The sequence below is a fragment of the Saimiri boliviensis genome, chromosome 4 (assembly GCF_048565385.1).
Source record: "Saimiri boliviensis isolate mSaiBol1 chromosome 4, mSaiBol1.pri, whole genome shotgun sequence".
In the NCBI taxonomy this organism is placed as follows: Eukaryota; Metazoa; Chordata; class Mammalia; order Primates; family Cebidae; genus Saimiri; species Saimiri boliviensis.
In genome coordinates, this window is record NC_133452.1 from 138,628,592 (window position 1) to 138,772,770 (window position 144,179).

The 144,179-nt window shown below is 43.9% G+C and overlaps 1 protein-coding gene, 1 long non-coding RNA gene and 1 pseudogene across 7 annotated transcripts; 1 reads left to right on the plus strand and 2 right to left on the minus strand.

The window, feature by feature from the left end:
* Nucleotides 1-31,160: 31,160 nt before the first annotated feature.
* On the minus strand, nucleotides 31,161-45,030 carry LOC141584375 (uncharacterized). Its single transcript, XR_012517399.1, has 4 exons — nucleotides 44,789-45,030; nucleotides 42,181-42,659; nucleotides 41,564-41,653; nucleotides 31,161-39,450 (listed from the first exon to the last, which is right to left on the minus strand). It is a non-coding gene; the product is annotated as an uncharacterized LOC141584375 (long non-coding RNA).
* A 3,143-nt stretch (nucleotides 45,031-48,173) lies between these two features.
* DUSP22 (dual specificity phosphatase 22) lies at nucleotides 48,174-118,294 on the plus strand. Of its 6 annotated transcripts, XM_039462701.2 has the most exons (9): nucleotides 48,177-48,647; nucleotides 61,795-61,828; nucleotides 69,222-69,304; nucleotides 91,519-91,568; nucleotides 101,863-101,937; nucleotides 104,137-104,308; nucleotides 104,802-104,874; nucleotides 106,410-106,550; nucleotides 106,854-118,294. In XM_039462701.2, exons 1-8 carry the CDS (start codon nucleotides 48,627-48,629, stop codon nucleotides 106,508-106,510), a joined length of 609 nt encoding a protein of 202 aa, XP_039318635.1. In that variant the 5' UTR covers nucleotides 48,177-48,626; the 3' UTR covers nucleotides 106,511-106,550; nucleotides 106,854-118,294. The 6 variants fall into 6 exon arrangements, with proteins under 6 accessions (XP_039318637.1, XP_039318633.1, XP_039318638.1 ...); XM_039462703.2 differs by lacking the exon at nucleotides 106,410-106,550 and having other exon boundaries at nucleotides 48,174-48,647; XM_039462700.2 differs by having other exon boundaries at nucleotides 48,178-48,647; nucleotides 106,410-118,294.
* An 8,377-nt stretch (nucleotides 118,295-126,671) lies between these two features.
* LOC101053420 (pre-mRNA-splicing factor 38A pseudogene) lies at nucleotides 126,672-127,822 on the minus strand (annotated as a pseudogene).
* Nucleotides 127,823-144,179: the final 16,357 nt, after the last annotated feature.

The following is a 144,179-nucleotide window of genomic DNA, read 5'->3' on the forward strand; positions in this document are numbered from 1 at the left end:
AAAACCAAACTGAATTAAAGACTTAAATCTAAGGTTTTAAACGATGAAACTACTAAAAGAAAACACTGAGGAAACTCTCCAGGACATGGATCTGGACAAAGATTTCTTGAGTAATACCCCCCAAGCACAGGCCATCAAAGCAAAAATGGACAAAGAAGATCACATCAAGTTAAAAAGCTTTTGCACAGCAAAGGAAACAATCAACAAAGTGAAGAGACAACCCACAGAATGGGAGAAAATATTTGAAACTATCCATCTGACAAGAGATTAATAACCAGAATACATAATGAGCTCAAACAACTCTATAGGAAAAAAATCTAATAATCTAATTTTTAAAACGGGCAAAAATCTGAATAGACACTTTTCAAAAGAAGACATTCAAATGGCATACAGGTATATGAAAAGGTCCTCAGCATCAATGATCATCAGATAAATGCCAATCAAAACTACAAGGAGATATTATCTCACCCCAGTTAGAATAGCTTATATCCAAAAGACAGGTAATAATGAGTGTTGTTCAGGATGTGGAGAAAAAAGAATCCTCATACACTGTTGGTAGGAATGTAAATTAGAACAACCACTATTGACAACCATTCGAAGGTTTCTCAAAAAACTAATAATAGAGTTAACCACAGGATCCAGCAATCCAATCACACTGCTAGATATATACCCAAAAGAAAGGAAATCAGTATACTGAGGAAATGTCTGTACTCCCATGTTTATTTCAGCATTATTCACAATAGCCAAGATTTGGAAGCAACCAGTGTCCATCGATAGATGAATAGATAAAGAAAATGTGGTGCATATACACAGTGGTGTACTATTCAGCCATAAAAAAGAATGAGATCCTGAAATTTGCAATAATGTGGATAATACTGGAGGTCAAAGGTTAAGTGAAGTAAGCCAGGCACAGAAAGACAAAGTTTGTATATTCTCACTTATTTGTGACAACCAAAACAATTGAACTCATGGAGATGAGAGTAGAAGGATGATTCCCAGAGGCTGAGAAGGGAACTGGGGGTGAGGGGAGTAGTAGGGATGGTTAATGGGCACAAAAATATAGTTAGAATAAATAAGATCTAGTATTTGGTAGCACAACAGGGTGACTATAGTCAACAATAACTTATTGTACATTTTCCAATAACTAAAAGATTATAATTGGATTTTTTGTAACACAAAGATATAAATGCTTGAGGAGATGCATGCCCTATTTACCCTGACGTGATTGTTACACATTGTGTGTTTGTATCAAAATATCTCATGCACTCCATAAATACATACACCTATTATGTACTCACAAAAATTAAACATTATAACAAAACAAAACATTCTGAGGGAGTCAGAAGTTATAGGCAGATTTTTCACTGCACAGGGATCTGCACGCTCACTCCAGGATCAACTGTACATCTATATCAGTACATCTTGCCCACTGACTCTATCCCCATTACTTTTTTACAATTCTATATGTTGTAGAACATGGACGATAATGCAAATTACTCTTGTTCATATAAATGCAAATTAATTATGTCCTTATTTGGATGAGCTTGACCACTGCCCTATGGAAGCGCACTTTCATGGCTTTGTAAATTTATTTCATAATTCCTTATTCCATGCATATAAACGTATAGTTCTCAGAATTCTCCATTGAACCCACTGTAACATTTTAGAGGTTCCTTCATTTAGTTAATACGTTAAATAACATCTTTGACATGTATTCATTTTATATTTGCATGAGTCCACAAATCACCCTTTAATACATTTCATCACTATTCTTGAGTTCATGCTTCCCTCCTTCACAAAGTTATATCACCTTCTGACATGAAGCAAAGCCTGAAACAAGGTCTGCAAATCACAGGCTTATGATGAGCCCAGACTCTCTGGCAAAAATGAAAGGACATCAAATAAGATAGATGTCATAAAGTGAATATCTTCATTATGAGCAGTCTGGAAACCCAATCTTGGTCATGGTTTGAAGTCATCAGATGTGTATACTCTCCTTATATAAATTTTACAGTTGTGTAGATGTGTTAGGTTGAACCATATGAAATTGCTGTTCTGTAGGTTAAAGTGTTCAATATCAGAAAATTCACATGGTTTGACCTAATATATATGTATGCATTTATAACATTCATATGCATGTGTATGTACAGATACACACAGCATGCATTCATACAGAATAAAACTGCAAGATGAGTGAAAGTTCTGGGCTAATTTAGGTGTAAGCAGAAACTCATCTTTCTTGGTGTATGTGTTTCTGTTCCTTTAAATTCTAATTTCTGGAAGTTTATGTGAAATGAGGAGAGGAGTCTGTGCTGTATTGTGGGAAACTTATGAGGCCAAGAGTTAGGGACCTACAATCTAAGTTGCTCTAAGGCATACTCATCCCTTTAGTGGACATTCCCTTAGTATCTTTTTACAATTATTATTATTCTGAAGGGTTTACAGTGTCTCATCTGTTTTTTCCTGTGGATCCAGAATGGATGGAGATTAGGTTGAGTTGAAGCTTAAAATAATCTGTTTTCCTTTTGTTTGGTTTCTTTAAGTTTTGAAGAAAAACGTTTCCTGATATACTCTTTTTTTCTTGATTGGCCTCTTTCTACTAAACTAAGAGAGCAGCAAACACAAACTGTGACTGGGATTCCATTTGGCAGGAATCCAGTGATGCTGAGTTTGGCTCTCCATATTTGCAGAACACATCATCCTGACTCACAAACCTACACTCTCCCATGTCCATCATGGTGAAGGTGTCACCTTGATGCTAATGACTCACATGCACCAGGGCAGGGTGACACTAAATGTGCTCATGGAACCACTCGTGCTTGGTTTTCTAATTATGGGAAAGACTGGTGTTGAGTCATCTTCATGTTCTCACCTTCTCCTCTGCAATATGTGTGACCTTCAAGCACAGACCCCAGCCATTAGAAATATGTCAGCCTGTCTGGCCAATATGGTGAAATCCCGACTCTACTAAAAATACAAAAATTAGCTGGGCATGGTGGCAGGTGCCTATAGTCCCAGCTACTCAGGAGACTGAGGCAGAAGAATCACTTGAACCTGGGAGATGGAGGTTGCAGTGAGTTGAAATCGCACCACTGCACTCCAAGCTGGGTGACAGAGCAAAACTCTGTCTCAAAAAGAAAAAAAAAGAAAAAGAAAAAACAGAAAGAAAGAAAGAAAAAAGAAAGAAAGAAAGAAATAGGCCAGCCCATAAAATCTGTCTGCTGCAGAGAAAGGGCTGAGAAGGAATTACCATGTCTTGGCATGGGTTATAGTTGGTGAAGTTTACTATTGGGCACAGAGGAACCTGAATTTTCTCCAATCTTTAGTAGTAAGTAAAACATACTTCTTAATGGAAAGTGACTGTTGTGGAGACATAGAGATACAGAAAATATACAGAACAGGGTGAGGGAGAGACAAAAGAGAAATAAAACTCATTTTTTACACAATAGCTTTATAGGAGTATAATTCATACCATAAAATCACTCTTTTAAAGTGTGAAATTCAGTTTTTACTACGCTTGAAGTGTTGTGTAACCATCATGACTATGTAATTTAGAACATTATTATGACCCCTCATAAAGAAAAGTCCCACACCTATCAACAATTACTCCCTATTCTGTCTTCCTCCCAGCCCCTGGCAATCACTAATTTCATTTCTAGCTCTGTGGATTTTCCTGTTTCAGATGTTTTACATCCATGGCCTGATACAGCATGTGGCCTTTTGTGTCTGGCTTCTTTCACTTCACATTTTCAAGGTCTTTGGGGGTCATCAGTGTTGTGCCATGGATAAGAACATCATTTGCTTTTGTGGCTAATAGTCTCTTGTATGGATAGACCCACATTTTGTTTAGTCATTCATCAGCTGATAGACATTTGGGTGGTTTCTAATCTTCGGCTATTACAAAAATATGGTGCTACTATGAACATTTATGTACAAGTGCTTTGTAGATATATGTTTTGATTTTTCTAGGGTATACACTCAGGAGTAGAATTTTTAAGTCATGTAAGAACTCTGCTTAATATTGTGACTAACTGACAAACTTTTCCAAAGTGGCTACACCATTTTACACTCCCATGGTAAACTAAGAGGGTTCCAATTTTTCTGTGTCCTTGCTAATGCCTACTTTTTTTTTTTTTGAGGTGGAGTCTCACTCTGTTGCCCAAGCTGGAGTGCAGTGCCATGATCTCGGCTCACTGCAACCTCCGCCTCACAGGTTCAGGTGATTTTCCTGCCTCAGCCTCCTGAGTAGCTAGGATTACAGGCAAACACCACCATGCCTGGCTAATTTTTGTATTTTACTAGAGATGGGGTTTCATTATATTGGCCAGGCTGTTCTGCAACTCCTGATCTCAGATGATCTGCCTGCCTTGGCATCCCAACGTACTGAGATTACAGGCGTGAGCCACCGCACCCGGCCAATACTTACTACTATTTCTCTAATTATAGCCCTCCTCACGGGTGTGAAGTAATATCTCACTGTGGTTTTGATTTTCATTTCCCTAATGGCAGATAATTTTTAAACATCTTTTCATATTCTTATTGGCCATTTATATATCTTCCTTACAGAAATGTCCATTCAGAGCCTTTGTGCATTTTTAAAAATAGATTTTATTTTTATTATTGAGTTGTAGAGGTTCTGTACTTACTCTAGAAGCAAGTTCCTTCTATTCTAAATATATTAAATTTGCAATTTTTTCCCATTTTGTGGTTTGTTTTTTCACTTAATGGTGTCTTTTGCAGAAAACGTTTTATATTTTGATCAAGTCCAGTTGATTTAATTTTTCTTTTGCCACTTGTACTTTGTTGTTTTATCTAGGAAGACTTTACTTAACTCGAGGACATTAAAATGTACTCTTATTCCTTCTTCTAAGAGTACAGTTAACATTTTTTTGCTTTTGTTTTTTGAGACAGAGTCTTACTCTGTCACCAGGCTGGAGTGCAGTGGTGCAATCTCACTCACTGCAACCTCCACCTCCCAAGTTCAAGTGATTCTCCTGCCTCAGCCTCCCGAGTAGCTGAGACTACGGGCACAGGCCACCACGCATGGCTAATATTTTGTATTTTAATAGAGACAGGATTTCACCATGGCCAGGATGGTCTTGATCTTTTGACCTCGTGATTGACTCACGTAGTCCTCCCGTGAGCCACTGTGCCCTGCCCACATTAAGGTTTATGACTCATCTGGGTTTAATTTTTGTGTATATAAGAAAGGAGTCCAACTTTATTTTTTTGCATGTCGATATTCAGTTTTCCCAGCACCATTTGTTAAAAAGATCTAAAGAGAGGAGGGTGATACTGGACCCACTCATAAAACCACCCCGCTTGATTTTCTAATTTAAAATTAAATCTATGGGTCTAAAAATTTCCTAATTTAATTTTTAAAAAATATTTTAGTTTTTAATTTTGTGGGTACATGGTAGGTGTATGTATTTATGGAGTACATGAGATATTTTGATACAGGTATACAATGCATAACAAACCCATCAGGGTAAATGGGCTATTCATCTCCTAAAGTATTCATCATAGCTTTGTGTTACAAACAATCCAATTATAATCTGTTAGTTATTTTTAAAATGTACAGTAAATTATTGTTCATTGTAGTCACCCTGTTGTGATGACAAAATACTAGAATGTATTCATTCTAACACACACACACACACACACACACACACACACACACATATTTTATATATATGTGTATATATATATGTATATATATGTATATATATGTATATATATGCATATATATGTATATAGTATGTATATATGCATATATGTATATATGTATATATATGTGTATATATATATATGTATATATATACATTAGATGGAGTTTCGCTGTGTCACCCCAGGCTGGAGTGCAGTGGTTTGATCTTGGCTCACTGCAACCTCCACCTCCTAGGTTCAAGCAACTCTCCTGCCTCAGACACCCAAGTAGCTAGGACTACAGACACACACCACCATGCCTGGCTAATTTTTGTATTTTTAGCAGAGACGGGGTTTCACCATCTTGGTCAGGCTGGTTTCAAATTCCTGACCTCAAGTGATCCACCTGCCTCGGCCTCCCAAAGTGCTGGGATTACAGGCATGAGCCACTGCACTCGGCCGTTCTATTTTTGTACCCATTAATTATCCTTCTACCCTTCCCATGCCAACCACTACTACCTTCTAGGAACCATCATTTTATTCTGTGTCTCCATGAATTCAATTGTTTTAATTTTTACCTTTCACAAATGAGTGAGAAAGTGCATAGTTTGTCAGTCAGTTCCTGGCTTATTTCAGTTAACATAATGACCTCCAGTCCCATCCACGTTGTAGGATCTAATTCTTTTCTATGGCTGAATAGTACATTATTGTGTATGTGTACCACATACTCTTTAACCATTCAACCATTGATGGACACTTAGGTTGCTTCCAGATCTCCGCTATTGTGAATAGCGCTGCAGTAAACATGGGAGTGCTGACATCTCTTCAGTGTAGTGATTTCTTTTCTTTTGGGTATATACCTAGCAGTGGGATTGCTGGATTCTAGGGTAGCTCTATTTGTCAAAATCGATTGGCCACGAACATAAGGATTTATTTCTGGGTTCTGAATGCTATACTGCTGATCTACATGTCTGGCTATTACCACACTGTCTTGCTTACTGTCACTTTGTAGGAAACTTTAAAATCAGGAAATGTGAGTTTTCCAATTATTATTTTTTTTTCTGAGATTGTTTTGGTTATTCTTGGTGCCTTGCCTTTCCATGTGAATTGTATAATAAACTTGTCAGGTTCTGCCAAAAAAGCCAGCTGGGCTAATGATAGGGATTATAATGAATCTGTAGATCAATTTGGGGAGTATTGCCATCTTAAGTATTAAGTATTCCAATCTATGCTCATGAGATGTCTTTCCATTAATTTAGGTCTTCTGTAATTCTTCCAATGATGTTTTGTACTGTAGTTTTCATTGTAGAAGTCTTGAATTTTTTTGTAAAATATATCCTTAAGATATTTTATTATTTTTGATACTATTATTAACGAAACTATTTCTTACTTTTATTTTCAAATTGTTCATTGCTCGTATATAGAACCAGCTGACTTTTGTATATTAATCTTATATCCTGCAACCTTAATGAACTCATTTTGTAGTCCTAATAGTTTATTTTGTGGCTTGCTTAGAATTTTAAATATTAGATCGTGTCACCTACAAACAGAGATAGTTTTACTTCTTTCTTTCCCATCTGATGTCTTTCACTTCTCTTTCTTGTCTAATTGTCCTGGCTTGATCCTTCACTACAATGTTGAATAGAAGTGGTGAGAGTGGCCTTTCTTGTCTTGACCTTAGGGCAAAAACATTCTGTCTTCTACCACATATGTAATGTTAGGTGAAGATCGCTTGTAGATTCCCTTGATCAGGTGGAGGAAGTTCCCTTCTATTCTTGGTTTTTCTGTATTTGTATTATGAAACATTGTTACATTTTGTAAAATGCTTTTCTCTCCATCTCTTCAGATGACCATGTGGTTTTATTGTTATGCTATTAATACGGTGCATTACACTGATTGATTTTTCAAAGTTAAAGCGTCCTTATATTCCTTGGATAAATCTCACTGGATTCAGCTTGTTTTGTTGTGGAAGTTTGTATTTATATTTATAAGGGTATTGGTTTGTACTTTTCTCATGATATCTTTGTCTGGTTTCAATATCTAGGTAATATCAAAACCTAGATATCTAGTTAATACTGGTGATGTAGAATAAGATGAAAAGCGTTTCCTCCTCTTCTCTTTTTAAGAGTTTATGAGAGATGGGTGCCAATTCTGCATTTGATAGGATCCACCCATAAAGCCATGTGAGTCTGAGCTTTTTGGTAGTTAGTTTTTTTAATTACTAATTAAATCTCCTTACCTGCTACATAACTATTCGAATTTGTTTTTACTCTTCTCTCAGTTTCAATAGTTTGTGTCCAGTACACATATGTTAAAAATGTTAATTTGAAATTTCTCTCCATCCCTGTCATATCCTATCCTCTTTATTATTTGGATTCATCTCCTTGACAGCAACTATAGGAAGAGCAAGAAGGCAAAATATTATCTGTTTACATGTGACAGGTTCCTTTGGATTTTGCTCCCCCATAGGTTCCTTTGATATATTTGGTCTCCTAGCCCCTCCTCTTTAAAACTTCTCAACTCCAGAAAAACACAAAAGAAAAAGACTGAGGGGGAGAAAGAGAGATTGCTCTAGTAAGATTTGAATCCATTTTGCAATGTCACATGGATAAAAAATAGGCCTATCAAATGTCACAAACAGGCTTGACCCTTACAGCATATAATTGCTAGCAAAGATGTGATGATTCACAACTTCAGCAGAATTGAGAACATGAAATTCTACATTGCCTTCCTCCTTAGAATTGTTCAGAGGAAATGTTATTTCTTTCCTGAAAGTTAATTGCAAATTTCTTTCCTTTCTTTCTGAATCAAATGTCACATATATTGATAGATAACCACTTTTACACAGAACTAGGTAAATAAGATTATGATTCTTATAAGAATTCCAGAGTGATTTGATAAAGAGAGGAGATAATCCATCATTTTGTCCTTGCATCAGAGGTCTCAGTTTTGTTGTTATTAGAAGGAGATGAATAATTGATTCACTTAATGTACTTAAAAAACAAAAACTAACCATCAACAACAAAAGTACTGTCTAAACTTGTGTTTAAGCTGTAGTGGAAAGAAATATTTTAGGGAAGTTAGTATTTTCCTAGTATTACCTGACCTTAGGATTTGAGTTTCCAATGAATGTGGCAGTGCCTTGTTATTTTTAGGGATTTGACAGCCTTTTCTGCAAACCATTCCCTTGAACTCTTCCCTCATCTACGCCTGCACTGTGATATTTTATGCGTCAAAAAGTTTGTTTCTGTAAGATTAAGCTGGCTTGTCTTTATTCAGTCTAGGAGAATTGATTGCAAAGAAATAATCTAATAGTTGCCCACTGAAGGATTTCACTGCACCTGAACTCATTCAAAATGTGTCTTATCCTTGCCCTACTACTGGGTTGTGAAAGGAAGTCTCTCCACAGACTGGACTCTAGCTTGTGATTTTGCAGTTAACTCTTTGTGAAACCTTGAGGTAATAATTTTATCTCAATTCTAGACTTTTTCATATCTTCTCATGAAAGCTGATATTCTTTTTCTCTATAAAAATAACACTTGATTACTGATAGAAATATTTTTGAGCGAGACTTTCAAACATTGCCAGTCTTGCTCCACTAGCATTTTGATGCCTATATTGATTTTTTTCTCTATTTATTTACTTATAAATTTGTTATTTTGAAATAATTTCAGACTTATACAAAAGTTGAAGAAATAGTACATAGGATCCTTACATTTCCTGTGCCCAGAATCGCTAGATGTTAATATTTTACCAGATTTGCCTTCACTAGATTAAAGTTTTTAATAAAGCAGTGCTCTCTAGGAGGGATTCTAGAACACAGATTCCCATTCCATCAAGGAGCAGTCAGCCAACTAAAATATAAGCTCTAAGGAAGCAGACTTTGTAGCTATTTGTAACTCATCTGTAACTTTCTTAGTCAATTTGTTCTTGTTTTCCTTGTAAGTTTCGCATGCTTTTTAAACCTTGTTTCAGAAAGTCAAAGAAACATACCTTCTCATTCATTTAAACAACACTGAAAGACCTGAAAAAGCCTGTCCTTAATTATTTCATAACTGAAACTAAAACAAATTTTAGCATGTGAGTCTGATATTTGTAACCCATACACAGGAAGCCCAAGGTCAATGTAAAGTGTCTTATTCTAGAATGGTAAGCCAGGCATTGTTTCTATTATTCTGTAAATTACAGCTGACACACGTATATGACAGCTTAACACAGACACTAAACAGACTAAAGAGACTTTCAATTTCTACCTGACAGTGACAGACTATTTATCTCAACAGGTAAAATCATAATAAATAAAAAAATCTTTGGAATGCTATGAAATGTTTACTTTCTCCTTGGAGAGGACATTATGTTGATGCCACAATTATGCTTTATTTTTCTTTTTTATTCATGAGCCTCAGTTGCACAGTATCGGATGATTCATAATTCTTGTTTCACCACAAACCTTCTCCACAGGTCCATGCATGGCCCTTTTCTACGAATTTACTCATTTATTTATATCTAATAATGTAAAAAATACCCATGAACCTACCACCTATCACCACCGATCCATAAGCCAGGATGATAATTTTTTTTTCTTTTGAGACGGAGTCTCACTCTGTTGGCCAGGCTGGAATGTAGAGACAGGATCTCAGCTCACTGCAACATCCGCCTTCCAGGCTCAAGCAATTCTCCTGCCTCATCCTCCTAAGTAGCTGGGATTACAGGCCCCTGCCACCACACTTGACTAATTTTTGTATTTTCAGTAGAGACAGGGTTTCACCATGCTGGCCAGGCTGGTTTTGAACTCCTGACCTCACGTGATCTGCCCACCTCAGCCTCCCAAAGTGCTGGGATTACAGGCATAAGCCACCGTGCCTGGCCTGACTATGACAATTTAACTCAGGTTTTCTGCTTCTTTGCGATCTTTTATCCCTGCTTTGCCCCACCTGACTCACAGGCTGATAGCTGTTACCCTAAATCCTTGTCTATGATTCCTTTGCTTCCCTTTTTAACATGGGGTTTTCACTTTGTGTCTCCTGATTTAACAAGCTGATTTATTTTGTTTTATTTTTAAGTCCTTCCCAGTTCCCACTCAGATATGCCTTTCACATCATTGTATTTGAGGGAGTGGCTTGGCTCATCCATTTTGGGGAACTTAATTCTTTGTTTATTCATATGACCAGCAAAGGCAGATAACAATCCCATCTCAAGGGATAATAAAACCAAGAAGTCCTTTTGTGGGCTGTCTCGCTTGCCTTACGCTGGTCTCTTCATGACATGCCAGTGCTGGGCGGCTCCTCCTCCACGGGCTAGATCATGTCTGTGGCTGGCCAACCTCATGGTGAACAACACCAGGAGTTTCCTTTCTGAGAACTTTTCTGCATGATAGCTGAATTATGAACCTATATTAGGGAGGTTTTAAAATGGGAGGTTGACTTTGGGGGCTTTTTGCTTTCTTGAGGTCAATGAAAGTTGGTTCAGTGGGAAGGGGACATCCCAGTATAGTGGAAAGGACATTGGATTTAGAACTGGAGACGTGAATTGTAGTTTCAGTTCTGCTGCAAGTAGCTGTGTGACCTTGAGCAAATGGTTTCTGTCTCTCAGGACTCAGCTTCCTCTTCTATACATTTGAACCAAAGGATTTCTCTCTCTTTCTCTCTTTTCTTGATCTGTTGCCCATGTTTGTCCTTCCACCATGAGAACGGGATGCGAAAGCTATGCCTGGGAAGGTTTCATGTCCTCCAGCTCTGGTAGGGCCTGTGATCAGTGCTGGTTTGCTCATCTCTCTGTGCCTGTTGCTAAGCCCACAGTGGATATTCAGAACCTCCATTCTGAATGAATGAACACGTGAATACAATCTACAGAGTGAAATTATAGGTAAAGAAAAACATACTGAGTGAACTCCACTCTTGGCTTTAAAAGGAAATTAAAAGAATAGCCAGGAGCTGTGGCTCGCACCTGTAATCCCAGCACTTTGGGAGACTGAGGCAGGCACATGACGAGGTCCGGAGATCGAGACCATCCTGGCTAACATGATAAACCCCATCTCTACTAAAAACAGAAAAAATTAGCCAGGCATGGTGGTGCGTGCCTGTAATCCCAGCTACTTGGGAGGCTGAGGCAGGGGAATGGCTTGAACCTGGGAGGCAGAGGTTGCAGTTAGCTGAGATCACACCACTGCACACTGCATTCCAGCCTGGGTGACAGAGCAAGACCCCGTCTCAAAAAAAAAAAAAAAAAAGAAAGAAAAGAAAAAGAAAGAAAGAAAAGAATATGAGTAGAAGAGAATAAGACATGCCATTTTGAAACAGAGCTTCCTGGAAGGCATGAAACTTGACATGCGACACTGCACATTCACAGTTTATAGCCATGTGTTAGTATTGTGCAACAGAGAGAACATATGTGTTTTCCTATAAGGTATCAAACAAGTAGGAAGTGATGATGGAATGACAGCTCTTTTGTGTTTTTAGTGACTTAGAAGTCTTTCTTAGAACTTTTCCTGTGTGTTTCAAAATAGTGATATCAACAAGGAATGACCAATGTGGACAGAGAGGCCTATTTGCATTCTCATAGCTGTGACCCTAAAACCCCAAGAAAGTTTCTAATGGGGAGTCATGGCATTTTAGAGCTAAAGTGAGCCTGACCGAGCGTCTCATTCTTTGCCCTAATTTTACAAAAGAGGTTCAACTATTTGCTTCAGGTAGAGACAGAGGGGACCCTCAGCTCAGTGTTTTGATGAAACTTGAGCTTCAGTTGTCACCAAAACCATGTGTGGATGACATCAAAAGCTGCACGTTCCTTCCGAGCTGAAGAGGAGCACTGAGCGCAGACTCAGAAATGCAGACCATCCGTGGTCGGATATCTGCTGAGCATCCATAATTTGGACAAGCCCACAGCAGAGCTTTGTTTATTTTCTGTTTTGTGACTTCTACGGTGATGGTATTTTGACCTATTTGTGCTAGAACACCTCACTCTCCCAGGTCTGGCTAAGAAGTGCTATGTCAAAGCTAGGATGCATGGGTCTCAGCCTTACCAGCCCAGGGTCAGGGCCCCAAAGAGGTCACAGTTTTATATTGACATTGTCTGCCAGGCAGGCAGCATATGGAGACACAGTGGTGGGAGAGCTGTCTTTTGTTTTGTTTTTTCTTTTTGAGACACAGACTATCTCTGCTCCCTAGGCTAGAGTGCAATGGCATGATCTCGGCTCACTGCAACCTCTGCCTCCTGGTTTCAAGTGATTCTTCTGCCTTTGCCTCCCAAGTAGCTGGGGTTACAGGCACTGACCACCACCATGCCCAGCTAAATTTGTATTTTAGTAGAGATGGGATCTGTTTTGTATTTTAGCAGAGATGGGGGCCATATCGGCCAGGTTGGTCTCAAACTCCTGACCTCAGGTGATCCTCCACCTCAACCTCCTAAAGTGCTGGGATTACAGGCGTGAGCCACAGCACCTGGGCGAGAGCTGTTGTATTTTATGTCAAATTGTATTTATTTGATATATTCCTCTATAAATTTATTACATATTAATTTTATTTAATATTAAATTATATTTAGCATGTATCATACACACGTTTGTGATAGCATTATGCTTTCCATAGTTTATCTATTTCATATCTCATGGGGCCTTTTTAAGAAAAGGAATCTTTGACATTAAAAAAAAAGTGAGCTGATCATGATCTTAAATCAATAAAATCAATAATCTAAAATTTTAATGTAGATCTAAAATTCCTTGAAGAATAAAGTTTGTCAGAAATTTCTCAGCATGACAATTCCACTCGTTTTATTGAAGAACAACATATACATTTACAAAGTCAACACATTTTCCTCTAAAAGACTAAATGTGTGCTAGAAAAAAATACTGCCTGGAGAAGCTGTTTGCTTTCTGAAATAATTTTATCTTTCTCTGACTGTCTTTGGTTGACTAATCATGAGAAATCTCCCCTTGATGTGGTAATTCTAATTCTGACACTGTCTCCGTGGGGAAAAGAAAACTTCCAATTTCTCTTTAAGAGGAAGTCAGTGCCTCGAACAGTTAATCACTTCCCTGGAAGAACATCTCCTCAGAAGTGGATTTTTTTAAGTTTAAAAAGTTAACTTTATAATATTTAAAAATGGAAACTGCTGTTACATTTGATACACTTAGGCAGGAAATCCAGTTATACTTTCATTACCATTCATTGGGCTGACTTCTTAGTCCAAGCCTCAGGTGGGAACAGGAAGTGCTAATAATTTGGCCTCCAGGAAGACCCCCACATTGACCAGCACACATCTAAGTCCTCTGCTTCTCCAAAACTAATCCTGACATACCTTGATTTCAGCCTTGCCAAAGCCCTGCAGAACTATTATATAAGCATATTGGCTAATCTTTATTTACTCGCTTTTCTATGTCTTTCATGCCTAAGGAAGATCAAACCCACTGATGTTGGGGTTTGAGAAGGTAAATTTACCACACGTCTGCCAGTTACGGCTTTAGGACCAGGTACAGAAAGCAGATACAAGTCAGTGTATTTGCTTTATTTCTGGTAAGGCTGGAAAAAAATCTCCAGCTGGACCCAAGGTCCCAGTGGTCTTCCACTGAACTTACCCAGGCCCGCCCAACCCCAGGCAGGGCAGCTGTGGGCCTCCCCCCTCCACAAGGGTTGCACCTGGCTCCTTGGGCTTACCCCATGGAGGGGAGGAGGGCAGGAGGGCAGGTGCATCCTGTGACCTGGCTGTTCTGAAAGATGATGAGAGAGAGAAAAAGCACAACAAGAGGAGGGGAGTGGCGAATCTGTACACGGTGACCCCAACTCTTCGGAGCAGCAGAATTAGTCATCTCTACTAAAGAGTTAGAAAGGGGTAAGGAGAAGGAAAAAGTTATTTCCAATGTCTGAATAGTCAGGCATTTCGTTTTCCCTGGCCAAGGCAGGAGCAGGTGGGGACAAGGAGGCTAAGTCTCCCTTTGGGTGGTCACTCCAGTGGGTCACTGCAAATGCTGCTGTGCACACTAGACTTCGCCGAGCGTAGCTTTGCCCATAGGCCATCAAACTTTGAAAGCCCAGAAAAGGTTTTGTTTGATTTTATTTTATAATTTCAATTTGTATTTTAGATTCAAGATGTACATGCACATGTTTGTAACATGAGATTATTGCATGATGCAGAGGCTTGGGGTGTGAATGATCCCATCACCCAGGTAGTGAGCGTAGTACCCACGTAGCTTTTCAGCCTTGCCCCCTCCCTCTCTCCTGCTTCTAGGAGTCCTCAGTGTCTGTTGTTCCCATCTTTATGTCCATGTGTACCCAATGCCCAATACTTCCCACTTATAAGTGAGAACATGAGGTATTTGGTTTTCTATTCCTGCATTAATTAATTCACTTAGGATAATGACCTCCAACTGCAAAGAACTTTTTTTTTTTTTTTTTTTTTTGGTGTGGGTAGGGTAGAGGTAGGATTGTGCTCTGTCGCTCACTACAGCCTTGACCTCCTGGGCTCAAGCAACCCTCTTGCCTCAGCCTCTTGAGTAGCTGAGACTACAGGTGCATGCTGCCACGCCTGCATAAGTTTTTATTTTTTACTTTTGTAGTTACAGGGTCTTGCTATGTTGTCCATGCTGGCGTCAAACTCTTGGCTTCAAATGGTCCTCAGCCTCCCAAAGTACTGGGATTGTAAGTGTGAGCTATTGCACTTGGCCAAGTTCATTCTTTTTAATGGCTGCACAATATTCCATGAAGTTTATGTACCACATTTTTAAAATCTGCTTCACAGTTGATGGGCACCATTTAAAACTTCAGTGATGAAGTTTTAAATGATGATTTGAAAACTCTGTGAAAGCTGCTACATCTCACCTCTTCAATAAACACTCTGTTCCCAGTACCACCAGCATGGTCTCACCAACAGAGGCAATGAGCTGAGCTCCAGCCTCAGACCAGACTAGGCACCAGAAAAGATGAACAGGACTGGGGACCCAGTACTCATCTGTGGGCATGAGGGCAGGCTGTCACTTCTTCCTCTCCCCTTCCCTTTCCCGGCTGCTGACACTGGTGCCTGTTTTGTTTTGGGAGTTTTTCCATGTTGCTTGTCCCTAACATCAAAATTACAAGCTAAGAAGCTGAAGACAGAAGAATTTCTTTCAAATTCGTGTTAGAATTCTTTCAACAGTTATTTATTGAGCAATTACCATATGCTATTCTAGTAGCTAGACATGCAGCACTAAACAAATAGAATTTACATTGTGGTGGAAGAAAACTGTGGTGAGCAAGTAATTAATCTTTGGAGAGAATTTCATGTATGTATACATTTACCTTTTATGTGCTTCCACATAAATCAAGCTTGTCCAACCCATGGCCCATGGGCCAAGTGTGGCCCAGGATGGCTTTGAATACAGCCCAACACAAACTTGTAAACTTTCTTAAAACATTATGAGATTTTTAAATCTTTTTGCAATTTTTTTAAGCTCATTAGCTATAGTTAGTGTTAGTGTATTTCATGTGTGGTCCATGACAATTCTTCTTCTAGTGTGACCTAGGGAAGCCTAAAGATTGGACACCCCTGCATAAATCAACATATTAACAAGCCACATTACAGTTAATTTGAGGATTCTTCATTGAAACAGTTCTTCAAGGGACAATTACTATAAGAAGGCCTAGGTGACAAATCACAGACACCAACAAGAGTTACACAATGGATTTATTGACCATCTAGGCTGTGGGACGGACACTTTCATTTTAAGGCTTACTACATTGCAGGAAGAATATTACAACCACAGACTAATTGCTCTTTAATGGTCAAAAATAAATTCCAAACTCACATCTTGGTTTTGTTTTAACCAGGTAGCTAAAAAGCAAAAATGAAAGTTTAGACAAATATTATTGAGGTGAAAGATACATGAAATACACCATTTTAACAGTTTGTAAGTGAACAGTTCAGCAGCATTAATTACATTCATATTGTTGTGTAAACATCACCACTTGCCATTGTCAGGACTTTTTTCATCTTTCTGAACTGAAACTCTAATAAACAATAATTCCTTCCCTCCACATTTGATCCCCTAACAACAACCATTCTGCTTTCCATCTCCATGAATTTGCCTAATCCAGGTACCTCACATAAGTGGAATTGTGTATTTGTCTTTTTGTGACTAGTTTATTTCACTTAGCATAATGTCTTCAAAGTTCATCCACATGTAGCATGTATCAGAATTGTATTCCTTTTTAAGGCCAAATGATATTCCACTGTATGCATATACCACATTTTGTTTATCCATTCATATACTGAGAGACATAGGGTGTTTCCATCTTTTGGCTATTGAGAATAAATCTGCAATAAACACTAGATACAAGTAGCTGAGTCCCTGCTTTCAATTCTTGGGTTATATATGTAACAATGGAATTGCTGGGTAATGTGGCAATTTTACACTTAACCTTTGAAGGAAGCACCAAACTGTTTTCCCCAAGGACTGCACCATTTTAAATACCTGCCATCAATGTACAAGTGTTTCAATTTCTCTACATTTGTAAACGTTTATTTTGTAATACTTGTAAACATTTGTGTTTTTAAAATTATAGTCATCCTAGTAGCTGTAAAGTTGTATCTCGTTGTGGTTTTGATTGCCATTCTCATAATGATTAATAATATTGAGATTAAGTGCTATTTGCAAATCTTCTTGGAGAAATGCCTTTTCAGGTCCTTTATCCTTCTTTTATTAGGTTATACGTCTTGCATTTTTGTTGTTGAGGGCTAAGAGTTATTTATATATTCTGGATATTAATCCCCTTCCAGATATATAATTTGCAAATATTTTCTCCCATTCTGTAGTCTTTTACTTTATTGATAATATCCTTTGATATACAAAAATTTTGATGAAGTCTGATTTATCTACTCTTTCGTTTCTTGTGCTTCTGGTATCCTGAGAATCTACTATTGAACTTGAGATTATAATGGCTTATTCCGATGTTATCTTCTAAGAGTTTTTTCCTAAGACTTTATTATTTTAGAGGAATTTTAGGTTCACAGCAAAATTAGGTGGACGATACAAAAATTTCCCATGTGCCTTTTATCCTATGTATGCACAACCTCTCCTATTACATTAAAATCACTCATGAGAGTGGTACATACAATTGATGAACCTACCTTGTCACATAATCACCCAAGGTTCATAGTTTACCTTAGAATTCACTCTTTGTGTTGTATATTCTACAAGTTTGAACAAATGTATCCATCATTGCAGTATTATACAGAATCTTTTCACTGCCTTAAAAAAATTTTCTGTGTCTTCAAAACAAACAAAAAAATAAAGGTAAGTGTTTACAGCTATAGATTTACCTTTGAGCATTGCTTTTGTTACGTTCATAAGTTTGGGCATGTAATAGTTTAGTTTTTAATCATCTCAGAGTATTAGTTAATTTTCATTGTAATTACTTATTTGATCCATTGGTTGTTTAAAAGCATGTAATTTAATGTCCACATATTTGTGGCTTTTCCATTTTTCCTTCTGTTCCTGCTCTCTAGCTTCATTTCATTGTGGTTGAAGGAGATATTTTGTATACTTTCTTTTAAAATTTGTTGAAACTTGTTTTGACTCAACATATGATCTATCCTAGAAAATATTCCACCAGCATTTGAGAATAATATGTATTCTGTTTATGTTGGGTGGAGTGTTCTGTACATGTCTATTAGATCTAATTGTTTATTATGTCGTTCAAGTTTGCTGTTTCTTTACTTATTTTTTGGCAAGTTGTTCTATTAAAAAAAGTAGGTATTCAAATTTCCGACTATTATTGTAGAACTGAATCTCTCTTCAATTGCATTAGTTTACTTCATATATTTTGAGGCCCCGTTATTTTATGCATATATGTTTATAATTGTTATGTCTTTCTAAATGAATTTATGCCTACACTTTTGCCAACACAAGTCTTGCTATCAAATATTTCATCTCTGCTAATGTTCTTGGTTCTTGAATTTTCATTATTATGACTGCAATTGAACATCTTTTCACATGATTAAAAGTCATTTTTTTCCTTTTCCTACAAACTTTCCACTCATAGCCTTAGCTCATTTTTTAAATTTTAAAATTATTGTTACACATCACAATTATTTTGGTATTGCTATAATAACATAATTATGCTATCTTAATTTACTAGAAAAGTTACTCCTTAATTCCAACGTACTTTGTAAATATTAATCTCCCAATATGCCATTTGTTCCTTGACTTGTTCATAATAGCTTTGCCATGCAGAAATACTTGATTTGCATGTATTTGAATTTATAAAAATTTTCTAAGTTTTGTATAATAACCGAGGATTCTTCACAAAGTGTAAAGGAGGGATCTATATTTACTCACCTTTCTGGATGGCTTTCTAGTTATCCCAAACTATATGGTAACAAGTATATTCAATTTGCTTTGATATGATCTAATTGTGAAAACAATGTGTTGTTCCTGCTAAAGTAGACTTCCACTCCCCAGAGCATTTTCTAATGTAAGACAATGAAGCTGTGTTCCATATTTTGTTATCAAATCTGTCCTTAGTAGAAAAGACATCTAAGGATTCCTAGGTCAGCAAGGTAGATAATTTGTCAGAAGGTCAATATTCCTGTTTATTCCATTCTAACCTTTTGTTCCAGGTTAGGAAATAGGCTTGCTATAACCTGGACTCTATCTGCACTTCATTTCAATGATTGTGTCTTTATTTTTACAGCTTTGAGTGGGCCCTGCCTTGAAAACCTGTTAGGTACCATTAGGTTTCCTTTTTTTTTTCTTTTTTTTAATGAATGAGGAATGCATCCCATCATAATCTGCTGTGAGACCACCCCAAGATCAATCATTTATTTACTGAGTTGTCTCTCTAAATGTTTTCTATTCCTATTATGATGCACTACCTATCTAGAAGAAAATATTTATAAATCACATATCTGGTAAAGAACCTGTATCTGGTATATAAAGAACTCTTAAAGTTAAGGAAACAAACATCCCCATTGAAAATGGTAAGTGTTTACAGACATTTCAGCAAAGATGATCATATGAATGGCAAATAAGCACAGAAAAGATATTCAACATTATATGTCATTAGGGAATAAGACACCACTTGACATCTATTTAGTATATCTCAGATTATAGATGCTGACCAAACGAAGTATTGGTGAGGGTGTAGAATAGCTGGGACTCACATTAATTACTAGAAGGAATATAAGTTAAACATAGTCAAATACAAACTTGCTATATGATCCAGGCATTCAACCTCTAGTCATTTTCCCAAGAGAAACAAAAGCATGAGATATGTGCAAAAATATTTATGGCAACTTTGTCTGTTATCACCATAAATTTGAAAATACTTAAATGTCCATTAACAGCTGCATGGATAAATAAACTGTAGTATATTAATACATCCAAAGGAGTATTCATACTGCTCAACAATAACAATGAATTAAATATTAATACATGCAGCGACATAAATAAATCTCAAAATAACTATGCTGACTAAAAGCAAGCAGACAGAAAGAGTGAACAAAATACATTATTCCATTTATATAAACTCCAGAAAATACAAACTACTCAGGAGTTGGTATTGAGTCAGCTGGGCACGGTGGCTCATGCCTGTAATCTCAGCACTTTGGGAGGACCAGACGGGTGGATCACTTGAGCTCAGGAGTTCCAGACCAGCCTGGGTAACATGGTGAACTCCTGTCTCTACCAAAAATACCAAAAGAATTAGTTGGGCATGGTGGCACATATCTGTAATCCCATCTACTCAGATGGCTGAGGCAGGAGAATTGCTTGAACCCAGGAGGCAGAGGCTGCAGTGCCTGGAGACCGCACCACCATACTCCAGCCTGGACAACAGCACAAGATCCTATCTCAAAAAAAAAAAAAAAAAAAAAAAGAGTTGGTACTGAGTCTACATGCAATGAGGGAACCACTGGAAGGTGTTGCCCATGGTGCTATGTTTTAGGGCTTTCTGTAATTAAATGTAAAACTACATTCATGAAACTGTTATTTCTGGGGGGAAAATTTTTTTTATTATACTTTAAGTTCTTATACTTTAAAAAAATATATACTCTAAGGGGTACATGTGCAGATCATCCAGGATCGTTACATAGGTACACACATGCCGTGATAGTTTGTTGCATCCATCCCCCTGTCATCTACATCAGGTATTTCTCTTAATGTTATCCCTCCCCAATCCCCCGCCCCCTGCTATCCCTCCCCTAGCTCCCCACCCCGCAACAGACCCCAGTGTGTGATGATCCATTTCCTGTGTCCATGTGTTCTCATTGTTCAACACCCACTTGAGAACATACGCTGTTGGATTTTCTGTTCTTGTGTCAGTTTGCTGAGAATGATGGTTTCCAGCTTCATCCATGTCCCTAACAAAGGATATGAACTCATCCTTTTTTATGGCTGCATAGTATTCCATGGTGTATATGTGCCATATTTTCTTTATGTGGTCTATCATTGATGGGCATTTGGGTTGATTTTAAGTCCTTGCTATTGTAAACAGTGCTGCAGTGAAGATATGTGTGCATGTGTCTTTGGGTATATACCCAGTAATGGGATTGCTGGGTCAAATGGTATTTCTATTTCTAGATCCTTGAGGAATCACCACACTGTCTTCCACAATGGTTACACTAATTTACACTCCCAGCAACAGTGTGGAAACCCTATTTCTCCCCATCCTCTCCAGCATCTGTTTAATTAGATCCCATTTGTCTATTTTGGCTTTTGTTGCCATTGCTTTTGGTGTTTTCGTGATGAAGTCTTCGCCTAAGCCTATGTCCTGAATGGTATTGCCATTCCTCCTTGGGAAAACCAGAAACTCTGTGTACTGGTGGTACTGTATCAGACTTGGAGACATCGGTATGAACTCAGGTTAGCTTAATGCAGATGGACATATGTAGAATAATTATAGCCATGTGTGTGTACATGAGTTAGTATACAATTTACATCCCAGGTCTGCCTGTTGAGAGGACCTTGAGGCAATGAGCCCCCAGTAGCAATGGGCATACCAAGTGCCAAGGTCTTAATTTCTTTCTAATCATTCTTCAGTAAAAGGAACCAGGGCTCCTTTGAGAAATGACTGACTATGGACTGACAGGGAAAATACAAGGTAGACTCAGAGTATCTTGCAGTGGCAGCAAGAAAAGAAGTACCAAGAATCAAAGCAATCGGGGTGTGACGAAGGGACACAGGAGCCAATTTGGAAGAGCTCCCAACCGCCAAAGCTGGAAACATTTCAACAAGAAAATAAAGAACATAGTATTGAATTATAACCTAAAGTGTAAAGTAAACATCGTGAGTATGAACTAATATAAATAAACTGCATAAACAAATAAATACGTAAGACAAATCTTTCGTATAAAAGGATTACAGATAATTATGTAATATCTTGCCCTCCAGAGGATGCACTTAGTTCTCCCTCCCCATGTCTGCCCCCTTTTGCATGTGGGGCTTTGCTGGATGACTGCTTCTAAAGACTAGAGTAGGCCACATTTTGTTTCTCCACGTATTCATCAATGTGCCTTTGGGTTATTTCTATTTTTGACTAATTTTGAATAATACTGCTATGAACATGGTTATAAAAATATTTATTTGTGTCCCAGCTTTCAGTTCTTTTGTGTATCTATGCAGAAGTAGAATTTCTGGATCATATGGTAACTCTATGCATAATTTTTTGAGGAACAGCCATGCTGTTTCCTACAGCAGCTGCATCATTTTATATTCCCACCAGCAATGCACAAGAATCCCCATTTATCTGCCTCCTTGCCAACACTTGTTTTGTTTTCTATTGCTTTTATATTTTTTACAATAGCCATCCTAATGAGTGGGAAGTAGTGTTTCATTGTGGTTTTCATGTGAAATTCTCTAATAATTAGCGATGTTGAACATCTTTTTATGTGCTTATCAGCCATCTGCATATCTTCTTTGGATAAATATCTGTTCAAGTCTTTGGCTCATTTTGAAATTGAGTTGTGTGATTTTTGTTATTGTTCTTTCTATAGTCTGGATATTAAACCCCATTAGGATTTGATTTCCAGCCATCTACCAGTCAGACAGCCACGCACTTTCAAGTGACAAGACAGGCGAGTCCCTTTCTGTCTCTGTTTCCCGATTTCTTCACAGGGATTTATGTGGGCCTTAAGGCCCACTGGGATAAGATCCCTCTTCCAGCTCAGTGCCTGGTTTCTTGATTTTACTTGTCATTCTGGACTTGAATACACCTATGGTTTAGGATTGACTCTATTACCTCTCCTAGAAATTAACACACAAAATTGACAGTTGATTGACAAGATGAGAAGCAGTTTTCCAGAATCGAAATAGAATTTAATCCTTTCTTAATAAAAGAATGCTCAACTCAAGGGGACACAGATCACTCGTTTTGACTTCATGAGCTATGGCACTTAGAGACAACTTTTTGAAAATACACAGCTAAAACTGTCCGTGCTTTGAATGCTAGAAAAGTTTTTCAGAATACACAGCTAAAACGGTCCCCACTTTAAGTGCTAAAAGCAGTGACCGTTTTAGCTGTGTATTTTGAAAAAGTTGCGTGCTCTTCAAAGAAAAAGCTACTTTTGCTGTGACTTTGGGTCTGAGGGGAAATGGGAGATACGTGATTTGCAAATATTTTCTCTCATTAAATGGATGGCCCTTTTAACTGTTAATTACAGTGTTTTTAGGCAAAAAAAAAAGTTTTTAATTTTGATAGAGTACAATTTGTCTATTTTTTCTTTTGTTGCCCATGATTTTGGTGTCATATCTAAGAAATATTTACCAAATCAAATGTCATGAAAACTTTCCCGTGTTTTCTTAATTTTGTAGTTTCAGTTTTTATATTTAGGACTTTGATTCATTTGGAGTTAATTTTTGCATATGATGTTAGGTAAGAGCGTAACTTCTTCTTCTTTTTTTTTTTTTTTAACATGGATGTTCAGGTTCCCAACACCATTTGTTGAAAAGACTTATTTTCCCCTTGAATGCTTTTGGCATCCATGGTGAAAATCATATGTCCCTATGTGTCAGGGTTTGCTTCTGGGCTTTCTCTTATACTCCAAGAGCCTATGTGTCAGGTTTTATGTCACTGCTTATTGATTACCTTAGCTTTGTAGTAAGTTTGAAATCAGAAAGTGTGAGTGCTCTAACTTAATATTTCATTTTATGAGATTTTTGTTGGCTATTCAGGGTCCCTTAAGTTTTGTATGAATTTTAGGAGTTTTCTATTTCTCAACATAAAACAATGTTAGCATTTTGATGGAGTTGTCGTTCAATCTGTGGATCATCCCTTGGGGATAGTATTGATATCTTAACAATATTAAGTCACAATCCATAAATATGGGATGTCTTTCCATTTATTTAGCCCTAATTTCTTTTCAATGAAGTTTTATAGTTTTCGGTGTACACTTCTTTCACCTCCTTGGTTAATTCCCAAGGATTTTATTTTTTTAATGCTGTTATAAGTGGAATTGTTTTTTAATACTCATTTTGAATTGTTCATTGTAAGTGTATAGAAAAGCAAATAATTTTCATGGTTGATTTTGCATTCTGCAACTTTGCTGAATTTTTATATTTGTGTGTGTGTGTGTGTGTGTGTGTGTGTGTGTGTGTGTATGTGTGTGTATAATCTTTAAAGTTTTATATAAGATCATGTCATCTATAAATAGGAAGAATTTTACTGATTCCTTTCCAAATTAAATGCTTTTTATTTCTTTTTCTTGCCTGAGTTCTGTGGCTATGCTATGGACTTAGTGTTATGTCCTCCTGAGATGTATTTGTTGAGGCCTAATATGAATTGTGATGGTAATTAGAGATGTTGTTTAGCCATGAAAAAGGGTTAAACTTTGTTAAATGTTTTTTTCTGCATCAATGGAAATTATTCTGTGGGGTTATTTCCTTTATTCTATTAATGTCATGTATTTCATGATTGTCATATGTTGAAGCATGTTTGCATTGCAGGACTAAATTTCATTTGCTCGTTGTGTATGATACTCATAATATGGTGCTGAATTTGATTAGGTAGTATTTTTTTTTTTTTTTTTTTTTTTTGAGACGGAGTTTCGCTCCTGTTACCCAGGCTGGAGTGCAATGGCGCGATCTCGGCTCACCGCAACCTCCGCCTCCTGGGCTCAGGCAATTCTCCTGCCTCAGCCTCCTGAGTAGCTGGGATTACAGGCACGCGCCACCACGCCCAGCTAGTTTTTTGTATTTTTAGTAGAGACGGGGTCTCACCATGTTGACCAGGACGGTCTCGATCTCTCGACCTCGTGATCCACCCGCCTCGGCCTCCCAAAGTGCTGGGATGACAGGCTTGAGCCACCGCGCCCGGCCGATTAGGTAGTATTTTATTGATAGGCCTTATGTCGCTATATATAATGACTATTCATCTATAGTTTTCTTCTAACATTCTTGCCTGGTTTTGGTATGAGAGCAATGCTGTCCTCTGAATAAGCTAGGACATATTTCTTGCTCCTAAATTTTTTTAGAGTCAGAAAAGGATTGGTGTTTTTTCTCCTCTTAATATTTAGTAGAATCCGTCAGTAAAGCCATCTGGTCCTGGGCTTTTCTTTGATTGGAACTTTTTTATTTATGTATTTATTTTTAAGTTTTTTATTATTGATTCAATCTTCTCACAAGTTACAGGTCTATTAAAATATTTTATTTCTTTATGACTCAGTCTTGGTACATTTTGCATCTCTAGAATTTTGGCCATTTTGTCTAGGTTGTCTAATTTATTGGTGCACAAGTGTTCATGATACTCTCTTAAATCCTTCATATTTCTGAAAAATCGATAGTAATGCCTCTGCTTTCATTTCTGATTTTCATAATCTGAGTGTCTCTTTTTTTCTTAGTCAATCTTGCTAAAGTTTGTCAATTTTGTGATCTTTTTGAAGAACCAACTTTTGGCTTCACTGAGTTTCTCTATTGTTTTTATATTCTCTATTTCATTTATCTCTGCTCTAATCTTTATGATTTCCTTCCTTCTGCTAGCTTTGGGGTTCATTTGTTCTTCTTTTTCAAGTTCCTTAAAGTGTAAATTTAGGTTGTTGATTTGAGATCTTTCTTCTTTTTTATTGTAAGCAATTACAGCTTTAAATTTCCCTATTAGCAGTGTTGTCACTGTATCCCATAAACTTGGATACATTGTTTAAATTTTCACTTACTTATAAGTAATTTCTAATTTCCCTTGTGACATTTTCTTCAACCTGTTGATTGTTTAAGAGCATGTTGTTTAATGATATTTTTGAATTTTTTAGTTTTCTCTCTATTATTGATTTCTAACTTTAACCTGTTATATTGAGAAGATACTTTTATAATATCAATATTTTTAAATGTATAGACACTAGTTTCATAGCTTAACATCTGTTCTATCCTTGAGAATGTCCCATCTGCATTTGAGAAGAATGTATATTCTGTTTTTATGGGGTGAGACATTTTACATACGTCTGTTGAATCCAGTTGATTTATTATGTTCTTCAAGTCATCTTTTCCCTGCTTATTTTCTGTCTGATTTTCTACTGATTATGGAAGTTTCCAACTATCATTGTAGAACTGTCCATTTCTTTCTTTACCTCTGTTCATTTTTGCTTCATGTATCTTATGGGTCTGTTATTAGTTGTGTAAATGTTTATGACTGTATATCACCTTGCTGTATTGAAACTTTTATTACTATCCAATATTTTTACTGGTCTCTTTTAAACGTTTTTTTTTTTTTTAAATTAAGTCTATTTTGTGTAATATGTCTAGCCTTCCCCAGCTCTCTTTTGGTTACTATTTGCCTGAAATATCTTTTATCATTCTTTTACTTTCAACCTTTTTCTGTCTTTGGATCTAAAGTGAATCTCTTGTAGACAGCACAGTTGAATTATTTTTAAAAATTCATTCATCGGGGCTAGGTGCAGTGGCTCACGCCTGTAATCCCAGCACTTTGGGAGGCCAAGGTGGGTGGATCACGAGGTCAAGAGATTGAGACCATCCTGGTCAACATGGTGAAACCCCGTCTCTACTAAAAATACAAAAAATTAGTTGGGCATGTAGCGCGTGCCTGTAATCCCAGCTACTCAGGAGGCTGAGGCAGGAGAATTGCCTGAACCTAGGAAGCGGAGATTGCAGTGAGCCGAGATCACACCATTGCACTCCAGCCTGGGTACAAGAGTGAAACTCGGTCTCAAAAAAAATAAAAAATTCATTCATCGATCTGTGTCTTTTTGTTTTAGAATTTAATTCATTTATATTTAAAATATTTACTAGTAAGGAGAAACTTACTTCTGCCATTTGCTATTTGCTTTCTATTTTGCCTTTTGTTTTCATTCTTGACATTACTGTCTTACTTTGTGTTTGAGTTTTTGTAGTGAAACTTTTTTTTTTTTTTTTTTTTGAGACAGTCTTGCTTTCTCACCAGGCTGGAATGCAGTGGCATAATCTTGGCTTACTGCAATCTCTGACTCCCTAGCTCAAGTTATTCTCCTGCCTCAGCCTCCCAAGTAGCTGAGATTACAAGCATGTGCCACCACACCCAGTGAATTTTTGTATTTTTTAGTAGAGACAGGTTTCACCATGTTGGCCAGGACGGTCTCCATCTCCTGACCTTGTGATCCACCAGCCTCAGCCTCCCAAAGTGCTGAGATTACAGGCATGAGCCACCATGCTTGGCCTAGCAAAACATTTTAATTGCTTTCTCATTTCTTTTGGTGTATATGTTACAGCTATTTTCTTTGTGATTTCCATGGGAATTACATTTAACATCTCAAATTTAAAACAGTCTAATTTGAACTTATACTAGCTTACAGCTCTGTTTTCACCTTTTAGTTGTTGATGTCATAAATTGTACATGATCAAAAACAATGACTAAAAATTGTTTCTCTATGTATTGTCTTTTAAATCAGAAAATAAGAGGGGAGTTACAACACAAAATTAAAATTATATTAACTTTTATAATTGCCTATGTAAATCCTCTATTGGAGATCTTTATTTCTCATATGGCTTTGAATTTCTGTCTAGCATCCTTTCAGGGCAGGTCTAGTAATAATGAACTTCCTCAGCTTTTGTTCTTCTAGGAATGAGTTAATTTCACCATCATTTTTGAAACATTTTTGCCAAATATAGAATTCTTAGTCAACAGTTTCTTCTTACAGCACTTTGAATATACCAATCCACTGCCTTCTGGCCTCCTTCACTGTTGATGAGAAATACGCTGATAATTCTTATTAAGAGTCCCTTGTACGTAATGAGTCATTTCTCTCCTATCATTTTCAAGTTTCTTTGTTTTTAGTTCTCAACAGCTTAATTATAAAATGTCTTGATGTGAGTTTCTTTGAATTCCTCCTACTTGGAATTCACTGAGTTCATCTTGGATTTGTAGATTCATACCTTGCTTCTAATTAGATACATTTATAACTATTATATATTCAAACCTCTTTCTCTCTTCTTGAACTGACACAATGCATACATTTGCCTGCTTGACAGTGTCCCACTGGTCCCTTAGACTCTGCTAACTTTTATTTAGTCTTTTTCTGTTCCTCTGACTCATAATTTCCATTGTCCTATCTTCAAGTCTGCTGATTCTTTCTTCTGCCTGCTCAAATCTTCTTTTGAAACTAGAGTTTCAAACATTCACTAAAGTTTTGTTATTTGTTATTGTACTTTTCAACTCTAGAATTTGTTTTCTGTCTTTATTGATATTTCCATTTGTTCATACATAATTTTCATAAATTTGTCCATGAAGGCATTTGCCCATGCCTTCCTTTAGCTCTTAAAGCATCTTTAAAACAGCTGTTTTAAAGTTTTTGTGTAGTAAAGACCTCTTGTCTTTGACCTCTGGTGTTCCTCAGGTATGGTTCCTGTTCTTTTATTTTGTTACTCTGAATCAGCAATTCTTTCCTGTTTGTTTGTATGCTTTGTGATTTTTGTTGTTGTTGTTGAAAACCAGACATTTGGATTTCATAATGCAGTAGCTTTGGAAATCAAATTCTCTGTTTACAAGAGTTTGCTGTTTAAAAAATATAAACATATATATTTTTTTAAAAAAAGATATATATATTCTTCTATGGTTTAAATATATATGTGTGTGTGTGTGTGTACACACACACACATATATATATGTGTATATATATATACATTCTATGCTGGAGATCAGCCTCAGATGCAAACTTAAGGTTACCTCAGGTCTTTTCTGAGTCTGTATCTTTCCCTAGATATGCATATTGACTTTCTAAATTTCCTCATATAAGCAATTTCTTTTGAATATCCTTATCCTTAAATCTCAGCCAAGCCTCCTTCTGGAAGCTAGATAAGTTCAAATAGACTCCAGAGTTCCAAAACTCATTACATCAGTCAGGTTCTAGCAGTACCATTGTTGTCTAAGCAGAGAGAACAATTCTTGGAGCTTCCTACTTGGCCATCTTCCTTGACATTACTCTATAGGTATTTAATTACATATATATACGCATATATGGTATATGGAGGTATTACACATACGTAATATATATAATGCTATACATATATATATATATATATATATATATATATATATATATGCAATATGCCCACTCAGACTAAAGATGAGTCCTTAAAAGCAGAAAAACAATACAAGAAGAGTGAGTCAGAGTGATGCAAATTGTGAAGGATTCAAGCCACCATTGTTTGAAGATGGTGAAAAGGGGCCATGAGCCAAGGAATCCTGTGACCTCTGGCCTCAATTTACAGCAAACAAGAAAATACAGATCAACATTCTACAGCTGCAAGGAATGGAATTCTTCCAACAAATCATACGAGGAGGAAACATTCTCTCCCACAATCTCCAGAAAGGAATGCGTGTTCTGAAACCTTGAGTTTAGTCCAGCAAAACCCATATCCGACTTCTTTTTTTTTTTCTTTTTTTTTTTTTCTTACTTCCACCATTCTTTTATTTTTGAAAAGTGCCTTCACATTGCATCTTTATTGGAAAAACCTCGATCATCCAGTAAGGATAATCTGATTAACAGAGAACAGCAAGCACATATAAAATGATTTGTGCGAGTCATCAGCAAGTTGCGTTTCTTGGCCTTTCTAGTCGTAGCTGCGAGACATAAATTACGGCCTCTGCTAATTTAAAACTTTTAAATAAAATATTCCTTATCTCATTAAACTAGCTGGTCCTAATGGACCAGTAAGTAATATTCACTCTTTTAGTCTCTTCTGGCTTCCTTTGTAGAAGCTCTAGGTTATGACACTCAGGTGTGTGTGAGTGTGAAGGAAACAGAAGTCAATGTTCAATTGACAGAATCTCACTCTGTCGCCCGGACTGGAGTATAGTGGCTCAATCTTGCCTCACTGCAACCTCTACCTCTGGGTTCAAGTGATTCTTCCGCCTCAGCCTCCCAAGTAGCTGGGATTACAGGTCTGTGCCACCATGCATGGCTAATTTTTGTATTTTCAGTAGAGATGGGGTTTCATGACTTTTGGCCAGGCTGGTCTCAAACTCCTGACCTCAGGTGATATGTCTGCCTTGGTCTCCCAAAGTTTTGGAATTACAGATGTGAGCCACTGTATCCAGCCCCTGTCTGACTTCTGACAGATGTTACAATTACAGAAACATAAGCTAATAAATTTGTGTTGTTTTAAGCCACTAAAATTGTGGTAATTTGTTACAGCAGCAATAGAAAACTAATACATGCATCTCATATTATTCCAGTAAATTCAATTTCTTTCTGCTAGAACCAAAAGAATCTTTGGTTAATTAAGAAGTTAAGATTAAACCCATATATTCTCTGAGTTAGAAAGGAAATGTGTTTTCCTAAAAGCTGTGATGTGTACCTAGATGTGCTCAGTGTTATCTTTCCCTTGTTAGTCCATGCTCTAAGAAGACAAAGACATCTCTACACTGCTATTGATTGTTCTTCAGAATTAGATTTGAAGTTTTGTTTTGTGTTTGTTATTGTTGCTGCTTCTTCCTAACTTGGATAAACTCAGCCAAGCAAAGGCAAATAGTTAGCAGATGTTCTTCTTTTAGCAGAATTAGAATCATAGCAGTTAAGAAATATATGAAATAGAAACGAAAAGTTCTAACTTGTGAGTCTACTAATCAGCTTAATCTTTGGATACTTTAATGATACTATTAAAATTAAAACAACTTTATTATTTATTTTTAAAATAATGATTAGGATTTTGGGTAGGGTTGCTCTGTGATTATCTCTAATGGAATACAACATAGTAAATGATTGTGCAGCATAAAAAATATGGAGTGACTTCATACAGTAGAGTAGTAGTTAAGTGCTTCCCCTCTGAAGTCACATACCTGGGTGAAAATACCACTCCTTCCACTTACTTAGCACATAATTTTGAGGGCTTACCCTCTCTTAACTTCAGTTTTTGATCCATTAAAATGAAGATGAATATAGTACCTGATCTATATAACTGTATCAAATAATATATTTAGATTACTTAGTTGAGTTCTGGCCCATAGAAAATGCTTAATAAATTCTATTATTATCATCATAATTATTATTATTTAATAAACACAAAGAACATTTAAAGTGAATATTTCAAGTATTTTCAATGGGCTGATTCATTATTCTGAATGGTCAAGATTATTTTATTTTACCTTTAGATATCAAGTAATGTTGCAAAAACAGTTGATTTCTTATTGGTTAGGATGATTTTAGCTGCAACATAAAACTCAACTAAATGTGACTTAAAACATAAGGATATTTATTATTTACCCAACAATTATAGTTTCCTTGCTTTTCCATATAAATTTTAGAACAAGCTTACTGATTTCTACAAATAATCCTTCAGGGATTATCACTGGATAGCACTGAATCCATGGATCAACTTGGGGGAAAACTGGCACTTTAGAAATATTGAATATTGAGTCTTTCAATCCATGAACATGGCATAAATGGCATACATCCATTTATTTAGATCTTAGATTTCTCATCTCAGTGTTTTGTTATTTTCAAACATACAGACTTTATACATAATTTATTAGGTTTATATCTGAGTATTTTCTGTTTATTGGTATAATTGTAAATAATAGTTTTTATTTCAATTATTACTTTTTATTGCTATTATATAATAAACCTACTGATTTTTTAATATTGACCTTGTATCCTGTGGCGTTATTAAATTCATTGACTAGTTTTAGCCATTTTTGTGTATTTGAGATTTTCTATGTAGGTCATCATGTCATATGCAAACAGAGATAGTTTTATCTCTTTCTCTTTCTTTCAATGCATATTATTTTCCCCACACCACTTTAGAGTTTTGTCTAGGATCTCCAATATGAGGTTGAATAGGGTTAGTGAAAGTGGGCAACCTTCTCTTGTTCCTGATAATAAAGGGAAAATATTTAGTTTTTCACCATTAAGTGTGATGTTAGCAGATTTTTGGTAGATGTTTATATTAAGGCAGTTCCCTCATATTCTTAATTTACTGAGAGTTTTTATCAAAATGGATTTTGGATTTTGTAAAATGTTTTTTCTGAATCTCAAATGATAATTTATTTTCTTTAATCTATTGATACGGTAAATTACATTGTTTAATTTTCTAATATTTGAGGCAGCATTGCATTCATTGAATAAATTCAACTTGGTCATGATTTACTATACTTTTTATGTCATTTATTTGACTTGCTAATCTTTTGTTGAGGATTTTTGCACCTATATTCGTGATGGGAATTGGCCCATAGTGTTCTCTTTTTGTATTGTTTTCATCTGGTTTTGGTGCGAAGGCAATGCTAAAGTCACAGACTTAATTGATAAGCATTCTCTCTCAATTATCTGAAAGCTTTGAAAAGAATACAATTTTGATATGTGCGTGAACCTTGAAAACATTATGCCAAATGAAAGAAAATTATTATGCTAAGTTTGTGTAAGATTGGTACTATTTCTTTCTTAAATGTTTAATAAATCTGCCAGTGAAGCTATCTGAGCTTGGGGATTTTTTTTTTTTTTTCAGAGGAAGGGGTCCAGTTTCAGTCTTCTGCATATGGCTTGCCGGTTGTCTCAGCACCATTTATTGAATAGGGAGTCCTTTTCCCATTGCATGTTATTGTCAACTTTGCCAAAAGTCAGATGGTTGCAGGTGTGTGTCTTCATTTCTGGGTTCTCTAACCTGTTCCATTGGTCTATGTGTCTGTTTTTGTACCAGTACCATGCTGTTTTGTTTACTGTAGCCTTGAGGGTTAAACATAAAGGGAAATTTATCCAAGGGTCCTTATATATATTCTTTTTTTTTTCTTTAACAAGGCCAGAAGTATAAGGTCACAAAATAATACATTCAGGGCTAACATATATTTAACTCTAAGTCCACAAAGACACTGAGATTCTTTCCCATCATCTACTCTATCTTTGATCAGCTTCTCTAATTTTGGCTTGAGAAGCCAATTACTACTAATCAATAGACTACATGCTTAATCAAATATTAGCAAATTTTTCCTCACAATTATTCTGTGAAGTAGTCATTGTTATTGTTTCCTTCTTATGAATTAAAGAAATAGAGCCTCTGAAAAATTAGAATGCTAGGTGATCCTGAAACTTGTGTGTGAAATAGAACCTTTTCTGATTCCATCATTTTTTTTTCTTTTTTCTTTTTCTTTTTTTGCCTGTCTCAATTTAGTATCCTTAACCAAACATGATTTAGTCCCAGGGAAAGAACTGGCTATAAAGAAAACACAGCTCTTTGCATAAAACCCTTTAGTCCTGGCTATTCATGGAAAGTTCACTGTGAAGGCAGAATGCGTTTGAAACTCTTCTCATTAAGAACTTGAGAAGTTCTTTCTTTTTTTCTTTTTTCTTTTTTTTCTTTTTTAGAGAAAGAAAAAAGAATAATAAGAAAAAGAATAAAGAAGAGAAATAAAGAGAAAGAGGTAGAGGGAAAGAGAATGGGGGTATTGCTTTATTTGCCTAGGCTAGAATGCAGTCTAAATATGGGTATGCCTGTAATTGTGCTTAATAATGGAGACATGAAAGAAAATGAGGGAAGAGAGTAACAAACTAGGAGCTTGGGGATTTTTATGAACTCTTTTAAAATTTTTATTTTAAAAATTGTAAAACATGTATAATATAATATAAAATTTATCATTTTAACTATTTTTAGTTTTATTTTTTTTTGAGATGGAGTCTCACTTTGCTGCCCAGGCTGGAGTGTGGTGGCGTGATCTCAGCTCCACCTTCTGGGTTCAAGCGATTCTCCTGTCTCAGCTTCTCAAGTAGCTGGGATTACAGGCACCAACCACCATACCTGACTAATTTTTGTATTTTTAGTAGAGACAGGGTTTCACCAAGTTGGCCAGGCTGGTCTCAAAGTCCTGACCTCAAATGATCCGCCCTCCTAAGCCTCCCAAAGTGCTGGGAATACAGGTGTGAGCCACTCCACCTGGCCCATTTGAACTATTTTTAAGTGTCCAATTCTTAGGCATCAAGTACATTCACATTATGTGCAACCATAACCACCATCCATTTCTATAACTTTTTATCACCCCAAATAATAATTCCTCACTTTTACCTCCCCAAGCCCTTGGTAACCTCTATTTTACTTCTGTCTCTATGAGTTTGACAACTCTTAGAACCTCTTGGATAATTACTGTGGAATTATACAATAATTATCCTTTTGTTCTAGCTTACTTCACTTAGTATGTTTTCAAGATTCATTCAAGTATTAGAACTTCGTTACTTTTTAAAGCTGATTAATATGCCATTGTATGTATATGCCATGTATTGTCTATCCATTCATCTGTTGATAGACATTTGGGTTGCTTCCATCTTTTTCTCCCATGAACTTTGGCCTGCAGTATCTTTCTTAGTTCTTGCCTTCAATTTGGTTGTGATACACTGAGATATATAGTATCTACCACTGGAAATGGTTATGACTCTTCTTCTAGGTAGTTTATTTAGGAACTTAACTCAACCTGGGCAGGAGTTGAGTTGAACTGGGCTCTGTTGCTCTGGTTCCCTTCAGTGCATCACAGGGCTTTGGTGATCTCAGCTGTTTCATTGTGAAACGGGTTGTGAAACGGGCTGCTCAGGTCTTGGAGAGTTTTCCTCAATGTCCCTGCTCCATCCTCAGCTTTGGCCTCCTCGGTGCTCCTGCACCACAGGCATTTTCTCTTTCTATGCTCTTGCCAGTTCCCAGTGATAGGCTGCGGCTGCGGCTGCTGCTTACTTGCTATGAACAATCCTTGTGGTAGAAGCAGGAGAATTCTTTGTTGTTCTGGTCCAGCCTCAGCCTCAGGCAGGCCCTGTGTGTCTGGGACTTCAGTGTTGGGCTGTCCCCTCTTTCCCTTGGAGCTGAATTCTCCTGCATATCTTTGGCAGAGCTTTTGTGCCTAGGGTCCTCAGATGCCAATTTAAATTTAAATTGCATGTAAGCAATGAAGAGTTTGTTAACATCACTATGTCCTAAATACTGGAATATACTTAATACTAAAAGTTATTTCTTGTTCTATGAATTTCAAATTTAACTGTATTTTAATTTGCTTAATCTGGTAACCCTAGATGTTTGGTATTTTCTACCCTCCCCCACTAGTAGGAGGCCTATTAGGGCTCTGGGGCCAGGATTATTTTATTTTCTTCCCCAAAGATTAGAGGATTTCTTTAAAAAATTCTTCCTCAGACGTACGCATGTTCACCTGTGCCCTGGGGCTGAACGTTTCCTGCTCCTCTTCTAATGAATTAAGGTTTTAGTTCCACAGACAAGGGGGTCTGGGTGGGACTCACGATTGTCCCGTAGTGACAGCACTTTCCCAATCCATGTCTGTACCACCATGAGGCCCTCTCTAATGCTCCAACCACAGTCCTGAAATCTCTCTCATGGGAATTTCGTGGAAGCCTGTCGAGAAGAGCCTGGAGGGGATATCATGGGGATCTGCTGGAAGTCTGTAGGGAGATCCTGGAAGTGGCTCTCATGAAGTTCTGGTGGAAGTCTGTGAGGAGATCCTGAAAGTGGCTCTTTCTCATACTAGCTCATTCTTGGCCTCTGGAAATCTGTCTCTAAGGTTTATCATCTTACTAGGTGTATCTTCTTATCTACTTGTATGGTAGCTGGTGTTCTGTCTTTCCCATTTACCACTGGTGGGCAAATGCACAGATCCTTTCTATCCTTGGAAAGAATTGTCTTTCCTTGGATTTGGAACTATTTGGTTACCCTGTGACCTCAGGTCTTTGATGGGCATAGGAAAGGTTATAATTCTATAATATATCTAGTTTTTACTTGTTAGAGTAGGGGCAATACTCCCGCCTTTCTGTATATTTTCAACTCCTCATCTTTCTTTATGAGTGGAAATCTCAAAAAAGTCATAATAAAACAGAGCTTTAAATGTGTGCATTAGAATCTTCTTTAATTGGCCTTGCAAAGCACATAGTTTTCTCTGTTATAATAAATAATACAGTGCCTTATCTTTATTATTCTCTAAATATATATTAGGGACATGATTTGACCAACAGTGTAACTGCATGGATGTTATTGCAAGGAACTTTCAGGAGGACGGAGAGTCATCTCTCGATGAGGCTGTCTCTCTTTCATACCATTTCATTCCTAAGGCTATCTGCTGAGCACAGTCGGGGTTGTCAGAACTACCAAACTACTGGAAATGAGGAGCATGATAAAATAAATTATTTCAAATTAAGATCTCAGAAAACCATCTTTGAGGTTATTATTTAGCATACATTGACATTTAAAAATTACATTTACAATTTAGGACATTGCATAATTCACTTCCTCAATATCTGTTGCCTATTTAAGCTGACAAATTTGAAATGATAGATTAGAAAGAGGCCTACTGCATAACATGTATAATTCACTCTGCCAGTCAAATTTAAGAGTAGTTGCCTTCATCTGGCCTTTACGCCTAACATTACTCTCCACTTGACAGCAGGACTGGAATGGGATCCAGAAGCAGCCGTCATTGTCATGGGTGTTCAGGTGGGAACCTCGGTACCCGGCACGTCCACACTGATGTTGCACTCAGCACTCCATTCTCATCAGCACCCTCTGTTTCCGTTCTGTGACTCTACTGTCAGCTTTTCCTGGAAAACTATCTTACTCATCTTTCACTCCTACCTGTTTATCTTCCAATGGTTATTTAAGTACTTTTTGCAAAATTAGAACTCAGCCTTTTCTTTAAAAAAAATTTTTTTGAGATGGAGTCTCCCTCTGTCGCTAGGCTGGAGTATAGTGGCATGATCACGGCTCACTGCAACCTCTACCCTCTGGGTTTAAGCAATTCTCCTGCCTCAGCCTCCCGAGTAGCTTGGATTACAGGCATGCACCACCACACCCAGCTAATTTTTGTATTTTTAGTAGAATCAGGTTTCACCATGTTGGCCAGGATGATCTCGATCACTTGACCTTGTGAACTGCTCACCTCGGGCTCTGAAAGTACCGGGATTACAGGTGTGAGCCACCGTGCCTGGCCTATTTTTAAATTAATAAAATAACATGTTTATAGTGATGATCTACTCATGGTGGCATATGCTTTCACTGCTACCAAAGGTGGGACGAATCATCATTTTTAGAGCAATCAAAATGTGATTATGCTGTAAGATACTTAACAAAATTTAAGTTGTTGTTGGGCTTGCTGTGTTTTCTCATGGAACTTGGCTCTGTCTTTTCTGCTTGGGTAACCCAGAGGCACCTGAAACTCACACGTCCAAGCAGCAATCATTTTCCCACTGAACAGGTTCCTCCTCCTCTGCTCCAAGCCTTTGGGAAAGGCACCAGCATCCGTGAAGTTTCCCAAGCCAGGAACCCAGAGTTAGCCTTTGCTTCTTCCTCCTTCCCATTTCCCAAATCCAGTGAGTTTCAAGACCTGCACAGCTCCCAGTCTGTGGCTTCTCCCAGCAGCACCCTTTACTTCCCCATTCCCCACAGCCTGTCTTTGGTAAGGGCCCTCACTGTTTTTCACCTGGCTTTGTACAAAGGTCTTCTAACTGATCTCTCTGCCTTCAGTCTTACTTGCTAGAATATGACATCCTCTAAAACTCCCCTCAACATGCTCAACCTAAAATCGGAATCCCTGGAAGGCTTCCCAAGCTCCCTGGGAGGAGTGTCAGCTTCTGGGGAGGCAGGAGAGGATGTTCTGTAACTGGCCCTGCCTCCCTTTTGCTGCTTTCCCACCTCTCCCCTGCTGCACTCTTGAGACCCACCTTGGTGTGCCACCTCGGGTCCCCAGAGGTGCCCATGTCTCTCGCCAGCACATTTTTCCTTCTGCAGCACCCTGCCCAAGAACTGCCCTTCACCCAGACATCCTCCTCTGTCTGAGGGCTTTTTCCTCACGGGACACGGCCTGGACTTGCGGCTCTGGGGCCAGGCAGGCCCGAGTGGATACTGGTTTAGCCATTGGCTCAGCCTCCCTGAGCCTAATATTCTTATCTGTAAAAACGAGAACATAATACCAACCTTCCAGTATTTCTAGGAGGAATCAGAAATAGGAATCAATATTAATATGTGATAAAAACAACAAAGATACCTCATGGTAGGCCAAGTAGGTTTCTAAGTGCCTTACTCACATTAACTCACTTGTTATTCCAGACTCCGTTTACGATTTACCTCTTCCATAGAGCCTGTCTTGATTTCTCAATACCTGTCTGGATGCCTTTGCTGATTTTTTTTTCCCCTGGCTGTTCATGTTCCCTCTCTCTTTGCCCCACAGGTGTTCTGGGACATTGGCACACATGGAACATGTTGGTTGGATTCCTTTGCTGGCTTCCAGGTGGGTTTGGCATTTGGATAAGATTGAGAAAGGCCAGGATGTTTCTTCCCCATGCCATCCATGATCCAGCTGTATTTCTGGAAGGCGGTGCGTCTCTCTCTGGATTAGTTGGCTGGAGCTGCTATGATGAAACACTACAGACTCGGTGGTGTAAACAATTATTTACTCACAGTCTGTGAGGCTGGAGGTTGGAAGTTGAAGATGCAGGTGTGGGCAGAGTGTGTTTCCTCTGAGGCCTCCCTCCTTGCCCCATTCTCCCTGTGTCCTCACATGAGCTTCCCTCTGTGTCTCTGTGTCCTCATCACCTCTTCTTGTAAGGACATTAGTCAGATTGGATCCAGGCCACTGTGATGGCCTCTTTTTAACTGACTAATCTTTTTCAAGGACTGATCTCCAAATACACTCACTTTCTGAGGTGCTGGGAGTCAGGGCTTTATAAGAATTTAGGGAAGGGGACCCAACTCAGCCCCTAGTGCTCCCCACCTACTCTGCAGGTGGCCCCTCAGCTGTGGTTCCAGTGGCCACTGGGCTCCAACCAGGCTGTTCTTCCTCTACCCCTTCAGGCCTACGATGGTTGCAGCTTTCCACTGTCGGGTCTCCAAACCCAGGGCTCCTCTGGGTTCTCTTCACCCTGCCATGCTGTTCATGAAGTGACTCCTCACTGAAGGTGCTTCAACTGTCTGTAGAGCAGGTGCCAGGTGTTTGGTTCAATGCCATCACTGACGATGCTTCCTGGCACTACTCTCCCCAGTACTCTCTCCAACCTCCTGAGCACTGAGTGTGGACTGGTAAGCAGCTCCTAGGGATCTCCTGCTCCCACCTCTTCCCCTACAGTCCTGCCCCAGTTCTTCTCATAATGCTCAGAGAGACATGGGAAGCAAGGCATCCTCACTCAGCCTCAACCTACCTTCAATTTCTCCTGCTCCCGCCATGCCCATGACCACTGCCTCCCACTTTCCAGAACATCTCCCAACTCCAGTCTTTGTGTGGCTGCTCACATCCCTCCTTCCACCAGAAGCTGTGGTCACTCTCCTTACCTCCTGTTGGAATTGTACTCAGCCTTCCGGGGGAGATGCTCAAAATACCATGATACCATGGGTACTGACCAAACACAAAGCAGCTTGGAGCAGGAGTGGGGTTTAAAGTCCTGAAGGCTCCCAGGTTGTGCCTGTTGGACAGGGGAAATGTAGGGGGAGCCCCAAAGGAGGGGCCTTTGTAATGAGGAGGGAATCTAGTCAGCAAATATTTTCTGATTCTGTTGATCTGTGTGGCTATGAAAGATCACTTAATGCCTCCGTTGCTAAGTGGCTTAGACTAGAATCTGATGATCTTCAAGGGCCTTTCAAGCTCTACAATTTGATTTTCTTCAATACATGTCAAATTTGATTTGCTGATTTAGCTCATTACCAACCATCTATCTCTTGAGGCTGGGTTTTCCTCAAGAAGAAAAGGTTTTCCTTCATAGGCAAAAAGTTTCCCAAACCTGTATTCGTAGAATTCTGCCACTTTTAAGAATTTGTACCCTTTCTGAATTCAAAGGCTTTTCTCAGAAATGATACTTGTGAGAATATAAAGGGAGAAGGGAACAGGGTGGGGACAGTGAAAGGTGGAAATTCATCAAATCAGTTGTGGCTTGGAAGCAGGAGCACAGTCACATGGCCCTAATCACCACGTGGTATCAGGCACCTGCATCACTCCCTACATGTGGCCCCTTTGGAAGTGATATTTCATAAACCAAGAGCTCCAGAATTGACCAAGACAGGCCAATCTTAAATTCTCTGCCCCAAATAACCAAAGTTGTTCAGCTGGAAACACATAAACTTATGTATGTTTGAAAGACCTCACAGAAGCACAGAAAGATGAGGATGCCTGTTTTCACAGAAAGGAAGAGCCAGCTGAGTCAGTTCCAAGGATGCCTTCCTTTAAGTTCCCAAGGCAAGTTTTACAAACTCAGAGTGTACGTCACGACATGGAAATCATTTATGAGTGGGTCCCTCTTTCCAACATGGACTTACAAAGCAACAGCAAGTTTAGAGTGGGACAGGTTTTTACTTCTGTATCCCCAGTTACTAGCACAATGCCTAGAACATAGGAGGTTCTCAATAAATGTTGGTTGAATGAATTAAAAAGGCCCATTAATGCTTGGAGATAGAGAATGTGTGCAGGGCTTGTGAAATCCGGTTACCTGGAGAGTCACCTGGGCTAGTGCCAGTATGGAGGAGAAGACTTATGAGAGGAAATTAAAAACGATTATCGACACACTGATGCATTCAACATCTTCATTTTATGAAAATCTAACAACTTTTAGGAGGTTGTCCATATCCTTTTAAATAAATACTGTTTCAAGCATTGTGACAGCCTCAATTAAATGTTACAAGAAAAAGTTATTAAACTCTCATAGTTACTGTTAGATGTTTTCCAGGGAAAATATTCAAATAGAACCTGATACCTTTTTGACTTGTTTTAGAAAAAGATCAAAATGTGTTTTTCTCTATAAAGAAATATTGATGTTGACTTTTCCTCAGCCAATATTTCCCTTCTGGAAAGTATCAATTGCTTGGTCCAAGCTTTGAGCAGAAATTCGTTCCTGCCATGTGTTCCATGCAACTGAGCGTGCCTGGCCCTGTCCAGCAATGGGAGACAGCTGCTCTTCAACATCTCACACGGGATTCTTTGTACTTATAGAGGATGGTGCTTAAACGCTCATTGTCTTTTTCTTATTAAAGCTGAAGTATATTTCATCAAAATGTACCACAGTTGTAGGGTAACAAGCTGTCCCAGATTTCTTACCATTAAAGGGGTTCCTGGGACACAGAACTTTCAGTTTCAAAAGCAGGAAAATCCTGGGCAAACCAGGACAAGGTATTCACCCTATAGCATAGAGACTTTTATACCAAATCGAAGAACTAAATTATGCCCCACTTTACTTTGTTGATTAAACGTTTTAGAAATAAGAAATTCTACCAAGTTAAATAGAAAGTAACTGATACAACTAAAACCATCTATCTCTTTAAGAGAGCAGACCAAGAAGTACCAGGGATGATTAATGTTAAGTCCGTGAAAAAGTTGCACTTAATCTACAACCAGAAGAGAGCATGTTCTGTTTCCAAGGAGTTTTTCTGCCGAGCACTTGATTAGATGTCTTATTCCCACTGCCCTGTGATACTCAGATATATAATGCTACCAATTAGAATCAACACATACACTAATCTGAAGTTCTAGAACTGCTATTACTAAAATAATAATAATAATAATAATAATAATAGTAATAATAATAATACCTTTACACCAAAAAGAAGTTTCATAGCTTGGCTTCAGTAAAATGCCAACAATGCTGAGAGCTTCCTGCTTCTTTGGCTTGGTGGTTATCACTGCAACAAAAATAGTGAAAACTTAAAAGCACAAGTTTATCGTAAATTGTACACATTTTAAAAAGCACTACAGTAAGAAAAGATGTCCACATATCTCTCTGTCTTCTAAATCAGTTATTTCTCTGCCCACCCACTGCACCTGCCCACCTGTTAAGCTGCCCTGTAACCCTCAACAAGCAGGAGGGGAACTGCCATTTAAAAGTGACAACATTTTCTGTCCATAGAGATAAAGATCTCATCTCACCTTTAAGACAGATTGTGCCTTTGCTTGGCAAATATTACCATCATGGACACTTTAATTACATCAGAGGTAAGATAAGCACTGCTTTGTATTTTGCGGAGGGAGGACAGATAAACTGTTGTCACTTAAGCCAAATATAAATGTTTTTAGATTGAGACATTGTTCCAGTCTGTTCAGCAATGTAAACTGTGCACTGATGAAACAGAGCGAGCTTAGCCCCAGACTTTTCTGCCCCACTGTTTTTTGCAGGGGGCATATGACAGATGAGAATGAAATCTATCCCAACCTTGTGTGACGATGCTGCAATTGCTTCAGCCTCTTCCCAGCAGTTGGCCTCATGGTATTGTTGCTTGCAAGGGCATGGTGGCTCACAACTGTAATCCTAGAACTTTGGGAGGTTGAGGTGGGTGGGTTGCCTGAGCTCAGGAGTTCCAGACCAGCCTGGGCAACATGGCAAAATCCCATCTCTACTAAAAATACAAAAAATTAGCAGGGAGTGTTGCATTTGCCTGTAATCCCAGCTACTGGGGCTACAGAGGCACGAGAATCACTTGAACCCAAGAGAAATAAGTTGCAGTGAGCCAAGATCATACTACTTCACTCCAGTCTGGGGGACAGAGTAAGACTCTGTCTTAAAAAAAAAAAAAAGCACAGGTCAAACTTCACTTGAAGGTCGATGGTGTTCTCATAAGTAAACATGGTATCCTGGTACCAGGTTGTTGCTTCAGATGCGAATGTCTCATCTGGCCAAGAACAGCTCTTCTCCTGCAGACCAAATGGTGTTTGTTTAAAAAAAAAATGCAAGCTCTCTCTGTTGTAAAGAATAAAGAAAAAGATCCTGGGTCCATCATCTAGCCCAGGCGTCCCCAAACTTTTTACACAGGGGGCCAGTTCACTGTCCCTCAGACCGTTGGAGGGATGCCACATACTGTGCTCCTCTCACTGACCACCAATGAAAGAGGTGCCGCTTCCTGAAGTGCAGCGGGGGGTGGGTGGCAGATAAATGGCCTCAGGGGGCCGCATGCGGCCCCTGGGCCGTAGTTTGGGGATGCCTGATCTAGCCTGAGGAACCCTTGATATGTGATGATTTCCTCAGAATTCACAGGGTTTTCTTGATGAATAACTAATCAAAAGAATGAAAAATATTAACACATGTAAACCCCAATGGAGAGTTCATAATGATAGTGTGATATCATGTCATATGAAACGGACTTCCCCTCTCATGGTAAGTGACATTTCTCTTGGGACATTCCATTCTCTCAGGAAACCCCCTGCTCCCTGCAGCCCCCTACCCAGACATTTTTTAGTGTCTTCACATCCAGTTTAATTTCAGTTTTGCATGAAAGAGTGAATAACAAAAAACAAAGAAAACCAGTGCAAAGCTCCGCACTAGAGAAGAGGTCACCAGTAACATTCAGCAGGCAGGCAGGAGCATCTTTAAGGAGGGCCGCCTTAGCCCAGTCCCTTCTTTGAGATGCAGCTTTCCTTGCCATCCTCCCTTCTGTCTTCACTTCTGGGCTGCCCCCTGGCCCCTGCAGGCATTTGAATAAGCAGAAATGTGCCTCAGAGCCGGTGGCTGATGGGGCAGGTGCAATAAGCACAGATGGTTAGGATCCTCTGTGCAGAGACACTTTGTGGCCATTTCCTGCTGTCCACAGGACTGCATCTCACATGGTCATTTTGAATAGGATTTTAAGAGAGCTGGAGACCTCAGAAAGAGTACCACATACAAGGCAAATGGTAAGAGCTTCTGGGCATGTCTCCTCATGCCCAGGTAAGTTAGCCTGAGAAAGCAATGGCCAAGCTCTGGCTTACAGGAGTCCTGTCGACACTGATGAAAATGATGATGATTCCCCTGAGATTAAAAAGGCGTTCGTGGTTCAGATTTTGTCAATTGTTTTGGGCTGGAATCATCAACCATAAAACGTTGTGTTTGTTTTTTTTTTCATTTTTAAACTATAAAAAGTTTGAAGGGCCTTGCTTGTTGTCCCAGGGAGATCTTCCTTTGTAGAGACAGGGAAGTACATGGGCCAAGTCAGACCATTCTACACACAGAAAATAACCACAAGCAATTTCCATGATGGCCGTGCATAAGTCAGGCATGGTCTCTTAACCAAAGATCAAAGAACACCATGATGCCAAGAGGCAGAACCACAGAGAGGACTGTGCTCTGCCAAGTACAGCTGTGGCTGCAGACCAACGGGTGGGGTACAGCAATACATGGAAGCATTATGTGCAAAGGCTCTCTCCTCTCTCATCTCTCTCTCTTTGTCTTTCTCCCTCTCTGTCTTCTCTCTCTCTTTTTCTCCTCTCTCTGCTGAGTATGTCCTATATCTGTTTCAAAACCAAAAGACAACAGGACTTTGGTTTCTCCTAGAGAGCCATCTCACATGGAAACTACATTGCTCAAGAAAAAAAAAGATGGGGGGATGCAGCATTGAAGGTGTCTCGGCATATAAAAGGATGGATTATTTGTGATCCTCATACCTGGACAAATTCAGATTCAACAACCTCCCAGATGTGTTTCTTTCCTAAATTGACAAACATCTACATGGCTCCCCACAGACTAGGAACCACCTTAGACTGATTAACAACTGGCCCCTGCCCTCAGGCAGCCATCATCTGGGGGAACACAATAGTTGTCCTGAGAATACACAGGCATACATGTTAGGATAATAACAATGTGACCTCCAAATTTTAGGAACTAGGGCTCTGTCTTATTTCCCCTTTGCTTGATAGTGTTTTATAATCTGCCTGATAACTTCATTCCTGCAAACCTCTGCCAATCCTCCCAGGAACTCTGTCCACAGACTTCTGCTGACTTCCAGCTAAAATGCCTGACAGCATTTTCCCTCTACCTGCTCCCAGATTATCTGCTCCCCCTGCTCACTTACCTGGATATCCGTTCCTCTTGCTGTTCTTCCCTGACCCCATACTCTCCAGATATCTGTGCTGAGATCTGAGCTCCCCAAATCTCTTAAGTGAAAGGAGGAAACCATGTTCATAATCATTAAACTGCTTGGAAGGCTGGAAATTGTGAGCTTTGAAGGGCTGAGGTTGTACACCACAGGGTCCATCCTCGTGGTCAGGGTGCTCTGCATGGCTCTGGAGCTCAGGTGTTCAGTTGGGTGGCCTCTCTCTGGACAATGCTGGAGAAACAGAAAATGTTTTGTACTTTTGCTTCCTAAGTTCTAGGCTCCACCTTTTTTCTTCTTTCCACAATTCATTAGTTTCTAGCTTTCTTTTACTTTCAGTCATGCTTTGGCTAGATTGGCTCTTCATTTTAACTTCTTGTTCTTAATTTGTTCAGAATGAACAAGTGTGGCTTAAGAATTCTGCAGAGAACTAATATGATCTATTAGCGTACATTTAGCTGCTTATTGAGGAGGGGGTTGGACACATTTCTGATTGTCATGACTGAGAGGGTGCTACTGGAATGTAATGAGAAATCAGGGATGCTTCTGAACATTCTGCATGCACAGGAGAGCCCTCTAAAACAAAGCTTTACCTAGCCTCAAATGTCAGTTTTGCCGAGGTTGAGAAAGCCTGGATTGCAATATGTTCAAGGGGCCAATGAAGATTACATAATTATTTTTCCATTGGGCAGAGGTTAATCTAAATTCTCTGAAATTCCCACTAACACCTACAATGATTTGGCTGACTCTAATGGTTGAGCTTCTGTTTGTGGGCTTTTACACACCGCCACCTTAAAGTTATTCCTCACTATATACACTACTAACCAGGTATCTTTAACCATGTGTAAGTATGGATCCTGCTAGCCTACACAATTTGTAGACCATTCCTTATTTTGCACACACGAAAGCTTTACTTGTTGCGTTGTTGCCCAAATTTGTGATGCTGGCAGTACTGAGAGGGAAAACAGCAAGAAGAAAAATGAAGTAAAAATCTTACACAGTGTGAAAATCCACTGGGCTTGTGATGCCTTATGATTTTTATGCATGAGATAAAACACAAATGAATAGAGATGCTACTTTGGATGTGAAATACACCAGCTTTGTTGAAGAGTTTCCTTTTCTCCTTTCCATAGTCAAGAGCTAGAGAGTAAAAGTTACAGAACTGTAAGACATGAACAATTGGTAATTATTATTATAATAAAGAGAGGTAGGGGTAGGTTCCAGGGTTAGGGTGGAGGACAGTACAGGGAGTCTTTTGGCAAACCCCTCAACCCCACAAAACCAGTAAGTTTTTTTTTTTTTTTTTTTTTTTTTTTAAATGACTCTTCTGGCTTCTGGTGTTAATAGTCTCCTCTTTTCCCATTTAATCAGAAATAACATTTTGAGACTTTGATAGGAGCTCTGGGCATGTGGACCTTTTGGGACCATACTAGATGCTAATTTTGACTGTAAGGAGGAAGCCATGGCAGGTTCTGAGCTTAGGGGGAACTGTCAAGCAGATGGTCCAAGCTAGAGAAATATGTCTGTAAGAAGAGTATGAATAAGAGAAGAAATATTCCAAGCAGATGACAGAAGAAAAAAATTGGCATGAATTTGTCATTTATGGCCAAGTACCAGTTTATGAACTGGTTGTGTTCTTAAATGTTCATCTGACTGTTGGATGAACAGCCCAAGGAGGGTACAGGGCTGCAGAAGTAATTCATTGATTGCTGGAGAGAAGCTTCAAAAATTCACAGTTTAATGCTCTTGTTTTAAAAAGGAAAAAAAAAAAAAGCTAGCTTAAAAAAGTTGATCATCTTGCTCAAGACCTTAAGAATTAGAAATAGAGGCTGATAATTGGGATTTTTTAGGCAGTCCACTAACCATTCTGTGCTGTCTCTAAGGAGGAAGGCGCGAAAAACAGTTACACAATGGCAGTATGGAGCAGAGGGGAAAGGGCAGGCTGTCCAAGTGACTGAGCCTTAGGCGGGAGAAGAGGAAGAAGTAAAGGCGGTAAAGAAGGAACACTCTCCCAAAACGGGAGGCAGAAAGGGCACTCTGGGTCCGGGTCCCATTTGACCTGCAGAAGACACACAAACACATACTGAGTGAGGACTTTCTATATGTGGGGTTTTGATACCATTTTTTGCCCAGAAGATATGGTGTATAAGGAGAGAAATGGCAACAGATGGAGTCTTGCAAGCTCTTTCCAAACGTTCACATTCCTCAGAACCTCACCGGTTTTCTCGGCCACAAATTATTATTTGTCAAATATTTATAAAATCAGTATTTTGTGCTAGATTCTGCCCCAGGCCACATGCCTGTAGTATTGAATAAAACAACTTTTTTTTTTTCTTTAATCTGAAAGCGGCTGGCTAATGAGACAGATGAAAACAAATATGTATGACATTTTCCGATCGATAATACAGAGTAATATGATAGTGACTGGAGGGTCAACTTGGAATTTGGTGGTTAGGAAAAGCCTCTTAGGAGAGGTGGCATTTGGGATGAGATCTCAGAGATAAGAGTATAAGAGGCAACTATGCAGAGAGCTGGGGGTCAAGGTGTCTGCATACAGAGCACAGCCCAGCAAGCCTGTCAGGTTCAAGGAACACACAGGAGAACAGCATGTCTACAACTCGCTTAGCAAGGAGAAGATAAAATTAGGTCAGCAGGGATGAGCCGGGGCACATCAGATTGATGCATGTACTCATTCAGCAAACATGTATTAAGCACCTACTATGTTCAGGACATTGCTGCGGATACAGATATTAAACAGAAAACCATTTGCTCAAGGATTCTGTCCACGGAGAGAAACCTAAGAATTTGGTAAGGTTGACAGAATACCCAAAACAATTCTGCTGCATGTTAGAAAATGATCCACACCAGACAGAACCACAATGCAGACACTAAGGCCACATACACCACCTAAGGCCGTGAGGTCTGAGGTCTGCGATGCAGCCATCTGCTCCCCCAGGGTAGGGAGGTCAGGCCTCCCCGGGGTGAGTCACGTAGCCCACCTCTCCCCACCGGGCGAGCCTTCTCGGTCTTGGTGGATGGGGTAGGGCCGCAGGAAATCCCCCGGCCTAAATCTGTCGTACTCAGAAAACCCAAGCAGGGGAGCCCCCAGAGACCAGGGCTCTGATTAGCACCTGATTCACCGAGGCAGCCAAGGCAGGGCAGCGACTGCTGGTAACTGGCCCCCGGAGTCGCCCCGGGGGAAAAGGCCAAAGGGGACCTGGGGACCCCCGACCTTGGAGCGGGCTCCTACACATCGCAGCCAGCAGGTCAGGGCAGCGCCTGCGCGTCCGCCAGGCCCCGCCCCCCGGGCCCCGGAGTCGGAGCGGCTCGGGCGGCGCATGCGCTCTGTGCTCCAGGGCTGGTCGCCGGGAAGCAGGAGCCGGACACCTCCCCCGCCCGGCGGTAGCTAGCCCGGGTCCGCGGGGGCGGAGTGGGGCGCGGCCTCCGGGAACCTGACTACAAGTTCCAGGGTGCGGGCGGGCGGGCAGAGGAGGGACGCTGGGCCTGCCCGGTGCGCACGGAGGCGGGGACCCGCAGGGCGGGACCATTTCCCGACACAGGCTCCGGTGCCCTCGCCCTGCTCCCGCCGGGAAGTTGCGGGCCGCCGCACCGAAAGCCCTGCCTTCCACACCGGGTCCCTGCAGCGCCCCGGGGCACCGGCCGGTCTCTGCCGCTGACTTGTTGACACTGCCAGCACTCAGTCCCTCCTTCCCGCGCGCCTCCTCCCCGCCCGCCCCGCCGCTCCTCCTCCCCGTAGCATGTCATAGTGAGCCTGCGACCACACGGCCAGGGGCGCTAGCGTTCGCCTTCAGCCACCATGGGGAATGGGATGAACAAGGTAACGTCTCCCTCATTCGCGCTGGGTTTGCCTCCGCTCTTTGTCGTCCTCTCCGGCAGCTGCCGGCCGCCGGTCCCAGCTGCCCCGCCCTCTCGCCGGCGTCGGCTCCCCGGCCACTCGAGCCCGGGTGTCCCTTCCCGCGGTGGGGACGGGCGCGGAGGGAGGGGCGGCGCGCCGGGGCGGCGTCTGCCGTGTCGGGGTTCCGAGGTGTTCCCGCCCCCGCACCCGGCTTCCGGGTAGGCAGCCCCCCGCCACCAGCCTCGCCCTCTGGTGCGTTTTTGTGGCTGAAACAAGCCGTGCCCTTTAAAAGCGTTGACACTTGTTCTGCCGGGAGATCAGCTGAGCTCGGAATGGATGTGGTTTCTTTTTTTTCCCCTCCCTTCGCTCCCAAACTACGCTCTTGAAGCATCACCCCCCACATCATTAGTAAACGGGCGTAGATGGGTGTCCTCGGTAATTTCCTTTTTCTCCTCAGATTCTCTGTGTGTGTGCCTGTAAGCGCAGATAAGTTTTTCTTGTGAACAGAGAAGTTAGGAGTCCTAAGTGTTGCTAGACGAGTGGGAAGGAGAGAAAAGATTCCGAGTTGATTAGGTTATGTGACTTCTGCGACACGGGCAACCTGTTGCTGGCAGCTTGCGCTGGTGAGGCCTTCCAGAAAATCTGTGTTGCTCCACTTTGTCCCGTTTCTGGGCCCCGGCCTGTGTTCCTTGATTTACCCGCTCCTCACTTCCCAGGCGGTGGGATAGCCTTTCCTGTCCAAGGAAGTTGCTGGATTACAGCTCTTGCAGCTGAGAGTTGCTGGAGTGTGTTCATGTCAACAACACGGTTAAGCATTTTGGTACTTGGTACTTGGCTGGTTTCAAGAAAGGATTCGCAAGACTTCACCAAGTCCTCAACAAGGACAACTGCCTTTTTGCAGGTCTTTGAATGGTCCTGAATTAGATGAGTCGTCTTTCTGCTTCTCTTTTTCATTGTGCTCCACCCACCCACATGTCCACCTACTGTCAGCTTCCACACTGGGTGGGGATGGCGATGTTACTGTGTTGTTTTTCATGCCCCTCAGCACTGGGTCTGCAGTGGTTTGGGTCTTGGACCTGAAGTATTCCAAATGAGGATTCAGGGTAGGGAAGAGAAAATGCGGTGGGGATCAGTGGGGGGAAAACGTGTCTAACTTCTCACATGCCCTGTCCTGGTTACTCAATTTATGAAAGTACTGTTGTGTGTTTGGGGCCTGCATATCAGTACTGAGGTATTTTGGTAAACAGAATTGTATTCACTTTTTTTTTTTTTTTTTGGCGAGTGATCAAGTTTGGAAACAGACTCTCTCTTGGATAAATACTTGTATTATAGTCCCATGAGTACTGGAATCCATCAGCACCACGAGCCTTCTGCTTTTTAGATTAAAACAGAACAACAAAGATGGTCATCATAAGTTTATGGGCTCCATTTTGCCTCCCCATTGATGATGGTGATGCCTCAGCTTTCCTTCCTTAATTCTACAGATTTTCCCACTTGAGCTGTTCACTCTTCACAGTTTTCAACATTTAATTTGAAGTATTTGTCTAATACAGTTTAAAAAATATATTTAGGAATACAGATGTTTGCCTAAGGGATCAACATTATTTTCATGCTTTTCAACAAAAGCAGTAATATTCATATACTTTTGACCTTTCAAAATGAGTAATAAATTTCTTGATTATTTTATTATCTTGTATTGTGAATAGAGACTCTATCCACAGTGTATAAATGAAGAAATAAGCCAGGCACAGTGGCTCACGCCTGTAATCCTAGCACTTTGGGAGGCAAATGCTGGTGGATGACGAGGTCAAGAGTTCAAGACCAGCCTGGCCAATGTGGTGGAACCCCGTCTCTATTAAAATACAAAAATTATCTAGGCGTGGTAGCATGAGCCTGTAGTCCCAGCTACTAAGGAGGCTGAGGCAGAAGAATCACTTGAACTGGGAGGTGGAGGTTGCAGTGAGCTGAAATCAGGCCACTGCACTCCAAACTGGTTAACAGAGCGAGACTCTGTCTCAAAAAATAAATAAATAAATAAAAATAAAAATAAATTAAGAAATGTATGTATAGAGAGATTTAGACACTTCACTGTTTCAACACATACTTATTATGTACATACTATAAGCCAGGTGTTGTGCTAGTGGGTGGGGAGGGAGGAAGAGGGAGTGCGGTGGTAAATGACCCAAAGATCCTTCACAGAACCCTCAGTATAAACCAGCACTTGTCCAGCACTAATACGATGTGAGCCATATATGTAATTAAAATGTTCCAGTAGCCACATTAAAAGATAAGCAGGTGAAATTAATTTTAATATATTTTATTTAACTGAATATATTAAAATACTATTTCAATATGTAACCAATATATAAAATTACTTGTGGAAGATTTCATGTTTTTTACTATGTCTTTGTGAAAGGAAAAATCTCCGGATGCCCAGATCGCTTATATCATCATGTATTTTATACCTAAATCTCATCTCATTTTGGACTAGTCACATTTGAAGGATTCGATAGTCACTGTGGCTAATGGCTGCTGTGTTGCACAACACAGGGTGTGTATGTGTGTGGGAGTGTGGGAGAGAACAAAGACAAGGTAGGGAGGAGTAGAGGCTCCAGAGGAGAAAATAAGCAATTCTGGGAAAGTGGGGAAGGCCGAAGATGGGATGAAAGTGACCTAGAAGGGGCATTCAGCTCAGGCAATGAATCCTGCCACAGTGGTTTAATGTGGGATCAGGAGGAATTACCCCAAATCACCAGGTTAATTAGTGGGAAAGTAGATTGATGGAGGCCGGTAACTAAGAACCTTAGCTAGAACTTTTCCTTACATTACTGTGTGACTTGGAACAAGGCTTCATATTTTTTCCAACGGTAAAAAAAGAACGGTTGTTTTGCAGAATCCAGGGAAGGTACTAACCCTAGAAATGCTTTTCTAAGAACATTTATAAATATGTGCAATGCCTTTGGAACTAACATAACTTGAAATGTGTGTGCCCTGAGGTTATTGTGACAAGATTTCTTTCAGATCTCATATGGATTGGTCATTTTTGGCAAAAGAACGTTTCTGGTCTAAACAAGGCAGGCTCCATTCTGACTGCTTTGGGACAGCAGTTTTTATTATTTCACATTCCCATGGTGGCTTTTTTTAAAATCGGTGCATTCCGGTCTCCTGGATGGCAGAATATCGTGCCCATTTCAGTTAGGTATACACAGCAGATTATATAGAAGATGGAAGGGAAGAAGGCTTTTATATTCTAGAAAATTAAAGATGAGAAAATGAAGGCAGGACTAGGTACGGTGGCTCGTGCCTATAGTCACAGCACTTTGGGAGGTTGAGGAAGGCGGACTGCTTGAGTCCAGGAGTTTAAGACCAGACTAGGCAACATGACAAAACCCAGTCTCTGCCAAAAATACACACACACAAATATTAGCCAAGTGTGTGGTGGCATGCTCCTATAGTCCCAGCTACTTGGGAGGCTGAGGTGGGAGAATCACCTCAGCCCGAGAAGACTAGGCTGCAGCGAGTTGTGATTGTGCCACTGCACTCCAGCCTGGGTGACAGAGTGAGACCGTTTCAAAAAAAAAAAAAAAAATAGCAACACCGCAGTTGTGAAACCTTTGTTTGTTTCACTTTATAAAATCTCAGCTTCACGATAGCCCTATGGAGTCAGATGACCTGATCTTTGCTCAGATTGGAGAATGGAGATTTGGAGAGGTTAGGTAGCATAAGTAAGGTCCAGTGCTAGGAAGGGGGAAACTGGGTTTGGACCCCAGTCTCTATTGATTTTGAAGTTAGGAAAGGTCTTTGCTTTGAGCTGGGATGCTAATTCATCCCAAGTCAATTTTAAAGTTCCTAAAAACTAACTTATAAAGCTCCTCATAGTTTCGACTGCTTGTTAAATAGGCAGAATCACCTCCTCTCTTCCTTCATGTTTGACATTGATAAAGAAGGGAGTAAAAGGCAAGCAACGAAAACTATTTTTTCATTGTTTTTGTGTGTTTGTGTGTGCAATTCCCAAACAGATGCCCCGCGCTGGCCAAAATTATGGTTGCCAATGAGTTTATTGTGTGTTTGAGTACTTCACCACATAGAGTAAGCCACAACTCCATGAAGTAGATCCTGTTATTTTCATGCCTATTTCTTGATATACACAGAGATTAAGGGAACTGTCAGGGTCACCCAGCTGGTAAGTAGCAGAGCCTGGACTCAAAGCCACAGTCTGGCTCAGCCATAATGCAGAGTGCCTCACTATGCTGCTAAGATATTAATCTGGTGAATGTCTCTGGTAAGATCAGGGTTAAACTACACAGACTGTTGGATGCAAATGTTGTGTTCCTGTGGAGCCTTTGAACACTCCTAGTTGACTCAAAGTTCTCTCAAGAGTCTGAACCCTCAAATCTTTGTGGGGAGAGCCTGTAAACAAAACTCCTATCCTCACTGTCTATTATTAGTCTTCAGTACAATACCCCATTAACAACAAAACAAACGACTAATCTCTAGCCAAACACGTCAGAAAAGGCTGCCCCAAATGCTTCTCATGTGTAATAAGTCTTTACCTTGATCCTCCTAAAAGTGGGCTGAAGCCTTGCCATTCTAGGGCCGGATATGCGGACCCTCTGGTTGACGTCTTGTCCTCCACTGACTGCCAGGGTTTATTTAGCTCATCAAGCATCCGGCCTGTCTGGTCGTGTGGCCTCTTCCTCCCTCCCTGCTCTGTGTCCTCTGAAAGCACCTTGCCTGGTGGGAACGGCTGCCATTCCCGTACTTCTCGGGAAGTCTCTCATGGTGCTGGGAGGCCTCACTTCAGTGGGTGCATCTTGTTTCTGTTGGGAGCCCACTGTTGTTAAGAGGGGCTGGTTGGCTGGGCATGGTGGCTCATGCCTATAATCCCAGCACTTTGGGAGGCCGAGGCAAGTGGATCACGAGGTCAAGAGATCGAGACCATCCTGGTCAACACGGTGAAACCCTGTCTCTACTAAAAATACAAAAATTAGCTGGGCATGGTGGCGCGTGCTTGTAGTCCCAGCTACTCGGGAGGCTGAGGCAGGAGAATTGCTTGAACCCAGGAGGCGGGGGTTGCGGTGAGCCAAGATCATGCCACTGCACTCCAGCCTGGGTAAAAAGAGCAAAACTCCGTCTCAAAAAAAAAAAAAAAGGGGGGGCTGGTTAACAAAAAGCCTCATCTGGGGCACCTCCACCACTTTCAGGGGTGTAATCTCGAACAAATCACTTAAATATTTCTAAGCTTCAGGATTTTTTTCCTTCCTGGATTCATAGATTATGGAACTAAAAGACCTTAGGTGGTTAGCTAATCCAGTTGTCTCCTTACTGGTTCTAAAATGAGGGTAATGATACCTTCCCCAGTTACTACTTGAGTTACTAGGAGAAGCAAATGGAAATTTATTAGAACACATTTTTTTCCAAACTGTAAAGGGCAAATACAGTCTGTTTTGAGTCTTCTTGGATTTGTCCCATCCATGGTTCCAGTGATGACATCTGCCTTGGATGTGACTGACAGTTGGAGGATAGCTCTTTCTCTCTTAGGAAGATGAGGGAGTGTAGTTGGGAAAGGATTATAATTCAAGGAGAATGTGTCCCCTCTAGACATAGACCAGTGTTCCTCCAGGGCTGCACCTGCAGACATTTGAGGATAATTACTTGTGAGACTGCCCTGTGGATTGTGAGAGGTTTTGCAACATCTCAGATCATCACACAATGGTTGCCAGTAGCACCTCCTCCTGACCTGTGACAACCAAAAATGTCCCTGACATTGGCAGATCTCCCCTGGGGAGTGAAATCATCCCCAGTGGAGAACCACTAGTTGAGGGTTCTTCCTCTCAGAATTTCCTGAGGCTGGTGTCATCTGAAACTGGAGAGTTATCAAAAGGTAGAGTAGGGCTTACAGGGTTGAGACACTGTTTTCATATGGAAAGAGGCTGGAAGGTCAGGCACCTTTGTGCTGCAAAATTCTTCTGTTTCCACCTGGCAGCAGGTGACTTGTCTGACTGCATAATCAAGTCATCCATACATACACTTGTTCATCGCATTATATTAACTGAGCAACTGCTATCGTAAAGGCTCTGTGTATATCCTGTGGTGGGTTGTTTCATCCTGTAGATGAAAGACACGAAGACCCTGCCATGCAGATTAGGCTCACGCAGCTTAGAGGGGAGCCTCCTGCAGGAAATGAACACTGAGCCACTGCTGCAGGACTGACAGATGGCTTACGTGCGGGTGGGGTCTTGGTTCCCTTCCTCTACTACACCGCCCCCAAGTGTGCTCTCTTTTCCCCTTTTAATATTACATTTTTATTTCATGTTGAAGAACAGATGTTAAAGGCAGTGTTTGTTCTAAGGGCCCAGAAGAGTATTCTCATATTCTTTCCTTTTTACATGCAGAGTGGTTAAGTCCATGGCCAAGTGGCATTTTAAAAGTCTTTGTGACATTTAACCCTTCAAGGAATCCACCAAAGTTTTCCCCTTCATGCCTGGCTTTGAAACCCAGAAAGTCCTTTCTGACCTAGAAAGAATTAATATTCCACCGCCACCTCCATCCCACACGGCCTTGTGCAGCTGCTTGCTCAGGAATTTGCTTTTTAATGTCTGTTTGGGTGGGGTTCTTAGATTCCATGCATCCTGAAAGACTAAAATACATGTTTAAAAAATAAACTCAAAATATTTTCTGCCTTATAAGCAGTATTCTTTTGTGCTTAAGTGTGTTTTCCTGGCCGAGGATTTGTGTTTTTGCATTTCTGTGAAGCCAGAGTTAGCACAGTGTGACACATGGCTGTGAAGGTCTCCATGAAGAGGAACCATCAAGCATGGAGAACCTTTAGGATGATTTCAAAGCATTTCTGCAGAAGGATTCTGCCTGTATTGTCTAAGCCCAGATAGTCTTGTAACAGAAAACAGGAATCTTTGACCTGTGGAATGACAGAGACCATCTCCCTCTGTGGCCTGTGCCATTTCATCACCATTTATTCACTGACTGCCTCTTAGTGTGGTAGACTCTGGGCAGGTTTTAGGGATACATTAGGAGACAAGACAGATGCACCCCATGCTGCGAGATCAATCTGAAAGTAATGAATAAAGCCGTTTAGCCACTGATAAACGTGGTGAAGAAAATAAAACAAAATAATATGAGAGAGAGACTGCCAGGGAGTTCAGGGGTCTGGACTGAGACCTCCCTGGAGATGGTCATCTTGTGGGAGGCTGCTCAGGTGAAGAGTGGGGGACAGCATCCCCAGCAAAGGGAAAGAACAGCCGTTTCAGAGGCCCAAAGGTGATTAGCATCAATTCTGTGCTTATTCATTTAGTGTAGTAGGAATTCCAAGTTGCATTTACAGACTTTTTTTTCCCCCAACTTGTCCTTGCTTTCTACCAGATAGTAATGATTTCATTTTCTCTCTCTTCTTGCTTTTGGCTTGAGCTCAGCTCCTCCATGAGCTGACTGGTCATCCGGGATGAACACCTTGTTTTTCCCAGGTCTCCTCTATAAATCATCTCTGCTGGAAAATTATTCCATTTTACTTCATGTTCTCTTTCGCTGTGCTCAGGGATTATCAGCAATAATAATATCATGAAAGTAGATGGGTCAAACTTCTGGGGTTTCCAGTCTGAGTTATGAAGCTGACTACTGTAGAATTTGAAATATTCGTGGGCCTTTTATTTAGTCTCCTTGAAACCAGCCCTGCTTAATCTTGTTTATAATTCTATGTGGAAGAGAATCATACTGTGGCTACAGAGAAGGATTGAGCAATATGCTTTCTATTTCTAGCCCTTGAAACTCTAGCTCAGTCTCCTGGTCTGAAACTTGAAGTTAAAGGTTGACTGACACAATTCGTTCTTCTTTTTATGTTACTCAAAAGTATTTAAAATGCATATAAAATACTCATTTTCAATGCCTTTTGACAAGGTGCCCCCTCAGGTCAGACTTCCCATCCACGCCAGCACACTGCTGAACAGTTCCTCAGGCGCTGCTCTGCCCAGCACCAGCCCTGTGCCACAGGTGTGGCTGGGCACTGTTTCCCATGTGGAAACCCACCCAGGGCAGAAAGGGGCAGTGTTGCATCTCCCTGGCACAGGTTGCATCAGGTTTCACTCACTATCATTTTTTCTCTCTTGTTTCTTTTCACACTATTCACGTTGTTTGTTCGTTCATTCATTCATAAGAGAAGCATTTGCTTGAGTACCTACCCAAGGGAGAACTAATCAAGTTCAACAAAGAAAGATGCAGGCAGCAGATAGAGATCGTAGACTGGAGGTCCATGGGCCCTGGTCAGCCCACAGATGGATTTTACTTGTCAACCATAGTATATTAGTTGTTTTTAAAATGTAATTGACAGTATTTGAAAATTGGGCTGTTTCCCATAGAACCGCCTGGAATTTGGGGTCCCTGGCCTGTGTCTCTGCATGGCCATGTTGGTTGATCGTACCATGGGCACCTCCTTAGATGTGGGTGAGATTGGAGAATGCCTTCAGGCTTGGGGTGGGGCTGAAGACATTTGAAGGTCCACGTCTAGAAGGTATCCCTTGCCAAGGTGTAGAATTTGAGTTTCATGCTGAAAGCTACATGGAGCCCTAAGATGAAGAGTCACATGATCAACTTTGGACCTTGGCACAGTTTGAGGAATCCTTTGGAAGGATCAGTCAGTCTGGAGGTAGGGAGCTCACTAGGAAGCTGTTGTAGGAATTCAGAGGGGAGGCTCTAAGAAGCTGAACCTGGAAAGTTCAAAGAGGAGCACATGAATGGGAGAGCTGCTGCGTGGAAGTAAATGAGCAGCAGTGAAGTCCAGAGAGAGCAGAGTCTACTGTTGGAGTGATCTCTGGGAGGTTCCTGGTTGAGCTGTTCCTAGCAGGGCAGGTAGGTCTCAGGACCAGAGGCAGGGCAGGAATAGACCTGCTGTGCCTGCGACTTGCCTCAAGGTCTCTGTCACTCTTTTGCATTTATGTATTTTTCTAGGTTGAAAGCCCACATCAGGGTCCTTGGTTGTAAGCAACAGCATCCAAATGTAGTTACCTTAGGTAAAACAGGGCAGACAGCCCAGAAGGCTGGAGAGCCAGACTCGGGCTACCTTGGCAGAAGCAGATGGTATAACTTGTCAACGAGAACATTTCTGGGGCTACCACAAGATGCTGATGCTACAGCTAGTGGACACTGACCAGCCCTGCTGCCTCTGTTGCCAAAGAGGACACTCTAGGCTATCCCTGTAGCTGGTATATAGACTTTTTACATGCAGGTCACACCCATGTAGCAGCAAAGGCCTCTGTGAGCAGGGATCTGGCATTGACAGCTTCTATTCCTGCCAAGACATTCTGGGGCCAGGGTATCCCCAAACCTAGGAAAGGGTTTCAGAGACTGGAAAACCAATAAAATAAATGCCCATTGCAGGGTTTGTGATTTTCAAGCATACCCAATGGATGAACGACCTCAAACAGTGGGTACCTCTTCTCTGTTTAGAAAGAATATTTGGGGCAAAGAAAGTGATACTGCAAAGTGGGACTGCTAAGGGGTATTGGGAGAATGGGATGACCTAGCTTCGCTAGATATCAGAAAGAAGTTGGGGGAAAATACTTCAGAGGTAGGTTGGAGCCAGCCTGTGGAAGCCATGCTAAATATTTAGTTCAATCTTTGGACTTGATGTTTTAAGGAAAAGGGTTGCCACTGAACATTTTAACTTAGAAAATCACCCAGAAAGAATGGCTTTAGAAAATTAATTTGGTAGGACAGAGAAATGAGTTCAGTGTTTACTATTTTAACCCCTGTGTGAATTGAGCACTGAGCAAGGCTAAGGAGGGAGACTGTGAGGGATCTTCCAGGGAGGAAGGGAGCTGGGAATTGAGAGAGAGATGCTGCGGTGGTGGGAGCTCCAGGTTTTTCATTCAGGGTGTTTGGGAAAAGGTGGCACCATTGGGGGCAGGAGGACTTGACAACAGGGTGGGAAAGCAGTGGTTTGTCTGAGACAGTCCTGCAGCGAGCCAGACTCCAGAGGGTGAATTTAGGAGTCATAAAATCATGGTTGGTTCTATTAGAATGTGGAAATGATCTACTCTCATGCCCTCATTTAATTTTAGAGATAATATAAAATTATTAGTTTGTGTTTATTAGAGAAGGTAGTAGATATACAAAGAAAAAAAGCAAAAATGGCCCATAATCTGTTTTCCAGATGATCCCTCTTGATTAAAAAAGTAAATTGACATAGTGCATGCATAGGGCTAGAGTGTGAGGTGGCATAGGCGAGCTCAGAGAGAAATACAGAAGCCCTCCTCCAGGACCCTGCCATCCCCATCACAGAGGTGAGCATGGTGACAAAGGCTGTTTACTTGCACATGGCTGTACCTTTTCTGTTTTTCATACCATTTTCAAGATATATTAAGTTAAAACACCTAAGATCATCTTACAGCCCCACATGTCTTAGGCATCTTAGCAGTATTTCATTTCATAGCACCTAACCAGGAGTCTGTATAGTGGCCAGTGACCACAGGGTTTGCTGTGTGGGACCAGCTCTTCCCATTGTCCCCTGCCTTCTCTCTACTTCTCTCCCACTGCCCCCAATAGACGCAGGGCCCTTTCTCCAGGCTGACTGTTCTGCTGTCTCTTACCTGTCTGTCCGTTCCTCTTGCGCTGCAGGTCTACTGAGTGTCACTGTCTCCTGGAAGCCCTCTGTGACCCCAGAGTGGTCAGGTCACCTCCACCTTCACTATGTGAGCTACTGCATGAGGGCAGGGCTCTGTCTCTGTAAGTCAGGACTGTACCCCGAGTGCCCAGCACGGTGCCTCAGGAAGTTTAGCCACTGTGATACATTCTCTGACTTTGGGCAGAGAATTAATTTGGTAGGACAGTTATATGAGTTCAGTATTTACTATTGTAACCCCTGTGTGAATTGAGCTTATATTCTAGAAACATTTTGATCTAGAAAATCGCCCAATAATTATAACTGTAGGGATATGGAGCCATTTGCAGTCACTGCTATAAAAGAAAAGTGATTATGACAGTTGCTTAAGCCAGTAAGGAAGACCCTATTCAAGACTATTGCAATGGAGGAAGACTCAGCTCCAATACAGCAGGGGCCAGGGTAGATGGAAAGCCAAGGGCAGGGCGAGGTGGGGGGGTGGAATACCCCTCAGGGGAGCCAGATTAGACTTCAGAGAGGGAGGGAGGAAGAGGAGCATGGTGGGGTCTCATGTGATACACTTGTCAGGTCTTTGCTCGAACTGGACTTGCTCAGCCAAAGACCAGGCCTTGTGGAGAAAAGGACTCAGAGGAGCCTGACTAAAGTTTGGTCAAGGCAGGGTCATTGCACCACTAGCCAAAAGAGCAACGTATGTGGCAATGATGCTCTTTAGCATCTACTGCCACATCCTAATAAAGACAGGAGAGACCCCCAGGAACAAGAGACTACACACAGCAAAGTTCTGTGCAGCCAAGCTCTGCCAGAGAATTCAGCGGGATCCACATCCAGGGCGAACTTGCGTTGTTCCTGTGTTTTCAAACAGGATGATAAAGGATAGACTCCACCCTTCCTCCCAGGAGAATCCTAAAGACCGATTACGTTTCCAGAAAGACCTGTCAAGTGTTTCAGCTCATTGGCAGTGGATGTTGGCGTTTTCCTCTGAGACATCATCTCACATGCTCCCCGACCTGCCTCCAATTGGTGACTTGAGTCATGGACATAACTGAGCTCCGTCCCATGCGGAACACTCCAAGCTAATTTTGTATCCTGACCACTCCGGGTATTGAGTCACCCAGGGTGATCACACAGCCCCGTGCCCAGGTCACTGCTGGGTTTTACCTGTTGTTCTGGGGTAATGATTAGCAGAACCTCTTTTCATTTTTGGGTTTCTCAGTTTGGTCAATACATGACATGGCCCCTTGGCTGGTCATCCCTCTGCACAGAGGCTAACCCTGGGCCTAGCACTGCTGCCCTGACGTGAGCCACGATAGATCCCTTGGAATGACTGTCAATGAGCCATTAGTTTTTAGCGAGGCAGTGGGTGATCAGGAAGATGCTTGAAGAAATTAGCAAACATGAAGAACTGTACCATAGGCTCTTTTGACTTTCTCAATGGGAGTGAAGGAAGATGGGGTGCTGTGGGGATGGGAGTGGCAGACAGGAGGGCAAAGCTAGGACATCAGGGATGTGTGGTGAAGTGTCACCAAAACCAGCTGGTTGTATGTGCTTGGAAATCATGGCAGGTGATACAGTGAGCATATTTTAATGAGTGGTACAGTGTTCTTATTCAAATTTCAGAATGTCTATGCAAAGTGCTGGCAAGACAAGAATTTGCTTCCTATTTTGCAAATCATGGGGCGTGAAAGAAACCACCCCCAGTTCTCATTGCTGATCTGCTAAATCATTCCATATGGGGACTGGGGGTAGAGAAGAGGGCTTGCTCAGAAATCTGTATTTTTAACAGATTCTGGAGTTCTGATGGGGAGTTTGGTTTGAGAACCATTGCCTTAGAAGAAGTTGGATTTTGCAACAAATGTATGTTCTTATTAACTTGCATCTGTTTGATGGTTAGATCATTTATTTAACAGCCCTTTATTGATCATCATCCTGGCCCGGGGCTGGGGATGCAGCAGTGAGTGGCAGGATTCGTTTGCTGCCCAAGGAGTTTTGCCTGACAGAAAGATGGGCCTTCACCTGGTCATGCCCTCACAATAGCATCGCTATACAGGGGACACAGAGGGCTGCCAGCACTGAGCTGGGGCTGACCCTGGACTCGGGGCTCAGGACAGGCCAAGGGTAAGGTGGGTGGGAGCGTAACCGCCCGCAGTGGGCACCATGTATGCAGTGGCCTCCTGCAGCAGAGTGCAGAGCTGCTGTGGGGGCAGGGTGTGTGGGAGGGCTGGGGGCTTGGACCCTCAGAATGCTCACCAGCATGGCAGGGCTGTAGGTGAGGATGATGGGGTCGAAGCCAGGCCCTAAACTCAGCAAGTCCATGGGCACCAACCTGCAGCCATCCACAGGCTGCTGGGGATGTTGGGTCACCCACATATCTGTTAGGGAGGTGCTGTACTAGGGGTGGCGCCTGGCGTGTGCAGGGACCCTGCTGCTGGCGGAGGCCCCCCTCTGTGACACCATCTACCTAGTCTGCTGGGCTCATGTCTGTGTCTGTCTCTCTTCTAGATCCTGCCCGGCCTGTACATTGGCAACTTCAAAGGTGAGTTCTTGCTTTCTTATTGTTGTGGTAAAAAACACATAACATAAAATGTGTCATCTTTGCCATTTTAAAGCATGTAGGTCAATGGCTTTAAGTAATTTGCATTGCCGTGTGGCCATCACCAACATCCTTCTGCAGGACTTTTCATGTTCCCAAACTGAAACTCTGTCCCCGTTAAACCCTAACTCCCCATTCCTCTCCTCCCAGCCCAGGCAGCCACCATTCTGCTTTCTGCCTCTATGAATCTGACGACTCTCGGAACCTCCTCTTAGTGGAATCATACGGTATTTGTGCTTTTGAGACTGGCTTACTTCACTGAGCACAGTGTCATCAGTTCATCCGTGTTGTTGCATGTGTCATAATGGGCTTCCTTTTTAAAGCTGAATAATATTTCATTGTGTACATAGGCCTCGTTTTTCTTCCATTTGTTTGTTCATGGACTCTTGGGCTGTTTCCACCAAAAGTGGGTTCAGTTTGAAAGATCAGCTTTCATGTGTGAAATTAACAGGCAGAGTGTAGACTCGGTCTACAGTCTGTTCTGGGAGTGGCCACCACTTGCACCCCAACCCCTTGACCATCAGCTGATGGAGTGGTGTGAGGCTGTGCAGGCCCCAGCTCTGCCTTGGGTGCTCCTTTTAACTCCACATCCGTTGGGACATTATCATCAAAAGATGGTAGACAACAGGCACATTTAGCAATCACGTGACTTACAATCTTTTGCCACTTTCATTTTTTAGTTACTATTGATAACTTTTCAGAAGCCTGTTCTGTTTAAGTTACCTGGGAAACAAGAGTGACAATTTCGTCTCTGGCAGATTATTCTCATCTGGTGCTGCTTTTCTTCTCACCCATATCCCTGCTGCTTGTTCAGTATTGATTGATTTGCTGTCAGCTGTTGACTATTTTCACTCAACCCTAAAGCATGGTGGTCACTGGGCTTGCCGGCCTCCAGGGAGGGGCCACATCCCCCTGCCATGTGACATTCTGAGTCTGCGTAAGTGAATCCCTGAGATGAGGTGGGAACATAGAGATGAGAGAGGCCCTTAATAGGATGAGAGAGACCTGGGAAGCTTGCAGACAAGTCCCCACTTGTGTTAGGTTGGACAGAGCCAGCCCATGCCATAGGCAGGTAATGCCCCTCCCTCCCCTAACAAGCCAGAACATGGCCACTCCTGTCGGTTTTCTGGATGTTGCTGAAATTTCTGAGTTTAGATTCAAACTGATTGTACAAGTAGTCTTTATTATTTCTCTGTACTCCGTATAATGTTTATTTTCACTCTGCACTCTGTATAATGTTTATTTTCACTCCCCTGTCTCCCCCAAGCTCACTAATTGGCCTCAAAGAGAATTGAGCACAGGGAGCTGACAGCTGCTAATTGCTATGGGTGTTAAAAATAGTACTGGACTTGCTAAATTAGTAAGCTTTGTAGTTCTGAAAAAGCAGCAAACCCTTTGTGGTGGGTGGGCCAGGATACATTAATATAGCAAATGTCTTTAAGAGTTATTTTGTGAGTTATTAACTGCTCTCATGGGGAAAGGGAGTATCTTTTGAGAACAGAGTTTAGGATAAGTTCTTAGAAGTAGAATTGCTAGAGGAGAAGTTTGAAATTAAACATTTTAATAAATATTAACCAAATTTAACACTTCTGACAACAGTATGTGAGAGTTTTAGCCTTAATCATGAAAAGTTGCCTTCTTTTGGAAGGGAAGCTTGGTTTTTTTTTTTTTTTTTTTTTTTTTTTTGAGATGAAGTCTCACTTTGTTGCCCAGGCTGGAGTACGGAGGTGCAATCTCAGCTCACTGCAACCTCCGCTTCCTGGGTTCAAGCAGTTCTCCTGCCTCAGCCTCCTGAATAGCTAGGGTTACAGGTGTACCGCCACGCCTGCCTAATTTTTGTATTTTTAGTAAAGAAGAGGTTTCACCATGTTGGTCAGACTGGTCTCGAATTCCTGACCTCATGATCTGCCCACCTCAGCCTCCCAAAGTCCTGAGATCACAGGTGTAAGCTACCGCGCCTGACCGGAAGAACAGCTTTAAGGAAATATTTAAAACTCTTTTCATACTACAAGCTATACCTGTTTTCCAAATATTCAATGACATAGGACTCCTTCCATGTTCTGGGATCTCGTGCTTCATGGTTTCATCTATGAGAGTGTTGTAAGCAGTCCACCACCTCTCCTTGTTCATGTGGTTGATGCTGTGCTGTTTATTAAGTTGTTTGGATATTGGTATGAGGTTGTGTTTTATTCACTCTTTAGCCAAATATTTATTAAGCATTTTTCAGGTACAAGGTTTATCTAAAACTGGAATGAGAGTACAGTGAATTGTCAAGCGGCTAGAAGGAGAGAGTATTTTTTTCCCCATCATGCTGTGAATTCACTTGTTCATTGCACAAGCTTCTTGGGAACACACAATGTGCTGGGAGTTGGATGTGGACCAGCATCCCTGTCCTCAGGTTATCAGGGTCCAGGAGCAGGTGCAGAACAGGAAGGGGCCTGCAGAGTGCTGTGCTTGGGCCAGTGTGTATCCTCAGACGAGCTACACATCTTGGGGTGTAGACTGGGAAGGCGACATCTGCCTCACAGGGCTGTAGTGGGGCTGACCCAGACAATGGATCATGCCCTCAGTGGGCTCAGTGCTGAGTTCCAGGGGCCCTGAAAAGTGAGAACCCACACACTCACTGCTGCTGCCATGGGAGCCTGATAGATGCCAGGTCTGCAGTAGGCAGCTGGGTGGCATTAGCTGGCAAGGGTAGAAACCCAATGTGTAATGTGGCCTCTTTGTTTTTTCCTGGGAGGTGAATCTAGCTGTCATCTGTGCTCTGGCATGGTGTCTCATATAGTCATTCATCCTGCTCTTTTAAAATCACAAGTAATACACCCCTCTTGTAACACAAGAACCAGTACAGAAAAGTAGAAAGAAACATGAACAGTCACTCCCTTCTTCTGTCCCTTCTCCTTCCTCCCCTCCCTTCTCTTCCCCTTCCCATTTCTTCTCGTCCCTTCCCGCTTTCCTCCTCTTTCTCTCCCTCCCTTCTTTTCCTCTCCTCTTCCCTCCTTCTTGCCAGTGGGATCCCTTGCATGTCACTCTGCAACTTCCTTTGAATAAAATAAAAAACAAAAACTTTTTAATGAATCAACAAACAGTTTTGCCGCACCTGGTGATTTTTCCTCCTGGAGAAGAACCACGAAGAAACCCGGATCTGGAGCCCGGTCTCTGGGTCTTTGATGCTTTGGTGAGAGCCTCTCTGTTGAGGCTCCAGGGTGCAGCAGGCAGCCTTGCCCAAATGCCAGAAGGGAAGCCACAGAGAGCAGACCCTCCTGAGCCCAGAGGGTGGGTCTGTGGCTTCCTTACAGCTTGCCACCCCCAACAGTGGATGTCAGCTGACAGAGTAAGCCCTCGTTGTTTGAAGATGTCCACAAAATTCTAGAAAAGTGGGAACACTCTTAGGTACTGTGGATATGTGGCTGATGTGCATTGGAGATGATCTTTGCAGAATCGAGCTTGTGTTTTGTGTCTGCCAGTGAGACAGACATTCCTAGTGGATCCCCAATTGTTTGGACAAGGCCAGGCTGGTCAGAGGTGGTCTGCTGTCCCCTTACTGGGACAAGATAACCATGCTTAATAGATCAGCATATGTCCACCCAGATTTTTTTCTTCCACATGAAGTCTAACTGGTAACCTTCCTGTTGGTTTTATGAATTATAACCTGTTGCATTTGTGATTGCCAGTTGGAGAGGGGCCCACTGGCACCACACCAAAGTTTATTCCCTCTGGAGCTCGATGTTGGGGTGCACATGACCGTCTGGGGTTCTAATTAAAGTACAGGTTCTGATCAAGTAGACCTGGGGTGGAGTCACCTCCAGGTGAGGCTATGCTGCTGGTTGGAGGATCCTACATTAAGCCGGAAGGGCGAAGTTCTGCCCCTGTGGGTCTGTGCTCAGGAGGAGCTAGTGTGAAATGTACAAGCTTGTGTTTGTGCACGCTGGGGAACTCCACCCTGAGCCTTACAGCTAGATTCCCAGCTCATTACCTCACTGCTCATTGTTGCAGTTCACCTTCCAGGAAAATCAATAATATGAAGTCTGTAAGAATGAAAGTTCCAGTGTCATCACCCAGTAGGTTTGATTAAGCATTTTAGGCACTTTCAAGTAAGTGGGCAGAGTCCGTGCCTTATGGAAAAGAATGCATCAGCAAACGTGGTGCTAGTGTGCAGTGAGAATGAGGAGAAGCGCTGGCCCAGGGGTGCTTCCCTTTGCTTTGGAGTCCAGCTGTCTGTTGGCTGGTGGGTGACATCGAGTGGTCTTCTGTATTCCGAAATACATACTTTTTCCCCCCCAGGCCATTTTAAAAAGATTTACTTTGTATTATAAAAGCGTATTTACTGGGTGAAAAAAATGCTCTAAATAATTTCTGATGATTGTGCAGTCCTGTGAACGTATGAAACCATTGAATTATATACTTGATCAAGGTCAATGTTATGGTATGTGACTTGTATCTCAATAAAGCTGTTGTAAAAGTAGAAAAGTAGATTGAAACAAATACTGACTGTTAAAACTCAAATGCTATGTGGAGTGGGCGTCTGGAGGAGCCAGCAGGGAGGGTGAGATGAGCTGGCCCCGTCAGGCTACCCCACCGCTACCGGGTCCCTGCCCCACCTCCTCCAGGTTCTGTGAATGCTGAAGCTCTGGCTTTGTCTCTTTTACTCCATGTCTAAAATGTCCATACTGGTGGTGATTGGTAAATCCCATTTTGGTATGAATGTGGGGACTGGTTGCTTGTGGCTTCCCAAATGATTCTAGCTTCTGCCTAATTAATTCTAAGCTAGCCTTGCTGGCACCCCAACTTGCGAGAGGTGGGGGATTTAAAGTGAGTCCTCATGTGCTTTGTAGATGACTCCCATCCGGAGCAGGTGGCTTCAAGGTAACTATCTAGCTCAAGGGGGAGTGAGGAAAGACTGCTTACATTGTAGATGCCTTTGTGAGCCTGATAACTTAAAGGGCTCGTGTTCCTCATATAAAAAGGTTTTTTCTTTCTCACTTTGGGTCAAACAATGAGCCAATTAGAAATAAAATTAGGCAAAATACATCAAAGCAGTAGCCTTAAATTTGAAGCTCAAGAATATGAATCTGGGAAAGCAATATCCTGGAATTTGAAGCCTGTAAGTTTGGAGCAATGAAGAGAGTCTTAAAATATAACTGATATTTTAATATTACTTAAAAAATTTTTTTCCTGACATTGCTGAATATTTAGAAAATTTTTCTTGATTTCTGCTTCATCATCAAGGCTTGTTAGAAATGTAGATTCCTCAGCCCCAGGGTAGATCAGGAACTAAGCTTGAGCTCTGAAATCCGCCTTTCTAACTAGCCTCTTGATAGTTCACAGGGTGTTAAACTTTAGAGCCACTCATGTAGAATAGACACACACACACACACACACACACACACATACACTATAAAGGGAAAAAAACCACTTGTAATTCCATCTCTTAACTGGGGCTGTCTTTATACCCATCCCACCATGCTCCCTGCAGTGTGTTTGTCTCTGCGTTTTTGTTTTTGTTTTTTGAGATGGAGTCTCGTTCTGTCACCCAGGCTGGAGTCCAGTGGCACAGTCTCTGCTCACTACAACCTCCTGACCAACATGGTGTCTCTGCATTTTTATATGTTGAATTTGTGTTGTATTTAAGGTTTGGTACTTGCTTTACATTATATACTGAGCATTTTCTGATGTCATGAAATATTCTCCAGAACCATGATAATTACACATTTGACTTTCTTTTTTGTTTTGTTTTGTTTTGTTTGAGTGGAATCTCACTCTGTTGCCCAGGCTGGAGTGCAATGGGATGATCTTGGCTCACTGTAACCTCCGCCTCCTGGGTTCAAGTGATTCTCCTGCCTCAGCCTCTCAAGTAGCTTGGATTACAGGTGCATGCCACCATGCCCATCTAATTTTTGTAATTTTAGTAGAGATGGGGTTTTGCCATGTTGGCCAGGCTGGTCTCAAACTCCTGACCTCAGGTGATCCTCCCATCTTGGCCTCCCAAAGTTCTGGGATTATAGGCGTGAGCCACTGCACCCGGCCTAAACATTTGCCTTCCAATCTTTTTATCTTACATCAATTTGAAAAGCTTGGCCAGGATGGGATGGGGCTGTTGGGGAGCAGACCTCCTCATTTCCTGCTGGCCCTGTTTTGTAGCTTAGTAGAAGAGTTCCAGTTTAGGGGATTACACCATTCAGTCTTCTTTTTGCAGGTAGGCACATTGGAAGGGAATATAACTTTGTTATCTGCTTAGTTTCATATGGAGATCATTTAATAGCCAACTGATAGCTGATAGACAATTCTGTTTGGAATTTCCAGAAAGTTTCATTTTTTATTTGTGCTTTAAAGTGAATATAGATGATGCAAACCACAGTCCTGTCTAAATCCATAACTGTCCCTGCTTTTGACATCTGGGGAAGGAAGTAATGGCCAGGTTCCTTTGTCTTTTAGAGTTAGTGGGTTTTTTGTATTTAGCTTTTTAAGAATTCTAATCATTAAGAGGTCATTTAATTTTAAAAGTATCTTAAATATCCCTGATGTTATGTGTCTTATGCAAAAAGACTGACCTAAGGTCATTTCTTACAAGGGCTGACTACAAAATGGTCTCCTAAATTTACCTTCTTGATAATGTAATCCATGGAATCCATCAAGATTATGTTTATTAATCTAAGTGCATTTCAAGTTCGAGATTAACACTTTTGTTGCCTACGAGGAAAAATTTTGCCTAAACTGAGGCAAAATTAGAGAGTTTATTTGGGCCAAGCTTAAGGACTGTAGCCTGAAACACACTTTCAAGTTGTCTCGGGGAGTGCTCTAGAGAATAAAATAGACGCTCAAGTTTTTTGTTTTTTTTTTTAAAAAATAGACAAATCAGGAGCTTGGTGATTACAAAAAAATTGTCCAGCAGGAATTCTCATCAGTTTATAGAAATAACATTGGTTAGTGACTGGCTATATGTTATTGAACTATGATATATGGCATTTTATGGCTACGTGGCATCAGTCTAGGGACCACAGAGCAGGTGGCTTCGAAATAACTATTTAGGTTAAGGGGGAGTGAGAGGAGATTGCTGTTAAATTATAGAGGCCTTTCTGGGATGGATAATTTAAAGGGGCTCTTGTTTGTCATATAAAGTGTTTTTCTTACTCTGGGTCAAAAGATGAGACAATCAGAAATAAAGTTAAGCAAAATATATGAAAACAGTAGCCCTAAATTCCCTACATGTATGATCAGTTATGAAGTTTTAGGAAAGAAATATGCAAGTCATTTTGTGGGCTTTTTTCTGGCTAGACTTTAGAAGTAATTAACTTGCAAAGATATCAAAATGTCCATCCCCTTTCTTCTATGATAGATGCCAGAGACGCGGAGCAATTGAGCAAGAACAAGGTGACACATATTCTGTCTGTCCACGATAGTGCCAGGCCCATGTTGGAGGTAAGAGAGCACCGTGGGGCGTGTGTGGGTGTCTTCGTTTGTTTTCTGTGGGAGTGCATATGATGTTAATGAAGGCAGCCATATTCTCTCCAATGCCAGCGTACTCTCGTGATCTCTGGTGGTATTCCCATTGTGTTCAGGCCATATTCATGTTAACGCAGTGTCTGTAGCATGGCACAAGTGTGTGTGCTTGTTCTGATCACTCTTCTGCTGGCTTGCCACTTTGGCTTTCTTGGCTAAATGCCTAAGAATAAGCTAATGCTGCAATTCCCTCTGAATCTTAAGGATGTTTAAAACCCATTTTCATTTCTTTCAGAATTATCTCTGGTTTTAGAATCCAAAAAAATTCAGCCTGCTCATTTCCTGACTTTTTCCCATTTAGGCTTCAATAGCCACCATTGGCATTCAGGAGTAAGAGAAAATGGAAGGTAAATCATCCCTGGAGGTTTCCCAGGGCCGCTGTAGAAGGAGACTTTTGGTGTAGAAGCTGTTGTGTTTTAGGTTTTCAGGGTAAACAGGGTGTGTCTGCTTGTGCACTAATTCCAAAAACATCTTTGAATTTACCCTAATGGACGGTTTGAGCTGTTGGCTAGAGGTAAAGTCTATTTATGTTTATTGGCCTTGACAGAGCCCAGGTTACCTCCCTTTAGAAAATAATGCTGTGTGGTTGTGATGTGTGTATGTGTTTTTCTATTTTAGGGTGGGGTGTTGGAAAGGGAGGGGTGGCTTATTCTGAAAGAAATAATTCTGGTTCAAGCTGTTTTCATTTAGATTTATGTTAGGCAAGAGTAGGTAATGTTTTTATTTTAAATATATCTATTTTCTTTAGCCATTAGGTCTGCCAGATTTTAGTTAGTATAAAGCAAGCTAAAACTGATGAGAATGTAGAGTAATAAATGTTCTACTAAACATGGTAGTACCAGAAAATCATAGGTGGTGAGCAAAACTCAGTTAATTTTTCCAGATCTCCAAGCTCTTACTTCCTTGTATTGTTTAGCTCATAATATTTTTGCTAAGGTGCTGTAATTTGTGTTCCAGCACGATTTTGTTGGAAATAACAACAACAAAACATTTTTTTGGAGCCCAATGGTTCTTTGAAAATAGCCACTCCATTTTTTAATCTATCAACAATAGTTTGCATTTAAAATACAGCCGAGCTATGGCCAAGTGGTAAGTTAAACTGCAAACTTGTCATGATTGACTTCCTCTTAAATCACAAGATGAGGCTTGAGGTTTCCTTTATTTTAATACATTGCATAGATGCCCTCTCCACCCTCAGCCCCCAGGCCTGCCTCCCAGCTTTATATTCCATTTAATGGAACACATTATTGTGTGTGCACATGACCCTTAAATCTGCTCACATTGTAACCCTCTATGTAGATAGGAGATCTGCTAGTGTTAGAAATCAAAGAACTGCAGCCCTTATCACTCAGGAAACCACAGGCTGGCGAGTAAAGCAGGTGGGGCTGTAACACAGGTATAAAGAGCCCACTGATTGTGTAAAACCTCGGAGCTGTGGGCAAACTGTGTTCCCAACAGAACACACCACACATGCTTTTTTATTCCTTGCTTATCTCAGTCTGTAAGGACAAATTCTGCCATTAAAAAGAGGAGAAGGGAGAGAGAAAGAGAGAGAGAGAGAGAGAGAGAGAGAGAGAGAGAGAGAGATGGAGATGCTGCCCTTTTTCTTCACAGGGATGGCTTTTACTTGGAGACATCCTGTTGTCTCTGGGTGTTATTATCTTAGCTTCATATTAAATACTTCCATGTGACTTTATTAAGTGTTATACCACTATTTTGTAGCATAATGCAGTTTAGTATTGCCCCCTTAGCATTTTATTAGTTTTTAACTTCACAAGTAATTCATGATATATTCTTATCTTAAAAATTAAAGCAGTAGCCTCTGATTGCACAAGTGGGGAAAAGTAAGGCACCAAAAGTTATTTGAATTGGTGTGCCCACATTAAGTTATGGTCTTAGAAGTATCAAATCTTTCATTTAGCTGTCTGCCTGGGGCATAAAGGCAATTTTTTATCTTGAGTTTCAAATCCAGATCCAGAAGCTGTTGCCTCATGCAGCCTGAGATGAGTCAGGGAAATGATGTATTTAGAGGCAGTGGGGAATGAATGGATGGGTTTGATGCTTCAGCAGCTCCATGTTCTGCTGGCCCTGATCCTGGGAGAGAAACGGGGCAGGGATGAAGGTAAGTAGGGAGACTGTGCAGGGTCAACCAAATGCAGTGAGCTGATCCCCCGGCTGGTGAGCACTCCTAAGGTGAGGGTGAAGGCATAAATAGTGGGAGAGGAGAGAGCTGGGCCTCCTTTATTTTCTGAGACCTTCAAAACCGTATGTATTTATTGAATGGCCACTAGCTTCACTGGGCAGCCCCAGTCTGGGGCTTGGAAGTGGGAAGGTAGCTGTGATCTAAAATGGAAGGGTTTTAGCCCTAAGGCACCTGTGCAGGTGTTCTGCGAGCCCTACTGCTGTGAAGCTATGCATTGGGCAAAACCTTCTCTGGGTCATTTCCAACAAACCTCTCAATGAGTTTAAAGCTCTGGCATACTTAGTGTCAATTACAAAGGGCTTTTAGAAACTCTAGGTCTGCCTTTCTTGTAATGGAGATTAAGTGAGAGAGGGTATTCATATTGTTGGATGTGGTCATGCAAGTTAGAAAATGTAGCGCACTTTATTCCCCTCTGGAAGGTTCATGGTTGTGTTGTCGGAATAAAGTCTTGAAAGCCCTGTTGTGCAACATGTATCAGCCTTTGTGAGCCGGGAACCATTTTATGTGCTTGCTTATGTGATGTGCCTCCCACTGAGACTCCTCCCCCGACCCCAACATATCCTCTGAAATTCAGGGGATCCAGATGGGATCCAGATAAGGAGGCCCCCAAGGGAGACTCCCCGGTGAGCACTGGTCCAGAGGGTTGCTGGCACAGCAGCTGGGCCATCCCACCTGGGAAGAAGGGGACAGTACAACCCTGGGCTTGTTGCTGGCTGAGGCTGCCTTCATACAGACTGCCACCTTTCAATCTTGTTTTACTTGTTTTGTTGTGAGAACCTGCCATTGGCAGAATGGAAGGTTGTACAGTTTTTGAGCCTGTTCCTTCCTCTCTGGGGGTAGTGATCTGTAACCTGTCACAACTCCTGACCAGTGACCATGCTACGAAATGCACCCACTACGAAAGATCTGACGAAGACAACTTTAGTCCTTATGCACTTACTGATTTTACTTAGGAAGGATCTAAGGAACTTGTGACTTGGTTGCTTTGGGTTGGATTAGATCTGACTCTTATTATTTGGGTAGTGTTCACAGCATCCTGTACTCTTCCTAGCAGCCTGGCTGGAAGAAGAAAATAGAAGGTACCGTTCTCAGCCTTCAGAGGCTGTGCCTTGTCTCTGGCCAGGCAGTGGTCTCTGATGAGTCTTGGGTGGATGAGACAAGATGTGTTTACCCACTGGACCATAGTGGGATGAGGTGGTCAGCCAAGGGGAAAGAGGCCGGTGTCTCCAATTACTACCTCTTCAGAAGAGTAGCTAAGGAGTAGACCTTCCAGAATGAAGATCTTAGAAACGTAACAGAAACCTGGGGACCTTAAAGCTCTCTGGTCAGCCCTAGATTCACATCTGAGGTTCTGAAGAGCTCTGACCCATTTCTCTATACCACTACTCATTCTCTGGGAGAAATCCCAGCTAAACAGGGTCTAGAGATCAGCAAGCCTGACTCCATCATTGGGCGGACAGAAACCTGGACATTGGGGAGACATGAAAGGACTCGCCTGGGATCCCACGGCTGTCTGAGTAGCTTGATGGGAAGCTGGGACTCCTCTCCCAGATGGGGGATTTTCCCAGCAGGCCCCACTGCCTCAGTCCTCTCCTAGCACAGCCAATGTTCCTGATAGCCTTAGTGGTATTAGCAAAGCTTACCAGATTACCTTTGGAAAAGCTTGTGCTATTTGTGCTTTTACTAGCAATGTATGAAAGTGCCTTTCTCCCCATGCCATCACCAGCACAGAGCGTTGCTCTTCTTTACTTTTAATAAGCAAGATTTTTACTGTTGTTTGCTGCAAATACCCTCTTCACACATCCTGTCCCTTTCCAGATGCTTCTTCCCTTTGAAAACAAAGGGTTACTGATTTATTCATTTCTTGAGCTCGTACTATGTTTCAGGCCTTGGGACGGGTGCTGCAGGTAACAGAAATGAGTTCGTTCCAAGATCTTCCCTGGCAGAGCCTTTAGTGTATGAATAAGATATGGATTGTAGCTGCTTTATAAATATTAATTACAGTGAGAGAAGAGCTGTGGCTCATAGCGGATGGCAAATCTCGTAGGAACAGAGCCTGTGGAAGCACAGAAAATGAGATCACTTTTCTGCCATTGAATCTGGAGGCATTTGACTGAGCCTTTGATGATGCCTAGCAATTCAGAAAATGTGGTTCGTGCCATTCCTGTTGGTAGAGAATGCCAGAACATGACTTCCTCTGAGAACTCTGAGTCCAGCAAGGTGGATGGTGCTATTTTGGGGCATCCATGGCATAACCAGGCTGGGTGACTTCTCACATTATCTGTCAGCAAGTGGTAAGGCCAGGGCTGGAACCGAGGCCTTCTCACTACAGAGGCAAGGGTCTTCCTGCCAGCCATAGCCCTTCGAGACTACACTTTTGGTGTCAAAACTTTGGAGTACATGGTAGTAGTACAATGGTGGCAAATCATTGCCACATATATTAGTTTCAGTAGAAAGTACGCCCAGACCTCTTTTAGAGGAAAAAAACAACCCTCCTCCGCCTGTTTCCATGCTTGAGACCTTGTCAGGGAGTTGCTTGCGTTTGCTCAAAAGTGTTTCCTTATTTGTGGGGATGGGTTGGAGCAGTGTCTTCAGCGTCTACTGATGGCTCCAGGTTTGAGAGCTGGTGAAAACTCCTTTTGCAAAGACAGTGATTTTTCAAATCAGAAACCCGATATTGTTTGTAGTTGCTGAGAAAATAATATTGAGCAATGAAAGGTTTCTCCCTTCCCCTGAAAAAAGAAACAGAACTCTTTCTAATGTAAAAATTTCAGTGTTTCATTTTTCATTCTGTGTATTTAACCAGAGCACCTGCAGGAAACAAAACTATTTCTCACTATTAACCAAAAAAAAAAAAAAAAGTTTTAAGAGGTATTCTCATGCCTTCACTAAGTTATAAAATGAAGAATCTTACCCTTTTAAAAATGATACGTATTGTAAGATTATATTATAGGATCAAGTAGAGAAAAAATGATTTATACTTGATTTTATGAGCTAGAGTTCAGCTTGAGTATTTTCTGTTTTCAGTGTGAACCATTTACAGTATTTTTAAAAGAATGGGATGTTTTCATATGTAGACATTTATTCTTGGTGATTATTTCTTTTAACACTAAAGACATTTTTTTTGAAGTGTTGGTGCCAAGACTTTAACTGTGTTAGTTCTGTTTGTAGTTGGCCTCTTCCTCTAGTTGTTATCTGTATGGCTGTACTGCTGTGTTTATTTACCTGCTTAATGATGAGGAAACTCAGCAAGGTGAGACATCCAGTCTGCTTGGATGGCCCCATCCTTTTTCCCTGGGTCTATGCCCAGTGGCCACATGGCCGTGAGTCTGAGGGCTCCTGGAGGGATCCTGGTTTCCTGCCACATGCTCCTCTGTTGATCCACCCCATTTCTCTTGAACAAAAGTTTTGTTGGCTTCCCAAATGTAAAGCAAGCCAGAAGCAAGAGGATAAAGGGTGTTTAAAGTTGAAGAAGTCATGTATGTATCCTCTGTCCTCTCTTCCCACCCTCTGTTGCCCACACAAATTCTCCCCTCCCTCTGAACTCAGCCCCAGCTCTCCTAACTCTCAGAGGGACACCATCAGGGCCCTCCAGGCTCAGGACTTCTGCTCCTTTTCTGTAGTATCTTCGGTTCATACTCTCGGTTGTGCTATGAGTTATGTGTGCACTGTCACTGTCTCTATGGTATAATAAGTGTCCATTTAACCTGTGCTTGATGACGTTAAGTATTCATGGCCCACATCGGGCTCACGAGCTGGCCTGCAAGCCCACACAGGCAGCTACCATGCTAGGGTTCTCTGGTCCTCACAGCACTCAGCTTGAATCCAGCTTATAGGCACCCCCTGCAGATGCCTGCTGATGAACGGTGAGATATGCACCTCTTTAGCCTCATTCCAAAGTGAGAAACCATGTCTTTGGTCACTTGTGGCTCATTAGGGGTGTGAAAGTAGAGTCAGGTTAAGAATGGTTTATCATGAACAATTTGTGAAGCCAGAGGATCTGATTAGTGCAGTGCAGCCTCACTTATGTTGGCTGTCTGTGTAGTTCCTCACTTGTTGGGTAAGCAGGGGCGCCTGTGGATGTCCTGTTCTACAAAGCTGCTGTGGCCTCTGGTTCAGAGTGATCCTTTCCTAAGTTATTACAACCAGTAATCCCATGTGCAGCTCCTGCGGCTTTCTGATTGATCTCTAGAGAGCGACGTTTGGTTGGCATTAAAAGCTTGGCCCTACAGGAGGACCAGGCATCCAAGACACAGACAGTGACAGTCAATTAAAGGAGGATTTGCCATGGCCAAGCCCCATGCCAGAGTGGAGACAGAGCGGGTGAAAATGCCGTCACAGCCTTCATGGAGATTATTATCATTAGGAAGAGCTGAGAGGACGTTCAGGGCACAGGGACTTGTGTTCTGGTTGTAAAGGGAGATCCTCCTCCAGCAGTCACTGAGGCTGACATGTGGGCCATCGCCTCCAGCTCTAGGTTTTCACCAGGTGACCACAGCAGGCCTCAGCTCTCAGGACCCCTGGGCTTCTCCTGTTCAGAACCTGCAAGTCTCGGAAGCTACAGGTTGCACTTCTCCAGGCACAAGGAGGACAAAGCCTCAAAGCCATGCAGCTCATACACGCAGATGTGTACAGATGTTCAAGCATGCAGCCATTTTTGGCAGCCTTGTTTGTAATGACGAAAAATTGGAGCCAACCCACATATTCAGCAGAAGGATAGTGGTCAGTGATGGTTCATCCATATTAAGGAATACTCGGGCCGGGCATGGTGGCTCACATCTGTAATCCCAGCACTTTGGGAAGCTGACGTGGGTGGATCACCTGAGGTCGGGAGTTTGAGACCAGCCTGACCAACGTGGAAAAACCCTGTCTCTACTAAAAATACAAAATTAGCTAGGCATGGTGGTACATGCCTGTAATCCCAGCTGCTTGGGAGCCTGAGGCAGGAGAATTGCTTGCAAGAGGCAGAGGTAGTGGAGAGCTGAGATCGTGCCATTGCTCTCTAGCCTGGGCAACAAGAGCGAAACTCCGTCTCATAAATAAATAAATGGGAATACTCGGCAGCAATTCAACAAGGAGAAGAATATGCCTGTGTGTTCACAGAGTTAAGTCCATTGTTAAGAAAAAGAAACAAGTTATAGGATGATACCCGTAATATAATCACATTTATGTAAATTTTAAAGTCAGCGGTGTATTTCTATATTACATTTATATGCATGATAATGCAGAGATAAGGGTTTGAAAAGATCATGCCAGAATCCTCAAAACAGTTATTTCCTAGAGAAGTAGAATGGGAGGGGAGGGAGGAAGGGTGATTTCCATATTTTCCTCTATTTAAAAAAAAATTCTTGAATTTATTTGTCACAATAAGATCATGTCCAAGTTATCTATTCTAGTGAAGAGAAGGAGAGAAAGAAGGGAAGGGGGTCTTTGGGCCGTGCTCTGGGTGTCTGGTAGTGACAGGTAGATTTCATTTGAATATTCAGGCCTGGCTGGAAGGCGATCTGTGTTTGGCTGTGCTGTGTTCATAGATTCACGTGTGATATGTGATGTCAGGCATGCTGCATCCTGTTGTCCACGGCCAGTGGGTACAAAGCAGGTATGTCATCCACTTTATTTCAGTCATCTTAATCTTCAGAGGGAGAAGATGGCCCAAGACACGTCTTTAATGGTCTAGACTTTATTTCCTATGTGCTCTACTTCTACCTGATTGATTGGACATGAAATGAATCTGCCCTTTTTAGGACTCACAGATCCCCTGGGGATGCAACTTGAGCAACTGGGCAAGATTTCCTATTTGCATTGGCCATTGTTTCCAGCATAGGTGAATTCTGATTAGTGAAAAACACTGAAAAACACTGTGGCTGTGAAGTTGCTAGAAAGGTCCAGGTCTTTTGAAAACCAGTTGCTGTTTGACCTGGAATGGTTTTCAGATTGACAGTTATTTCCAGCACACCTCAGTTGTTTTCACCTCTCTAGGAAAACCTCTTTGAAGCCGCCCAGAATCAGTGGTACTTGCTGTACCAAAAGCTTGCAGCAGCTTTCATGTGTTGAGACAAATTTGTTTGAAGCCAACCCCAGATTTAAATAGATATGACTCAAATAGAAATGATTATCGCAGGGATCGAAAACTGTCTAGTAATCGCTCTTTCTCGAAGCAGGCTGTTTCTAAGTTCCCTATGTGGCAGTCAGGTGTGTGAAGGCGGCCCCTCCGCCTACTGGTCCTGCTGCCACAGACTCACTTGCAAATGGAGCTCTAGAGCGAGAACTCCTGCATAGCCAGGCTCAGAGGGCTTGAGATCTTCCAGTACTTAATGAGTCTAGGGGCGGAAACGGTTTTTTAAATTTCTAAATGGAAAAGCTCTTTTGGACCCTAGAGAGAAGGTCCCCAGCTGAAGGACAGGGTACCTTCCTAGAGGTTCCCTGTCCTTCAGCTGGGGACCTTCTCTCTAGGGCTGCTACTCACTGACCAGCCTCTCCTTACAACTGAAACGTTTTGCAGAACACTCTTCCTAGATTTTGCCTTCGTGTGAAGTCCTGGTGGCTGAACGTTTCCTCCTGACTACTTTTTTTGAGCAAGTACCTGGCACAGGTGTATGGAGTACTGCATTCTTGGAGTAGGATTCCTGGCTTGCATTTTACCCTGTCCTCAGTGGGGAATGTGTGAGGGGCAAGATCTGTCACAGTCTCCAAACCCAAGGTCTTGGAAGAAGCATGTAGCATGTGGGCTCTTCTGTGTTCCGACACAGTGTAGTGTGCACAGACGTCACTGCAGCCAGGTTGCCTGTGGGTCCCAAAGCGCCTGTCCTACACGGCACGGGCTCTGTCAGTTCATGCAGGAGCTGCATGGCCATGGGCTACGAGATTTGGGGAAGACTTTGGAAAGAGGGGGTGTTGAGGCAGCCTCGTAGGACTAGTGCCGTTTGACTCAGTGGGGAGGGAGGATGAGGGGTATGTCTTCTATCGGAGTAGTGCTTCAGGGCAGGTCAGGGACAGAGAGGTGAGCCCCCCCTGATGATAGAGTGGAGAGGGTGGTCAGTACAGCAGGGCGAGGGTGGTGCTGTCTTCAGTTCTCCTTTTGGCTATGTTGGAAGTTATCATCCCTCCAGACTCAGCAAACACTTACTGAACACCTCCTCGTAGCAGAAACTGGGGATAAAATATGAAGAGAAGTGAGATGTGCTCCAGCATTAAGGAGAGACAGGCGTGTAAATCCTTAAAAATGCATACCAGAGGCAAGGGCCCTGGGCACCCAGGAGAAGTGGCTAACACTGGTAGACAGCAAGGCTTCGCCAAGATGAAAGTTTGGTGTGGTCCTAATGATAATAGAGGTTTGCTAGGCAGTGATGGAGATGATAGATAGTTGAGTTGGAGGTGGGATTGTGGGGAGAGAAAGCAGTATGTGCAGAGGCACAGGGTGCACTAAGGCATAGGCATGCAAGGGGAAGGTGTGTCCTGGCACTCTTGAGAGCTCGCCAGGGTGGCCAGACTGGAAAAGCAGGCTCCGAGCAGATTAGCAGAGACATTGTTTGTTAAGCTGAGGAGTCTGAGCTTCATTCTGCAGTAAACAGAGATCCAGCAAAGATACATAACAAAGCCAGGTGACACATTCAGATTTCTTTTAGAGGATGTTGCCTCAAGGATGGAGTGGAATGAGGGAGGTGGTACCCCAGAGACCCTCAGAAGCTCTTGAAGTAGTCCTGGTTAGAAGTGATGAGGGTCTGAATGGGGATGCTGGGGACTGGATATTTTTTAGGAGTAAAAGAGTCAGATTTGATCTGAAAATATTCCATAAAGTGACATAAAAAGGTTGAAAATCAAAGAAGGGGGAAAGATTCTCTAGCAAGAATCAAGCAAAAGGAAGATGGCATAGTGATATTTTTTATGCGATAAAATGGAATTGAAGGCAAAAGAAAAAAATAATAATTAGGGTAAAGAGGGAAACTACATAAATAAAAAAAGGAAAAATTCATCAAGAAGTTGTAACAGCCATAAACTCAGGCCCCTCATCTGACAGCTTCAAAATACAGACAGAAAGTCACTTCTCAGGCAAGGGAGTCAGGGATGCTTGAGGGTACAGATAATTAGGCTGTCAGTACCCATAGCTGTGCCACTAGGGATGTGAGTGCTCCAGGAAGCAGAGCCGGGTAGAAGGAAGGGACCAAGTTCAGTCATGGGTGGATTGTTCATGTGGTACTCACAGTGGATAGAAATACAGATCCAGGGCCCAGGAGAGAGGTATAGGCTGGACATGAAGATTTGAGCATCACAGTATCACAGTGTATGTAGGATGCTAAGCCAGTGCTGTTGAATAAAACCATGCAAGAAAATGCTAGGAAGCATGACCAGGGGAAGATGGTGGGGCCATCCTCCGGCATCTTGCTTTTATATGGTATTATGTGACAGTATTCACAGCCTGTGAACACATGGTCTCATCAGCTGCCACATATATGTTCTGAGACAGACACATCTTTGTTACTCCTGTAACCCCTTGTGTGAGTTCTAGTTAGTTTCAGCTCTTCTGAGTACAGTCCTTGGGGTTTCCTGCAGGGGTGCCTCAGGGCACTCTGGCTCCAGTGTAGGGTTTGTGTTTGCTTCCCCCAAGCTGAGATTCTGCAGCTTCTCAGTCACAGACCCCAACCCGAGAAGACCCTTGTGTGTGGCTGTTTTAGGTGCTGTGGCTACTGGAAAGGGGAGACTAGGTGACATGAACAGCAAGTCTGGAGTGCTTTCAGAGGAGATGCAATTCTGTAAGGAGTTTGAAAGACAAGAGAGGCTTAGTTTGATAGAAACAACCAAGGAGGCTATCCATAGAGAGCATCTCTGGAGGGAAAGGGTGTTTCTGGTTCTGGGTCAGAACGGCACCATGTGTGGCTGGCTGACTGGCAGAAAGCCCAAGCATCCTGCTGCTGCTGGTGGTGGTGGTGGTGCTGGTGTGAGAAGACATCTACTCCAGGGAGATCCCGTGAGTTTTGGCTACTTGGTGGGGAATGCCTTCGAGTCTGCAATCAGAAGTTTGAATGGGAAGTTAAAGAGTGTAGGTTGGTTAGACTCAAAGCCAGGTTAAAGGGCTCTCTGGGCATCATTGTTTTTAGCCGTAAGAAATATAATGATTTAAATATGCCCAAGTTTACCAAAGACTGGTTTAAGCAAATTCTGCTGTTTTCAGGTGCTCTGAATAATCATTGCCTGCTAAGCAATGCAGGTGGACCTTGCATCTGCCCACACCTGCAGGGGAAGTGATCAGACCTTATTTTAAAACTCTGAGAGTGAAGCAATAGCACCTAGCTAGTTTCATCACCTTAGTACAGGCTGTGAACAAACTCTGTCTATGCTTTTAAAGATGTGTTCCCTTCCATGTGGCCAGACTCTCCCTGGGATGTTTTAAAGATCTGTGTGTGTTTCTCTCTCTCTCTCTCTCTCTCTCTCTCTCTCTCTCTCTCTCTCTCTGTGTGTGTGTGTGTGTGTGTGTGTGTTGGGGTGGGCAGTGTCAAACCCTAGGTTTGAATTGAGAAATTATTTCTCTCCTTTCAGTTATCACCACAACTAGTGCAAGCATCAGGTTTCAACATTCATCACTGAGCAGGGGGCATCGCCAGCTAGCTCTGGCCCTCTTTTTCCATGGGAAAGCAAATGAAATTCATGGAGGAAGTTCTAGGCATGGGAAGGAAGTAGATGCATCTGAAATCTGAGTTAGAGTCTCTTTCTCTTGAGGTCCGACTTTTCCTTCTTAGATATTTCCCCAGCTAATGGGTGTTAATCCACAAGGCCCTTGGCTCCTTCCATGAGAGGTGTAGCCACTACCGGTGCAAGGAGAGGACACGGGGGAAGTGGCCTTTAGGGTGTCCCTTTGCCATCTTAGAATGGCTGTAAAGCCACAGACTTCCCTGTCAATTTGTAACTCTAGGGCAGACAGAACAGAGCTCAAACCTTGGCTGGAGACTTCTACTCTTGGAAACTGTTTTTAAGTAGAGCAGTTCAAGGATCATTTTAGCTATACTGACCTGGGAGGAAGCAGAGCCTAGCTGGAGTAGAATAGTTACACATCAAATATATCTATTTTATGACATATCCTGTTCCAGGAGATCAGCCCCATAGCACCCAAGTGGAAAAAGCAATTCCAAATCTCCTCCATCGGTGAGAGTAGATCTAGAATGCAATTAAGTTGCATTATGGAATGGCTCCACCCTACACCCTAAAGAAAAAAAGATCTCATGTCTAGCAAAGGAGGATAACAATTCCTAGTGTTTCTGGTTTTTGGCTTTCTGGTTTTTAAAACTGTTCCTTTAAGCTGAGGTTTCCTGCCTTTCTGATGAGAGCCTCTGTGGCTGCCCCTACTTCAGCAGTACACTTGCAGCCGCGTGGCTTTGGCTGGCTGTTGCCACGGCCGCCTACTCCAGTGAATGTCCTCTGGCCTCCTTGGTGACCAGGGCAGTCTTTTCCCCTGTGATTCCCCATGTGGACTGACTGAGGTGACCTAGGGCCTTCTTCTGTGCCATGGTGGAAGAGGCTGTCAAATAAAAAGTGCCCATCAGACTGCTGGCAATGGCAGGCAGGGACAGGGTGGGGGGCTTGGAGAAGTGTCACCCCTTCCAGGGTAGGTGCTGGAGCACTGACCCGCTGGTCATTAAGCAGAGCAAGGAACACGCCCTCCCACCCACACCCGCTACTGTGGACATCAGGCAGTGAGTGCTTCAGAGCATAGGAACACAGCAAATACCTAATATTCACTTAATCCCACTGCAGAGGGGTGTCCCTCCTGGTGTTGAGGAGAAACAGAAGAGTGACTGTTCTCACTTCTTCTACCCTCCCAACCCATGGACGTTCTTTCTGACCTGAGCTTCCGTGGCCCTTACCACATCCAGCCTTTGCATGTCCTGAGCCTCAGCCCTGCCGATGCAGAACTGGCCAACCCTGGAGGGCAGCACCCTGCTCTGGGTTAGTGTTTGCCTCTTCCTCAAAATGGTATCTAGAGTGTGATCCCAGAGGGAGGATGTGGTGTTCAGCTGGAGGGATCATCTGTGCTGTTTAGAAAGGGCTTCCTAGATGCTGCAAATTGTGTCCAAGCCTGAAGACAAGCGGCAGTCTACAAAGCCCATAACCCACCTGCAACTGGTGGACCATTCCATCACCAGCGAGGGACTCCAAGAGCTCACTGGCTTAGCCAGCTGCAAAAGAGGCACTATGTTCCCAGCAGTGCGAGGTGCCTCCCTGAGGAGGCAGCCGTGTTTGAGGCAGGCTGTCACGTCCTGCTGGGAAGGGGAGGCTGGCTCAGGAAGTTAGGTGCAGCACACAGCTTGGAGAGCAGTGTGGCCCTCACCCTGCTGGGGCCTGGAGAGCCATCTGGCCTGGGCTTCTGCAGTCTAGTGTGTGTAATGCTGCATCTGCTGGTAATTATACACATGGGAGTGCCCTTGAGGGACAGCCACTGGCAACAATCCTGTCAGGTCTCATTTATTGAGCATCTACTGTGTTCTGGCACTGCACTTAGTATTTTTCACGTGTTGCATTGACCTTCCTTGTTTAAAGTCCTGTGCTCAAGGGAAATCCTGTCCCTGTCTGCATCAGAGTAAAGAAGAGAACTGGACACAACTGCAGTTAAGAGTGTTGCAATTCTAAGAAGGTAGTGTGCCATGTCAGATGTCATTTAATTGTAGAAGACCAATGGGACATGCGAAACAGCTGCCAGACAGAATGACTTTGTGAAATGGGACTGGCTAGACCGGGTTTTGGCACGCTTTGTCTGTCAAGGCCCAGATAGTAAGTAGTTGGGCCTTTGGAGACTTCTGCTGCAGCTACTATACCCTCCACTGTGAGGTAAGGAGCCACAGACAATACGTAAATCAGTGGACACAGCTCTGCCACCGTGAACATGGGCCCTAGTTCACCCACCCTGGGCTTCACTGCTGGGCAACAGGAGCACTACTGAGAGGAACCTAAGAGCTTCTAGGAGCCCAGGCTGGGTCTGAAGCTTGGGGCTGGGTAGCCCCCAGTTTGATGCAGCCCCTAAAATGCCTGGCATATTTGCTTTGTCTTTGCCTATCATGGTTTTCCATGTGGGAGAGTGCACTCACCATGTCCAGCAGAGCCCCGTTTACAGCATGGAGGCGAATAAAGGTGGAGGCACGGTCCCAATAAGGCCCTGGCACTGGCGGCCTATGCTGGATGGTGACACCAGGGCTGCCTGCAGGTGCCGTAGCCAGCCTGGGAGCAGCACTGTCAGGGCACATTGGGTAAAATTCTGAAATGGCGCGTCCCTCCCAATTGGAACCGTTAACAGGAGTGAGGTGCCAGGAGACTGATAGATGATGAGCACAGCCCTGGGTTTTCAAGGACTCTGGGGTCTATGAGAGAGACTGGCCCTTCACACAGCACCAGTCCTCAGTGCCGGGGCCATGTGCCCGTGTGCTACTGGTGCTGTGGGTGCCCAGCATGGGGGCGAAGTTTGCTGAGGGGTAGGTCAAGGAGGGGAGGGAAGGTTTCATGAGAGCCTGGTGGGTATGTCAGGAAGATTTTACCGAGAAGAGCCATAGAGAAACCTGTTCCAGAGAGAGAAACCACAGGAACTTGGCAGGATGGCCAGGAGCAGGAAAGCACAGAACATGTGAGGAGACTCACAGCAGCCCAGGGTCACTGGAGTTTGGGGAGCTGGGGGTGTAGAAGGGAGACATTGTGGATGTGAGGTCAGAAAGGGGTCATGGCCAGGTGCTGAAGCACTGTGGAAGTGGGTCTTCTCTACTTTGCAGAGAGGAGCCAACTGAATGTTTTTCAGAAGCTCAGATGTGTGATCAGATAATGCTTGTAAAAGATAAATTTTTCCCTAATGACATAGGCAGAAAATGCTCCTAGAATATCTACTACTGATTCCTAAGCAGCAGCTTTTACTTATGGCAGTTTTTTTATACGGGTTGTTCAGGATTTACCTGCATTAAGTAATACCACGGAATGCCTTGGTCTTGAGTGACTGCTGAAACTGGCCCAGTTTTCATGAGTCACAATGTGTACATCAGCAAGTCCTGCAGCTGAACCGAAAGCACTGATACGGCTTTCAGTGGTGAGATGGAGCTAGAGTGAATCTCCCTCGCTGCCTTCCCATAACCCAGCCCCTATGGCTGGAGGAAATCTGACATTCTGACCGTGCCCACTTTAGTTTTGCACTGAAATATCTTGAACAAAAATAAGCTTTTGAGTCCTCATCTGTTGATTTGACAAGTCAAGTGTATGTCTGTTTTTGACTAACCTGAAAGAAGCCAACAGGTGTTGGAGGTTTTTCATTTGCATGTTGTCTCACAGAATCAAACCAGAGGCTAAATCTTGTCTCTCCACTCTGACCTCCCACTCCTTCCCCGCCCCACCAGTACCACAGAGTTCTTGGAAGTTATTATTTGTAGTACTGTTTCCTAAATTTAGCTGATGCAAGAAGAATCAGTGGCAAATGGGAGCTTTAAGAAAATGCATCTTCAGTTTGTATTCATGGACTTCAAACGTGAATAATGCAGCCTAACAAAAGGAGCGTCTGTATCTGCCATGACAGGTTTCTACAGTTATTTATTTGGGACTTCTGCTGTGACGCAAACAAAACAGCGAGGAGAGGTCTCATCTGCTTGACCTTGCCTATTTTATTTTTTGGCGTTGACTTCCTTCCAGCACTTAGTACATAGACATGCATAAGTTTTTCCAGATGTAAACTTTCTGGGAATGGGATTTTGAATTCTGCTTTTTCCCCTTTAACCTTACATAATTTCTGCAACTGTTACGGGCTATGTGAAAAGTCATAGCTAGAGGAGAAATAATCAAAATGTGTGTGCCAGGCACTGAGTTGGGCTTCCACATGTGGAGACGAGCATTTTCACATGCTTTCTGTGAAATAAAGAGAGCTTGCAAAGAGGAGACAGATCGTCAAACATGTAGTATGCAACAAAAAGCAATTTCAAGTTCGTGATTGCCATCTTTTGGGTCTGCAGTCTTGAAGAGTGTGGCCAGACTGTTTTCAGAGTTTGTTTGCTGTCAGGTTTATATGAAAGTGCAGTTGTGAGATTCATAGAGGTAGAAAGGAGAAAGGTGGTGGTCCAGGGGTGGGAGGAATGAGGAGTCATTACTTAATGGGTACAGAGTTTTACTTTAGGAAAATGAAAAAGTCCTGGAGGTGGGTGGTGGTGATAGTTGCACAACAGTGTGAACGTACTTAATGCCACTGAACCATACACCCTAAATGGTTATAATGCTAAATCTTTTTTCTTTTCTTTCTTTCTTTTTTTTGTTTTGTTTTTGAGGCAGAGTCTCACTGTGTCCCAGGCTGGAGTGCAGTGGTGCGATCCTGGCACACTGTAACCACTGCTTCCCAGGTTCAAGCTATTCTCTTGCCTGCGCCCCTCAAGTAGCTGGGATTATAGGTGCCCACCACCACACCTGGCTAATTTTTATATTTTTTAGTAGGGCTGGGGTTTCACCATGTTGGCCAGGCTAGTCTTGAACTCCTGACCTCGTGATCCACCTGCCTTGGCCTCCCAAAGTGCTAGGATTACAGGTGTGAGCCACTGTGCCTGGCCTATGATGGTAAATCTTATGTGTATTTTTACCACAAAATAGTATAGAGAGAGGTTGCCTCCAATGGGAGAGTCTTCTGCTTTGTATATTTCTCATAATAGTGTTATAAGCTGTGACCTTGCTTCTGATCAGGGGAGGAGTGGTTCAAATTTAAATTTGGCTTTTAATTCTCTTTTTCTTTTTTAGGGTCAGGCTTCTGGGAATGAGGTGGAAGTAACTCTTGAGAGGTCACTGGCTGGTTTCGCTCAGTTGTTAATTGTGGTAGCGGGACAACATGAATACAGAATGTGTGTGTGCAGGGCTATACAGGCTGGTTCAGCAGGGCACCTGACACCTCTCTCACAGGCCTCATGGTCAAAGAACAGACACCATTGCTGGAGGATGACCCCTCATGGGCTGGCCCATGCTCTCACTGCTGCCGCATGGGCTGAGATGAGAAACCGGGGCTTCTAGTCATCATATGCTTAATAGCAGCCAAAATGCTTTTCCATTGCATGATTTCCTGATCCTGGCCCTCAGGAACTTGCTCTCTTCCTCCTCGTGTTTTGAACGGGCTCCTACAGGGATCCAGTTCAGTCCTGTAACTGGTTTCTGTTAGCTGTGCGGGGCAAGAAATATATCTTCTAAAGGCTTATCTTCCTTGTGGAAAGCAGAATGTCAGCTGGGCTCTTCAGAAGACTCTCCTTCTTACAGTGCCTCAGAAAGAAAAGAACAGTGAATGTTAGAAATCATACTTGAAACAAGCGAGAGTTTGATCTCTTTCTTTACCAGTCATGAAATCAGAGTCCTGGCCCTGCTTTTCAGGTACCTGCCTCCGTATCGTTTTAAGTGTAATCTTTAGTTTCAGGCCCAAAGAAAGGTAAAAACCTCACTTTTGGTGGTTACCATACGTGTTGAAACAGAAAACTGAAAAGTGTTAGAACTTTTGAGAAGATGGACTTAGACGGCTCTAAGCTCTGGTTCAAGAAGAGCCGCTGGAATACTTTCTGAACTTTCTTCTCCAAGGGACGTCTGTTGTTTCTTTCAAAAACTAAACACGAAAGTGTCACCAGAAAACTTTCCTTCGCAGATCCCCTATCTCTCCTGCCTCTTTCCTGCATCTTCCTAATTTTTACACCACATGGTTTTATACTAATTGTTTTATACATGCTGCTTAGTGTTAGAAATATAATATTCAGTGTACACATGGTCCCCTCAATACAGGTAGAGACTGTTTCTTAATTCTTCCCACTTTTCCTCTCTCTGGCGCTCACTTCATCATGTTAGGCCAATTATAATGCCATATGCAGTCAAAATAAACCAGCTGCTCTTTTTTTGTCCTCACAGAAATCATGATGGTCTTGAAGCATACACAGAGCCCCTTTTTCTTACCTGAGCTTGTTTTTGTATTTCAGTGCACTCTAGATTGAAACATCATAACTTGATAGTTAATAGTCTCAAAACTTTAATGCTAATTAGCTTTCCACCAATCCATTTTTTTTGGAACATCATGAAAAGTGCTGAATTTTTATTTATTTAGTGGAATTTTATTGCAACAGGAAGATAACCCATTTTATCTTTACTTTTTCAAATATTAGAGGTAGTAGAAAGGGGTAAATACCTTAACAGCAAACACTATAGTAATGGAAACATCACTGCTATTTTTATTACTTAATGTTTCAGATTGTTCTAGAATTTTTATGGCTTTTTTTAACCTCCAAGTTTGTTCTACTTTCCATAATTTATCTAAACACATCCTATCCTTTATCTCCATTTCTCTAATCTTCAACACTGGAGAGTGGTCCTGTCTTTAAGACCTATTCGGTGAAACATCTATTCCATACCACATTAAAACACTTGCAGAACTTAACTTCGTTAGTACTAGGATACTTTTAAGTGGGCCCAGCTTTCTTGTGGCACTGGGGGACTCATACTTGCTTTCTGAATTAGTAAGTAACTGTCGTGAATTGTACACATGTGCAGGTATCTGAAGCTGTTTTAAGGTAACTCAAATTCTGTAGTCTGTGGCCTTTGTTAATGACTAAGCAAGATAAATAGATGTTCTTGGGTGGCGAGCAGCTGAATGCTTTTTGACAGTTTTGACTCCTTCCTTGACTGAGTTTGCATATTCTTATTGTGGATCACACCGTCTGGCTCTCAGCTGCGTCCTGTTCCAGTGCCCAGGAGTCACGCTGGTGTTCCTGGAGCATGTGTGGGTAGCTTGCCCTTTGCATGGCGTGGGCCGAAGCCCACCTCTTGTTTCGTGGTCACCAGGACAAAGGATGATGCTTTGCAGTGTGTTTCTTTCCTTGTGCTCATCTCTCAATGTGTCTTTGTGGTCCTTGTTCTCATCCTCTCTCTCATCACTCTGCAGACATTTCAGTGAGTGCCTGCTGTATGCTGGGCACCCTTGCAGGGAAACATGTTATCATTGCTGTTGTTATTCTGTCTCCCACAGAATATAACTTAGGTTTTATATTTTTATCTGTCCTGCCTTGACAGCAGGGGGTCCCCAGATTGTGGTTGGGAACCATTTTGTTTCTCTTTAAAAGGCTCACACATGGGAAACTGCAGCTGCCACACGCCTACCCCAGCGAATGTGGGCATGAGCCAGCATGGCTAAGAGCTGCCTTCTCATCTTGGGTGGTTCCCAGATGGAGAGAGAGCCTTTGCTATCCTCCTGTGGGTAGATTCTCGTGCCCACCTGACAAGGTGCTCCTGCCGCATGGGACCAACCTGAGTTGTTATTTTTTGTGCCTCAGGCACCACAAAAGGGAACACAGCCACACATGGAAACTGCCCATAGGAAGCACAGTGCTGTCCAGTCCCATGCCTGGTACTTAACGGTGAATGCTCTCAGCCAACAAAGAGCTATTCAGCAGACCCTCTGTCCATTCTCTTCCTGTCCTTCTTTTTTTAATTCTTTCCTCTTGCTATATAGACCAGGCTGATTTTATTTTCTGATAGAATAAAGTGGCTGTCAGTCAACGGCTGTGACAGGTGAGCATTTCCATCTGGTCTTAGAAAGGGTTCACTGAAGCGCCCTTGCCAGATGGGAGTTGCTAACACTGAAGAGGGCACTGGAAGGGAAGGTGGGAAATTGAGACTCCTTCTGGTCCCTCTGGAGGTGCTGGTGTCCAAGGATGGTGGAGGAAATGTATGGGAGGAAAGGATTTCACAGGCTTCTGGACTGATCCACTGCCAACTCTCACTTAAGAGTAAAAGGAAAGAAGTGAATGAGTCATTTCAATGGTGGCTGCAGGAAGTGGTCAATGTATGTGGATCTATACCAACAAGCTTGTTTGGCCTCCATGGAGGAAAGGACTGAAATTACTTTTAACAGTAATATTTCCTTTTCCATTTGCTTTCTCTTTAAGCCTCAGCTGTCATACCTCTCTGAGTTTGAAGACACTTTAGAGTTTCAGACAACTGCTCAGTGTTCCCAGCAGAGCACAGCCCACGGGCCCAGGAGAAATGAGGACAGAGACAGGCGGAGGCCACTGGGGATGACAGAGTGAAGGCGAAGGAGGGAGAAGCTGCTGCTTCACTTTCCTCTTCCACCAGCAGATCCTAAGTTAACCCTTGGCATGGTTGAAGCCCATTTGGTCTCAAGTGAGATATTCCCATGTGGATAAACAGTGGTAACAAAACTCATCTGCTTCAAGACCCAAAAGGGCTTCTATTGGAGAATGTAAAGATTGATTCAGAGCTGGAAACAAAATATACAGAAACTGCAGGGGAGAAAAATGTTGATCTGACCCCTTATCATTGTGGGAGAGGGCAAGAGGGAATTCAATCACTTACGTCTGAGTTGCAGTCAACAGATCCTGCTCTGAGTCAGTTTCAGCAGGAAACTGAGCTCTTACTGAGAGAGAATTCAAAGCTCATGGTTCCCTCAGAATAGATGGAGAATAGGTTTTAGGCTGAAGTTCGGGAGCAATTGCCAAAAAACTGGCCCCAGGCTCAGCACCCACTTTGCCCTGAGCCAGCCCACCCCTGCCCCACCTGCACCAGCAAAGCACATGTGCTCTTCCCCACCCTGCACCCACGAAGCCCACGCACACTTCCCAGATCCCACTCAGTAGCTCCCGATCTGACTTCTGAGGGTGTATCCTTGGATCCATGAAGCCAGGTGGGTAGTGTACATGATCGCAAGGGAGGTTGGGATGTGAAGTGTATCTGGTGCCTGTACTGGAAAAGTAGAACTCACAGTGTTAGGAACTATTAAAATGTGTAGGACATGTGGAAGGATTATGGGCAGCTACACATTTAGTTGTTCCTATTAGCAAGTATAGCACAGAAATTCCTAACAATAGGGGTTAACAAAAGTTTAAAAATGCAAAAATTATTTGCAACTAATTCTTGAAGATATGTTGCTTTGTAACCATCTTCTGGGGAACCTGAGGTTGTCTGTATCATTCTTCTATCTGTCTGTCCTTTTATTCTCCAAGTCTGGTTCCTTTTCTAGTTTCTCATGTGCTCCCCCAATCCCCAATATTGTCCATGATATGGTGGCAAGATTCTGTGAGATACGGCAATTAGGAGAGGAAGAATTTAAAAATAATGTATCTAATTCTTCATCAAGCTATAATATCTTAGAAAGAGAATATCAGATTTTTATGTTTTGTGTTTTTTACTTGACAGACCTTTTGAAACATTCTTTCAGTCCCTCCAAAAGCGAAACAGCCAGTTTTTTAAAAATAAAACTCAAATTTAGCATGCCTGTTACAGCATGAATTTACATAAACCTTTTTCTGAGTTTTATAGAGGAGTATATGAAGTTTATTTTTTTCAGATTGGGCCATTCTTTAAAACAGAAAAAAGTATGTTTGTTTGATATACAAACTTTTATTGTCCTGAAAAGCAAGCAAAATAAAGCAAATTATCCCTAGGGTATAAAGCTCGTATTGGTGCATCGGTGAAATTGTGGCTGTCATGATACTAAAATTGACGGAGAAAGCTCTAATGTGACGTTATAGTTTTCACTCGCTATGTTAAGGTTTTTACTAACAGTGCTTCCTTTTTGAACATTCAGAGTCCTAAATGAAATCCATAAAAAAATTGGAATATATAACGTAACATCTGAGATGCTGGTTTTAAAAGTAGTTGACACTTACTGAAAAACACTCAACGATTTCACCCTTTTGATGTACCGTTTAAATTTTTCCTAAACCTACAAGCTGTTTGCAAACCAAAGCAGGATTATTTGTACGAATGGTCACGGAAAATAACCAGGAACTTTAATTAGTTTCTCTGCAGTTCCTTGGCAACAAAAGATGAGTGAAAAACTTCTCCTTTTTATTTTTTTTTAATTTTTTGACCTGAGCAAATAGTTCCCTAAATGTTTTTCTCCACTGAGTTTCATGTTTTCATTTTTATGTATTTACTTTTTATCATTCTGCAGGGAGTTAAATACCTGTGCATCCCAGCAGCGGATTCACCATCTCAAAACCTGTAAGTTTCATTTTTTTTGTATTATTTGGAGATCTTTTAAAAAATGAATACAGGATGGTTAAGTCAAAGAAGTAGAAGACTGTGAAGTCGTCGGAGTTCATGGGACCCTTGATGACCCTGCCTGCCTGGGGCCCCAGGGAGGAGACTGCGAGCCTGCTGAAGTCGATGCTGGCCAGGCTGGGATGAGCTGTGGTGGGAGGCTCCTTGTGTTTGACTGGTCCTTCCGTCATGCAGAGAGACTCAGGGATGCCCACAAGAAGGGTCTGATTTTTGAAAAGGATACCTTAAACCTTTAGTATGCTCATCTTTTCTCTAGAAATAAAACCATAAGGGATTTGTTGAGTTTTGTCTTAAACAGAGCTGTCCAGTAGAAATAGATAGTGAGCCACAAATGGGCAAAACAAATTTTCGAGGAGCCACTTTTTAAAAAGCAAACAGAAACAGGCAACATTAATTCTAATAATATGTTTTACTTAATCCAGTGTATCTAAAATATTTTGATATGTACTCAATATAAAAAATTAATGAGCTAGTTTATGTCCTTCTTTCATACAAAGCCTGGGTACTCTGGTGTGCTGTTTTATACTCAGCACATGCCAGTTTGGACTACCTGCGTTTCCAGAGCTTGAGAACCTCAGGAGGCCGGTGGTGGCTGCCGTATGGGACAGCATGCTGCTAAACCCTGGCCAAGTTGAATGAATAGGTCCTTCTAGCTTAGGAAAGTCCAGTCCTCTATTTATTCACAGCCAAATAAACCTTTGATGTTATTTTAACTCTATTTGTACCTATAGAGATTCATAATTGCTCCCTTTTCCATATGGAACAAGTCCTGTGGAGACAGATAGGATTAGGTTTCGGCAGGATAGAGGGCAGGGCTCTGGAGACCCATGGCAGCTGCAGCGTTAGCAGTCACTCTTGCTTGCATAGGAGGGACCTGGAGATACCATGACGTGGAATAGATTATGGTTTTCCCAAAGCAGAGATTTGACTTGTGCAGGCAGAAAGGCTGGGGCTGGATGTAAAGTACTTAGCAGCCCATGCTGCTGATTCCAGCCTCTGATTCTCAGGCTGGTCTCATGCTGTATGCCACAGGTCAGACACAGGAACCCTCCTAGAACTGCGTGTTACTGCATTTCATAGGGAAGTTGTAGGCTGTGGTGGAGCTTGTGAATTTGGGAGTCCTCAGGCTTGTCTGGATTCAGCTTTTATGCCTCAAGCACTGGTGTATGCACACCCTACAGATGAGGAGTGAGACCGTGTGCCCCGATGTTCAGGATTGCAAGTATCCCACCATTCTGGGAGTTTTAAACGCTGGCCCTCAGCCGACCTTGAGTCTTCACTGGGGCAGAGCAGAGAAATCACAGGTTATTCAATCATTATGTGAGATCTGTCTTTTTGGGGAAAAGAAAATAGGGCTGTAGTCAGATGGGTTGACATGTAAAAGTGAGGTGGTAGAGACTAGGGGGGATGGGAGGTGGGAAGTTGGAGATACTGTGTAATACCCAGGGTCTGTGTTTCCACATGCACTCTTGCTATTTCACAGAAAGGTGAACCTTTAAGACTGAGGATGGTGGAGGAGGGATTTCCTAGGAAAACAGAATAGCACCCTAGGCCTGGAAGGAGGAGAAGCAGCTTTAGAGAACTTCCCTGGTTACTAGTCGTGTCAAGAAACAGAAGTGGTTGGAAGGCATAGTGCACACGGAAGGAAGTGAGCCACTGCCTTTCTCTGAAGACCATAGCAATCTTCTGCCCATGTTTTGGTGGCTATTTTTAGAGTGGTTGCTTTGCTCTTATCTCACACTGAGATTCTGACATGCTGTTGAACTTGTCAGTACCTGATTGGCAATTTGATTCTTTAGAAGAAAGACTCAGATGTGACCCATTCTGGGCTCTGGACATGGGTTTTCAGCACAGGTGGCCACCTGTCCTTGAGCTGTCCCCAGTGCTTCTCAGCTTTGCTAGGAGCTGAGCGCCATCTTTGTGGCAGTGACCTTATTTAAGCATGGAATGGCCCATTGCACTATAGACAATTAAGCAGTCAACCTAGATTTAGAAAGTCTCAACCGTAAAACCAGTTCCACTTACCTTGGGCAGGTGATTTTAACCCATCGACACCTCAGTTCTCTCATCTGAAAATGCCTACCCTAAGTTTTTTTGGAGGCAAGGTCATATATGTGAAGGTGTTCTCTATGAACTTTGGGCACTTTAAAAAATGAGTCTGCCTTTATTCAGTGTGTATTAATGTATCTTGAGGGTTACAGAAAAGGTAGTTGCAATAACAGGTTTTGGTGCCCAGGAAGACTGCTTCAGTTCCTTGAGAGATGTGCTGACATGTAAGGACGGGGGAGACTGAGATATGCCAGCTGCAGGTCTCGTGGGTCAGTTCAGATCTTTTGTCATAAAAAGCTCAATTGCAGTCACCCCTGGTGCTGAAGGACAAGCCCATACTTTTTCTTTTTAAAATATGAATAGGTTTAAGGGGTGCAGTTCCAGTTTTGTTCCATGGCCATATCGCTTAATGGTGAAGTCTGGGCTTTTAGTGCATCTATCACCCGAAGAGTGAACGTTGTACTCTTTAAGCGGTTTCTCATCCACCTGCTCCCTCCTACCTGTCAATTTTAATTAGTTCTCTCCTGTCCCAAATATATAAAGAGGTCCTGTTAAGTTTATGGTTTGCCTTTGTAACTCTTTCTTTGTATCTGGATAACAAAGAGTTACCAAGGCACAAACCATAAATGTAGGTAGGCTTAGGGCATAGATAGGTGTGGCGCTGCCCTGTCTGGGGCCTGTGTGTGAAGGATGTGCCCCTGCTGCAACTTCCAGCAAAGCCCTACAGCAGTGAGACTTCTGTTTCAGCTGGAAAAGGAAGTCAGCACCGTAGTTCATGAAAAGGTGGAGAAAGGTGGACACTCTGCTGTTGGGAGTCATGCTCTTGTATGATTCTTTGGGGAAATGTTTATTTTTAATCCATTGTAACAGCAAGGCTTGTGAATAAGGCTTCAGCACACATATGTCCATGACTCTAGATATTGCTTGCTGTACTGAAGTTACGTGGAAATGGTGGAGTTGACTTTGGAATTTTGAGTGACTTGGCTTTTTAAGAGGCAGGCCATGAAATAGCTTGAGTTTCTTTTTACCTGTTCCAAGTGTTCCGCTGGAAGGCATAGCATACTTTTTAGTGGTGAGCATATTTTTACAGTATAATCAAATGATTCACCTCAAGTTGGCAGGCAGAACACCTACCTCTCTCATGGTATTTATTAGGGTGTTTATTTCTCACTAAATATCAGGTGCTGACAGTCAACTTTTGCTTTCCAATGAATGAGGATGATCAGGAGACAAATATAATTCTCTAGTTAGCCAAAGCAAAAGAAGTTCTTATCTGTCACTTGGAAAATGTGTTCTGCGTGACCTAAACAATTTGAAATAGTAGCTCTTTTGCCACTGTAAAAATTCCTGATGCCTAAGAGTTTCTTCATTCAATGATAAATTCTGGAAGACTGTGTTGCTCATTGTTTTAAACTTAAGTACAGATTTTAAAAATGGATACCAGCTTTGATGTAATTCAACACTTTATATCTTAAATTTTTCCCCACAAATCCCTGCACTAACAGGAATTCTGGGTAGTTATATTTAGTAAAGATTTGTGACCTTTGTGACAGACTAGCTATTGTCTGTCATTTGACATCAGTGGCTGCAAACTGCCCAGAAAGGTCAGTTTGCTGTCTTGGCCTTAATCCTCTCAAATCTCCCTCTCTCATCTTCCAGGAACTTAAAATGCAGAAACCTGGTTTGAGATAACATTAACATGTTAGAATTTCAGCTCAGTTCCCCAACCGGCTAACCTTGCCAAGTCAGGAAATGTGAAAGTTCAAGTTCTCAGAGTTGTCGTAACCCCACAGACCTATTGTGGTATGTTTTGCATGATTTTGTCATAATTAGAGGCATCCTAGAGTTTGTATCAAATCACGCACTGCATGGTCCCCAAGTGGCCAGCATGGTATGGGTTAGTGAATTAAGGGCTTTGGAGATACTTATTTGCTTTTGCTTTCTCTATGGGATTACTTCAGCAAGTCATTTTAACCTCTCTTCTCTCATCTGTAAAATGCCTATCTCACAGGGTTTTCTATGGTATTAGGTGAGATGATACAAGTGAAAGTGTTTTTTTTTTTTTTTAATAAACACTAAGCATTTCTGAAAATAAGATTACATGTTCTGTCTATTCAAGTAAAGACTATTAATGTATTTTGAAATTGAATGGTTAGATGTGTATTAACCTACATTTACTCATCTTGTTTTAATATATATTACATTGGTATTTTATAGTTTGACATCATGAAGCAAGTAATTACAGATTTTTTTTTTCTTTTTCTGTGAAGTCCAAGGGCATTTGACCTCTGCCAGGCTATGGAGGCAGTAGGGTTGCATCATTGCAATAGCGCCTTTGTGACATTCAGTGGTTTTAGAATCTAGCAGGTCTGTAAATTTCTTGAGGTTTTTGTGGGGAGAAGAAGCATTAGCAATGCAGAGAGGCTATATTGAAAACATTGGTAAAACGTCCTTGCCTTATTCTACCTCCCTATCTTTTTGTCTATATTTTCTTTAACTGACACTTTCTGTACTTTCAACTCTCTTTTTCTCTCATTTACGTTTTTCTTTATTTTATTGTAAAGGAGCACTTTTGCATGATTAGAGCTAGATGGGCCCTTGGACTACTGTGGCCCTGCTTCTAGACAGTTCCTGAGGGCACTGCCAGCCCCTAGTGACGATTTCCTGCTCAAGGAGAAAATGAGAGCCGAAAGTGTGCATTCAGTTTTTTGTCAGACTTCATTTATTCAACTTTAAGAACTATTCTCTAGTCTTAGACCGTGTCCTTCTTTTTTTTGTTGAAATATTCTTCTGGGAAATGATGTTGCAGTAAGTGGTAGAGAAGTCTTTCTTTGTTTTAGTTTGCTTTTAAAAAGACCTTACCTGGCAAAATGAAAAGTACAATATAGCATCCCCCAATTCGATTTTTAATGTTGACTGGACATAAATATCAAAGTTGGGGACTCACTGATACAAATGTGGGCTGGTTTTGTGTATAATGCTGTGCACTGATAGAGCACCTCCACCATGTCTGGTGAGGAACGTTCTTCCCATTACCTCTAGGTTGAGGGGCTTCACCATCAGCCTTCCAGCTGGAAAGTATGCTGGGGCAGGGCCTGTGGGTGAGGGACCCTGGGCAGATTCTGCCCCAAGAGGAAGCAGCTCTCTGATACGAAACCACTTCCAGAGCCTGAATGCAGTTAGAATAGTCTACCCGTTTGCTATTAGAAAACAAACAAAAACATTTTTGCTAAGCAAAAACATGTATTTACATATGTAATATATAAATATATCTATATTTTATATATAAAGATGCTTACCTTTTTTGGGTTTGTTTCTCCTTTACTTTCATTTATGCACACACACTTTTGTATCCAAAGGAAAGAGGAGTACCCTGTGTTCCTGTAGCCTTTGCTGTTAACAGCCTGGTCTGATACCTTGGCCTTTGGGGTAGGACCAGCTGCCATTCAGGGTACTCAGCCAGATTCCTGGCCTCTCACTCCAACAGGCAAAGTCCTTTTGAGCAGGACAGGACCATCTTAGATCCTGCAGTGGGGACTGAGGCCTCCAAATCTTGCAGTCCTGGAGTGAAAAGTAACAAAATTCAATTTTGTTCAGCCTCAAAATTGAATACCATGCTGTGTGGTTTACAGGCTTATCCACCATCTTTTCTTAGACTCTCCGAAGGTCAGGAGATCCCACCTGAGCACTGGCTCTTGGCCTTTGATACAGAAAGGAAGGGACCCAGGCAGAGGGTGATGGTCTGTGAGGAGAGAGGGGGACAGCTGGGAGTGTCTGGGCTGTTTGTGAGTCCCCTCTCCCTGGACGTGCCCCTGCTGCCCTAGGTTTGCTTCAAGGACTGAGGCCAAGAGCAGGCATGATAGCCCCAGGCGCTGTTTGGTAAGTTTCAAACGCAGGCATGGTCTGGTCCATGCTTCCTTGCGCGTGTGTTTGCTGGCTCTCTGTGGACAGAGCCTATTCCACGCAGCTGTGTGTGGATGTAAAGGTGAACTGCCCATGAAACGGAGAGCAGGAACGGGAACTTGCGTTCATTGAAACAGCTTGCGGTAGGATAGTGCCTTAGACTTGCGCTTCTGCTTCTAACTACAGTTGAGCAATAGAAGGACCAGGGCCGTGGGTATTTCCCACTGCGGAGGAGGGAGTTTAATGACCAGAGTTGGGGCTTCTGTCATCAGCTTCCCTGGAAATAACACCCTTACACACAGTCCTGCACCAAAGTAGTAGTGTGCTCGCCTGCCTCTGGGCTTTTCTTGGAAAAGGCATTTCTAGGAATAGCTCTCTGGCTTAGCTTTGTGGCATATTGTCCATGACTCAAGTTTCGCTGTGGAGCTCTGAGCGGCCGCCTCGTTGGCATCCTTCAGGCACCTGGGGTGGGGCTGCAAATGGCCCTGTCACAATGCCTCCACAAAACTGTGCAGCCCAGGGCCCCAACATGGTGATGGATAGGACCTGTATCTTACAGGGTCTCCTGGACTTTACTCTTGCTACAGACAGAAAGAGCTATGGGGTATGGGGGTATGGAGTGGGGTCACCTCTGTGACCTCCTCAGCTCCTTCATGCCCACTCGACTCCCTGGTTGTGGGTGGGTTTGGATGGTGCCAGGAGAGCACACTCCCCCCTTTTATTTTGAGATGTGGCAAGTCTGACTCTTGAACCCAGGTTCAACCCCACAATATGTAAGGTTGTGTCTGTGGTTGGGGACGTGCAGATGTCAAAGCCAGATATAAGAAGTGGTTCCCACTCCAAAGTTTCAGTGAAGAGATTCAGTTGTCATCTTTACAAGACCTTGGTGAGCTTCACAGAACTGAATGTGACCCCAATCCTGTCTCCACTCAGAGGGGGCACTGCTAACTTTCATGTCACTGTGTGGTCTTTGCAGTGTGTTCTGAGGTGCTCTGTGGTTTTTCATTTACTCAGGCGGTCAGCATTCATTTCTAGATTTGCTTTTGCTTTTCTGGCTGCTCTGCATGCAGACACAGCTCTTCTTGAACAGAAGACCCACACAGAACAGGCAAGAGTGGGCACTGCAGGCAGGGACAGCATCTTGGCACCGTTGGGGGCCACAGCATGAACAACTTGTGGAGCCAAGGAGGGTGCCGTCAAGCTGCACCCCTGCAGCCAGCCAGTCAGCACCCCCAGCCTGTGCACTGGCCTGTCTGCTATGTGCAGTGGCCTGCAGGAAGGGCAGGTCCCTGGTGTAAACCACCAAGCAGGTTGCAGACCAGCAATCTGGAGCCACTTCTGGGCCAGATGAGTTGACTCAAGGTTTTACTAATTGTTGAATTAGTTGCTGATATCAGGTAGCATGAATTTGGCCATGAGTAGCAGAATACCGTATCTGACTGACATGACATTCTAAGAGAGAGAGACACTTGGCAGCAGGTAGTGCAGCTCTGAGCATGGCACTGTCTCCCAGCTCCATGGCAGGAAGCCGGGGGCAGATCTAGTTCCCTTTCTTCTCTTCAGGAAGGGAAAGCTTTTCCAGAAGTCCCTACCCATAGCCTTGCCTTTACTTCAACATGACAGAGCTATGGGAAGAGGAAAAAACAGTGCAACTGACCAGTTCTTGCTACGGTTCCAGTACCTCCAGACGAGCAGTCTTCCCTGCCAACGCCAGATGACTAGTTCTGCTTAAGGGATGGGGAGCTCCCAGCTGGGCTGCCCAGCTCCTTACTGGAGACCAGACTCCTGCCCAACAAGTTGACCCTCGGTGCCCCACCCTGATGTATACTTGGCTTCACGGCCTGGCTGTAGTGGGCTTCTGCTCTGAAGTCTCCTTCAGCACTGATACCTTAGATTTCCTGATTGGAGCAGGAATCCTTTCTTGTCTACTGTGTACCAAACCACCTTATGAGTTGACATCTGGGAGCAGTTACCCCTGGGAACATTAACAAAAGCAGATGTGCTAATTAGAGACGTCAGGTGAGAGTCCAGAGTCCTTGATTTGGTCCCCTAGGGATCTGCACTGTGGTGACAATGCAGTTGTTGGCAGAACATGTGTGTGCATGTGTGTGCATGTTTGTGTGTGCATGCGTGCACATGGATAATTGCTTCTGCTTCCTGGCTGTCCTCATCTTACTGAGCACCTACCATGAGGCTACTGAGTTTCTTCTGCTGTCAGGACCTGGGTGAATTTGTTAGGCCATGCCTGAATTTCTCATTCTTACTACATTTATATGCCCTGGCATTCTGCAATTGGGAACATCTTATTTATCTCTGAATGTATTACAATTTATCAGAGTCCCTGGCAAATGGTCAGTACAGTACTCAATCAGTGTTTAAAGAGAAGTCAGTTTAGTCCAAGAGCAACTTTTGCTGCTTTATAAGCCATTCGAGGGTGGACAACATTGGAGAGGAACATGTGCTGTCTGTTGCCTCAGGTGTCTGCACTTAACCCACAAACCAGTCCAGAATGAGGTCTGAGTGGCACAGGACACACAGGCTGGTTGGGAGTGCACCGAAGTGGGGTTTGAGCCCTGCCTGGCTTTGTGCTCAGGGACTTGCCACAAGGCCATGCTAGTAGGCACTCCCTGAATGGCTGAAGGAGTGACGAGAAAAGAGGGTGGTCTGAAAAGCTAAGAAGTTAGAAGAAGAAAGGATTAAGGCATGCATCATCATTTAAAACTTACTTCTACTATTTTTATTTACTGAGACAGGATCTCACTCTGTTGCTCTGCCTGGAGTGCAGTGGCATGATCTCGGCTCACTGCAGCCTCATTGTCCTGGGTTCAAGAGATCCTCCGACCTCAGCCTCCCAAATAGCCAGGACTACAGGACTACTAATTTATTCATTCATTTATTTATTTATTTATTTTTGCATTTTTTGCAGAGATAAGGTTTCGACATTTTGTCAGCTGGTCTCGAATTCCTGAGCCCAAGTGATCTGCCTACCTCACCCTTCCCAAATGCTAGAATTATAGGCATGTGCCATCACACCCAGCCCATTTAGGACTTCAGAATTTGCAAAGCATATTGGCATGTGAGATACGAGCCTCACTTTGTAACTGAGAAGATAAGTGGCTTTTCCTGGGCCACATGGTCCAGTAAGTGGCAGAGAGGGATTAGAGCCAGAATTTCATTTCCCCACAGCTCTCCACTGAGCTGCAGACAGGACTGTCGAAGTCCAGGGAGACCAGTCTGGGAGAATGCTTTTAGATTTTCCAGATTGATAGGAGTAAACTAGCTTTTAGGACTTGGAAAGCCCACACAACAGACACCTTACTCACCTGCATCATGGTGACCTGCACCCTCCGCAGCCAGTGTGAGGGTCCCTGTGTACTGCTGGGGCATTGAGGGCCTCAGTTTGAACATGGGGGATTGTCCAGAACCTCCCCCAACCCCAGTCAGTGGTAACTGTGTGTTTCAGAGATTTCTTACAGAGAAATTCTAAAAATTCCAGACAACCCTCAGCCTTCCCAGACCTCAGCATTGTAAATGATGGATTGTAAAGCTGAAACAGCTCCAGCCACAGATAGTGTGACCAGGTTTTGATGGTGTGGTACTAGGAGAGCTTTTTAGTAAACCTCAGGAAGAATAAATTCTGGTTTCTTTCTTTCTTTTTTATTTTTTTGCTCTTTTACCTAGGCTGATGTGCAGTGGCGTGAGATTACAGCTCACTGTAATCTCTGCCTCCCGGGTTCAAGCGATTCTCCTATTTAGCCTTCCTGCTAGCTGGAATTACAGGCGCCTACCACCACACGCAGCTAATTTTTATATTTTTTAGGAGAGAAGGGGTTTCACCTTGTTGGCCAGGGTGGTCTCAAACTCCTGACCTCAAGTGATCTACCTGCCTTGGCCTCCCAAGTTTCTGGCGTTGACAGGCGTGAGCCACCATGCTGAGCCATATTCTGGTTTCTATTACACAGTGGATTATTTGACTATAGCAAATAATAATGTAGCATATGTTTCAAGATAGCTACAAAAGAAGCTTTTGAAAGTTATCGCTACAAAGTGCTAAATGTTTAAAGTGATGGATAAGGTAACTACCTTGATTTGATCATTATATTTTACAACTGTATACATACACTGAATTGTCACACTGTAGTACGTAAATATGTAAAGTTATATGTCAATTATACATAAAAATCAATTAACATTTAAAGAAAGAAGTCTCAGGTAGAATTTTCTTTTCATCATATATTGAGTAAAATAGAGAGATGTCATTTCTCTCTTTTTCTTCCCCCAGGACAAGACATTTCAAAGAAAGTATTAAATTCATTCACGAGTGCCGACTCCGTGGTGAGAGCTGCCTTGTACACTGGTATGTGTGTCTCTTGCTTAATAGCACTGCAGCATGCTCTTTGGCTTGGCCTCATATCAAGTGTTTTTCTGTGTGTGATTAATGGTTTCACCTCCTAATAGTTTTCTGTAAACTCTAAATCTCAAATGCATGCACCATGTGTCCACAGCCATGTGTTAGTCTCCCTTTCCTTCTATAGAAGGAGAACCTAACTGGTTTTTCTTTTTTCTTTTTTTTTTTTTTTTTCATTTCCACTGCTGAGATTTCCGTATGGACCATGAAGGTTACTCGACAACAGAAACTTCCCTTTGCTGGCTTGTCTCCAGCATTTCATCAGAAAAGCCTATTACAGATGACACAGATTCTGTAGGCTCAACCCTGAAACCTCAGCGACTTTTTGAAGACACTGTTGTTTTTTATTCAGCAGACTTGATTGCAAATGTGGATTTTTAGTATTGCATTACTGTCAACACCAAAATGACCCAGTTTAGTGATGGCTGGCTGCTTGCATTCTGCTATAATTTATGTAGATACACACATACACACACACACACACACACACACACACACACACGAGGGAGAGAGAGAGAGAGAAAAGAAAGCTACTATAGCACACTTAACCCAAGGATGATGCAACTGAGGCTCTTGGTGGTGTGCCTAGCACATAGAGAGTTCTTAGTGAAAGTGGGCTGGCATTTTTATTACTGCTCATAATCATACTAATAACATGGCTCATTTGCTCAGGGAACCAGTGGCCAACATTTTGGAGCCAGAGCTCTGTTGTCTTAAGTGCTGGCTGGACAGGTCCCCCGTCTGTCTTGAATAAAGTGTGATATTAATTAACTGAAAGCCTAACAATCTTTTGACATTCCCCAAAACAGTTACTCTTGTACTGTAAGCTCTTTAGGACTGTAAAGTGATAATTCCTGGGGAATATTGCTGCTAAGGTTGGTGGCAGCCCTGCCAGGACAGAGAGGACCCAATGCATGACATTTAGAGAAGCCACCTATACAAAACCATAATGTGTTCTGAGGGCCAATAACCCATGACAGGGGAGGACACTGGATAGTTGTTTTTAGAATGGTGTCTGCAGTTTCATACAGTTCTTGAAATCATATGATTTTTCATCTCATTTTTTTAAACAGTAGAAAGTATAATAAATACAAAGGGTAGGATTTTAATGTTCATTTCTATTTGGCTTTCACATACCTTGGGGGTTCAGTTGGAGCCAATTAAAGGGGAATTCTGGAACTCCCACTCTGGGGCTTCTCCAGGTTCCTAGTGAATGTGAATCTCCAGGGTTGCAGCCCAAGAGGATCTGTCTTTTAAAATCTCTCCCAGTTTTCTAATATAAAACCCTAGTGAAGAGCCAGTACTTGAGTGTGGGGTTTTAAAATGATTTATATTTGAATATGTGTAGGCCTGATATTCTAGGAATTAATATTTCATACAGTTATATACATCTAAAGATAGGCTTTTGTAAAAGCAAGACGTTTGCTAAACTTCCCCATCTTAACCTGTTACTAGAACACTCAAGTCTGACGAAGCACAACCTTTCTGTGACCGCCTTCATTTGCATGTACATGTAAAATGGGCCCTCTCACTCAGCCTGCTCCAGGTAGCTCACCCTAACCGTTACTGCCTGCAGGGTGCCTTGCTCCCACCTGCAGACTCAGTGTGCATGCTCTGTATTCTTCATATTTATGTCAAAAAGAGCACAAAAGTCAGATTGGGTAAGGGCTTCTGCATGTCATGGGCTTTAAAAATTACAGTTCTAGCCTATATAGCTAAGAAAACTGGACTTTTAAGGAACACGAAGCATTCTAAGCCAATGTAGGGTATAAGTGGGTTTGTTGCATAGGCCCGGGAAGCCTCAAGTTCCCATGGAGTACATCAGTCATGTCATTTGTCCGGGGAAATGGGAAAGACCTGAGGAGGGGCTTAAGACCAAGGGAGCATCTGGAGCCACAGCCCATAGAAAACCAATAAATGAAGCTCAACAGCAGAAGAATGCCTGCGATTCTAGTGCCGGCAGATAGAGGAAGCTGGTATGCTGAGTGCTGAGTGGGTTCCTGGTAGTGTGCTTACTGTCCATATGTAATCCAGGGCAGCAAGACTTTGTAAACAAGGTCCTTAGACTCCCCCGCTCCACATGGATTGGGTGGTGGACCCGGGGATCTGAAATTGCTCTTACCCATGTGCTTCTCTTGCGCCCCACAGCCTGGCCGGGGTCTCCAGGAGCGTGACGCTGGTGATTGCATACATCATGACTGTCACTGACTTTGGCTGGGAGGATGCCTTGCACACCGTGCGTGCTGGGAGATCCTGTGCCAACCCCAACGTGGGCTTCCAGAGACAGCTCCAGGAGTTTGAGAAGCACGAGGTCCATCAGGTAAGCAGTGCTTAGGGGACATCAGACACATAGGCAGGTGCCCCTGAATGGTGGCCGCAGTCTTCCCGTGCATAGCCAGCATCATGGTGTTTGGAGTTGAAAGGCCCACAGAGGACATCGGCTCCCAGGGTGCCCAGCTGCACCCCCTAAGAAGTGTCACGGATCCCTCATGCATCTGCAGAAGCCACAGGCGCCTCCCCTTTATTGTTTCCTTGTGCCTGGTACCCTTTACTAGCTTGTTTCTCTCCCTCTGGGTGAAGTACCATTTCCTTGGTCTGGCCTGTTTTCATGTCCTAGGCCAACACCTTGAAGGAGCAGTTACATCTCTTGCTTGACCATGGCTGGGCAGCCTCCAAGATCTGATTTCCCACTGCTGTTTGTTTCCCTGGTTATGTGCGGTACCATCTCTGGGGTGAAGTCACAGGTGCAAGTCTGAGTGGATGCAGGTGTGCACATGTGTGTGATGTTTCGGGTTTGTTTCCATCCTCTCCAGTATCGGCAGTGGCTGAAGGAAGAATATGGAGAGAGCCCTTTGCGGGATGCAGAAGAAGCCAAAAACATTCTGGGTAAATATAAGGAGCAAGGGCGCATGGAGCCCCAGCACGGCGCCAGGCGGTGGAGCAGTTTTCCGGCACTGGCTCCACTGGCCTACGATAATTATACGACGGAGACCTAACACAAGGGACCTGCTGCCTTCCTTCCCACCGCTTGTCTTCAGTGCGCCCGGCTGGGTGGTGGTACGGTGCTGCTGGCCGCCGAGGACAGGAAAGGGAGATAGCCAGGGCGAGGTGGGGCGCTCAGGGCTCCTTCCCAAGCAACACTGCCCAGCCCTGCTCCAGGCCCCTTCACTCCGCCCACCCCTCCTCTGGCTGCACCTGAGCTTGCTGCCCTCGGGGATGTTGCCCAGTGGCCATGCACTGCTCTGTGCACGTGAGTGTGAGTGCACATGTGTGCATGTGTGAGTGTAGGTGTATGGATGCATGTGTGTGCCTGTGTGAGTATGTGCAAACTTAAGTGTGTACATGTGTGTGTGCATGTGAAAGTGTATGTGTGCACATGAATGTGTGTGTGTGAACTCTTTCATATTGCTGGAAGTCATAGAATTCATATTGCTGCCCAGGTTGATGTGGCCACCTTTCCCTTTGTCCCAGCCTCCACATAGAAGGCATTTGAGCTTGGCCTCTGAAAAGCTACCTAGCAAAGAGCAGTCTGTGCCTGTGAGCAAACCATGAGAACTCAGGGGACAAGTGGATAAAAGCATGGCCTCTCTCAGAACCCACTCAGGGTGATATGGCAGGGGCAGCAGGGGCCAGAGTCCTCTAGCGGGAGGGTGGCTCTGGGGCCCTGGAAACCATGAAGGACTGCCCTGAGCTGCTCCAGTAGGCCAGGCCTTTATACCGACTCAGCTTTAAGGGAAGTACTAGATTGCCTCAATCACAGTGTGAATGCACCAGGTGTAGGGTTCCCTAGCACCTTGAGTCAAGGCTGCTTTTCAGCCCATGGAGCCCTGAGTTCTACCTGGTGTTTGTTCTCTGGGACTGACTGCACTTGAGCTCTGCGGTCTGCAGGCTTACGTTAGCCTAAGTTGGGTGCACCAGGGCGCCCCTCCTCTCTGCTCCTGGCCAGTGTCACTGACTCCCAACCTCTTGCTATGCTCACTTTGCGGGGGCCCCTTCTCAAGGTTTGCATGCGCCTGCGGGAATTGGGAAGAAAGAGCATTTACTAGGCACTGTAGCAATTTGCATTTTAAAATGCCTGAGCATTTATTAAGCTTCTTGATATTCACTTGGGTTTGATAATTGATCTGAGCTACCTCATTGAATGTTTTTTGGAAAGGCGTTTTTTTTTGGTATGCAAGTCAACTTTGCCTCACAGTCGAAAATGTTCGGTCGTCATTGCTTTTGAAACCAAAGGGAAGGCACCAATATCATTGAGCTATTTAAAGTTTCCACTTTGGGCTCCAGTAATGCTTTCTGGTGGGTAGAATTCCACATTCAGGCCACGAGAGCGTCTGCAGTTTGCACTTCGGGGCTGCAGGCATCCTGGGATGCTGTACACAGCTCAGTGCTCTAGCCCTTTATACCAACCCAGATTTCTTTAGCATGCAGAGCCACTCAAATGAAAAAGCATACTCAACCTCTCCCTAAAAAGATGTCACAACCCAGTCTCTCCGAATTCCACCACAAAAGAGCCCCTGAATAAGAAGAGCCATTTTCCTGTGCATATAGAGATTGTGTCAAAGGTGAGCTTTCTGGGGATCAGGGAAAACAAAGTTGCTGGATTCCACGCACGTGCAGGGGCGCCGGATGTACACCCAGTAAGGGGATGTGGCTGTAGAATCATCCATCCATCTACAGCTAAAACCATTTGCTGATAAAGTACACATTTTTCTGTAAACCAAAAATAACTATGTCAACAGAAAAATTATTTAGGATATTAGCTTGAATGCTTAAATATGTGCACCTTTACAAACCTCTAAATGTGTTCTTGTAGTTCTTGAAGTGTTGTTTTAATATTTGTTGCCAGTAATGTTCTTTCTTCACAGCCGCTCCAGGAATTCTGAAGTACTGGGCCTTTCTCAGAAGACTGTAATGTACCTGAAGTTTCTGAAATATTGCACACCCACAGAGTTTAGGCTGGTGCTGCCATAAAGAAAAGCCACATAGAGTTTATTTTTAAGTATCCAGTAGTGATTTGTAAACTTGTTTTTCACTTTAAGCTGAATATATACGTAGTCATGTTTATGTTGAGAACAAAGGATATTCTTCAGCAAGAGAAAATATTTTCCCCTTACCTCCACTGCTGTGGCGGTTTCTGTACCTCACTTTGCTGCCTGCAAGGATCCCAGGAGCCTTGCCGCACTGCCTTGTGATGGCTTGGCGCTCGTGATTGCTTCCTGTGAACGCCACCCAAAGACAAGACCGGTGTGGCCTTGGTGTGAGTTTTATCTATGGTTTGTGTTTGTGTTCTCTGTGGTGGAATTGACCAAAAGCTCTATGTTTTCATTAATAAAGGGCACCTTAGTCAAGTTTAATGTCACCGCAATGCATTCTTCCCTAGCCAAGGGGCAGTCGCCATGCGCCCTTCTGCCTGTGAGGAATTCCAAGGCAAGATTGAAGCCTACTCCTGGTTTTATTTTAGAGGCCATTGTTTTCCTCCAGAATGTACTGTAGCTGATGCTGCAAAAGGTGAATTCATGTCTCCAAGAATGAAAAATAGGCCATCAATGTGAGGTGAAAGAAATTTGGACATGAGAGTTACGTTTTGCCTGCACAGAGTGGGAGCTGCATATGTGGCACCTGGGATGATTGTGTTTACACAGGAGCATGCAGCCAGCCACACTGTGCACACTTGTTGCACGGCGTTGAATACAGTTACTCTGATTCCCTATTCAGCTTTTAACCTGAAGGAACATCACCTGACTTGGAGAGAAATTTAAGTCAATTTATAAAATTGTCTTTCTCCGATCTGGTGGGGAAAAAAAGGAAGTTTAACTCTTTACTAGGATAATTTTGGCTTGAACTAAAGGCAAGTAAACTCCCGAACAGATTTACTGTAGGCAGCAGACTTGATGTAGGTTCTAATGCCTTGAAGCTCCTGACAGGGGCTTGGGAGCGGCTGGGGGCCGCAGGAGAGGCAAGGATTGGTGAGGCACCTTGCCAGGTTCCCAGATGTCTGACTCCTGGGCTTGTAGCCTCTGCAGCAGTCCCAATGAGTGTGAGGGGACACTCTGATCAGTTTCAGGCAAAAGAAACACCTCAGGTGTGACGATGCTTATTCTCACTCACCATGCACACCTGGTAGGGCAGAGGTGGCTCTGTCCCCGGTGCCTCTGAGTGTTTTCGTGGGCCAGACCAACGAGCCCTGGATGTGTCTCCTGTGGGGCCCACTCAGGAGGCAGCAGCCAGGCCCCAGCACAGTCCCAGGAAGACTGGGTGTGGATCCTGGGGTGTGAGTCAGTGGCCACAGCAGGAAAGCAGATTTTCAGGCAACAGCCCCAGTCTGCAGGGTCACCCAGCCTCTCAGCCATGTCACTTCCCACTACCGTGTCTTACTGCAGGATTATATCTGACACCAACACCCCTTATCTCTTAATTGTGTACTGCTGTGCAGGTCACAAACTGTTGCTCCTAAGCTTTACAAACACCCACAGAGAAGGTATTTCACTCACTCGAATCTCAGAGGGGCCATGAAATGCACCTCAGAATGTACCTGAAGATGTCCACGTTGCTGGGTCTGGAACCTGCTGGATATTTTGGTCCCAAATCAATGGGCAGGGAGGGGAGGAGCGAGGGGACAAGGGACTGCCAGCTGTGGCTGGAGCAAGCAGCTGGGAGGAGTTCGGCAGTCACAGGCTTCGGCCCAGGGCTCTAGAGGACTCTGCTGAGGCAGCCCAGGCCCCAGGCAGCAATGTTGGCACAACTGTTGAAATCAGGAACCTCTCCTTGCCTGCCCCCCTCCTGTCTCTGCGTGTTTGTTTTGGGCCATCCATAGAGGGTAGTCAATTCCTGACCTCTGTCTGGAAGTTAGGGGCCATGCTGAGATGGTATTGACCATCTTAGACATTGCAAGCCAGAGATCCTGGTCTGTTGACAACGAGGCCAGGCCTTTTGGGTCACCCTGGAGATGGGTATCACAACCTCTGAACCACCATGAAGACCTGGGCTTGTACAGTGAGGTGGGTTGAGGTACACGGCACTTTCCCTTAGGCTGTTTTTTCTTTGATTTCTTTGAACACAGATCTTTTCTAGCCTGAAACTCAGAATCACAACCTACAAGCACAGGAGACTGAACTGGGCCAGCTGCTTCTATATTTGTTCATTCATTCATTCATTCATTCGCTCACTCACTTGACAGTTGGTATTCATCATAGCAGGTGCTATGGGATCCAGCCAGGCTTCAGGCACACTCCCGATTCTCAGGAAGACTGTGGCCTGGTATGGTGGCAGTTAGGAAAGTTGTCACAACAGGGTTCCCCAGCCCCTGGGCCACAGACTGGTAGTAGTCCATGGCCTGTTAGGAACTGAGCCACACAGCAGGAGGTGAGCAGCTGGCGAGTGAGCATTACCTCCTGATCACAATCCCCATTGTGAACGGCGCATGTGAGAGATCTAGGTTGCACACTCCTCGTGAGACTCTAATTAATGCCCAGTGATCTGAGGTAGAACAGTTTCATCTCAAAACCAATCCCTGCCCCACTCTGATCCATGGAAAAAATTGTCTTCCATGAAACTGGTCCCTGGTACCAAAAAGGTTGGGACTGCTGACTTACAGGACAGCATGGTAAGGATTATTACGGCTGCCCCTGGTGCCATGTGTGAGGGAAAGGGGTGAAAAGACACATTCCAGTGTGAGGCGGGGAGAGCATTTAAAGGACGTGTCTTAGAAAACCCAGTACCTAATTTGAGACCTGCCGTGTAAGCCATGAAATGAGCTGGGCACAGTGGGAAGGAAGGAGAGTTCAGGGGGAGGCCCCGCATGTGGTGAGCCAGCAAGCATAGAAAGATCGTGGGTTTGGGAGCGAGAGTCACTCTGCAGGACTATAGCAACTTCCCCAGGGCTGGGCACCACTGGGATTGTGCAGGCAAGGCTGCGCACACAGCCAAAGCCTGACCAGCCCTTGGAGCTACGCAGGCTCAGAGAGGGGCAGCACCTTGCCACTTTCCCAGAGGTCTGATTCCTGAGCTTGTAGCTTTGTACATGGTGCAGCTACAATTCTGCAGACACTGGGGGAGTGAGGGGCTTGCTGAAGGGTGCCGAGCCAGCAGAACGCATGATGGGTGTGCAGGCGCAAGGCTCACTTGGGTGTCGAAGTGGGGTGGGGCGGCATACTGGGACCAGTCAGGAGGCTGCTGCTAGGACTACCCCCTTGAGAAAAAAGAGCAGCCTGCCCTAGGTCGTGGTGGTGGAGATGAAGAGGGGCCCAGGAGGCAGATGATGGAGGGTGGAGAAGGACATGCAACTGTTCTTGGTGGCTAATTGCATGTTGGGAGTGAGGGCCGAGTCCTCTGCCCACTCCCTGGGATCTTGCTAACAGTGTGGTGGTTCTGTTGTCCCAGCAGCTTCCTGTACTGGATGGTGTGTGTACCTCTGCAATGTTCAAGTTTAAGGAAGAGGCTACAGAAGGGGCTGGCTGGGTCCCAGATCGGGGGCCTCCAGCGGGCCAAACTTGGGTGTAACCCAGCTCTGCAGTTAGGTACTCATGTTTGTCCATCACCCAGGACACACACCCAGGGGCCAGACTCATGAAAATGAAAGTTGAATTCAAATTTCCAATTTCCTACTTTATTGTGAAGGATAAAATATTGACTCTCCAAAGAGTAATGTTATCTCCTGGTCAGGCTAGCTCTGTTTCTGTCATAAGCAAGATATGGGGGGAGATGTCCTGGGGCATTGTGCAGTGAGCATGAGTGGTGGTCAGGACCTGGATCTGGGGGGCTGAGGCTCTGTCCAGACCTGCTGTGTCCTGGGCCGAGGTACTGCTGGTGGGGCAGACGAGGCACGTGCGATCTGAGAGCAGCATTGCTGCTCCTGAGAGGCTGCCTTTCCCGGGCCCCAGGCCGACCTCTGCTGCACACTGGCTCTCTCTGCCCAAGGTGATTTTTTTTTTTTTTTTTGAAACAGTGTCTCACTCTGCCCAGGCCAGAGTGCAGTGGCACAATCTCGACTCACTGCAACCTCTGCCTCATGGGTTCAAGTGATTCTGCCTCCTCAGCCTCCCAAGTAACTCAACCTCCCAAGTAACAGGGACTACAGGCGTGCGCCACCACAGCTGGCTGATTTTTGTATTTTTAGTAGATGTGGGGTTTCACCATGTTGACCAGGCTGGTCTCAAAACACCTGACCACAAATGATCCGCCTGCCTCGGCCTCTCAAAATGCTGGGATTACAGGCGTGAGGCACCAGACCCGGTCTGCTCAAGGTGATTCTTGACTTAAATTGTGTTTCTCCTGAAATTTGAGTGTTTTCAGATCTCAACACCATTTGTACTTTTCCCTGGGTTCCTGCAAATGGCTGTTTTTTGTTTATTGGGTGCCAGCTCTTTCTAGCTTCAGTCTCAGCAGGGAATTCGTTTCCAGCTTCTGGAGCTGCCTTACATTACTTGGACACAAGATAGCCATAAATTCTGCTAATTAGGGTGTGCATGTGTGGGCAATGTGTTTTTAATTTTATTTCAGAGAACACAGCCTCCAGGAGAGTCACATGTGCAACATCTGGGAGTGTGCTGAGCTCGGGTACCTGGCCATTCAGGTAGCTCAGACAGCAGGTTTCTGAAAGCACTCAGGGAAAGGCCCAAGCCCTCATTGTACAGCCAGAACTGGTCACAAAGTGCTGCTCTGCATGCCAGCCTCTAGTCACAAAAATAAGGAACACACTAAGAATCACACCCCTGTGATCCCACATCAGATGTCTCCTCCCATCCTGAGTTATTAATAATTTTATTAAGAATGTTCTTTCAACATGCTTGTATTTATATATGTACTTAACAAGAAATCACCAAGACTGCAGTGGGCAGTTCCTCTTCCCTTTCCTTTTCATTGCCCAGAGAGAGGGAGGAAAAAAAAAAAAAAAAAACTGCTTTTGACTTGTCGCTTGGAGGCTTAATTCCCTTCTTACACACAGCGAGGTCTCCCGCCTCAGGCGCAGCTGGCTTTGAGACCTGCAGTATCACAATTAGTGTTCTCTTGCAGTTTGGGCTTAACCAGCTTAAATTACCATTTGACTGAAGGGTGTGAATGCTGGGTCTTGCATGTGTCTCTTTCCATCAGGGGAAAGATTTGCCAGTGCGTTTGAACATCTGCAAGTTCGGGTTTATTTTGGCTCCAGATCTGCATGCAAACTGTTGATCATAAAGAGTTAGACGTTCACAGCGAACCTTCCTGAAGCTTCTAGTTTAGTGTTTAGAGCTTGGTGTCAGAAGACAGCTATTTCAGCAAGTGCCTGAAAGTATGGGCAGTTCAGTATTCTAATTGTGTGTGATGGCAGCTGTTGCTTTAGAGGTGGGTTTAGCGGAAAAGACATTTTGGATGGGGTCATTTCTGTGCATGTCCTGTGTACACAGGCCTGATTTAAGAGCTATATGGGCCAGGTGGGGATGGCTCATGCCTGTAATCCCAGCACTTTGGGAGGCTGGTGTGGGTGGGTCACGAGGTCAGCAGTTCAAGACCAGCCTGGCCAACATGGCAAATCCCCGTCTCTACTAAATATACAAAAATTAGCCAGGCATGGTGGTGGATGTCTGTAATCCCAGCTACTTGGGAGGCTGAGGCAGGAGAAGCGCTTGAACCGGAAGGTGGAGGTTGTAGTGAGCTGAGATTATACCATTGCACCCCAGCCTGCGCAACAAGAGCAAAACTCCGTCAAAAAAAAAAAAATGCTAGATGATGGGGATGAGGTTGGGGGATGCTTTTTGAGTTAATAATTCCTTCAAGGAATAATGTTATGGAGGACAGGGTTTGGAGAAGTGCTGATCCCTAATCCCAGCAAGAGCCACCTTCCTAGCTTGGCCCTAGGAGCCACATCAGTGTGCAGCAGCCTTGCTGCTTGGGCACGCAGCCCCCAGGCCACACAGTAGTGACGGAAAGGTTGGCCCTCTCTCCCCTCAGAGCCACATTGTCCATTGTTCTGCCCTCAGCCCTGGGCACCCGCCTTCACAAGTGGCCCCATCAACACAGACAGGAAGTACACTTTGCTGGTGAGCAGGTTTGCTGCTTGTCGGCTGGCGCTGGGTTTCCCCAGACACTGATGGGCAGCCTTTTTGGAAAAAAAGAATCAGAAGACTCCAACATGGGCACCGAAGAAATGTCACCTTCTGCTTTACGAAGGGTGTGCCCTTCATGGTGACAGGCCCAGCCCCACAGAGCTTCCTCGGAGCCAGCGTCCTGGGAGAGGCCTGTCATGTGCCAGGGTCAGCTGCTGGGATTCTCCTAGGTTCTGTGTGAAGCCAGGCTGATGTGATAACACAGGGAAAGGCAAGAAGGTGTGAGAAGAGAGGAACTGAATCTTCGCTGTTACAGAGGCTATTGCAGGTTCAGGTGTGGTTGAGAGGGGTACAGCAGGGTGGGCTGCCATCGTTTCATGCCTGGAAAGTCACTTTCACAGCAAGAGACCCGCTCTGTGCATAGGCAGGTCCCCCCATCACCAGGATCCTCCAGCTCCCAGGAGCACCAAGTGCACAGGTTGGGGCGGAAGTGGCATCAGCAGATGAGAGCCCTGAAGTGGCTGGGACTAGGCGGGTCCGGCTGAGGTTCAGCTGAATCCTGATTGTCTGGAATACCTTGGGGAAGTCCCCGAGGAGGCAACCCACTCATGTGGGGAACTTCTCCCTTCCACTGCCATAAAAAAACGCCCTAGAAGGGATGAGGGGTGCAGACAGCACCCTGTCTGGTGGCATTTGATGTGGCCAGAGCCACCCCTGGGTGGCATTTGATGTGTCTAGAAGGCCCCTACTATCCCCAAAGACCTCCCATTAGATGTCAGGGTGGTCGACCTGAGCTTGACCAACAGCCATCGGGTACCAAGGCATGGCAAGAATTGGCAGAGGACTTTTTCTCTTGAAATCACATCCTCAGCTGGGCATGGTGGCTCAAGCCTCTAATCCCAACACTTTGGGAGATCGAGGTGGGTGGATCATGAGGTCAGGAGTTCGAGACCCGTCTGAACAACATGGTGAAAATCCATCTCTAAAAATACAGAAGTTAGCTGGGCGTGGTGATGCATGCCTGTAATCCCAGCTACTCGGGACGCTGAGGCAGGAGAATCACTTGAACCCAAGAGGCAGAGGTTGTGATGAACCAAGATCATGCCTCTGCACTCCATCCTGGGCAACAGAGCAAGACTCTGTCTCAAAAAAAAAGAAATCATATCCTCGCGACCATCTTGTGAGATAGGTTTTATTGTGATCCTTGCCTTCAGATGAAGACACTGAACTCTATTCTCACAGTCAGAAGGCAGCCAGGTCAGGACTGGAATGCAAGCAGTCTGACCCCAGTCACAGGTGAGGTGCACCTACAGTCACCCCAGTGCCTTTGAAATGCCAGTACGGCGAGGAGGGGGAAACCACACAATGCTAGCAATCACATGCCACCGTGTTGAAGTTCTTTTCTGAGGATCAGTGTGCATTCAGTTTGAGGCCTTGTGGAGTGTGGGAGATAAAGCTGGAAAGCCTTCTTGCTACTTGCAACCAAAGGGCGCTCATTGTGTGTGCAGTAGGATGACCATGCATGCCTCTGCCCTGACCTTTCAGCTTTAGCCTGGCTGAGCAGGGTGTCCGGGGCCCCGGGCTGCCCTCCGCAGGAATATAGAATTGGCTGTGTGTGCAGCGATGGGGCTTTCTGTTCTTGATGCTCCATCTCCATGCAAGATGAGGAGCTCTGCATGTCCCACAAGGTATCTCCAGAAGTAGAGAGATTTGCTGTGCTAGTCCAAGAAAGCACCCTGTGTGTCCAGAGTGGCCGAGGCAGGACCTCCCCTATAAGCCTGGCATCAGGTCCTGGCAGGAAGCAGCCCAGCCCTAAGAACTCGGACGGAGAGAGTTTCATCCAGACCAGGCCAGAGAAGCAGCAGTGGGTGTCGGAACAACCAGTCTGGCAGGAGCTCCCTCCAGCCCCTGAGGCAGAGGGGCAGGGCTGGGCAGTGGTGGCAACTGAACCCATGACTGTAAGGCCCTGGGCAAGGCAGGCTGTAAGAAGTGCAGGGAGGAAGAGCCTGGCCCTCAGCCATGGGTGGGGCCGTGCCTCGGTGATCGGATGGAGGAAGTGCCACCAGCTTCCAAGAAGCATCTGAGTGTCAACAAGCGGGTGCTAAAAGTGGTCTGAGTGGGGAGCCTTCAGTCTGCTACACACTGTGCTCTAGAAATGTGCTGTTTGGAGCTTTGCCTGTGACTCCCTGCTTTCATCTTTAGAAAGCGTTCTCGAAGCGATCCTGCCCATGTGCCCCACTGATCTGTGCTTTTCCCAGTGGCCTGTCTGGAGAGCTGACCCCTCCCAGGGAAGGTTTTCTGGGTTGAGAGCATGGGAGCAATTGCTATGAACTGTGTCCTCATGAGAGACCCCCATGAAGGGGGTGGGAAGGGGGTGGCCTCATCTGCAGCCCCATTGGCCGCTGTGCCTATGGTGAGAGCAAGGCTGGCACCGCACAGATTGCCATGAGGGAAAGGAATATTTAATCGGGGCAGCCTCTGTTCGGAGACTGAGCAGAGGAGGTTAAGAGCAGGGGAGAGAAAGAAGGCAGCCACTCTGGAACATTCTGTGAGCAGAAGCGGAGCCTCAAAGCCTGGAGTGCAGGCAGGGAGGCCCACAATACCTGCTCCGTGGAAAATGCGCCGGGCAGGGAGGCCCACAGGGGCTGCTCGATGGGGGGTGCCCTGGACGGGGAGTGGGGTCTGGGAGGAGGGGCAAGGGCGCCAGGGCATGGATGGCCTGCAGGTAAAAGCCCAGAACTGGCATGGCCTTGGCATCACACTTGGAAACACTGAGGTCCTATCCCAGTGAGGCCAGAGACTGGAAGGCAGGAAGGGCTGGTTTCAGCATGCCTGCCTGGGAAGCTCCTATGTTGTGAGCTATGGGCATCTGTGGAAGGCCCTGGGGCTCGACTTGGGCCTAGGGAGGCTGGGCTGGGGCTGGGAGGGAAGAGCAGTCAGGAGTGGGCGGGAGCCACCGCCTGGACTGGATGCCTCAGGGATGGCTCCATAGAAGAATCGAACAAATGAGGCAACAGTGTGGGGGCCATTACCATCATCCCCTTGTTGTGGCTGGCTGTGCTGGCTTGGGTTCTCCAGAAGCAGAAGCAGCATTAGGGGTGCAGATGGCACACCGGGGGTTCACACCTGTGACAGGAGGAGGAGGAGGCCGCTGGATCTTCCACCTACAACTCAGTCTCACCTCCTCTCCACCGGCCCCATGGGCGCTGCCAGCGGGGACTGCCCTTCCGAGGAGCCAGGGTCGGGGAGGGTGCAGAGATACCCAGCCCTGTGTCCCCACCTCACCTGGGTATGACCAGAGTAGCACATACGGCCAGAAGAGGCTGGAGTTCGGGCACCCACCATGCTCTCAGGGGCTAGCAGCCTGGCCACTGTCCAGGGGCATCTGGTGCTAAAGGGAGACCGACCTTGCAGACTCGCGTCTCCACACTGTGTGTCCCTGGCAGGGCTTCCTGACGTGCTTCAGCAGGCACCATGCACATAGCAGCACACAACTGTGGGCCACCAGTAACTTGAAGGCCTCTCCCTCCTCTCCCCTTCTTTTCTTCTTTTTCCTCTTTCTCTTCCCCCTCCTCCCCTCCTCCTAGATTAGAGTAGGATACAGTGGGGAAATATGAAAGCCATACCAGGAGTTAGGAGACTCCCTCTGTCACCTCTCGTAATTCCAGCCTCAGCAGCCCCAAGCCGGCAGCAGGGCCCCTCTGCCCCATTGCAGGAGGTCTGGGGACCTGTTATCCCTGGAGCAATGATAAAAACAATCTGTCGTACACTACTGAAAGTTGCTCTACCACCAAGAGCTGGCAATCCTAAAACATTTCAGTGATGAAACGCTCCTCTCCCCCCCAAAATTTTTGTTTGTTGCTAAGTTCTAAGATAAAACAATTGCTATGTTTTAATACTATATATGCACACTTCAAATTAACATGAGCAACATACTCTATATGAAAGTAAAAGTGCAGAACTCCCAGTTAACAAGCAAGACCCACACAAAAGGACGCAGGCTCAGTGCCTTTTTTTTTTTTTTTTTTTTTGATATATCACATTTTGTTTATTCAAGTGTTGGTGGGCATTTGGGTTGTTTCTGCTTTTTAGCTATGATGAATAATGCTACCATAAACATTCATGTATAGGTTTTTGCATGAACATAATGTTTTCTTTTCTCTTGGATATATTCTTTTTTTTTTTAAATTTATTTTACTTGAGGTGCATACCATCTCTGGCATTTCTCCCCATGTTATCCCTCCCCACCCACCCCTGCTGTCTCTCCCTTACCCCCCCAACCGCCCCCAGTGTGTGATGCTTCTCTCCCTGAGTCCAAGTGTTCTCATTGTTCAACACCCACCTATGAGTGAGAACATACGGTGTTTGGCTTTCTGTTCTTGTGTCAGTTTGCTGAGAATGATGGTTTCCACGTTCATCCATGCCTCTACAAAGGACACGAACTCATCGTTTTTTACAGCTGCGTAGTATTCCATGGTGTATATGTACCACATTTTCTTTGTCCAGTCTATCATCAATGGGCATTTGGGTTGGTTCCAGGTCTTTGCTATTGTACACAGGGCTGCATTGAACATACGTGTGCATGTGTCTTTATAGTAAAACGATTTATAGTTCTTTGGGTATATACCCAGAAATGGGACTGCTGGGTCAAATGGAATTTCTATTTCTAGATCCTTGAGAAATCACCACACTGTCTTCCACAATGGTTGAACTAATTTACACTCCCACCAACTGTATAAGAGTATTCCTATTTCTCCACGTCGTCTCCAGCATCTGTTGTCTCCAGATTTTTTAATGATAGCCATTCTAACTGGCATGAGATGATATCTCAGTGTGGTTTTGGTTTGCGTTTCTCTAATGACCAGTGATGATGAGCATTTTTTCATATGTTTGTTGGCCTCATATGTGTCTTCTTTTGAAGATTCAGAATGGTTTGCAGTGCGAGCTCCCAGGCATGGGTCTCCCATACTGTGGGATTCCATTACTGCCCTTCAAGCTTGAAATAGCCCCCAAGAGCCAGGCAGAGACTGCCACTGGGGCTTGTTGTGACCACTTGGAGTGTTGACCTGTCTTCACAATTTTTTTACTCCAGAAATGTTTGAAAGCCACTAAAATGGATCCAAAGAAAAGCATGGACACACTACTGTGGAATTTGTTGTGAATGGCACTTTTATGGATCTCTCACAATCTCATCCTTTGGTTTAACACTCTTCCTAATTATTTGTATACCTTGCTTAATGTGACAGAAACTTTTCAAAATGAAAATAAAGCAAAATGTTCCTTGATGGATGAATGAAGACAGATCCAGATTGCTAAACCTAACGTAAAGAGAAGCTCCGTCTTGATTTAACCACTGACACATTCCCCAAAGTTAAGGCTCAAAAACAAATTGTACTTATTCATAATGGGACAGATGAACTTTTTTCCCATTTTTCAGAATAGCATTATTGTAATTAACAAGTCTTAGTACATGACTAAGTGCATTTCAAATTTAGAATAATTCTACGTTGATACAATTTATTAAGACTACCTCTACTGCAAAAACAACCATAGTACACCTCTATTTAGCCATGTGATCTGGTGAAATATTTGTCACGAAGCATGCCCTCTTTCTGTGCCAAGAATCACCATGTGCATATCTCCTTTTTACTGTAATATTTATTTTTGTTCTTATTTTTACTAGCATAAGTATAAAATTCCATAAAAGTTTTACTGTATGCATTTCTTCTGTCCCTTATTTGTTTTATCCCATGATTATTAATGATTGTCACATAGAACATTAATCAGATTTTCCTAACACCTGAGACTTGGCCAACTGGTTCCATTTCATTTTTCCTACAGAAACAGAAGTGAAAAGGTCTTGAAAACTACCTGAATTTTCACAGCTTCTTTCATTCTTTTTTTTTTTTTTTTTTTGAGACAGAGTCTGGCTCTGTAGCCCAGCTAGAGTTCAGGGGCACAACCTCAGCTCACTGCAACCTCCGTCTCCTGGGTCCTGGTTCAAGCAGTTCTCCTGCCTCAGCCTCCCGAGTAGCTGAGATTACAGGCACATGCCACCACGCCCACTAATTTTTTTTGTATTTTTAATAGAGATGGGGTTTCACCGTGTTGGCCAGGATGGTCTTGAACTCCTGACCTCGTGATCTGCCCACCTCGGCCTCCCAAAGTGCTGGGATTACAGGCATGAGCCACTGTGGCCAGCCTCCTCTTCATTCTTTCTAGTCCTTTCTTCAAAGATGACTGAAGGTGACTTTGGTGATTGTTGAGGACCCTGGATGAGAAAGCTGCTTTGCTTTTCCTGAGTGTGTTCTATGGGTATCCTTCCCACTAAGAGACTCAGCATAGGAGAGTGTACATCCCACGGGAGGCCAGTAGAGGCCGGAGCGTCCCCCTTTCTCTTTGTCAAAGAAACCCCATTATGGTGTTTTAAAATTACCATTTCCCCAAGGGCATTTCAGAGTCAGATTTATAATTTGTGTAGATACAACTTGTTAAGACTACCTCTACTGAAAGAAAAAAAATCACAGAGCACCTCTATTCGACGATGTAGTATAAGTATTTGTGAAATTTTGATGAGGCCTGGTTGTGCAAATGCCTCTTTCTGTGCTGAGAATCACCACGTGCATTTTTCTAAGGTGTGGGGCTCTAGCCTTCCTGCCAGGAGACCTGAATCTTCTCGAGGGCAGGGCCTGGGGGTTTTTTTGCCACTTAGAAGGGACTGGTGCACAGTAGGTACTGGGTCACCTTCCACCAGGGACCCTCCGGTCCTCATCCTGGGCATGTCTCTGCTCCTCCCTCCCTTTGCCTGCTGTCAGAGCTTCCCTGTGGCCTTGCTCGTTTTAGGCAGTTGCTGCACCCTGGGGGCCTGGAAGGATGCTGCGAGGTCCCAGCTCATCCCTCAGAGCCACGGGTATAAAGTCTGTGCTTCCACAATCTGGACTACTCTCCCTCATTCACAGAAAGAGCGAAGTCTTGGAGCTGCGTTGTGCACTGTGCTGTTACCAGTGTGCTGGCCAAGTGCCTGGCTGAGCAGTCTGCCTGGGAACACAACCCCTTCTGCTCCCTGAGTCCTTCTCATTCACCCCACCTTTAGAAATATGCTCAGCCCTCCTTGCCCTCCGCACCCTTTGAAACAGGCAGGGCCTGCTTCAGCCCACGTGGAGCTTAACGTGTCAACATGTTTGTTTCTGGACCTTTCTTTTAAAAGAAAGTTTTAGGAATTGACTCTTAGCCTCTTAAGCTTTCTCTTTATCAAAGGGAATATTAACATTCTAACTTTTTAAAATTTTGTTTCCTTAAGCTAAAAAAAAAAAAAAAATCATGCTGACACATTTATTCCCTTTTTCTGCATTTAAATCAGGTCCTTCGTCTCCACCTGTGTGAACTGCTCTTGTGGCTCCGCCCTCTGGCTTCGCCCAACTTCTGGTTTGGGTTTTTAAACTATTATCTCTTTCTGAGCATATCATTGACCTGATTCTTGTCACCTTTCGCTTAAATCTATGCACTTACTATCTGATACCCTTGTTCTATTTCCTGGATTTTTTCATTCACTACCTTTCTCACAGTGTATGCTCATTTCTTGGAAGAGTTTGATTCTGAGTGCTCTGAATAAAGTTCACTGTAGCAGTTGAAACAAGTTGTTTAAAGCAACTTTTCTTGGAAAGATGCACAGCTTCTGATAGACTCCCACACTGCTCTGTAAAATGCCTGAGTTCACACTGAACAATCTGAGCCACCATCCCCAAACAACTGCACTGCTGACCACATTCCCCCTGCGGACTCCCAGTCTAGACCTCACAGTGCCTTTGTGAATGCTTCAGGGTCACCCAGGGCATCCAGGTTTGCTAATCTGTTTTGCTTTGCAACATCTTTTCTGTAGGTTTCTTAGGAAAACACACACACACACACACACACACACACAAAACAGATTCTCTAGATTTTCTGTCCAACAGCTTCTTTCTAAGATTACAAAAAAAAATGTATTATTCCTTCAAAATAAAAGAAGTCTATGTCAGAATGCCAAAAACTACTTTTACTTGGCCAATTCTAGAATGCTTTTCAAAATGTTTTCCACTTACAGAGAACTTTCACAAAAATTAACTCATTTTCCCAACAAACCTGTGAAATAACAAATGCACATTTAGCTCTGAGCAGCAGAGCCTGAATCTGCCGTTGTGGCCTGACTCTGGGTCCAAGGCTTTTCACCCTGTACTGCACTGGGACCCAGGGATGATGAGCTCTCCAAGTCAGCAAAACAGAAACCTTCCAGAAGAATTTAGAAGCAAAGGTCAAGCCTAAACAAATGACAGAATTGATTTGAAATTGATCTGTGTGTAAGTTCATGAAAATGAAACAACTAGTGGAGAGAGACCAGTTACCTAACCCACAAGGCAGTGCTGTCACCACACAGTATAGTCACGCAGGAAAATTGTTTTTCTCAAGGATATGCTTTGAGGCTCTAGGACAGGCGTCCCCAAACTTTTTACACAGGGGGCCAGTTCACTGTCCCTCAGACCATTGGAGGGCCGCCACATACTGTGCTCCTCTCACTGACCACCAATGAAAGAGGTGCCCCTTCCTGAAGTGCGGTGGAGGTGCGGGGGGAAATAAATGGCCTCGGGGCCGCATGCGACCCGTGGGCCGTAGTTTGAGGACACCTGCGCTAGGACTTTGAAGTCATCTTGAGGCTTGTCGCAGGCATGAACTGCTTGTATCTGGGATCCCACTGAGGAAGTCTGCACACACAGCTGGGCACCATTTCCATGAGAAGAGGGCAGTGAGTAGACATGGATTTGTCAGGGAGAGACATTGCTGGAAGAGCCAAAGACAATTCCAAATTCTCCCAAATTCTTGGAAGAGCTAAGAAACACAAAGGTACCAAAAAGAAGCAAGAGACCCCCAGAAGTTTCCTGGGACAGCAGATGAGGCTAGTGGCCCCAGCACTGAGCCAGCAAGGAGGAGGGAATTTGACCTGGGTGACTGCCCGGCAGCAGGTGCAGGTGCTTCAACAGAAGGGCCTGCTCTGGAGACCACTCAAGGTGGATCGAGGCTGCTGCTTCATCCATAGTTGGACAGACCAAGCACTGAATTACGTGTTCTAAGAAACACAGTTCTGAACCACTGACTTCTATTTAGTCTAATACAGATCATCAGACATAAATGAATATACCTTTCAGGCCATACAGCCAGTGTCCTCTTGCCCCAGCGGTAAGGGTTGTTTTGCCCCAAAACCTTTATTTAAACAAAGAGATAAAGAAAAGCTTGCAAGTCCTTGAAAAAGAATTTAATTTCTTCAAAAGAAAAATGTGAATGGGAAAAGAAGCAATGGAGCAATTAAAAAATGGCCATGACAACCACCTGTTTAAAGAGACGGTGGTTTAAGTGGAATGGTGGGCGTCCTCCTGACTTTGTGGGCCAGACTGAACTGAGTCAGCACACCACCATCACCGCCCTCTTCAGCATCTACCAGCTTCAGACTCAAAGGTTGGGAAGCAGAAAACCATGACATTCTTCAGAAGTAAGAAACAACTTGAGATTTGGGAAATCAGCCTGACTGGCATCACTTGGGTGGCAAAGGTTTTATTTTGTCTCAGATGTATACTTTTCGATCTGGTAATGGCACCAGACAACAGTTCGTGTGTGGAAAGAAAACTTCTCCAAATGACTTCTGAAATGTATATTTATTGATCTGTTTGCCGAAAAGAAGCAGGCAAGGTCTAAGGTAAAAACAAAAAAACTGCGTCTTCTGTAGCGACATCACCTTTTTCTTATTTCTGTATTTTATGAGACCCTTGTGCTCAAATCTCACTCAAGGAGACCTCAGTGTAAAACCCCCCGTGTGTATTTCACAGAATAGGCAGGGGACCACACTGCTACCCTGTGATCCTTCAGTGCCTGCTGATCAACAAAAACCTAAGAAAACGTTCTACCTGCTGTTTTCTAGGAAACGAGTGGGATTGAATCAGGTAGATCCTGACCTCCCAGCCAGGGCAGCCTAATCAGAATTATTTGACTTCATTGGCTTTCTCTGCATTGCTGTCAGGCACTGCTGGGCTCGTCACCTCCTCAGCTGCCCTCCTACTCAGGTTCATGAGACTTCTACAGTCCTTAGATTGGGGCAGGATTTCTCGGAGTTTTGCTGTTCCGTAACATATCAGATGGAGAGTCATTAAAAGTTAAAAGTGTCTTTTTGATGTGCGGCCTTTGGGAGAAATTAGAATCATAGAAACTATCTCCACTGTTCATTGTCGCCATAGCAACACGTCTAGCCAATGATAGACTTTTCTATCATCAACTTTCTTTACCCAAAACTTTGCCAGATTTGGGGTCCCTGGATAATTTACCCCAAAGCCCCAATTTCTAGCCCATTTCTCACGTTGCTTGGCTCCATGGAGCTGAAGATTCCTAAAATGCCAAGTGTTGCCTCCCTCAGGGCTGTGTGTCCAGCCGCATTCATGTTTATAATGTGGCAGGAGTAGCCTCTCCAGTAGTGGACAGACACCCCCCTCGCGGCACCCCAGACAGGCCATGAACTCCCTGAAAACCTCTAGGTCTCTAGGTAAAGAGTGGATATTTTTTACAGTAAATTAACAGCTCCAAGAAGACATGAGCTGCCCTGCCCCATTTATGCTAAGATTCCTCATAATTTCTTTGAACAGCAACAGCAGCTGTCCTGTAATGCAAACCAAAGGACAGAGAAACTTTGTTTTTTGTTTTGTTTTGTTTTGCTTTTTACTATGGTAGAGTTTTGCGTGGGCAATGGGGAATTCTGAGTGTCTGAGTGGTTTCAAGCGTTTTTTTCTTCTTTAGATAGCAGGTCACACTGGGCATATTTCATTGCTGATACCAGTTATTTTATATCCTAACAGACAACACAGACTGCCTTACAAGACACGCCCGTGCAGACCCCCGGCCCCGCCCCCAGCTGTGTTGAACTTGGGTGACCATGCATACACATTATTTTCCACAGAAAGATACACACCAGAGCTCATTAGACAGCCCATTGGGTTGCATCAGGTGCTAACAGACATTGCACCTGTCTGACCAGCAAAAATATCGCGGGCTTGCTGTAACGGTCATTTGGCTAACTAGAATGTGGGGAATCTGATCTGTTTTTTTTTTTTCTTTTTTTTTTCTTTTGAGATGGACCCTCACTCTTATCCCCGAGGCTGGAGTACAGTGGCACAATTTCAGCTCACTGCAATCTCCACTTTCCAGCTTCAGGTGATTCTCCTTCCTCAGCCTCTCTAGTAGCTGGGATTACAGGTGCACGCCATCACACCTGGCTAATTTTTTTCTTTTTCTTTTTCTTTTTCTTTTTGAGATGGAGTTTCATTCTATCGCCCAGGCTCGAGCGCAGTGGCAGAATCTCGGCTCACTGCAACCTCTCCCTCCTGGGCTCAAGAGATTCTTCTGCTTCAGCCTCCTGAGTAGCTAAGATTACAGGCACCTGCCATGGTGCCCAGCTAATTTTTTAATTTTTAATTTTTGTATTTTTAGTAGAGACAGGGTTTTACCATCTTGGCCAGGCTGGTCTTGAACTCCTGACCTTGTGATCCACTCACATCGGCCTCCCAAAGTACTGGGATTACAGGCATGAGTCATTGTGCCCGACCTTAATTACTGTATTTTTAGTAGAGATGGGGTTTCACCATCTTGGCCAAGCTGGTCTTCAACTCCTGACCTTAGGTGATCTGCCTGCCTCGGCCTCCCAAAGTGCTGGGATTAAGGTGTGAGTCATCGTGCCCGGCCTGATCTCTCCCTTTTTAGAGGATTATTTCCCATAGTTAAAGGAAATCACTGGGACTGGTTTTAACTCCTATTTTGATCTTCTTCTCCTACGAAACACTACCCTCTCCTAATTTCTTTTCATGCTTTTTGAAAACAGCTTTATTGAGGTAAGATTTATACACCATAAAATTCAGCCATCTACAGTGTACAAGGATTTTTACAAGGATGGCTGTGGTGTGCAGCCATCTTCATCATGTTGTTTCAGAATATTTTCATCACCCCAATAAGATTCCTTGGCCCATATGCAGTGCATTCCCAGTCCCACTCCCCATATGGACAACCACCAGTCTCCTTTTTGTCTCTATCAGTTTGCCTTCTTAGGACATTTCATATAAAACGAGTCATGCAGTCTTTCGTGTCTGGCTTTCTTTACCCAGCATAGAGTTTCTGAGATTTAGCCCCACTGTGGCATGGTCTGGGCGGTTTTTTCCTTTTGATTGAACACCCTGGTTTCTTTCTTATTGGAGTGCAGGACTGATCACTAGTAAGCTGGAGGAGTGTTCCTCCACTGGGGCTGACTGGCCCCAGGGGACATTTGTCTGGAGACGTTTTTGGCTGTCACACCTGGGGTGGGGGCTGCCTCTGACATCAAGAAGATAGGGGAAGCTGCTAAGCCCCTGCAAAGCACAGGGCAGCCTCCCCAGCCGGGGATTACCCGGCCCCAGTGTCACGAGTGCCAAGGTGGAGTGTCTTGTTTTAGGCTTCACTGAATTTTCATTTACCATCCGGGTACCTGTCTAGAACCGAGTGTACAAGACGTAAACCTCCTTCCCACTGAGAGTGCTGCATGCCACTGTACTCGATTTTTCGCCTAATTTTTACATATATTTGAAATATAAACTCTTGTGGAGTTGACTTTTCTTACCATTTGGGTAAATTCTGGAATTTCCTAAAATATTATTTAAAATATTATTGGTAGTATGCACTCTCCATGAGAGAAAGATGAGGAGAAAAGCAGTACAACCCTTGTCTCCTGGTTGAGATCTCCATACAACCTGGTTTTAGCAATAGAAAGACAGCAAGTGGTATTGGCTGATACAGGCTAAGTTCCCAGGAAGCTGCAGAAACAAGCTGGAAGCTTCTAATAAAAGCATCTACTAAAGTATATTCAGTTTATTCAGCAACAAGTTGCATTTCATTCATTTTTGTGGTGTGAGGATAAATGTTCCACACTCAGGTTATATTTTGCCAGTGCTGCTTCAGAATTTTGAATCTGCTGTTACTCTTTTTTTTTTTTTTTTTTTTTTGATGAAACTGGCTTTAATAAGCCTTATATTTGAATGCATTCTGTTCTTTCAAAACTGCTCTTTGGAAGGCCGAGGCAGGTGGATCACGAGGTCAAGAGATCGAGACCATCCTGGTCAACATAGTGAAACCCCGTCTCTACTAAAAATACAAAAAATTTAGCCAGGCGTGGTGGCACACGCCTGTGGTCCCAGTTACTTGGGAGACTGAGGCAGAAGAATCGCTTGAATTCAGGAGGCAGAGGTTGCAACCGCCAAGATTGTGCCACTGCACTCCAGCCTGGTGACAGAGCAAGACTCTGTTTCAAAAAAAAAAAAAAAAAAGAAAGAAAGAAAGAAAAGAAAGAAAACTGCTAACCAGTTTTCATGTTTATCACCACTTGCTGCTGCTGGAAAAAAGTTAGGAGGTACTATGTTTGACTCATATCTTTTAATAAAGCAGCAGCACAAATCCCAGGATTCTCAAAGCAGTTCCAACCAAAAACGAAATGACAGAGAAATGGGAAACAGATGTGTCTGGTTTAATAAAAAGGGGGAGGGTCATCAGGTGGCCACATCCTTTCCTTATCATTCATATCCTCAACCTACAGATCCTTTCTACCCTCGTAAGATTGAATACAGTCAAGGTTAGTTGGGTCAAAAACTGATGTTAATGACGATTAAAAAGAGATACAAAACTCAGCACCTCCTTCATTAAAAATAAAGGTTGAGAAACTTTATAAGAAAGAACTAAAATATTCTTGTAGCTGCTTGGGGAGTTCTTAAGCCTTCCACATAGACAGATATCCTCATATCCAGAGGAGGCCACGACTACAAGCAAACCGAATCCATTACTCATTCCCTCTCCGGCTCTTCTTGTGGCTCTTCTTAGACCTTTCAGGAGACTTGGAGTGGCTCTTGTGTCTGTGACTACAGTGATGACCTGGGGACTTGGGACAGGATCTGTGCCGCTGATCTTGGGAACTGCTGCGGTGATGTCTTGGACTCTTGCTGCAATGCCTTTCTCGACACGGGGAGGGGCTTCTCCTTTTGGGAGATCAGCTTCGCCTTCTGGGAGACCGGCTCCTACTCCTGTAGCGCAGTGTGGGAGAGCGATGGGGCTTGTCCAAGTCTCGGTAGCTTCTCCGACGGTGATCAGGTGATGGCACTCTAAAAACTTCTCATCCTCTTCCTCTTCACTGGACCCCAAATTGTCCATGTCCTCTTCCAGAGCACTAACTCAAGGCTCCAGTTGCTCAACTTCCTCTAATACATAGCGGTTCTGTAGCCGGGACAAAATAATATCACACACTCTTTCACTGTGCAATAGTTCAGCAATAAACTCATCTACATGTATCAGTTCAAACTCCTCATTATGGTTCTGGCTCTTGATTTTTCGATAGTCATTGTACAAAGGCTCCAAGTACTTGTAGCAATCAATTGCAGTGCCTGTCAGCCTCATGTAAAGTGCCCCCAACACGCGGACATACTTGAAATCTTCATTTTTGATAGACTCTACAATGATATCCTTCTTGGGTTGAATCTGAAGCATCTTCAAGGTGTTGTTTTAAACACAGAAAGGGTGTTGGTTTTATGTTGCCACCATACACGCCACCCACAAACCTTAACTCCATGGCTTTATCAACTACAAGTTCAGCCGTAAGTCCAAAGCACTCCTCTTTCCAATACTTGGACTCATAGATTCACGTTCAAATGATCTCCACCAGATATTGAGGGTTGGTGTCATGGAAGCTGTGTGCATCCTTCGCTGTACGGTTAGCCATTTTAGAATGCCTTTGATTCTCGAATCTACTGCTACTTACTCTTAATATGAAGGAATAAAGTTCACAGTGGGGTAGAGGTTAAAAGGAAACAGATCAAAAGAAACAAAACTAATGAAGTTCTTATCATCCAGCATTTGGCACAGCATAAAATCCCTTTAGGAGCAAGAAGAAATCAGCCTGAATTAAAATATTTTGTTTTATCTGAGACCAGGGACTTGCTGACTGCTCACTTCTTTTTCTCTGGGGTGGCTGAGATGCCAAGAGATGGAATTCTATCTCTCAGTTCTTTGGAGCTCTGTGTGTTGATGAATTAGAAACAAAGTACTACGTTTGGAGCTTAATAATGTAATAGGAGACTTCTGTGATGCGAGTCGGTAAACTGTAGTTGGCAGAGGGTGCCTTTGGGGATTTGACAAATAAACAGTGGTGGCGTTTCAGCTGCCCAGACGGTCTCGTCTCCCTGACCCCTCTTTTGCTCCAGTGGGCAGCTCTGCCTCGGCCCTGAGAGGAGGACATGGGGAGGTAGTGGGTCGAGCTCCCCAGGCTCTGCTGCAGCCTCGGGTCCCTCATCACCCGTCCTCTTTGAGAATAACCACACCAGAAATATATGGTGAGAGTAAACTGAGGGCAAAGCACACACATACACACACGCACACACAGAACGCATGCATACACACGTGTGCACACACACATGTATACATACAACATGCATATACACATACAGCATATGTGCCTATGTACACACACAATGCATACATACACACGTGTGCACATCTGCACACGCACATACAATACTTGCAGATACACATCAGACACACATCCACATATATACAATGCATACATATACTATGTGTGTACACACACAATAACATGCCTATACACATGCAGCATGTACACACACAGTACACGCATACACACATACAACATGTGCACATACATACATATACACAATGCATGTGTACATACAGACACATATACACGATTCATGCACAAAGTGTGTACACATACTCATACAGGACTCACATATACACACACACATTCCTCAGAGTTATTGCAGGCACTTGGACACATTCTTTATTCATCACAGCCAGATTGATACTGTGTCCTGTGTTACAGAGGAGGGAGCTGATGCTAAAAGAGGTTAAATAATTTGCTTAGAGCCACACAGCAGGTAAGTAATAGAGCCTGGTTGGAAACCAGGGTGTCTCCAAATCTGAACTCCAAAGAGAGAAGGAGCACAAAGGAAGTACTGCCTTTAAGAAGATTCACCGTCACCACTCTGGGCTCACCCATGCATTCAAACTGAGGTGCCTGCCCTTCTAGGAATGGGCGACAGGGAGAGGGGAGAAGCTAGGGAAAGAGAATCTGGAGTTTGTGCCAGGGCTTTTGAGATTAAGTTCTTCATTCACTAAGGAAGAGCTTGGGAACACAAAGGGTGTGGGCAGGGGCATTTGGGGCAACTGGTCAGAGGGAAAGTGAAGTTCAATGATGCTCTTGATTTTAATCCCCACATGCATCACTTTTCTCTTAAAGAAATCTGGGACACTACAATAGCAAAGACCTGGAACCAACCCAAATGCCCATCGATGATAGACTGGACAGGGAAAATGTGGCACATATATACCATGAAGTATTATGCAGCCATCAAAAACGATGAGTTTGTGTCCTTTGTAGGGACGTGGATAAACCTGGAGACCATCATTCTCAGCAAACTGACACAAGAACAGAAAATCAAACACCGCATGTTCTCACTCATAGGCGGGTGTTGAACAATGAAAACACTTGGACACAGGGAGGGGAGCATCACACACTGGGGTCTGTTGAGGAGAAATAGGGGAGGGACAGTGGAGGGTGGGGAGTTGGGGAGAGATAGCATGGGGAGAAATGCCAGATACAGGTGAAAGGGAGGAAGGTAGCAAATCACACTGCCATATGTGTACCTATGCAACAATCTTACATGTTCTTCACATGTACCCCAAAACCTAAAATGCAATAAAAAATTTTAAATATAAAAAGAGTGATTTTGTGTCTGAGAAAGTTTAAGAATAATAAAGTCAAACTACATTATTTACTGCAATATTTCTCAGATGTTTTAAAAAAAATCTGGGACACACACACACACACACACACACACACACACGAAAGATGTGCCACCACAGGCAGGTATTCCAGCCCGATCATCCCAACACCACTGAGTGGCATTCACGTGCACTCAGCAAGGACATGGGATTCCATCTGAATGTGACACATAGGAGTGTGATAATAGACTTCATCTCCTCCTCTCTCTCTCCCCCTCTCTCTAAAAGAAGGAGATGTAAGCGAAGCCCCCTGCCCCCCACCCTGTGTTTCTCTAAACCATTCCAGGAATGAGTAGTTTGCTTTTCAGCTGTGGGCCATGGTGGCAAGGGGAGGGGTTCTGAGTTCTCTGTGCTCATCTCCTCTCTCCAGAGTTGTTGGAAGGATGAAGCTCTGAGAATCCCAGGGAGGAGAGCAGTTAGTGATTGCTGTTACAGTCCCCTCAGGAGTGTGTCAGTTCTTCCCTGAAGGTGACATTCTGTCCCCAGTAATGTTCATGGCTGATGGAGACCTGTAGACTCTCCAGGAGCAGGAACCTCCCAGCTCTGTGAGAAGCTGTTCCCTATGAGAACTTTACGCCAAAGCTGCTCCCTGAACCCACACAGGTTCCCTAGGTACAGCTGGGCTCACAGCCGTCAGGACTTCCCTTCTCTTTGTTTCTGTGATTGCGTTCCCATCCTCGGGTCTTCTTCGGAGACATTTTATTTTGTAAATAAGAGCATTTCAATTATTATTATTATTTTGCGATGGCATCTTGCTCTGTTGCCCAGGCTGGAGTGCAGAGGTGTGATCTCAGCTCACTGCAATCTCCGACTCCCTAGTTCAAGCAATTCTTCCACCTCAGCCTCATGAGTAGCTAGGATTACAGGCACACGCAGCACTATGCCCAGCTAATTTTTGTGTTTTAAGTAGAAATGGGGTTTCACCATGTTGGCCAGGCTGGTCTCCATCTCCTGACCTTGTGACCTGCCTGCCTTGGCCTCCCAAAGTGCTGGGATTACAGGCATGAGCCGTTGCATCCGGCTATTACTATTATTTTTTAAACGGGACTCTGGCACTTAGGAACGGTTTATCCCAACTTTGGAGACGTACTATGCAGCCAGGGGAAAGTGACATCAGCCCTAAAAATAGTGAAATTCCTCAGGCCACTGAGCCCTTGCCAGATGCTGACTTAACTGCGTGGCCAAGTGACTGGACTGCCTATCCATTCTATACTTGTGGACCACCTTCTCTATCAATGAATGCAAAGCATTTCATTTCTTCTTAATTTCAACAGATTTTAATTGACAAAAATTGTATATGGGTAAAGTGTACAATATATTTTGAAAATACGTGAATACCGTAGAACAAGTAGAAGGCATCCATTGTACAATACAGTGAATATAGTTAATGTATTGTGTGCTTGCAAATTACTAAAATAGTAGATGTTAAGTATTCTCACCACCAAAATATGTGTGGCAAAGCATATATTAACTAGATTGATTTAACCATTGCATGAAGCATTTTGACAAGTTTTTTAACCATCGTCCTATTGTCCTTAGGAAGAAGTACTTTTCACAACTCCTGAAAGGAAAGGAGATACGTCTTATTTTTACCTAAAGGGCAGGATGGCGACCAGAGGAAGATGGTAGCAGCTGCCGCCTGCTTCTCCCTGCCCACTCACAAGGACTTTCAAGCCTCATGTCTTTCAGCATCAGGCTGAAGCTGCAAGTTCATCCTCAGACTTCTGGGAAACTTGCTCAGGGTCGCAGAGTTAGAGATGGTCTCACCAAGTCACAAACGGAAGCCTGGTCCTAAAGCTGCCTGTGTGGTCCTGCCTGGCAGAGCCCAGGTTTTCTGTGACTTGCTGCCCTGTAAGGGCCCGTGGAAGCCAGCGCAGAGGGGCTGGTGGAGAGAGTTCTGGATTCCAGGCTCTGGTATGTGAAGGGAATGAACTGCAGGTGAGGGGGCCGGCAGCTTCAAAAATGCTCCCAGCATAAATGTTAATCAATGAATGATTCATTCTGGAATGTGGGGTTTGGGTGACTCTGGAGTGCCTGTCCTGCAAACATTACACATTGCATCTCCATGTGGGCAGGGACCATAGGTGTCCACCTCCTATTCCCTGAGATAGGGTTGATAGCATTGGCTAAGACCGTAGGGTGAAACTCATGGCCAGCATGGGGAGCAGTAGCAGCAGCGGTTGCAGTAGTAGTGGTAGGAGAAGCAGCGGTTGCAGTAGTAGTGGTATTAGTAGCAGCGATTGCAGCAGTAGTGGTAGGAGTAGCAGTGGTTGCAGTAGTAGTGGTATTAGTAGCAGCGGTTGCAGTAGTAGTGGCAGGAGTAGCAGCAGCAGTTGCAGTAGTAGTAGGAGTAGCAGCAGCGGTTGCAGTAGTAGTGGTAGGAGTAGCAGCGGTTGCAGTAGTAGTGGTTGGAGTAGCAGCGGTTGCAGTAGTAGGGGTATTAGTAGCAGTGGTTGCAGTAGTAGTGGTAGGAGTAGTAGCAGCGGTTGCAGTAGCAGTGGTAGGAGTAGCAGCGGTTGCAGTAGTAGTGGTAGGAGTAGCAGCGGTTGCAGTAGTAGTGGTAGGAGTAGCAGGGGTTGCAGTAGTAGTGGTATTAGTAGCAGTGGTTGCAGTAGTAGTGGTAGGGGTAGTAGCAGCGGTTGCAGTAGCAGTGGTAGGAGTAGCAGCGGTTGCAGTAGTAGTGGTAGGAGTAGCAGCGGTTGCAGTAGTAGTGGTATTAGTAGCAGTGGTTGCAGTAGTAGTGGCAGGAGTAGTAGCAGTGGTTGCAGTAGTAGTGGTAGGAATACCAGTGGTTGCAGCAATAGTGGTAGGAGTAGGAGTAGTAGTAGCAGTGGATCCAGTAGCTGTGGCAGGATTAGTAGCAGCAGCAGCAGTTGTGGTGCATTAGTGGCAGTAGCAGCTCGGGGAGCAGTAGCAGTGCAGTAGCCGCAGCAGCAGTAGAGCCTCAGCAGCAGCAGCAGCAGCAGTAGTAGTAATATTAACAGTAACAGTAACAGTAGCAGCCACCCTTTGAGTACCTCCCATGCGGCAAATACTGTAGTATGCAGGTGTTATTTCCTTGAATCCTGGAAGGAACCCTGTTGAACACTCTTCATGGCTTCCGTTCCCCCATGGCATCTGAGCCCCTTCACTGGCCTCACGGGCACCCCTGGCTGTGGCACCTGCCCGCTCAGCCCTCCCTGGCCACATGCCCCACCAGCACGCAGCCTGCATCCTCCTTTCACTTCCTCAAAGGCACCATGCCCTCTCCCTTCTGCACTTTCCACCCCGACCCCACTGGCCTGTCTCCCTCCTTGCCACGGACCTTAGGTTAAGTTGTGTGCGGTGGAAGCTCCTGCAGGTCAGACATGCTGGTTTCCCATTACTGTCATTGCTGCTCAGTCCTTTATCTCCCCGTCCAGAAAAGAACGGCATGCTAGAGAAAGGGCGGGGCTCATGGAGGGGTGCCAGAGCCACCTGAGGGAGTGCCCAAGCCGATAGTTGGAGCAAGCTGAGTAGTACACTCTAACCTACAGAGAGTAAATTAAACACCCACAAGCCCATAGTGATGTAGAACATACAAACCCAGCCAGAGGAGCGCATTCATCTGCCTTGCCCACCACTCACTGTTGTGCCCCTCCAGGCCCTCGCAGGGAGCACGGAGCATTGCAGCTGCTTCAAAAAAGACAGTTGAGTGAAGGCAGTGGATGTGTGCCAGGCGAGGGTGGTGGCTAAAAGGTCCCCGGGTGCCTGAGGGAAGGGCAGTCAGTATCAGAGATGGAACTCGGCAGCCAGCTTTAAATTTTGCTTTTTTATGACTGCCCCTCCCAGAAGTGAGGAAAACTCAGTTGGCTTCCTTGTTCTCACATCCCAAAGCCAGTCAGGAACCAGGACTGGCATTTAACAGGTCTGTAAGAGCCTGACCTACCCTGGAAAGTGTAAAGGACTGATCTTTACAGTTTATGATGCCACATTTCATGGATCTGAGAACCCGTGCCGCAAATGGCCTTGCTTTAACAATGCAAAAGGGCAAATCAAGGGCTTCTGGCCCATCTTGTGCCATTCAAACTGTAGTTTTGAAAAGTTCAATTAGTTAGAATGTTTTGCCCGTGATAAAAATCACGAGACATTTTTCCAGTGCTTTATTTTGGGAGCGTTGAGTGGCATTGCCCAGCAGAAGCATGAATGCTTCTCACGTTGTTCCTCGGTGGCCCCTGCTCCGCGGGTTCAGAGCAGTTCACCGCCTGGCTTTCAATGGTTTGTTTATAAATTTGGCCTAGACATGCCCATGAGCTCTACAGAATCTATGTAAGGATTGCACGTTAGATACCAAGCTTGCCAGGGACACACTTGCTGACATGTCCCACGGCGTGTCCCTGTTTCCCGGGTGCTGCAGCAGCCTTCAGCTCTGTAGAGTGACTTATGATTTCCTGAACCTTATTTCCTTAAGGGCTATTTTTAGAAAAATCAGGACTGAGGTTTGATTCCTGGTTTTAGGCTCCCCAGGCTGGCAGAAGCTGGAATTGCTTCACAGCCACCAATTCTTTCTTTGGCCACTCACCAGCACTCCTGCCTGAGGGATAAGGAGCCACCAAGGGAGACAGAAGTAAGCTGAGCTCTGCCCATTCCCCTCACACCGGCGAGCTCCTAAGTGTGCCAGTGGCTGCTCCAGGTAGTATAGGCACAGCCACGGCCAGAGAGGCCAGCTCCCTGCTTGCCAGGGACATCTCTAATCGATTCAAATGCAACTGACTGTGAAATGGATTAAAATATGTGAGGGTATTTCATGGAGAAGTGGTTGATTCCAGGGCTGGAGCAGGGAAAATACCAGAGGAGCCTCAGACATCTTATGGGGCCAGAAAATAAGGAAGTGCTTGAAAAAGAAAGGGATGTGTCAAAAAGCCACATGACTAACCTGAAGGAGCTTCCAATGGCCAAAAGCGGAGCAATTTGAGCAACAAAATAAATAATGAGAATAATGGATTCTAATTCACAGAATAAAAATAAATATCCGTAAGTCCATATTGATTAAATAACTAAACAATAAGTAAACAACAGAGAAGAGACAGTTCTTCCTTATAGAAGAATCCAGGTTAATGATTATGGAAGGAATGAGAAAAATGTAAAATCACCACTAGGTAAAGTTCACAGCAGTAATTGGTGCCAGCAAGAGCCATGGATGCACACTAAAACCACTGGGCAAGGCTTTGAGGAGAAGCAGGACATTTGCATCATCTCAACTGATGGAGAAATCCTGCAAATGTCACCTTAACTAAGTGATCCAGGGAAGCAGTACCACTCCCAGGAGCATGGACATCACTCAGACACGTGGCACTGAGGAGGACACATGCCCTCGATGGTATTCCTGCCAAACATACACTAACCTCAGTGTAAGGGGAGAAAACATCAGACAACCCGTCAGAGAGGCAATCCACAAAGTAACTGATCAGATAACCCAACAGAGAGGCAATCCACAAAGTAACTGATCAGACAACTGACAGAGAGGCAATCCACAAAGGAACTGATCAGACAGCCCAACAGAGAGGCAATCCACAAAGTAACTGATCAGACAACCGGACAGAGAGGCAATCCACAAAGTAACTGATCAGACAGCCCAACAGAGAGGCAATCCACAAAGTAACTGATCAGACAACTGGACAGAGAGGCAATCCACAAAGTAACTGATCAGACAGCCCAACAGAGAGGCAATCCACAAAGTAACTGATCAGACAACCCAACAGAGAGGCAATCCAAAAAGTAACTGATCAGACAACCCAACAGAGAGGCAATCCACAAAGTAACTGACCAGTACCCACCACTGTGTCAGGAGAGTGAGCCACAGTGCAGCTGCTGGACAAACCATTAAGAAGACTCTACTGATCTGCTCCCCTGTGGAATGAAGTGAAAGGCCTTGGGATAGAAAGACACTTTTAAACCCTGACAGCAATCGAGTGTCATGTGGAAAGCTTAAGAACCAAGTAAAATGTGCAATAGTAGTGAGGAGGTCACCATAGGGGTCAAGTGAAGTGGAGAGGGAAAAGGCAGCTGCATCTGGCCAGTGTCGATGGACAGTTAGGGTAGTGCAGGCCAACATTTCTTACCTTCATTTAATAGCAGGTTTTTACAAATCAGCCTGATTTGAAAAGCTGTCTAAACTCTATTTGCCTGATGGGTAGCTTACTTTGTGCACAGCACTATTTTAAGTTCTGTGGAAAAATAATAAAGAAATAGAATAGAAAGTAAGAGATTACAGGAGAAATGCACAAATCAAAGATCAAAAACCATGTCTGTCAAAGAAAAGAGAACTCTGGTACACTGTTGGTCAGAAGGTAAAGCAGGATAGCCATTATGGAAAACAGTGAGGAAGATTTAATCTTCCTCAGAAGATTAAAAATGGAGTTACTATATCTGGCAACCTCACTACTGGGTATATATCCAAAGAAATATTGAAATAAGTATGTTGAAGAGATGTCTGCCTTCCCATGCTCACTGCAGGGTAAGTCACAATAGCTCAGATCCAAAGTCAATCTTAGTGCCCCTTCAGTGGTTACATGGATAAGGAAAATGTGGTAGATACACATCACGGGATTCCACCTTAAAGAAGAAGGAAGTCCTGTCATTTGTGATGATATGGATGACCCTGAAGGACATTATTCTAAGTGAAGTAAGCCAGGCACAGAGAGACAAATACCGCATGATCTCATTCACATGTGGAACCTAAAAATGTCCGACTCATAAAAGTAGGTAGCACAATGGTGGGTACCATCGTCAGGGGTGAAGGGCTTAGGGAGATGTTGATGTAAGGATACTAAGTCTTAGTTAGATGGGAGGAATTAGTCCAAGAGGGCCATTGTACAGCATGGTGACTGAATAACAGTGAATTGCATACTTGAAAACAGCTAAAAGAGTAGGTTTTAAGTATTCTCAGTGCACAAAAATGGGGAGGTTTTATATATATTTATGCTTGATGTAGCCATCCCACAATGTGTGTGCATGTGTGTGTGTGTGTGTGTGTGCATATACACACACACAGTTTACTTTTCAATTAAAACAGATAAAAAGGAAGATTTTCTGACCAAAGTAAGTAGTTGAGATGATTACATTATGCTGCTTTTAGAAGCTGATTACATTATAAAAAATATCCATTTGGTTAGGAAATGTCTTTTTTAAGTGCCCACAGATACTACATGTATTCTGAGCTGTAATTTTGGTCAGCCCACTCCAGGTGAGTAGGTCAGACAGGCCCTGTCCAGGAAGAGGAAGCTATGGTTGCATTGGAGCTGGGATGAGGGCCTGCCTGTTTCTGCTAAAGACATAGCACTTGAATCATTAGGACATGGGAATGAGTGGATGTGAGAGGAAGCAGTGAGGTTTGTTTTTTGTTGTTTATCTGTTTTTGGGCTGAGGAGGGCTAGGCCACTGGGCCCAAGGTTAGGAGGAAAACTGGTGTCATGATAAAGATCTTTCAGGGTTTCAGTCAGATAATTGGGGTTGATTAATATCATGGTGAGGCCTAAAGATTCTGAGAAGGAGGAAAACAGTTCAGTTAGATGCCCAGCAGGCCATGAACAGTCTGACTATATGTGCAGAACACCCCAAAGCCCATACGAGGGAGGTGATTTGAAGGAGGGGACTGTTACCTTGCAGAAGGCTGAGAGGCCCAGAGGCTCAGAAACGGGATGAGGCCATTAGATTTTTGCCATGAATATGTCACTGGTGGTTTTGGTAAAAGTAGTTCCTCCAAGGTTAAGACCAAAGAACTAGAACTACTCAACTGAAAATTTATTGAGGGGAGGAACTATACTGTCATATGTCTTTGTATTTCCCCAAAACATCTAGCCCGGAACATCATCTTTAAATTTTGACATTGGGGTTCTGTGTTTTCCTGCTAAGAGCTTCAACCAAAGCCACATTTCAAGCAATTAATAAAAAGGTGTCTTGGAAGACTAAGGTGGGTGGATCATGAAGTCAGGGGGCTGAGACCAGCCAGGCCAACATGGTAAAATCTCATCTTTACTAAGATACAACAAATTAACCAGGTGTGGTGGTGTGTGTCTGTAGTCCCAGCAACTCGGGAGGCTGAGGCAGGAGAATTGCTTGAACCTGGGAGGTGGAGGTTGCAGTGAGCTGAGATCGCACTACTGCACTCTAGTCTGGGTGATAGAGTAAGACTCTGTCTCAAAAAAAAAAAAAAAGAAAGAAAGAAAGAAAGAAAGAAAAGAAAGGAAAAAGTAATCAATGCGAAAATAGAGTAACCAGCATCAAAATATATTTAAGGAATACATTTTACAGTGCAAAGGAAGAGAATGGAAGACTGATAAAAAGTTAAGGTCAAGAGATGTCGTCCTAGGATTTGACATAAATTAACATGGTTCGTCAATCCTAATGTGTGTTTTCTGCTCTTAACAAAATACCTGTATGGTTTTTCTAATAATATATGTTTATGTCTCCAAAAGTATAAATTCAGGGAAAAAAATGGAGACCAGAACAATTTATACCAATAACGTGTGACCCCACCACCTATGTTGGTGATATGTTGGGGATTTCCCCGAGGCTCATGGAGTTTTCTCAGAGTTAAGATCCTATCATGCATACAATTTTGCATCTGCTTTTTCCCCTTAACCTTGTATCATAAGCATTTTCCCCAAATTAACCAATATTTTCATATAGTTTTCCACCTATGTAGATGTGCCACTGCATATTTAATTGTTCCCCCATGTCTAGATACTTAAAAGATTTCTGAGTTTTACAGTAGCCAATGCCAACATGGACTTCTTTGCAAAAGAATGGTCCCATTGCTCTCTAGAAGGAAGCATGTGCATTTCAGCCGGACAGATTTGTGTTATGTGTTCTCATTTAAACGATGTGAATTTGCTTTTTCTTTCTAATAAGCATTCGGTCCTTTATTCATTTATTCAGAAAGATTTTATTTGGACATCTAATATGTGGGAACACTGTTCTAGCACTGGTGGTCTCAGAGAGCAAGAGAGGTGAGGCCCCAGCCCACGTGGCACTTACAGAGACAAACCTGCAAATGAGAGGCAGAGGTCAGCCAGGACAGGAAGAGAAGTGCTGTGGGAAAAGCTAAGGCGCCTGCGATGTGTAAGTGCCGGGACACCGAGGGCCTCCCTGAGATGCAGTCTTTGAGTGAAGACCTTAATGAAGGCAGGGAGTAGGCAGTCATCTAACAGGGATTATTATTGAGGCTGAAAATGTTTTCAATAGTGATCATCTTGGGCTCGTTTCTTAATGAGACATGTGGCAGAGGCTGTCCTCACTCCCCAACTGCTCCTGTTGACTTCGAGTGAGTCTACCAAGCCCTCCACCTCTATATGCTCCTCTCTAGATGGAATCACAATGCCTGCTTTGCCTCCCCACCGGATTCTGTGAAAAATTAGAGTGTTGGTGCAGAGAATCCCACTGAGTCAGCTGCAAACCAGACATGAGGTTGGCCCCTCAGCAGCTTGTCACTGGATGCCAGTGTGAAGTGACTGCTTCATGGAGTCCTCTGACCTCCCCAAGGGCCTCAGTGTGTAAACAGGTGCCAGGCTGAGCCACCCCCTCCAGGCTCCCTCCTCCCAGTATGTGCCTTCATGTTTCAAAACCAGTTTGGGAGAAGAATCCTCCCTGTGGTGGCCGTGCTCGTAGGAAGGGCCCACAATCCCACCCCTCCACCTGCTCACCCCCAGCCCTGGTCACTGTGCTCCTTCCCGGGGAACTTCCCACGTGGGCCTGCCTGACAGGCATGGACACCTGTGGCGCTTCCTTCCAGGGCCCTGCAGCCAGGACGGGAAGCTACCTCGCCGTCCCCACCCAGGGCCACTCCAAAGCTGTGCTGATGAAAACCTGCCTGCAGGGAAGTGATCAGTGCCACGGTCAGAGGAAACCCAGTTCCCCCTGACCTCCCCTTGGCCCTGACCTGAGATGCCTGGGGCCTGGAGTAGAGAAGCCTGCTGTTAACCTCACTGTCCCCGGCATTCTGTGCAGGTCATGAGCCCTCTCTTCCTTGTGTGTTTGCCCATGAGTGCCATGTCCGCACATCCAGGCCAGGTCCACCTACCTAGCCCACTTTGGGAGTGAACTTCCAGCTGCTTTTTATAGGACAGTCCTCCTGAATGTCCCTCTGGTGTTGCAAAGCCAGTTGGCAGCCAGACTTGGTACGTTCCATCCCAAACACCACTCCTTGGTTATGGTTTCCTGTCCCGAGTGACGGCGCCGTGACCGCTGGTGCTCAGCCTCTCTGGGGTCCCGCCTCCCCTGCCTGCGTCCTCCTGCACAGCACCCTCCCTGGTCCCCCAGGGCCACCCTGGTCCAACAGCACCCAGTCCTTCCACTGGGGCTGTCTTGTGCCTCCAGTCCAGTCTGGCACCCCTGGCACAAAACGTCTTATGCGCCTCCCTCAGCCCCCTTTTTCTCCAGCTGTGTTGTTCAAAGACTGTGGTTCTCAGACCCCATACATCAAAATCTTACAGCTGTCTGATGGAAATGCAGATTCCTGAGTCCATTGGCTGATGCCAGATCTCTGGGTTGGGGCCAGCAAGTGATTCTGACATCCAGTGATGTGGAAGCGTCAGTGACCTGCCAGTTGAGTACAAGCTCCTTAGCTGGCTTTGAGGCTCCCCAAGGTCTTCCTGGATGGGCTTCAAACCTTTCTAGCCCCTATGCCCGAGGTCCCACTGCCAGCCCAGACGACTTTTTCTTCTGCTGTCACGCGGGAGGAGTTACCGCCAGGCTGGGCTCTCTGCCTAGAATTCCTTCAGTGGATTGAAATCTCACGACTTCAAAGTTTAGGTGAAATGCCCCCTTCTTCATGATGCTTTCTTTAGTTCACCCAACTGCCTCCTCCCACTTTCCATTTTGTCATTGTTCTCTTTCATTCTGCCTTCTACTGCCCTGGAGGATGCTACTGTCCTTGAGTGAGCTGATGTGCACCCAGCACCAGGCCCAGGGACTGTGCATGTCCCCTCACGGTGGCTCTGTGTCCTGGCCATCCTCATGTCTTCCTCAGCACCTTGATTCTGTGCCTCGCAAAAGCTGTTGGGTTGAAAGAAATCACAGAACCTCAGAAGACACCCATGACTTGTTCAGACCCAGGATGCGATTCTAGCTTGAAACCATTGCAAGAGGAACGCCACCAATGTCAAGTCCTGCTTTTGCGAGCCTTCTCTCCAGACACGAAGGAGGATATGCAGTAGAATGTCTCGTCACCTCAAGGCCAGGATGCCACTCCGGAGTAGTGACTGAGAAAAATGCGGAGAAGTGTTTGCTGGTGCATGGGGGGCGCAGCATTGGATACCAGTAAGGGGGAGGAGGGCACAGCACGTCAGCAGGATGGACAGTGCGCCTCGCCCCCTTGGAGCCTGGCTCCTGCTTATGTTTCTCTGAAAGTCCTGGTCACATCACAGGGTTTGCAGTCCCTGGAAAAGTAAAGTCCCTCCTGGAGTTATGCTGTGCATGCTGGGACATCTTCCTCCACTGCACAAATGAAAAAGCCAACAGACATCTTGCTCAGACTGCTACAGGGAGTACATTCTCTGTAACTCTCAACTGTCCTTCCGATGCCAGATGGCCCTGTAGTACCTGAGTCCTGAGAATCTCCTGCAGTGGGAGACCTCGGCAGAGTCCACTGTGCCTCACCAATGAAGGCTGGGAAGGCGATGGGCCCCGCCTCCTGCTCAGGATGGTGTCACCAGGGCCAGGAGCTGAACATGATAAGTTGATATTCCAACAATAGGCTTTCCTTGAAAATTATTCAATAGGCCAGTGCAAGAAGACAGTGCCCACCAAATCCACACTCAGCAACTGAATGTTTTAACAGGGGTGTCAACATGAACACACCCTGGAACTTAACTTTGCAACTGGAACTTGAACTTGATTTTCAAATCGAACTCGGTAGTTTCTATGAATTAAAAAAGGAGGGTGAGTTATAAAGTATAAAGGTAGAGGCAGAGGAGAAGGATGGCAATAGGGGCTTTTTATTACAGAAAAGAAGTCTGAAAAGTCAGGAAAGAGTACTAGCTTCACCCCCAAAAGGAAAGTAAGTAACTCATAAAACAAAAAGTTCACAGAAATCACAGATATGCAACATTTAACATTAGCTTCCTGAAAGTTCTGTGCAGTTCACCCTTGATGGAACATGCCCAGATGGAACATGGAAGAATTAATTTTTGAAACTGTGACTGTCTCATCAGGGACGGCAGCCACCCATGAGTGTTCAAGGTAAAGCAAAATCCATCAGCCAAAGAAGTGTAATTAAAATATTCACAGCCTGGCTCTGAGGTCTTATCTTTGATATAAGTTGATTCCTTTAACACATAGCATATGATTCCAAGTGAAAACAGAGACTAAATTCAGTAAGCAGAGGAAAAAGACCATCCAAAGACCATCCCCGCATGGATTTACTCTCAATGCACTGCCTCTTGGCTTTGATGATTTTGCAAAGAGTTCAAAGAAAAAGCACAACAATCAGAGGAGAAAGGGAATTTCTGAAGGGAGTTTCATAACTGAAATTTCAGTTTGAACTAGTGGAGGGACACTGTATAGTTCAGTGACCACTGAGGACCTCCCTCCCATGGGCTTTGGGGTGTGTGAAGACAACCGGGACTCAGCTCATCCCAGGGGAGGGGCCCACCATGATGGGGATGTCCCCACAACGCAAAGGGACCAAGACAGGATGGTGAGAGGACAGCCAGGGTGCTCATCAGCTCTGCAGGAAGTAGGCTCACATCTCCAAGGAGGTCTCAGGATGGTTCTGTTAGAACTGTCCTCTTGAAACCCTCTGCTGCCATTATTGGGTGCTGTCCTATATGCCTCCTGCAAAACACTGACAATAGCACACACCTTTCCAGAATATGGGCACCATCTGTGCACTGCCCAAATTGTCCCTGTGAGTTGAATGCCCCCAGCAGGATGCATGTTCACTCTGGCAAGGCCGTGGGTGCCTCCCCTGTCTCACTCCTCTGCCTCGACCCTTCCCGGAACTTTGAAGGTTTGAGATGAAATGGCTGAGCCACACCTAGTGTATGAATGTTGCCAAGCACATGGGCCTCCCTGCAATGGCAACTTTGAGCACCACAGAATAAGCATTGCATGGTGCCCCCAGTTATTCCCTTTTGCTCATTGGACCACCCTGACAAGCTGCAGGGAGGTAGAAACCTCCTCTAAGACAGCAGGAGAGGGTGGAGGGGGCAACTGACAGGTGCATCTCATGCCTCTGTGTTCTCCATGGGGAGGGAGAAAGGAGGTGGGCTAAGAGGAGAGTTGGGCAGAGGCCTGGGCCAGAGTGGACTGTCAGGAATAAGAGGAGAGAAGACTGGAGGGGGTAAATCCAGGAAGCAGCGGAGGCTGCGCTGTGTACATACAGGCCTGGCCATGTCAGTGTAGCTGAGCTTTCCCTGCCATCCTGAGCCAGGGAAGAGGAGCAAGCGAAGGTGGATGGAGGCGACGGTCCTGGGAGGGCACTGGCCAAGAAGCTGGGTGAGAACTCGGAGGCAGGGGTGCTAAGAATCAGCGAGGGGCGTGGCTGTGTCTGCCCATGCTCCCCGCTTCTGCTGACATCCAGCAACTCTGAATGACCCCGCCCACCTCAATGTGCTCATCTCCAAAGCCAAATCCTATAGTGTGCATCTCCTCCCCACCAGGCTATAGCAGGAAATCATTGAGGAAACTATTATTGAATGCATCCCATTGCCTCTCTGGTGTCAGAGAGGAGGCTGCATAGCTAGCAGGCTGCTGCTGGCGGGCAGGTGCTGCATGGAGGTACCCTGCCTCTCGTTGAGTAGGAAGGGCGAGGAGAGCTTGTCAGGGGAGCGGGTCAGGCCTTGCATCGCTCTCTCTGTCCTAAGAAACGTCTGGACCTGAGTGCATGAGTTTGTGGTACTGCAATGCCACAGTGCATTGGGAAGCCCCCAGGAAAGCCTAGAAAGTTCTGGGAGGCCAGCCCTTGACTCACATTCGAAGGTTCAAAGCAGCGATTCCGTGTCACACTTGCAAAGGTGCCCACCACAACAGATGCAGTGGCTCTGCAGGACACATGGGGGTGGATATCTAAGGTCTTGCCCCAGCAGAACTGCCCTCTCACTTAGCTTGGGTATCCATTCACCCTTCTGAAACAGAAAAAATCAACTGCATTCCTGAATGGGAGCCTTCGAGCAAAAAAAAAAAGAAGATATATTCCAATTTTTAAAACCTAAACATATGTGGAGGGAAGCTAAAAGAGGATTTTGACGAGTCACCTAAAAGAAACTTGAAATAAACTTGGCTGGGCGAGGTGGCTCACGCCTGTAATCCCAACACTTTGGGAGGTTGAGGTGGGCA

Excerpts from the sequence above, each read along its gene's own strand:
- DUSP22 (XM_039462699.2), top strand. The coding sequence starts at position 48,627 with ATGGGGAATGGGATGAACAAG. Across the intron at positions 61,829-69,221 it reads GTACATTGGCAACTTCAAAG|ATGCCAGAGACGCGGAGCAA; the intron begins GTGAGTTCTTGC and ends CTTCTATGATAG. Across the intron at positions 91,569-101,862 it reads GATTCACCATCTCAAAACCT|GACAAGACATTTCAAAGAAA; the intron begins GTAAGTTTCATT and ends TTCTTCCCCCAG.